Below are 115,355 nucleotides of genomic sequence, written 5' to 3'. Positions count from 1 at the left end.
GTTTTTCTTGAGGTGAGTTTTAGAATCTCTTTGAAACGGTGATGCTTACTTTCATGACTGTCAGCATATCTGAATCTGTTTGAGTTGAACTGAGTCTCAAACAGAAGAACTTTCCTTATCAAGTGACACTTATTGTTCATTTTAGTGTGTTCTGAAGACATACTTGAATGCTGCAGACTGAGATTAACCAACCTTTTTGCTTAAACTGAATGACAGTGTGGCATGAGGGGTTTGGCTGTTGTGCTGGTCATCAAATATTATGAAAACGTTTTGGTTTTGCACAACGATCAGTGATAGAAAAATAACTGGTGCCGTTTCAACATAATGCAGCTTGTTTTACTAGGCATGGGATCAACCCTAAAAAAATACAGATATGGACACAGATGGAGCTTGATCTGAGACAGCAAACCATGGAGGCAGCCTCTGGAGTCAGGCCCACTGAGTACGCTGGGTGCCCAGAAGCTGTATCTGTGTCGCTCACTGAGAACACTGCACTTGGAAGAGGAAGTTTGCTCCACAAAAATTAATCTGTGGTTTAAGCAAGGAAAATGCAGAGTAGTTTCTCTAGTTGGTGTGATTTTCATTTGTTTCTTCGTGTAGAAAAAGGAATGTCACAATGAAAGATAAAAGCTATATAAAGGAAAAAAAGGTCATTGTCCACCGTTATAGTGAAGAGCAATTCACAAGGGTAACTTATTCAGCATTTATTTTTTGAAAAGCAAAACTGACTATTTTTTACACATGATCAGGTTACTACTAAAAAATTAAATTCAGAAGGAGATGAGAGTTGTTTGGGTAAGTTACGAGTTAAATGACATTTTTAGTTCATTTAAATATGAAAATTTCTCATTAGTGGGAAAGAACATCATTAGGCATCCTTCTTTCCTGGAAAAAAAAAAAATGTGTATTTTCATAATTCATTTAGGAAAACAAAAAACTGACCTCTGGCTCCCAGACCTCTTCAGTACACCATAAGATTTGAGCAGCTTGACCTTGTATTTCTCATCAAGAAAATACGGTTAGCAAGATTGGCACCCACAGGAGCCTGAAAGTGTTACACTGGACCACTTCCTTCACAGAATGCATCACATTTCTGCTTAACGACTGTCCAGACATAGTTCATCAATCAGTGAGGAGAACACCATCTCCCCCACTTTTTTAGGAATCTGTGTCCTCAAAATACTGTCACACAGGAAATAAAGAAATTGCCTGATGTAAACCTGCAGGTTCATCTTTCTTCATTTCAGCTGGGTTTAACAAAGTCAGTAGACTCAGTGAAGCATTATCTCTTTCACTAAGTTAAGACATGTAGGAAACCTGTTTTTCTCATAATGCTAAATTCAAGTATTTTAACCTTTCTATCTGGGTTCAGTCAGGAAAACAACCACCCGATGATGTAAGTGTAAAGCGTTTCAATATGCGGAGTGAGAAGCTTCCACCAAGTGTCAGAAGGGCAGGTGAGGGAAGGTGCATCTGCAGTACTGCCCTGGGTGGATCTCGGGAGCTGGCCCAGGAGCCCGTGAGAATCTGGAAGCATCCAGGAAACTCCTGTCACCTCAGCCTGCAGCACCGATGCAGTGAGTCTCAAGGAACTGTCACCAGCTGTCTAGGCTGTTGACAGCACCAAAGCAGGTGACCTGTGAGAGATCTTGAAGCTGCTGCAACGCCCGTGTCCGCGGGCCTGTGCACACTTCTGCCTGGATGGCCTCCAAGGGAGGGTGGCCTCTCCCTTCTCTGCCTCCTCCATCCCCTGGAAATGCTTCTCATTGGGCCACGCTGACTTAGAACCAGAAAGCAAAGGAGGTTCTGGAAAATGTAGTTTCTGGCTTCCCTGCAGTGCAAAGAACACTACAGAAGAAGGGGACAGTGATGTTGAGGTGACAGCAGACAGCCCATCACAATGGTGAAGCGCTGTTAGATGGAAAGAGCACAAACAATGTGAAGCAGAAAGCCTCACAGAATTCTCTTCCATTAGGGGTTCTTTGGTGGGGAAAAAAAATAACACTGATTTTAAATGGTAAACAAGTCCATTTTCCCAACCAGAACAAAGTCTCTGTATTATATATACTCTGGGACCCTAGCACCTAGCTGTTTCCTCCCTCTCTCCCTCCCTAGTTGCCCAATAAATATTTGTATACTTAATTTGGCATTTATTTTGTGCCAGGCTGCCATGTGCCCGGGCACAGAGGGTATTAGAGTGAACCAAAAGAATGTGGTCCCTGCCCTCAGGGAGCTTATATTTTGGTATTAAGCACGTAAAAAACACTTGATGTTAGAAAGAAAATGGGTGAGAGAGGAAGGAGGTAAGGGAAAAACAGAATGAATGAGGATGGATTCATCATTCTTTGGACCACCTACACCTGGGGACTGCTCTTTCTTAAGGACTGGCATCCTGTTTATCCTGTTACCTCATTACCAAGTAACTGAATGTCATTCTCTTTTCTCAGTTAACAGACTACTAGAAAAGTGATAGTTTTCTAAAAAGTAGCCACTAATTTGAAAGTTGATCTGTATGTATTGTCTCCAGGAAAGAACCTTCCGTCTTTTGGTGGCAGCATCTGGATTCAGAGCTAGGGCGTCCTGATAGTCAGGACTGACATTTATAGGACTTTTGCAAAGTTATTACTCCCAATAGAGGGAAGAGCACTGGAAAGAGAGGAAAGAACTAAGGGAATTTTGGAATCCATGTTTCTTCAGATTGCATTCAAAGCCAATGCATGATGCATGCTCCTAGTAAAATGTCCCTTAAAACATTTTTAATTTAACCCTGCCCAGTCCCTTGGCAATTTTTATTATTTTTTTCTTTGGTACCAAAAGGGAATAAAGAACCTCAATGGCTCACATTAACCCATTTTCTCGTAATTTAAAGACTGTTTCAATTTGTCAATTTTAATCCTTTGTTTTCGCAATCCTTTGGTTAACATGGAAATCATGAATATTAGGAAAACTTATTTTTCTCCAAATAATTCTAATTTTAAAAGCAGAAGTAGAACTAAATAACTGACACACTAAATAGATTTTTATAGACCCTGTTGCTTCTGGCAGGTTTTTAAGAGGTTGGTCATTTAATTACTCAGAGTGGGATTCTTGTAGGTTTTGTGTAGTGATGGCATTCCTGCTTAAAATGTAAGTGGTGGAAGGCAAAACCAGATTTCCTGTGCAGTCGTTACATGCATAACACCCTTACTTGTTTTAGAGGGAGTCTGCTAGAACTGAACTGAGTCTTTAAATAAACTTGAAAGGGCATTAATTCCCACTTTGGCAAACCCAAAGTACAAATTTTTAAGTGTTTACTGTAAGTACCGTTAGACAGTAGTTACTAACTCCAAAATCTCTTAGCATTGGTGGAAACTTAGAAATGCAGTTATTTACCCTCAACAGAGATTTACTGATACAAGTTTGTTTCTAGTGAGTGCCTTCTGAAAGTTTCATATCAACTGTTAAATGGTACATGTGAAATGGTAAAGTCAGACCAGGATCAAAGAAACCAAGTTTACATCTCTAGAAACTAGAGATTAAGCCCAGGAGTAAGATACAAGCTTTTAGTAACTTGCATAGCTGAAGACCTAATCATGAAAAGCTTTCATGAGTAGTTAATTAACTGAGAAAATAAGACATACTGTAGTAAGGACAGATAAGGAGATAGAAAATATGAATGACAGGTGATGAGACCTGAAGGATTGAATGAGGAGATCTAATATGTGTCTAATCAGAGTCCCAAAGATGGAGAACAGAAAAAAATGGAAGAGATAGATGATTGCTGAGAAATGTCCGGAACTAATCAGAAACATGAATCCACATATACAAGAAATAAAATGTATATCAAGCAAGATAAATAAAAGGAAACTGAAGAACAACAAAGACAAAGAGATCTTAAAAGCAGCCAGAATAACTAAATATCCACATGCAAAGGAATGACAATTTTTTTTTTTTTTTTTTTTTTTTTTTTTTTTGTGGTACGTGGGCCTCTCACTGTTGTGGCCTCTCCCGTTGCGGAGCACAGGCTCCGGACGCGCAGGCTCAGAGGCCATGGCTCACGGGCCCAGCCGCTCCGCGGCATGTGGGATCTTCCCGGACCGGGGCACGAACCCGTGTCCCCTGGATCGGCAGGCGGATTCTCAACCACTGCACCACCAGGGAAGCCCAGGAATGACAAATTTTGACAGTCAAATTTTCAGTGCCAAAAATTGAAGCCAAAAGACAGTAGAATAACATCTTCAAGGTGCTAAGTGACAATAACTGTCAATCTAGAATGAGTGCCCAGTGAAATTATCTTTCGAGAACAAGGGCAAAATGAAGACATATTTAGGGTTTTTTTTTTTAACAGAATTTGTGACCAATAAACTTTCATTTAAAGAATAAGGATGAATTTAGAGTAGAGAAAAATGACTAGAAGGAAGGTCTGAGATGCAAGAAGGAATGACGTGCTAAGAAGAAAAATGTTAAAGAATGTTTTTATAATCTCTAATTAGGGAGACTTTTCTTAGAAACAACTTTTTATTTAAAACCTCTTTGGAGGTTAGCACTGTTAACTGTTTAAGAAACCCGCAAGGCCAGTCACCTAATCAATGTCTAGTTGAAGTCTAAAACTCCACTATACAATAGATGGTGTCCTATCTTAGGGTCCCTTCCTAAAAACAAGAGCATGGCATCAAATGTACCTAATTTTTTTTTTTTCCAAACCAATTTAAAGGAGCTTTTCTTTAAATATTAAAAGAGGATGATTTCTAACATATGTTACATTCATCAGTTTTTCATTGAGTCATATTGAAAATAGAAATTACATTGTCAGTACGTGTTGGTTGCCTACCCAGAAGCCATGCAACTCTTGCCAATTCTTAATGGTCTCAGACTTTGCTTTGGAATATTTTTTCTCCTCTCTTGGGTAGCAGCCACATGCTTTGGGTGGAATTGACTCCAACCTGACTCCAGAGATGGTGGGCATTACTCTAGATAAATCAGCCCATCCCATTCCTTTTGCCTCAGTGATTGGTTCAGGGATGGGCAGAAACCCAGTCTAAACAAATCAGCTCAAGGATTCCTCTCCTCCAAACTATAATCCAGTCTGAACAGCATGTGGGTTGTGGCGCACTGGATATGAAGCTGGACACTAGTGCAACATTTTAATACTATGAGGGGTGACACAGCTTCAAGATAAGGATGTGAAGTTGGGTAGAGTCATTCATTTATTCAATAAGAATTTGCTGAGTGCTTAATAAATACTGGGCCCTAGGAAAAGCAAAATCTTATTTGGCAAATTCTGACATTGGGGACAATGAAATTGTTTATAGCTTCCACAATAATTAGAAACATCTCTTAAAACTTCATCCTTGTATCTAGGAAGACTTTTGCTTTTCCAATCAGGAATTTTAGTTCCAGAAAAAGAACAAGACAATGAAAACATTGTATGAAAGGTTTCTTTTAAACTTTTCTCAGCAGTTTCTACCCCAATCATCATGATGTTGAGAGGCTTCAGAAACACAAGTGACTCTGTGTTCAGACCAAGTACTTGGCCTCTGGAAGATGAATGATCAGACCTACTCACCATATGATTATAAGGGTCAGGTAGTTTAAAAAGAAATTACAATCTGAATTGAACCATGGATGAACAGTGTTGCCATTGAGCTTCAAATCCTAGCTAATAAGCATAACCTTGTAAAGAGAGGTTAGTGTTTGGGAAACTGCATGTTCTTGCAGAAGAGCAAAGCTTTTGCAATATAAATAGTTGTGAGTGTACTAGCTTTCATCTTTGATGCCTTAACCCTCTGTGTTTAGAGTTTTTGTATCCAGGGCTGGATTGAGAATTTTAGAAGCTCCAGATACTAAAAAGATTGTGATGACAACCCCATATGTAATTCAAAAGAAAATTTATTTTTTCAGAAGGTCATAAGATGCCTAAATACTGAAATTAAAATGACTTTTTCTAGATGTTCTTATTTTGAAATGCTGCATAAATCCATCAGTTACAATTTCTTAGTAATTTTCTGGTTCATCTGCTTTGCTGGTATCTTAAGCACTTAACTTAGTCTGTTGGGTAATAATTCAGCATCGATTGCATTTTACATTATTAATTTTTCTGTAATTTTCAAAATATGGACGGAGGGGAAGAGTATTATTTCAGAGAGGGATTTGATCACTCACAGCAAACAGTATCCTTTGATTTGGGGGTAGTCTAGACTTTTTTCCTGAGTAGTTCTAATAAGGAACAACCTTTAATCCCCAATATATTACACACTGACTAATATGGGTTTTGGAAAAACAAAGTAGGTCTTATTTTGTTACTATGCAATGTTTGGTTTAGATTAAACATGGTTGGAGGGGACACTTAGGTGTGTAAGGATCACTGAGATTCATGGGTCAGGCCTTTTGCTGATTTGCTTTTTTAAGACTTGGTAGTAATGTGCCTCAGAGAACTAGGGTGAGGTTAGCCAGTCATTTTTGACTAAACAAAGAAGACTGCTTAAAGGTCTACTTTTTTCTAATCCTCAAAGCTATTTATGATTTGTAAAGTAGTATGACTTAACCTTTAAAAAAAAAAATCATTGTATTAAGAGAAAACCAAAAGACCAAAATCTCCCACCTGATGATTTCAATATGACATTTGTATTTTTTTTTCTTTCTTCTTTTTTTTTTCATCTAAAAACCCCCTCAAGCTCTATGGAACAGAGCAAAGAGAAATTGACTGCTTTTTGTTGGGTGAATAATTAACTGGAAAACATTTGTCATATCAAGATCTTAGAGCAAGAATAAATATTGCCCTCACTGAGGAAACCAAAAAACCTCAGTTACATTATCCTTCAGTACTTTTAATTTAACTTTTATTTCTCTGCTTATGACTTTCCAAATTATCTAAATTTAATGATGTGATTGTTTTTTATGTAATGACAGTACTATTTGGAAGACAGTATTCTTTTTTATTGAAGCATAATTATTGAGGAGAAACAGGGATACACACAGTCAAGCACATACTACAGTGGCACAGTTTTATCGGTTGAATAGCGTTTAAATCACTGTTTAATATGTGGTGTTTTCCTTTGGGTCATCAGTTATACCAAGTTATCTCAGACTCTTGGCTTCTTTGCCCTTGTAATTCCTTTAAAACTATCGGGGTACTGTTGGGAAAGCCGTTAACAGGGAGAGGGAAAAATGGCCTCTCTATCAATAGCAATATTTTAAGGGGATAAAGCTAAGTAGTTGTTTTCATTTAAATTATAATATGCAACTAGAGACTCTCAAAAAGAATGAGAACCCTATAATTGAATCACAGTGCTTAGTTTACATCAACATTCTATCACCCATTCTGTAGGTCTCTGCCTTTTAACTAGCAAAAAGATAGTTTCCTTTTATTAAGACTCTTCAGTGGATAGTGACTTCAGTTCCACAGCTGAAACGACCAAAGGGAGAACCCATGCTCCTTTCTCCTTATGAAAGCCATCATAATGTAAGAAAACTGCACTGAGCAAATTAAACAGGCAAGGGAGACTTTATTAAAGACTATTGTAATAGGAGAAAGAGATTGAACTTACCTCCACTGAAACAAAAGGTAAGAGAATTTTTAAGCACTGAAGTGAGGTGGTGAAAAGTACTGTTGGGTATTATTGGGGGAGGTTAGTCAATGCCATTAGGCCATGTCTGTTTGCTACTTGGTGCTTATTGAGGTTAGTTACCTACCTTTTCACAGAGACTAGGAGATAAAGGTGCAGTCTGTCTAGATGATTTATGTTTTAATGGGATGGCTCCCAGGTCCTTGAGAAAGACATTCTTGATATTAAAAATATAACATTGGAAGGCAAGGTTGGTTTACATCTAAAAACAATGTTACATACCATATTAATTGAATAAAGCAAAAAACCGACAGGATCATCTTAGTAGATTCAGAAAATTCATTTGAAAAAATTCAATCCTCATTCATGGTAATACGCTCAACAAACTAGGAAGAGAAAGAAACTTCTTCAAAAGCTAAAGACATCTTCAGAAAAAGCTAACACCATCTAAAATGGTAAAAGATTAAATGCTTTGCCCCTGAGATTGAGAATTAAGACAAAGGTGCCTATACTCATCACTTCTATTTAATATTGTACTGGTGTTTATAGCCATTGCAATCAGGAAAAAAAAATTTTTTTAAAGGCATCTGGACGGGAAATGAAGCAGTGAAACTGTCATTACTTTCAGATGACGTGACCGTTTATGTAGCAAGTTAAATGGAATCTAAAAACTACTAGAACTACTAAGTGAGCTTTGCAAAGTTGGAGGATACAAGGTCAATGTACAAAATTAATTATATTTCTGTATACTACCAGTGAACATTCTACAAATAAAGAAAATAATTTCATTCACGTTAGCATCAAAAAGAGTAAAATGCTTAGGAATTAATTTAACATGATATACAAGACTTGTACACTGAAAACTATAAAATATTGCTGAGAGAAATTAAAGATAAATGGAGATACAGTTTGTGTTGATTGGTTGAAAGCTCAATATTGCAAGATGGCGGTTATCTCCAAATTATCTATAAACTCAATACAGTCTCAGTCAAAATACCAATTGGAGTTTTTGTAGAAATTGACAAGCTGAGCCTAAAATTTATATGAAAATGCAGAAGTCATGGAGTAGCCAAAACATTTTGAATAAGAAAAATAACATTGGTGGACTTCTACCTGATTTCAAAGCTTACTACAAAGGCACAATAATCAAGACAATGTGATATTGGCTCAAGAATGGACATATAGATCAGTGGAAGAGACTTGAGAGTCCTGATATAAATTATTACATTTGTGGTCAATTGACTTAATTAATTTAAACTTCATCAAAATTAAAAACACTTCGTCTTCTGCATCTGTCCCTTGAGGGTCAGCCCTTGCTAAGTCACAGCCTGAATGGGAACCAGACAACAGCTTGTGTTGAACAGACTAGTGCCAGGTGGATAGGCCTTCTTTAAGAACAAGAACACAAAATTATGAATACAAAAATAAGCTGTGAATGTGAGTGTTTAGAATGAGAAAATAAATCAAAAAATTACTGTTTTTTAAAAAGAAAATAGCATAGCAAAATCAGTGATGTTGATGATTATGACAGTCATCTGCCTGACACTTTTATAACTTTTTCTCCTGCATTTTCAGGCTGTATACACTTTGATGATCTCTTCATATGAAAAATTTTTATAATACTTTTCCTAGAAAGACTAGAAATACAATTCATTCTTTCCTCTATCATGATTGATGGAAATTGAGTGATCAGAAAGCTTTCTAGCAATTTCTTCATTCGTTACCGGTAGTGCCACATCTGAGTTTCTTTCTCAGGCATTGGTCAAGGAAATTTTAAGAAAACTCCAATATCACTGGATATGGACCCTGATAACCCCTGCCACAGCAGATGGCTCACTTTTATTAGGTCTTTGCTGCTCCCTTTTCCCAGTGGGCAGTACCTGAAATGATGGACAGAAAATATTCTTGACTTCTCGGTTGTAGTTGCCCGTAAGCAGGGAGACATCTCCTTGGGGTCAAAGATAGGGTCCGGAGGCCTGAAGTTATATCTGGAGTCCCAGGATGATACTACTAGTACCACGGCAGTCCCAGTACCACTATCAGGTTGTAGAGGGTGACCACCAGGCTGGGCAGTACTGCCTGCTTCCTGCTCATGGCTAGGGCCACTCCTTCTCTAGTCATCCAGAGAACACAGCAAGCCTTAGAACGGGTGCAGTGAGAGGCCCTAAAGATTAAGATTCAGTAACAACATGGTAAATCTATAAATCTACCTCTGACCGCAGCTGATAGCTTTCTGGAGGGTGTGTTTGTACATCGCCAAACAGATCCTCAAAGCTTCTCTGTCACAGAATGTTAGAAGGCAATTAGCCACATGCTTTCATTTACATAACACCCCTACCAAAGACCTTAAAATTAGTTCAGAGTTTGGGTTTAGTCAAGTGGAGATATGCCAATGGACAGACGGGTACGGTGAGGGGGATGGTGAGTGTAGAAGTGGAGACAGATGGCAGGAAAGCACAAGAGGAGCCTTTGGGGGAAAATATCCAGTAGTAAACTGTGTGGCAGTTAGACTCCGTAACAGTGCTTGCCTGGTTTATTTTACAACGTGAGGCTGCCATAGGGACAAAAGAGAAGAACAGTATAAATTGCCACCAGGGCTATTTCTCGACTGTGAGAACTTCTCTTTGAAAGAACTGGACACAGGGAGAGGACAGTGCTTTCCAAATGGCAGAGAAAGCGGTCCACACTGGGTATCAGGAGGCACATTGCAAGGAGTGAAGATCTCAGACAGGAGGTGCCAGAAATGGGAGCGTGAAATCCGTCCCAGGTTAGCAGAAGCCAGGTTCTGATTCACACAGCTGTGGGCATCCCTTAGCTGAGGCAGCCAGCACCACTGAAACTCCATGGACCAAGAGGCAGGAAAGAAGAGCTGTGGCATCTGCAGGGGAAAATGGGCCCCGAGAAGATCACACTGGAGTCAGCATCACCCCGTGTGTCTCCTAGCATGGCTGTGGGGCAGATGCCTTTCCTGAAGGCAAAGCATTTGCTGGTATTAAGTGAGCAATGAGCTAGCTCTGACTGCACATAACACACTGCTGTTTCCTGGAAAATTCCAGACAGACACAAGAAGGGAAGACCTGAGACTTTGTCACTTGGTAAACTGAGGCTCTTAATCCATTTATCAAATTTAAGGTTGAAAACAACCATGCATGAGATACCATTGATGGGCCTCAGGAGAACATTGGGTGACACTCTGAGTGCCTTCATACTAAAAATTCTCCAGGAAGAACCGTCTTTACCAAGAGTCACCTGATTCCCTCCAGACCAAGAAATGACCAGCAATATGGTCCTTCCTCTGCAACTGACAGTCTCTAATGAAGAGATGCTATTGTTCTCCCCACCAGAGTCTCCTAGAATGTGTGGCAGGGATGAAGGTTGCTTAATTGGTCCTGTTGGCCAGCCAGCAGAGGTAGTCAGAATGACAAAGTTTATACCTTGTAAACAACACCACCAGCTAAATGTTCACTATGTTATGATTTTAAACCAATACATAAAAATAATGATCATGATACTATCTTTATTGATTTTCATGTTTATAAAGATAAGTCATGCTTATTTTTAAATGATGTAACAATATAGAAGGTAAAAAACAATATCCCCCTTCCCAATAAAACGTGTTTAACAGGTTGGTTTACACCCTTCCAGAATGTTTTCTAAATAAAATAGTTCGAGTCCCCATCCTAGGTCGTTTGGGGAATCTAGCATTTTCTTCAGTTGTTGCAATGATTCCCGAGGAAGATGCTAATATAGTGGTTGCTTACGCCTCTTGCTCTGGATCCTGTTCTGAATTCAATTGCTTACTGCTTGTGTTGCCTCCTGTTTACACCTGCTGACTGCTTCAGCTTTTCTCTGGTTTCCTTGGCTCCAAAACTTCAAAACAGGAATTCCTTCTGTGGACCTTGCCTTCCCCAATGTGTTCAGCAGAGAAAGGGATTGCTTTCTCTTAAGTGCAGTAAAGGATCTTTCAGGAAAACAGGTGATTGTTTCAGTGGAAAGCTTCAGTGAGTAGAATGACTCATCTTTCAGTCCTAAGACCTGACTGATGACGTCAGTTCAACAGCCTATGTGCCATGATGCCCTCCTTCATTTTAAATCCCTTTGAGCTGTGCTTCTTGGCTCCTGTAGAAGTATGTGCCTATGGGTACATTTGGCCATGCTTACAGAGATTCATTTAAATCTTAGCATTGGTAGATTAGAAAACTTGTTTTAAGTGGTTTGTAATTTTGAGGATATTTGTTGGTATTATTGTTCTTAAATATGTTTAAAAATCAAGCTTATATATAAATGGAATAAGCTTGACACAGAAGTAATACATATTTTAGTTTCAAATGTAATAACATGCTTTTTCTCTAAAGCAGAACCCCTAACATTAAATGATGTGCTTATCTATTCCTAGTGAAAAAACCCTCAGAATTATATCTTTTTTAAATTTTGTAGGCCACATTATTTGATATCTAATTTGATTCAGTTGATGTATAAGGAAGAGATTTCACAGGAAAAAAAAAATCAGTTAACTAGTCCAAGAAATAATATATCTAAATTTTGAAACGCATACTTTAAACCAATAAATGACAGTTAAGAGATGTTTAACCTTTAAAGAAGAATAGAAATAATAAGATATTTTCTGTTTGCAGCCTTAGATTTTGTTTAAAATAATATTGCACAGTGTTGATTACTATACCAGTTGGCTCCATTTGAAGAAAGAACATGATTGTAAGAGCAACTTTTGACATTTGAAAATCAACATTGTTTACATTTGAGAAAATCACTATAGGTTGTTTTTAATAAATTTAAAGAGATTTACAAACACTCATAAAACTTTATTCTATGTTCATACTACTTCCCTTCAATTATACTTTTCCTAAAGTTTAATAACTGTAAACACTCTAAATGAAGCCATATGTCCAGAGCAGGCACTGATTATAATTCTTTTATATTATACTTGAGTTCAAGATATTTCCCCAGTTACAAATGATTTAAAAGCTAACAAAAGGTGAAAGAGTTGATAGGTTCATAATTGGAAAACAAGTTATGAATAGAGAAACTAATGATTGTGAATTTGTATCCAGAACATACAAAAAAAAAAAAAAAGAAAGAAAAAAAGAAAAGAAACACACAAAAAATTTTACCCAGTTATCTGTTGGCTTTCTGATACAGAATATGGTATTAAATCCTGTACACAACAGCATACATTATGGATATAGATGTTTTACCAGTCAAAAACATTTGGAATTTAAAAAATTCCAAACAGAATGAGTTTGTTCAGTTAGGGATTGAGTTTCATGTTTGTATTTTTATCCTTCACCCTTTACTCTTCATCCCCAAAACATTTATTGAGTGACCAGTATGTAGTCAGTTGATACATATTTATCATTTTCAGGTTGAAGATAGCAGCTGAGTGTGAGTATAATTAGTGAAGAAGTGTTTTCAACAGGCATTCATGTTCTAGGACTCCCAGTTTAAAAGGGGAGACAGAGCTAAGGAGAAATATTTGTTGGACACAAATATGAGAAGGAGTAAGGGACTATACCCCTTGGATCAAGAAATTAACCCCTTTCTCTTCTGTGTCAAAAGATACCCGAAGAAAAAAAACATCTTGTGATGCCCTCAGGCTTATGCTGGGTGGAGGCAGGAGCCCAGGGACCTAAGTGTTTGGATATCTCAGTAAAAGAGTTTATGGTCCTATTGTGTCCCTGGCCTTTGTCTTATGACCTTTTCCCCTTTTCAGCTGCAATAATCCATTCCTTCAATAACCTTGCTATCTCTCATTATATACTATACATACATATGTATAGTATATATAAAATGAATAAGTAAAACCAACCCAAGTTCATCTTCCTCCTTCAAGTTTAGGGATTCTCTAAAGATCAACACAGACTTTCCCTCCTCAACTTCCACTGAGTTGGAAGTCTGTCTGCTCAGTGGCTGTTGACCCTACTGGCTCACAAAACATTGCTGATTGCTCTAGTTTCTGTATAAGTCTCATCTAAAATTAATTTAGTTCATATTTCCTGGAGGACAGTAGCCTGAAAACCTACTGGAATGGCATCTGCAGGCACAGGTACCCTGGGGAACTTTCCTCCAGGAAAATTACATGCACTTAGGTTTTGTACCAACTTAGTGAAAGCTCTTCCATGTGCTGAAAAGATACATGCATGACAGCTTGATCTCCGGGCTGCAAGTAGACGGAGGAATGAAAGGTGCGCTGATCTACTCTCCCTCCCCCTTCCCTCCATGTATGTTTACATACCTGTTTCCATTTGCCCCGGTGTGCACCTGAAAAACCTCTCTAGTGAACTGAAAACGGTTTAAACTCATTTCAGAAGAGGTGAGTTGGTTTTAATAAAACAACGTATGATTATCTCAAGGAAAGGAGAATTTTAGATATTTTATATGTAATTATGAATTATATTAACTGTTCCACTGAAAGTTACAATAACAATAATAGTATCCTCATCATTAGAATATACTGTGGGCAATGGGTTCATATTTTCTTTTTATAGTTTCTGTATTATGAACAAAAACCCTGGAGAACTAAAAATTTATTCTCTTTCGGTAGGCATACTGTTGATTCTAAGTGATTTTTTTTTCTAAGTGATTTTTGATTCTCTGTTGTATCTCTCCACCACCCTGACAGCTGAATTAACCTAAAACCAGCAAACATTTTCTAGTGCAATTGGCTTGGTGCATTTGCCATGTGGAGATCTGACTTCAGTCAGCCAAATAACAGTCTCATGACATATTTAAAACATCCATATGCTCCAGGGATAGAAATAACCTTCTTCTCCATACTCTGTTCAAGTAAATATTTCCTGGTAGCATTTCTCAGGGCAATATTGCTTAAGTGAAAAACCAACTGTTCCTTGTATTCTTTTTAACACAATAAATGGACATACTTTAATTGGTGTTCTCTGGCACAACAAAAATCTGTAATACGAAAGCAAGGAATAAGTCTAATTAGGTCACATTCTTGCCTTTTGGAAATGAGCATTCTTCTCCACTTTAATACTTATAATAACAAGCACAACTTTTTTTAAAGTGAAGAATAGCCAAATAAATAATCTTTTTGTGGAACTTTAACATTAATTTAAGACCATTTTGACTAAATATGCAAGGAGGAATAAAAATTTTTAAAGCCTTGTGTTTAGTTTTCTTTTTGGAGTTTTCTAATGTTACTAGGTGTAGGAGTCTGTATTTTCAAATTTAACATTATAAGGAACAGGGTTTACAATGCCTACGTTTAAAAATTAGGTGAGGTGCTGGAGGAAATGCTGAGCCCAAGTAAATGGGTGAAGTTGTGAAATTTATACCCCTTTTCTGGTTTCAGAGACCTGAAAAGTGTTAGTTCCAATATGGAGGATATTTTCCGATCAAAATAAGATTTAAGAAGTAAATAAGAGATCAAACTTGGGACAAAACAAACTATTTCTAGAAAAATGGGAAACTCAGGGAATTTCACTAGCCAAAAATTTTAATGATAAAGAGCTAGAATAGTGCTATAGACGTTAAGAGGAATAGAAATGAACTGGAGGGAGAGCATGGCACACTTCACCTCCAAATATGGAGAACTGAGGCTTCATACTACTGTGAATTACGAAAGCTTTGGGGAGATAGAGTATAATAGAGGAAGATCTTATCAAGATAATGTGACTGAAACTCAGGCTAAAATTTCATCTACTCCGTTACTAATTCTACAAATATTTCTTGGACATTAACTGTTTGCCAGGACATGAACTGCTGTCCTTGGGTCACAGCAGTGAGCTAGTCAGAACAGAATCCTAGCCCTTAGTAGAATGTATGTTCTAGTTGGAGTATAGACAGTTTTTTAAACTGAAGTATAATTGACCTACAACACTATGTTAGTTCCAGGTGTATGACATAGTGATTCAATATTTATATATATTAGAATATGATCACCCCAATAGGTCTAGTTACTATCTGTCACCATACAAATTTACTACAGTATTATTGACTATATTCCCCATGCTGTACATTTCATCCTTGTGATTCATTTATTTAGTAACTGGAAGTTTGTACCTCTTAATCTCTCTCACCTATTTCACTCATTTCCCCCAACCACCTCATCTCTGGCAACCGCCTGTTTGTTCTCTGTATCTATGAGTCTGTTTCTATTTTGTTATGTTTGTTCACTTGTTTTACTTTTTAGATTCCATGTATAAGTGAAATTATACACTATGTCTGACTTATTTTACTTAGCATTATACCCTCTATGTCCATCCATGTTGTTGCAAATGGCAAGGTTCCATTCTTTTTTATGGCCAAGTAATATTCCACTGTATATATATACCATTTCTTCTTTATCCATTCATCTATCAATAGGCACTTAGGTTGCTTCCATATCTTGGCTATTCTAAACAATGATACAATGAACATAGAGGAGCATACTTCTTTTTGAATTAGTGTTTTTGTTTTCTTTGGAAAAATATCCAGGAGTGGAATTGCTGGATTGTATGGTAGTTCTATTTTTAATTTTTTTGAGGAACCTCCATATTGTTTTCCATAGTGGCTATATCAAATTACGTTCCTGCCAACAGTGTACGAGGATTCCCTTTTCTCCACATCCTTATCAACATGTTATTTTTTGTTCTTTTGGTAATAGCCATTCTGACAGGTGTGAGATGATATCTCATTGTGGTTTTGATTTGCATTTTGCTGATGATTAGTGATATTAAGCATCTTTTCATGTGTCTGTTGGCCATCTATAGATGGAAAAACGTTTGTTCAGATTCTCTGCCCATTTTGTAATCGGGTTGTTTGTTTTTTTGATATCAAGTTGTATAAGCTTTTTGTATATTTTGAATATTAACTTCTTATTGGATATATCATTTGCACATATCTCCTCCCATTCAGTAGGTGGCCTTTTTGTTCTGTTGATAGTTTTCTTCACTGTGAAAAATCTTTTTATTTTGATGTAGTCCCATTTTATTTTTTATTTTTTATTTTGTTTCCTTTGCCTGAGGAGACGTATCCAAAAAAATACTGCTAAGACCAATGTAAAAAGCATACTGCCCATGTTTTCTTCTAGGAGGTTTATGATTTCAGGTCTTACATTTAAGTCTTTAGTCCATTTTTAGTTTATTTTTGTGTATGGTGTGAAAAAGTAGTCCAGTTTGATTCTTTTGTATGTAGCTACTCAGTTTTCCCAACACCATTTATTGAAGAGGCTGTCTTTTCCCCCATTGTATATTCTTGCCTCCTTTGTCATAGATTAATGGATCATATAAGCATGGATTTATTTCTGGACTCTGTTCTTATCTATGTGTCTGTTTTTGTGCCAGTATCATGCTGTTTTAATTATGGTAGCTTTGTAGTATAGTTTGAAATCAGGGAGTATAAAACCTGCAGCTTTATTCTTATTTCTCAAAATGGTTTTAGCTCTTTGAGATCTTTGTGTTTCCATACAAATTTCAGAATTATTTGTTCTGATTCTGTGAAAAGTGCCATTGGTATTTTGATAGAAATTGCATTGAATCTATAGATTTCCTTGGGTAGTATGGTCATTTTAACAATATTAATTCTTCCTATCCATGACATAGTATGTCTTTCCATTTGTCTGTGTCATCTTCAGTTTCTTTCAACAATGTCATATCGTTTTACAAGTCTTATCTCCTTGGTTAAGTTTATTCTTAGACTTTTTATTCTTTTTGATATAGTTGTAAATGGGATTGTTTTCTTAATTTCCCTTTCTGATAGTTCATTGTTAGAATATAGAAAAGCAACAGATTTCTGTATATTAATTTTGTCCTGTCACTTTATTGAATTCATTGATGAGTTCTAATAGTTTTTTGGTGGTGTCTTTAGTATATTCTATATATAGTATCTTGTCATCTACCAACAGTGACAGTTGTACTTCATCCTTTCCAACCTGGATTTATTTCATTTTCTTATCTGATGGATGTGGGTAGAATTTCCAATACTATGTAGAACAAAAGTGGCAAGAGTGGGCATCCTTTTTCTTGGGCATCCTTGTCTTGTTCCTGATATTAAAAAAATACTTTCAACTTTTCACTGTTGAGTATGATGTTAGCTGTGGGCTTGTCATATACCACCTTTATTATGTTGAGGTAAATTCCCTCTATACCCACTTTGTGGCTAGTTTTAAAAGGATGTTGAATTTTGTCAAAAGCCTTTTCAGCATTTTTTGAGATGATCATATGATTTTTATTCTTCAATTTGTTAATGTGGTATATCACATTAATTGAATTGTAGATATTGAACCACCCCTGCATCCATGGGATAAATCCCAGTTAATTATGGTGTATGATCCTTTTAATGTATTGTTGAATTTGGTTTGCTAATTTTTTGTTGAGGATTTTTGTGTCTATGTTCATTAATGATATTAGCCTGTAATTTTCTTTTTCTGTGGTATCTTTCTGGTTTTGGTATCAGGGTAATGCTGGCCTTATAGAATGAGTTCAAAAGCATTCCCTCCTCTTCAATTATTTGGAATAGTTTGAGAAGAGATGTTAACTCTTTTAAAAATGTTTGGTATAATTCACCTGTGAAGCTGTCTGGTCCTGGACTTTTGTTTTGGGGGAGTCTTTTTTTAATTACTGATTACATTTCATTACTGGTAATCAGTCTGTTCATATTTTCTATTACTTTATGATTTAGTCTCAGGAAATTGTATGTTTCTTGGAATTTATCCATTTCATCTAGGTTTTCCATTGTATTGGCATATAATTGTTCACAGTAATCTCCATCCTTTTGGCTACTTGGAATATAGATAATTTTAAAAATAAAATAAAATTAGTAGTATGTTCAATAGTGATAAGTGCTAAGAAGAGGGGGAAAAAAGCAGGGAAAGAGCATAGACAGTATGCAGGGGTGAAATTTTAGATCAGATGACCAGGGAAGGAATGAGCAATTGAAGAAGCCTTGAGACAAGAGTGTATCTTTGGGTTTATTTCATGACCAATACTCTGTTTCTGGGAATATGATGGACTAAAAAATGTGAACACTCCCTTTAGAAAGCATCTTTAAGTGCTGGATATGATATAATATTATATTTCTATAGTTGTATAACAAATTACTGGCTTAACACAACAGTAAACATTCATTATCTCTCACAGTTTTTTTTTAGATCAAGAATTTGGGAGCAGCCTTGCTGGGATCTGCTTCCAAGATGGCTCCCTCACATAGTTGGAAAGTGGATGCTGATTGTTAGTGGGAAGCCTCAGTTCATCCCCATGGGGCCCTCTCTACAGTGTGCTTGAATGTACTTACAATATGATGCCGGTTTCCCCTAGAGCAAGCAATCCATGAAAGAGGCTAAGATGGAAGCTGCAATGTTTTTATGACTTCTACTTAAGACACACATTGGCATTTCCACATTATCCTAAATGGGCACATGGGTCAACCATGATTCAGTGTGGGAGGGAACTATACAAGGATGTGAATACCAGGAAGTAAAGATCATTGAAGGCCATCTTGGAAACTAGATACAATACCACTGCATGTACACAAGTGTACACTCAAGAAATAAGGAAAATCAGGTAGAAGCTAAAAACCTTTGTGCAAAGCAGCACTGAATTAATAGTTATCCTCAAGGGATTTGCCAGGCTCCATCTTCTTGGATCTGAGGCATAATCTTCTAAGCACAGCAGTTTTTAATAACTAAGGCTTAGACCCAGGAAGAGAAGAATTTGGAATGAAAACCTAACAGTATAACTGGATCCCTGTAAGCGTTACACCCTTAGCAAAAGGGGGACTAGAAAAATCTGCCCACCAAGAAAGGAAAATGACAAGAGCCATGTGAATTGGCCTGAGTTCTGGTGGAAAAAAAACTGTTTACTAAGAATTTGTAACCACCATTGGACCCTCACATGGCTTCAGGTTTGGATTTATACTTCTTGGAACCAAGAATCCTAAACTAAGAAAATTCACAGAAAGTGGTCCTGAGTTGGTAGCCTTGAGGTGTCTGCTGGAATTATAAATCCTCTCTGGAGAAAGAAATCATGGTCTTCAAACCATGATTCCCATGTAATATATGCTTAATGAATATGAGCATACATTACAAAATTATAAAGCACACAAGGGAACAAAGCATTACAAGTGAGATTCAAAAGAAACAATAAGCTACAGAATTGAACACCCAGAAGTTTGGATTAAAAGATTATGAAAATAAAAGTCCAATATATTAAAAAATATATTTTAAATACATTTAAAAATTTTTTTAAATAGTAAAATATAAAACAAAATAAACATTTAAAAACAATCAGATTTGAAAATAAATAACAGTAACAACCATAAACTACAAATAAATAATATAATAATCAAAATTAGAATCTCATTGGGATCTCCTACTTGTAGCATGTCAGAATGAGTAGATAAATAAATTCTTACCCTAGGGACTTCCCTGGTGGTCCAGTGGTAAAGAATCTGCCTTGCAATGCAGGGGATGCGGGTTCGATCCCTGGTCAGGGAACTAAGATCCCACATGCCCTGGTGCAACTAAGCCTGTGCACCACAAGTCTACTGATCTTTCGTGCCTCGACTAGAGCCCAAGTGCTGCAAACTACAGAGCCCACATGCACTGGAGCCTGCATGCCACAAATAGAGATAGAAAACCTGCATGCCACAACTAGAGAGAAGCCCTCACGCCACAACGAAAGATCCTGCATGCCTCAACAAAGATCTCGTGTGCCGCAACTAAGACCCAACACAGCCAAAAAATAAATAAATCTTAAAAAAAAAAAAATCCTCTCCCTAAAAGCGACCATAAAGCTGGACAAAACATCAAATGGTCATTTCAATAGTTACAGAAAAAATATTTGGCAAAATCAATACCATTTATGATAAAAATATCTCAACAAATTAGAAATAGAAGGAAAGGTCCTCAATTTGATAAAGGGCATCTATGAAAAACCTATAGCTAACATTGGACTTAATGATGAAAGGCTGAATGTTCCTTCCCTGTGATCAGGAACAAGGCAAGGATATCTACTCTTATTACTTCTATTCAACATTGCATTGGAGGTTCTAACAAGAAATGAAAGGCATCCAGTTTGAAAAGAAAGAAGTAAAATTTTATTTATTCAGGTGACATGACTCTATTCAGAAAACCCAAGGATTCCATTAGAACTAATAAGCATGTTCAGCAATGTTGGATACAACATCAATATATAAAAATTGATTTTATTTTTATATACTACCAACAATTTGCAAATAAAATTAACACAATTTCATTCATAATTTCATTAAAAAGAATTAAATACTTAGGAATAAGCTTAATGAAAGAAGAGCAAGATAGAAGAAAAAATATAAAACTTGGCTGAGAAAATTTACAAAAGATCTAAATAAATGGAAAGACATTTCATGTTTATGGATTGAAAGACTTAATATTAAGATGGCAATTCTCTTCCAATTCTCCCTAGCAGAAGATTTGCAAAAATTGATGAACCAATCCTAAAATATATATGGAAATGCAAAAGACCAGGATAGCTAGAACAATTTTGAAAAAGAAAAGAAAGTTGGAGAATTTAGAATTCTTGATTTCAAAAGGTAGTATCAGCCTGCAGTAATCAAGATAATGTAGTATCCTTTACACTTATGGTGAATTGATTTTCAACAAAGTTGCCAAGGCAATTCCTTGGGGAGAAAGGCTAGGCCTTTCAATAAACAATACTGGGACAGCTGAATATCTGCATGCAAGAAGAGGAATTTTAGGACTTCCCTGGTCCAGTGGTAAAGAATATAGATGGTAAAGATATATAGATGGTAAGAATATAGTGGTAAAGAATAGATATATAGATGGTAAGAATATAGATGGTAAAGAATATAGATGGTAAAGAATATAGTGGTAAAGAATATAGACTATAGATGCTATATTATTTCTTAGCTCTCTGAGGATATTAAAGACAAATTTTTATTTTATTTTGTTTTCTGAGGATAGTTTCCATTTCCTCAAGTTGCATTTTTTTTGGTGATTTGTTTTCTTTTTTACCTCCCTCTCTGACTTTCATTTTAGAACAGTAGAGAATTTCCTCAAATACCTTGTGATCTTTTGCAGCTCATTCATACTGAAAGTTGGGGAAGGAATGGGAAGTTCTAGGGTCTAGTGGGACATGTATACTGTGGGGTGACCTGACTCGGCAGTTTTATTGGGAAGCGCCCAACATCAACATCCACATCCTTAGGCTGAGTAGATTCTCCAGTGAATGATCTTCCGTCTGGTGAGTTTAAGTCAGCTCTCAGCGTTCTAGAAGCTAGTGGAGACAAAACTGTAATCTGACAGTCTGTACTTTATGTATTCCCCCCTCTTTGCTTCCAGGGCTGTTGCCCTCAGTGCTGCCTGGTCCCCTCACCTCCTTCCCCAATTCGAGTTGCTCTGTTACCCTTTCTGGAGAATAAACCTTCGGTTTGGGGCTGGAACAGATGAGGGTCATTGACGCAGGTAGGTAGAAGAGAGGGGATTTTTTTATCCAACTACTTCCTAAATTTTCAAAATCTTGCTATTTTCACTGTACACCGCAGCCCATCACCTTCACTTGCAGAGGTGTATGGAAATCACTGTGCCTGGTCATTTGGAGATGCTGGGATTTAAGTCACTTTTCTCCTTTCAGTAGAGAAATAGACTTTCTCTCTTGCCAGGTTAGGATTCAGTTTTCTCAGATTTGCTAAGTTGGTTACCCTCGATCCATATGCTTTATGGTTTCCAAAAGTATGCTGTTCTTTTCTCCCCTAACATTCTCTTTTTCTTTGTGCGTTTAAGGCTCTGAAAAACCATGTTAGTGCATTTCAGGAGAGAGAGAGGCCAGGCAAATCAAGTGTTCAGTTAACCATCTTTACTTAAATGTGTGTTATATTATTCTTTATGTCTTTTTGTGCCAGAAAGTTTTCATAATTTAAATTAATTAGGAAGATTTTGTGCTCTGAAATAGGTATATTCAGAACAAAGCTGGTGGTTGATTATGGCTAAGGGGATTGATCCCAAGGATGACAGGCACTGTATTGTCAGCAGAACCCTATGGAACCAGCTTTCTCTACTGCACAGAGAAATTATATTTCTCCTGACCTCAAAGGAAATTGCTACCCCTTTCTCGGTAAATGTAAATAAAAAAATACTTCTGGCTTGTTTCTCGCTACATATTGTACTTTTTTTTTTTTTTTAGCATAGATTTGAATAGTGATTTAGTAAATTGGGAATTAATGAACAATAAAAAAATAACCCCCAAAACTCACATTTTAAATTTCCAGAATTAATGACTGGTTCAAAACGATTTCCTAGGCCCACAGATTTGTATTTTAACTTTCCTACAAATGAATAGCTATCTCAGAACACTTTCAGGCACTAGATGTTTCCATCAGGTCAGAGGGCAACACGACGCAGCTCATAGAAAGCAAGTGCTTGTAGGGTGATGTCAAAAGCCTCAGGGGGAGTCTGCAAGTCTGAGAGGGGCTTTATTCATCCCAGTCAAACTCAAGGGTCACCAAGCAGTCACCACTCAAGAGACAAGGGAATGCAAGGTCTAATTTCAGTGTGCTCCTTGATCTTCAAGAGTAACTGCTGGTAACTCCGCTTAGAGGCTCATCTGCCAGAGTTGGTGAAAATTTGCACTTATGGTCAAAGCTGCTGGTTTGGTTAGTCTGCTGGACGGCGTTAAACCCAGCCCATCCTGGGAGGTTGGGTGGGGACCGTTCGCACCAACTCATTCCCTTTGCCTTTGATGTGATTTGCCCTGGAGCTCTTCACCTCTGTATTTATGGTTAAGAGCAGACCACTTCTCTTGGAACTGTGTTTTTGGAGTCAGCCAAGGGCAACAGGACTCTTTGCATGCTTTTAATTATAGGCTGTTTTTAATGTTTTCTTCTACACTACTATATTTCACTTTTAGTCACTTCTGCTATACTTTTCTCTCTTTCCCCTCTGCTGCTCTAACGTCATTTAATTTCAGAAGGAATCCTGCCTTATATTAATGACCAATGGATTGAAAACAATAACTTCTGGAATTTTAATTTACAAATGTGAATTAAATGGACAAGAAGGAATCAATTTCAGTTTCTTGAAATAGAATATATTTGTTGGGCAAGGTTGGTGCGATGGAGGAGATAAACAAAAACTGGGTGGCTTGACTTTCCATAGTTTTCTTCTAGAGAAATTATTTCTAAGTGAAGAGCAGTTTTGTCTTTAGGCTTATTTATTTAATTTGTTTAATATGTACTTAAATAAAACTTCCTAATGCCAGGCTTTAAGGAATTTATAACTGTGAGCTCATTTAATCCTAACAATCTTATGAGATAACTTTAATTTTATTCATATTTTATAAGGGATAAAAAATAAGGCACAGAGACGTTAACTAACTTCCTTAAGGTTGCACAGCTGGCAAGTGGCAGGGCTGAGATTCAGCTCCAGGTGGTCCTCTGCTCCAAAGTCCATGCTCTTCTTTTTCGAAAATACTGAAACCATACCTTGTTACCTACAGGTGTGTTCTGCTTGTAGAAATTAAACGAGGGAAGAAAGGAAGGGAGAGAGAGGGGGGGAGACCAAAGGTGTGGAGAAGGAGGAAGGACACAGTGAGAAAGAATCATAAATGACAATGATTAGTCACTTTTATCACTACATCACAAGCTGGGTTTATTTAATTCAGTACCATACATTTAAAGTACATGCCATTTGAAAATGCTTCCAAGGTAATCTTCTATATGCTGCGAAGCCAAGTGTACCTGTACTTGAAAACACTGAAATAGTGCATTCAAATCTGAATCTGCTTTAAATCAAATGTTTCAGTTTTCTAAGTAGACAAGGATTGTGGGGGAATAAAGAGATTATTTCATCATACTTTTCAGAGTATTCAGAAGATTCACAATAACTGGCTAGAGAGAATATAGGTATCAAAAGAAAGATTTCAATTTCTGTGTTCCTAAAAATTGTATTCTGTTTTCAAATGTGGACTCAATAACTGAGTTTTAACTTTTGCATAAATTGATTAAATAGAAAGATGTATGTTTTCTGGGCAAATACAGCTCTCCGACAACATACAGATATTCTTAAACGTGGTTATGAAATATATGACGAAATTGGAGATGTATTTTAATCGCGCGCGTGTGTGTGTGTGTGTGTTGTAGGGGCAGTAGTCTAGAGGGTGATGTCAGGACATAGAGGAAATAAGACTTCAGAAGTGAGGTGAAAGAGTGGGATCCAAAGAGTGATTGTGTGTCAAGCAATTTGAGGAAATATAAGATGGGAGGAGATAAAAATATTTACATCACACAGTTAATGATTCAAAATGTCATACCTAAACATTCATTTGGTTGACTGAATTTGCTTCCTAATAAATTAATTTGATAAGTTGAAACAACTCTGCTTTGGAGCATCACATAATGAAATGCACTGGCATTTCATCCTCTCTCTACTCTGGTCCTGCTCAGAATGGCACATCTCCATTTGTTTCTTTAGAGCCTGGATGCATTATTTCTTTACGGTGGTTTACACTTTGTGTCTTGGCTCCACTAAGAGTATCTTGATGCAGTTCTCTCTTGTATAAATACTCTTCCCCCAAATTTTTGCTTTGTTTTAGTTACTCTCCATGGTCCGATAATTATTACCACATGGAGCAAAACATTTCAACACTATTTATTCAGAATGGAGGCCCTTATTTTGTTCTTTCTTTTGATGGAGCTCAAAATAAGAAAGTGACAATATTTCAAAAATGGTTTTATATTAAAGAAAAATGTGTGCTCTATCCACCTCAAAAGAGGAAATCTTGTCAGGTTTTTGACTAACTGTAATTTGATTCTTCTTCTAATGCTCCCTGAGTTACTTAAATCACTAAAATGCAAGCGCCACGAGGGAATGGATTTTTTTTTTTTTAATGGGGCTTTTTCAGCAATATCTCCAGCATCTAGAAGTATAGGCATACAATAGGTTCTCAAAAGTATAATGAATAAATGAATAAAATAACATCCTGGAGGGCTTCCCTGGTGGCGCAGTGGTTGAGAGTCCGCCTGCCGATGCAGGGGACACGGGTTCGTGCCCCGGTCCGGGAAGATCCCACGTGCCGCGGAGCGGCTGGGCCCGTGAGCCATGGCCACTGAGCCTGCGCTTCCGGAGCCTGTGCTCCGCAACGGGAGAGGCCACAACAGTGAGAGGCCCGCGTACCGTAAAAAAAAAAAAAAAAAAACAAACATCCTGGAATGCAATCTAAATAAAAAATTCACAAATTTCAAATAAAAAGATATTTAAAGGAATTAATCCCAACAAACTAAGGAAATATTTTTTCATAGGGTTGTGTAACCATGATGATTTCTTAGAAAGGTTTTGTTTCACAATACATGTGAAAACTTTATGTGTGCTTGTTTAGAAGTTCTCACGAACACCAGCTGCTCTGATAATTTTTAATCATTGGTAAAAATCCAGAAACTTGTAAATTCTAATGGCAATTGACAAAAGGCTGAGCAAGAAAAAACAAACTTCTCCATTAGAGAATGTATGCTGTGAACATTTCTTTCTATTAAATATTTGAGTAGCATTTCTTAACTTTAAAATGTTCCTTCTGTAAAAATCACAATATTCTTAAACTTTCTGATTTTTCTGGTGCTCCCCAACCTAAAATTTATCCTATAGATGGAAATCTTTCTTCTAACCAAAACTTCATAGAAGACTTCTCACAAGTCTGATGTCATATATCATACATACCTTAAATTTTGTCTTAATCTTTAACTTTCCTTTTCAGGCTGGGTCTTTAAATAAACTCTACTCCTACAATCATCTCTTTGCACCAGCTCATGTTAGCTGGGCAGAGCTGTCTTGGATCATCTAGTTCTGTTTTCTTTTGGAACATTTCAAGCTTCGGCTCTCCTGGTTTAGAAGCTCTGTTGTGAAATACCACCAACTAGCCAAGTCTGGGAAATGGCTCTGATTGATGGAGAGTCACCTTAAAATGGGTGATCCAACAGAGGTGGCGATAATGTGGGCTGAAGCCGTGAGACTGATGTTGGCAGGACTCTGGTATGACCCTTGTCACCCTTGTCCATTTTATTTTTACACATTTCTCACTCTTCTGACTCACTCAGTGGGATTCTGTCTGTTGCTTTTTCTAATCTCTCTTTTTACATTCTTGGCCACCAAAGAAACATACAGCATTCACACCACCTTAGACAAACATTTTTCAGGTAATTCCTTCATATAAAAGGTAATTCAGAATTGACAATAAATAAGCTTTAAGAAGTGGCTACCGTATAGTTTAACAGTTTGCCTAACTTTGCTCCCCTCAGATAACATGCATTTTATCACATGGTGTTTGCTGTTGTTCACAGTGAATCAGAGAATTAAAATTAATGTTCTTTACTTGGGAGTACTTACTATTTCCTTGGGGGAATATATTGTTACAGGAATATCTGCAAGACTGAATTAAAACGTCATTTTTAAAGAGGAATGGGGACTTCCCTGGTGGTCCAGTGGTTAAGACTTTGCCTTCCAGTGCAGGGGGTGCGGGTTCGATCCCTGGTCGGGGAGTTAAGATCCCACATGCCTCACGGCCGAAAAACCAAAACATAAAACAGAAGCAGTATTGTGACAAGTTCAATAAAAACTTTAAAAATGGTCCACATCAAAAAAAAATCTTAAAAAAAAATGAGGAAGGAAGAATAGAGCAGGAGATGGTCTGTTCTGGCTGATATTTGGCCTGTTCTCTGTAGGAGGTGGATCAAATTGATTCCACAGGTCAGGTCAAACCCCTTTCCGGGAATATTAAGCCCTCTTAAATATTCTTCACACAAATAAACCTACCTTAAAAAGATATATTTTTAAAAATATTTTCAAATCAAAACATTGGTTATGCTAGTCACAGAAGATTTTTAACAATATTGGAGATATAGAAATGACACTTTGATTTCTCTGGTTTATATCCCAAATCATGATTTTTTTAAAACTCCCTTAGGTTTTTTTTCCCCTGACTTAACAGTCCTGCAGTATAAGTAGCAATAAGACATTATTTGTCCGTTCTTCTTTAAAAAGAAAATAAATTTTCTTTTTAAAATTAAGTTTTCAAACTATTTTGCATACACTAACTGGTTAATGTTTGTATCATGGTCTAAATTACCTAAAAGTCTTCACTCCCTAATGTCACTAGGAGTCACAGAATTAACCTACACATTGAAAAACAAAATGTGATCATGGCAATTTTCTCTATAACTTTTTGCTGCTGTGAATTCTAAGCACCGATTATATACTTGAGGAAGAGAGCAGATTACTCATTTTTTTCTAAGTTATCCCTTATAAGACACCAACTCTCATTTTATATCACATGAAGTTTAAATTTTCAGCATGTTTAGTTTTCCTCTCCTAACATCTGAAAAGTGGAGGAAAAAATGGATTGACAATTACCCTTCTGCCTAACAAGATGAACTGAGTGACTTTAAGTTGTGTCTGAGTGTACGTGTGGAGAGAGAGAGTATAACAGAGAAATACTATTTTAAAAAGATGACTTACTTTCTTCAATTTCATTCAAAATTTCACTTCCCCTCTTCACCCTCACCATAACTTTTTAACATTAGATTTTTATATGTTCCACTGCCATTGAACCAATTTTAGTATACAGACACTCCTCAAGGAACTCAGTAACCACATACAGTTTTAGAAACTTGTGTCAAGAAAAGCTCCAAATATTTGTAGCAAATTGATTTCCTGTGGGTTTTTGTTTACCTTATTTATATTCAATAAAAATACTACCAATAGCGTTGTTTGATAAGAGATGTAAAAAAAAAATACATACCTGGCAGGGGAGGTACCATGATCTCGAAGGTAGTTTTCCCAGGGGGAGGTTTATCCACTGCCCTTTGGATGTGCGGACCCATGTGATTTCCCCAAGTGTGGGAAACTCGACTGCCTAATTTGTAGCAGTTGGGGGACTGTGTTTATGGTTTCTCCAGAAAAACAGAGAGGTGTAAAGAAGTTTCTAAGACATGTAACAGTTTATGGTTATTAATAAATATTTAATATTATAAGAAATTTCTTCCTTTACAGTTGAGAGAAGATCCCGTTGTCTTTGCTTTTATAGAAGTTGAAAAACGTTTTTTCCCCGTTTCCTTCAGATAGGGAGAAAAAAACCACTGACTTCATAAAGTTACTCTAAAGATTAAATGTGACAATTCATGTAACATGCCTGCATCACTTAATAAATGTATTGGTATTATTGTGATGATCGTTATCATTATGATTGTACTTCTAAGGCTATCAATACTTGGCTCTCCCCATATCCTCATTGTAACAGTTATTCTTTATTCTATTGGTGTCTCAAGCTCACTGTTGGAATTAGTTTTACCAAATGTTAACTTCCATAAACACATTGGAAGGCGAAGAGTAGAGATGAAGAGGTCGTGAATACAGGGAAATTCTCCTCAAGTGTAGGGCTCCCTAGAAATTACCCTCTGGTCATGCTCCTGTGTTCTCATTATTTTAATGGTTTTACTCCTAAGGCTAATTTTGTAATGACCTGTTTTTTTTTTTTTTTTTAAAATTTATTTATTTATTTATTTTGGGCTGTGTTGGGTCTTCGTTTCTGTGCGAGGGCTTTCTCCAGTTGCGGCGAGCGGGGGCCACTCTTCATCGCGGTGCGCAGGCCTCTCACTGTCACGGCCTCTCCCATTGCGGAGCACAGGCTCCAGAAGCGCAGGCTCAGTAGTTGTGGCTCATGGGCTTAGTTGCTCCGCGGCATGTGGGATCTTCCTAGACCAAAGCTCGAACCCATGTACCCTGCATTGGCAGGCAGATTTTTAACCCACTGCGCCACCAGGGAATCCCTGACCTGGGGTTTTGATAGGCTCTTTTTGGGCAAACTCTGCTGTAAGTAAAGTGACTGACCAGCAATTATCTGGTCAATTAACAGTGACAGTCAATCTGATTATTTGTTTTATTTGTTTAATTACCTAAAGAAAATAGGATGCCTTTTGAAGACCAAATTGTGTTTATGTAAGGCTAAGTCGATTAATCTTTAATTTCTAAGTTAATTAATCTTTAATTTCTTGAACTTCTAATTTGGATATTTAAATGTGGAAATTTCCAAAGAACTGAGACTAGAGCTTAGATTTAAAAATGAAAAGAAATAAAATCTTGCAGCATAGGAAATAAGCACACACATTTTTCCTTTTTTATTCAAGAATTGATTAGAGAGCTTCAAAACCTAGTTTAACACTCATTCCCAGACTATATCTTATATTTGCCAGTTTCCACATGGAAAAATAATTGCTAATTATTCCAGTTTTTCATTTAAGGGAAACTCTTTTCATTATTTATTATCCTTAGTAATGATTGTAATGACTTTCATTATTTTTTATGTTTTAGGCTGCTTTGGGTCTTACTTGCAGCACGCAGGGTCTTCGTTGAGGTGGCACCCAGGCTTCTCTTTAACTGTGGCTCGCGGGCTCCAGGGCTCAGGAGCTCAGTAGTTGTGGCGCGCGAGCTTGGGATCTTAGTTTCCCTACCAGGGATGGAACCCAAGTCCCCTGCATTGGAAGGTGGATTCTTTACCACTGGACCACCAGGGAAGTTCCCCATTATGTTTTTTAAAAATTACATTTTTATATTTCTAGTCTTTATGTTTTTTCATTATAGTATAGATTTCTTTAAATTTTTCCAAAACCTCATATGGAATTTTGGAATCAAGTAGTACTCAATCGTCTCATTCATATTCAGGTTTTGAACTTGATGCTCTTTGCTCATTTCGACTAAGTACGTAGACTTTTCTTGAAATTGATGGTTATAGAAGCATAAGCCCATAGAACCACAAGCATTTAAAATACCAAATCTACTGTATAACCAGAAGGGTAATATCTAGGGAGAATATGACTGTATTCACAATGACTTCTTTCTCCCAACATGTTTACAGAAGTTAAAATTTGGTAAACCAATACCAGCGGTGAACATGAGACATCCAAGAGAATAACTGTTAAGAGGAGGATGTGGGAAGAGCCAAACATTGTTAATTTTGTCAGGCAACCACGCTTCCTGCTTGTATCTATTAAAAAATTGAATAACAAGTCACTTCTCTCTAGGACTTGCTAGCTTCATTCAGCTGCAAGATGAAAGTATGGACTGCAGGGTCCTTGAGGTTCCTTTCAAGGCAAGTCCTAGGATATTCCTAGGACTAACTCAGCACATTTTATCACCCCTCATTTCTCCTCCCATAATCACTGACAGCTTCAGTTGCTTCATTGCCATAGAAACTAAATTTAGAGACCATGGTTATTTTTCTTCATCTAAAGATCACTCTGATAAAGAGCGCACAATTCCGGGGTCTATTGCTCTCATCAACGCCCAAGCAGCTTTTTTTTTGCGTTACGCGGGCGTCTCACTGCTGTGGCCTCTCCCATTGCGGAGCACAGGCTCCGGACGCGCAGGCTCGGCGGCCATGGCTCACGGGCCCAGCCGCTCCGCGGCATGTGGGATCTTCCCGGACCGGGGCACGAACCCGTGTCCCCTGCATCGGCAGGCAGACTCTCAACCACTGCGCCACCAGGGAAACACCCAAACAACTTTTTCAAAAGGCTTTACAATACTATAGGCTGAGTGCTGGTATAAATCACTTTCTTCCCTACCACAGTATTGATACACATCATAGTTACTTGTAAACGGAAATTCTAACAGATGGTCACTAGTGATAAAAAAACAAACAAACAAACAAACAAAAAAAAACAGTATTATTATTTTTTTCCTCTAAGAAAATTTTATTACTTTTTTTAGTTGAAACAGTTTGATTTCAGAGCACGATTTATAGATAATACCAAAGTGCAGGTTTTGCACAGAGAAAGTGGTTTACTTGTTGTTATCTTCATATGGAGGAATTTTCAATGCCAACTGGCACTTATTTGCAAAGTAACCTCAAGAACTCAGTTAAGCCCATTTCAGTTTTTTAATAATAAAAATAAATGCACTTCTTCATCTGTGCCACCATCATCATTGGTATCATCCATTATTACAATAAGGAGTATAAGATTGGGCTAATAGCGGATCACGGTATCTTGCTCATGTGAAAAATATCAGCCCAGCTGAAAGTTTCATAATGATAACCTGGTAGCTTTAAAAATTACTTTTTTTTAGTGGATATGAGATGAGAGCTAAGGAAAGTATGTCGTCAAAAAAAAAAAAAAAAAAAGAAAAGAAAGAAACCGAAGTTCTATTTTTGGCTTTTCTGCCACTGACTCACAGTATTAACTTCAACCAATGGCCAAATTTCGTCTACTAACTAAGCCTATCCGCACAAGAGGCTTAGTTAACAGATGAAATGAGAACTGCTTCAGCTTCCCTATTTGAATGCTGGAGAACTGCTGAGATCACTTATATAAATATTTTTCTTTGAGCTCCCTAGAAGACAGGAACTTTATAAATATTTAGTTTTATTGTTGCACCTTAGGTACAAGTAGACGGGAAATTATACTCCCATATTTAAGTAAGAAATAACCTATTTCAGATCATCCTGGTTCATACCAGGGACTTTGCATTGGCTTGTTAGGGTCTCTTGAGCTTTCTTTTTTTCCATCCTCCTCCGCCCTTGCAGTTGACAAATGTGGAAATATAAATAAACCTTCCACAGCAGCAAGGGTTCCAAGGTAAGGAAGCCCAGCATGGATGCAGACACGCTGGCTGATGGCAAGCTGTGTATCAGAATGGGTGAGGATTCAAAATACACATCACATTTAGAATTCCTGATTGAAAAGTGTGAAAAAATGATTCATTTTTTTAAGAATGAGTAATTTGGTTGAATGTTCTGAACTCAAGAAGGACCTCACTGAATCTCTACTTTTGTCTTTTGTTTCTTTTTTAGATACAACGTGTAGAGAAGAAACCTAAAAAATGTGATTGTAACCAGCAGGTTTAGAGTCACTCTGCTTATTTCAAGAGTTTTACAAAAATAATTCACCTGTTTCTTTGCAAATTCTTATTCAACAGGCTCTTCCTTCAAGGTTTTAATGGCACTAGGTTCTGGAATGCTGTTTTTGGAATTCTTACAAGTGTTATTTTTGGATGGTGGAATTTCAGGTGATTTTTTGGTTTACTTTCTTATTCATATTTTTTGCATTTCTTGATCTTTTGCTTTAAATAAGGAGGAAGTATCATTTTTACAAAAACAGTAGTTAAAAAAGTAAATTTGAAACCTCTTGCCACTGATTTCATTCTCTTCTCGGCTTTATACCCTGAGTTTTTAATGGACCTGTGTCTTCTTCCTGCTTTCCTTACAGACAAGCAGTTGTACAGTAATTAATTTCCCAGTTGGGAAACTGCGACTTTATGCAACTGAGCTTATGCTTCTGAGCAGGGAGATGGTTTTGATCTAGGGAACTCAGGCAGCTTATAAAGCACACTTAGATAAAATTGTCTCTTTGTCTTCATTTACTGGGGTAATTCAAGCCAAGGCAGAATGGGTCTCTTGAGGATGAATTATGCTAATGATGTTCTGTTTGTTGACCTAATCTCAACATGATTATATTAGTTTTAATAGTTCTTAGGCACTCAGGGTGTTTTGGATGCAATGCCAGTTACGGACAAGCAAAGGGCAATAACTTCAACATTCAACCTTCTGACTTTATGAAAGAATAAAGACCATTTAAGACTTTCTCTTTTGTGTATTCATGTATAGTCTTCTTTTCTATTTTTGCCTCAATACCAGGGCAGAGCAGAACATTCAATCATATCTGGGGGCCAAGCTTTCCCTCCACAGCCCATCTTTGTTAAGAGGATGCTTGCAGGAGGATCTGAAAATGCATCTATTTATTCTTCCTACAAGTATTTATTAAGCACTATTGCATGTTCATCCATATTCTAGGCAATGTGCCAGAACAAGGAACCAGAATCTGTTCCTGACTTAAAAGCCTCCTGGAGGAAAACAAGCATATCGACAGACACTGAAATGTTAGGGGTGCCATCATGAGGTCTGGACAGAACATTCCATGGGCCTGGGTACCACTGTGGAGAGGTCAGTGCAATCTGACGGACATGTGGGAAGAAGGATCCGAAAACACTTTGGGGCTTCCCTGGTGGCGCAGTGGTTGAGAGTCCGCCTGCCGATGCAGGGGACACGGGTTCGTGCCCCGGTCCGGGAAGATCCCACATGCCGCGGAGCGGCTGGGCCCGTGAGCCATGGCCGCTGAGCCTGCGCGTCCGGAGTCTGTGCTCCGCAACGGGAGAGGCCACAACAGTGAGAGGCCTGCATTACCACAGAAAAAAAAAAAAAAAAGAAAATACTTCGAAGAATGGAGGGAAGAAAAGGCAAGTGTGGCCGATTGTGAGCAATCTGAAAAGGCACAGTGATGGGAAACAGCAGGGCTCTCTTTTGAGGATTCTAGAAGCAGCTTTTATTTGTCCGGTTGCAAGTGGGTGAGTGATATGGCAGTGATGGAAGGTAAAGCTAGAACAGTAAATAGGGGTCAGATTCCAGATGTGAATTTGGGATTTATATAACAAACCCCGGGAAGCAGATGTGACCATGTATTCCAGGCTCCTCTGTGCTAGGGGTAAAAGTGGGGTCACAAAACAGGAAGTTCGCCTTTGATCACTCTGGAGTAATATAACTCCCCTGAAATGCCTGTGCCTCACGTGGTACCAAGACCCACTCTTCTTGGCCTCCATGTCCACCATTTTGTTCCTCTCTCTCCACACTCCCTTTCTCTTCCTGGCCACGCCCCTGTGCTTGTAAAAATGCAGTTCTAAGGATGCGATTCTCAGTGTGCCGAAGTTGATGCTGCTCTGATGTCTGCCCAGGGAGCCCTGTGGCTGCTGGTAGTTCATGCTCTCAATGCCTCAGTTCTTTTTTTTTTTTTTTTGCGGTATGCGGGCTTCTCACCGAGGTGCAGGCGGCATGTGGGATCTTCGCGGAAGGGGGCACGAACCCGCGTCCCCTGCATCGGCAGGCGGATTCTTAACCACTGCGCCACCAGGGAAGCCCGATGCCTCACTTCTTTAAAGGCTTCACAGGCTCTTTTATTTCTTGCCTTATCCCGAGGTTTCAACATTGCTCTACTCTGGTGGTGGTCTGTTGTCATTGACTAAACCTGTAGACTTCAGTCCCCTCTCTCCTTGGGATGAGTCCCTTCTCAAGCAACTCCCTGAACTCCCCGGTAAACAGATCCGCTGGAAGGTTGCTTTCCAGAATTAGTCAAATATGCCCGAATCTTTGGGAGAGCACAGTTTTGATGCATGGTGGCAACTCTGGAAAAGTTATGGGAAAAGGAATGGCAAGAGAAAATAGCAGGAAAAAACGGGCTGAAACATGACTCTAAAAGAGAATTAGTATAAGCAGCTTGCGTGGAGCCTCCAAATCCAAAGTAAATAGTACATATTTGTAGTATTCTTCTTTCCCATATTTTTGAAATCTGATATCCTCTCTTACTTTTATATTTTGTATTATTTGTATTTTATAAGCCACCTTAGAACTTTTTTGAAACATGGCAGAATATAGATAAATGAATAAAGAAAGGTAATTTGCAGTTGCTACACGGAGTGATTAGCATTTTGAAGACAGGAGTGATGTGGTCAAAGCTAGAGAGAAAAACACTTTTTGATAAACATGACTATGGCCAGAACTTGAAATAGCAGGAAACGAGGATATCAAATTAAAATCTAACTCCCAAATGATGCTTCAACCCTGACCTATTTGCTGATGGCAGAGTGGTTTGGCAGAATTTGTCCCCTGAAGACCAAACCAAATCAAACAAAAACCAGGCAGAAGAGGCAAGGTGCTGACTCCTGCCGTCAGGAACCCGATCTCCCCAGACTCGATGAAAGGGTGAGAGAGATGCGCTGGACGAGGTGCACCGTGTTCCCGGCGGGGTAGAGGCATCGCTGTGTACAATGGTTTCGGAAAATCGACGGCAGCGAATACCGAAATATCAAGCGGTTAACCCTGGACGGGACTTTCTCTTACTTGACCTCCAGCAAACCCAGGATTATCTCTTTGATTACTCAGGTCCTCCCCTCCTCGGCTAAACTAAACTTACCCTCTCTTGGCAATTTCTTATTCTTTCCCCTGGGATCCCCGCCCCCTGGTCCCCAGGACGTGCTCACTCTCCCCGCTCCTTTTCCCTCTGCCTCCGACCCCCTCGCCTCGGCTTCCACCTCCTCCTCTCTCCTTCCAGGACATCCGTCGCTCCGCTCCCCACTGAATCCCACCTCGGAGACCAAATCAGGGGCGCGGGGTGGCAGATGGATGGGCGGCAAGGGCGGGACGCAGCTGGAATCGGCGGGACCCGGGCCGACGGGCTGGCGGGCCGCCCGGGCCTGGGAGGGAGGGCGGGGCGGCCGGGCCCCTCCCGGCGGGCGGGACGGGGGGCGGTGCCCAGCCTCCGGCTCTCGGCCGCCGATCGGCGTGCGCCCCGCGAGTTCCAGGCGGCGGGAGCCCAGGTGCCGCGAGGCGGGACGCGCCCGAGGATGTGCCGCTGGCCGCTGCTCCTGCTGTGCGGCCTGCTCCCCGGAGCGGCGGCGGGGGGCTCGGGCCGGCCCTTCCCGCACCGCACCCTCCTCGACTCGGAGGGCAAGTACTGGCTGAGCTGGGGCCCGCGGGGCGGCCGGCTAGCCTTCCGCCTCGAGGTGCGCACCGCCGGCTACGTGGGCTTCGGCTTCTCGCCCACCGGGACCATGGCCGCGGCCGACATCGTCGTGGGCGGGGTGCTCCACGGGCGGCCCTACCTGCAGGTAAGCGCGTCCCCTCCCGGAGCCGCCCCGCCGCGCCCCGGCCGGTCCCGACCCCGGGCCACCCGGCTTTCCCTCCGGCCGAGACTGGACGCCGGCGCGCCCCGCCGCCCCGCCGCCCCTGCCCGGCACGCGTTTGCCTTCGCCGTCCGCTCCTGTAGCCTCCGGCGCCCAGGTTTCACCGCTGAGCACGGTGACCCCAGGCAGCTTTTCGTCTCTGAACACTTTCCTGTCCCCAGCGCCCCACTTAATACATCCCCCAGGTACACACCTGCCACGCACCCCCCTTCATCCCTCTCAGGAAAGGAGAGGGACCCCGGCTTTGGGGGCCTAACGGGACAGCTCTCAGGGTTGAAGGGACCGGAGAGCTGTAGCGTTTGCTGTCTTGCTATCGAGGGTCGGGGATCTCAGAACTTCCCACATCTCGGCTCTTCTGAAGCCTCCTGGCTCGCGGGCCGGGACAGCTACCTTACCCGAGAAATGAATGGAAAGGTCCCCAAGAATCGCTAGGAGCTTGCTATTCTGAGAGCCGTTTAGGAAGCCGCAAAACCTACAAAACCTGGAGTCCCCAGGCAAAACCCCCTATTAAGTGGCAAAACTTTTCACTTTAATAGCTAACAGAATTAATTTGACAGCTACCGTTTTGCTTTGAAAAAGCCCGAGTAGAGTCGTTGCCTGTTCAGAGATGTTTTTATGAATAGGAAAAAGTTTTTTTTTAAATTATGAGATGACCAGAATGATTAGGTAGGTAGGTTTTCTGGACATCTTAGTCTGTTCGATCTTGACCGACCTTTGGACACTTCTCCAGGACGACGTAACATCGTGGTAAACATAGTGTTGCTTATCAAAGTTCATGCAAAAATGCTGACCATTGCCAAAAGTCTCTTGATCCAGATGAAAACTAGTTGTTCTGGCATTGTGTTAAGGCTTTGATGATGTTAAAATCGATGAGCGCAGTGGATTTCGAAGAACAGTTCTCAGTAATTGTATTTCTGACTTCTAAGTTTGATTTCCACAACATCCTGCAATTAATTTTTAACGCTAATGTTGGCATTGGGCTTTTAACTCCGGCTAGAAATTTTTAAAAATGATGGCAATAAAAACTTTAAAACCATTCTGTTGTCTATATTTTCATAAATTAGTCCTTTCCTCACCAAAATAAGGACAACTCCAAGAAAGTAAAGTTATATGAGGATTACACTCTGTTGAAGTCATTGATGTATAAATTTTCTCCTTCTGGAGCATCTCAGACATTAAATTTGTAAACCAAGAATTTGACCCCAAACACAGGCCTCACTAGCCGAATAACTTAGCTCTCTTCTGATATGAAGTAGACAATACTGTATTTGAGCCACATCTTTTTGTGTGTTTGTTTGTCTGTTTGTTTTTTTTTAGGGTGGGGAGAGTCAAATGCCCCTTAACTATCCTTGCATGTTTTGTTGAAGGGGGCAAGTCTTACTATAGTGATATCATAAAACAGAGCATGTGTACTTTAAAAGATAGCTTGATATTGTTTTCCCCAGAAGAGTAGCAGTTCTAGAAAGCCCATCCAATTTGATATCAAATGAAAGACTAAGAGTAGAATTCTGTTTCAACATGCCATAATGGGCACACCACAAACATAGGGTTTGTTAAACTACAGTATTTTCACACTGCTGGTGGTTCTTCATAAAGATCACATAAGAATTAATTAAGTGCTCTTTAGATGGGTTTTGAAACATAGAACTTTTCTTAAAGTGATTACTGAACACATATCACTATGAAATAAGCCTTGGAAATGGATCCTTTCCCAATATATTTAATGAGCATGAAGTAGGACTTTCCCCTCTGTTTTTATTCCTAAGGAGATGAAATCTTTATTTTCATGTATAAAGGATCACCATTTTCTTAGTTGACTGACATCCTTTACTATTCAATTTTTTTAAGCATCCCATTCACTTTAGGACATAAAATATACAATAAAAATTATGCTTATCAGTTAAGGAGAAAAAAAATTTATTAAAAACCTCTTTAATAAAATGAAAGACCACAGACACTAAAAATAAAAAGAACTGTATCAGTTCCAGCTGGATCATCCAGGCTGGGTGATTCCATTTTCCAACTCTTGAAATTGTATCTTCCCCCTAGAAACTATTGATTTGAGATTCTTCATGCAATGGTGTGATAAGGGTATCCTCAGCAACTATACCAAAGGTAAATAGGGTTGTTAAACATTGTGTATGTGATTCCACTAGTAGACTGAATTTTGTGTAATTTTACTCCCAATAAGAACAAATTTTGCATGAAACAATACAACAAAAAGCATTGGCTTCTGGGGCACAATGTAGGATGGCATCAGAGTGTATGATAACAACCTAAGTTGACATCCTAGTCACCTCCCCTTGTGGCTATTTTCCATATATTTTATTTCATCCTTTCTTATTTAATTAAAAAAAACTTGACCTTTACATATTTTTTATTCTTTTATTATGAGTTTTAATAATGATGATTATTAAACTCAGTTTATTATTAAACTGATGGTCTGAAACTCTTCTTTTCAATAGAATGTTAACTCCTGGATAACTATATAAGAATAAATCCTAACCAGCCAGGCAGAGAATTGTCGTTGAAACAGATGTCATAAACCCAAATTCACGTAGAGGTCAAGCAGCAAATGTAAAAGAGTGGCAGGTCTTGAGTGGAACAGGCAGGATTGTAATGCAGCAGAGTAGAGGGGAGAGAAGAAACCCGAGTTTTTGCATGTGAATTACTGTTATGTAGGAATGCAAATCGAGTATTGCCAGATCTTCCTTTTGTTTCTGTTTTTTTGAGAGAAGAAAGTTTTTTAAAAACTTATTTATTTAACTTATTTATTCTTGGCTGTGTTGGGTCTTCATTGCTCCGCGTGGACTTTCTCTAGTTGCAGCGAGCTGCTCTTCCTTGAGGTGCGCAGGCTTCTTATTGAGGTGGCTTCTCTTGTTGCGGAACACGGGCTCTAGGCGCGCGGGCTTCAGTAGTTGTAGCACGCAGACTCAGTAGCTATGGCTCAAGGGCTCTAGAGTGCAGGCTCAGTAGTTGTGGCGCATGGAGCCATGGCATGTGGGATCTTCCCGGACCACGGCTCGAACCTGTGTCCCCTGCATTGGCAGGCGGATTCTTAACCCCTGCACCACCAGAGAAGTCCCAAGAGAAGAAAGATTTTTAGTTTGTGTGTGTGTGTGTAAGTAAAACCTTCTGATTAGTAAATAGCAGCCACAATTCAAATTTGTACAAAGCACCCTGTAGTGCACATATACATACACAATTTCAGTTGAGGTATAATCCCATGGACAGCTTCATCTGGGACCAAGAGGAAAAAAAAGCTAAAGTTAATAAAAAATCAACCCAAATTATGAAAATCCAGAAAAGACAGAGAGGCAGGTCCCATTTCTCTTCAGGCCAGATTTATTCTGTGTCAAGAAATGTCCAGTGTCAGAGGGGACCTTGCCCCTTCTTTTGGTTGGCTATCATTGTGTAACAAAGCACCCCGTAACACAGTGGCTTATTTTGCTCACAAAGCTGCAATTTGAGCAGGACTTAGTGGTGACAGGTCTTCTTTGCTCCACGTGGTGTCAGCTCCAAGGTGAGTGCTTGAGTCACCTGGCGGCTCTCTCACTGGTTTGTCTGACTGGCAATTGATGCCGGCTATTGGCTGGACCTCCGCTGGTCCTGTGGCGGGAACGTGGCCTTTCCACGTAGCTGCCTGACTTCCTCCCAGCAGAGTGGCTGGGTCCCAAGAGTGAACATCTTGAGAGGCCCGGGTGGAAACTGGATGGCCCTTTATAATTTAGCCATGGAATCACGGACTGTGTCTTCTGCTAGAGTCACAGTCCCACTGGATTGAAGAGAGAATGTAGATGCCACCTCAACATCATGCTGTGAGGAGGTCACATGGGAGGGGAAGATATTAGTGTGGCCATCTTCGGAAAATCCATGCAACCACACCCATCGTCACCAGCTTGCCAGTTCTCCCTTCGACCACCGCTTCTGAGTACCTGTCACCATGTAGTCACTCTCTCTTGACACTGCTCGGTTTGGGAGGCAAGTGCTTACTTTTTCACCTCTTTCCTCCCCCCCCGCCCTTCACACACACACACACGCACGCACACGCACGCACGCATGCACGCACGCGCGTGCGCGCATTACTCACAAGAAGTTAGTGAATGGTTCGTCCTCCTAGACCCCATTCCTTCCACCTCTCCCCCCAGAAAAAGAGTTCTCAACCTCCACAAACCCACGTTTTTCAGTGGTTGCCGATCACTAATTCAGGGCTGGACCCAATGAGACTATCTCCAGAGGGCAGCGCGACATTTGCTTGTAGAGTTTGTGGAGTGAAAAATCAGATTTTGATTTCCTTGCCTCAAGGCAGTATACTGGCTTGGACATCCTTAACACCACACCCAGAGATGAGGTATTGTGGAAATCTGCCCTGCCCGTTTGTAACCCTCCGACCCTGTCTGGAGATATTTCTTCAGATGGTGTATAACCAGGTACCATCAAAATGGGAAAGAAAAGAGAGAAACGCGGTTGTGAAGTAAAGCCCGTCCCAGCGTACCCTGTCGGGTAAGTTGTTCTGGATCGGGTTACACCTGGGGACACGTTACCCCTGGGATGCTGCTGAGGTTAGTTTCCAGACAGTGTGTTTCACAGAACGGCCAGGGGTGAGGGTGGGAAGCGGTCTTTCCTCTTGCCTCGGCTTTGGAAAGCCTCGCTATTTTGTCTCAATGAGTTATCTCAACTCTCAGTTCCCTGATGCACTCGGATTCGTGTCCTTTCCTTGTACTTTGCCCCTTTTTGACACAGAGCGATCCCACCCCGATCCAAGCCACTTAGCAACTGTGAGTCCCCATTTGGGGGAAGTAATCCGGGTTGATGAATGCCTAGTTTGTGTGAGTTGGAGAAGAGGGCAGCATTGTCAGATGTGCCTGATGAATTTGCACAGAAATGGATTCACTCTTCCTTTGCGGGTGTAAATCGCTCGGGAATGGAGGCTGAAACCTATGTCATCATTTGTTACAGCCTTGCTGGTTGGCGGTCGCTACGACTGAAACTTTTCTGTGATGAGAAGGAAGTCTTCAGCAGCGGGGTAATTGCTGCAGGGCTGCTCCCTGAGGAAGTGCTTGGACATTATGCTGTGATTTGAAATCACAGAAAACAGTGAGCATTCTTTGTGGTTAACGATGTGCTTCTTTTAAGTGCACCGGGGCCAACGGCAACTAAGAAATGTTTGGAAAGCAAATTGAAAAGCTGTAAGGGAAGGGCGAAGAGAGTGTGCAACCCTGACACAGCTCAGCTGGGGCTTTGTTAAGAGATATTTATAAATCTTCAAATTAAGTCCCCCCCCCCATCAATTTCCAGATGACGAAGGGACCTCTCCAAGCTTCATGCTTTGTGCATTAGTAATAAGTACACATGCACCAATGTAAGCTGGAACAGGAACACACCAGGATACTCTTCAGCTGTGTGGTTCTCCCTGGAAGAGCAGATGATTTCACAGCGCCAGCCTGACGAAAGGGCAGAGTAAGAGCCAAGAGAACAGAGCACCTGAATTGACCATCAAGGTTTAAGACTTCAGGCAACCAACAGCCTATTTCTGGATTCTTGGAAGGAGAGGCAAGAGTCCACTTCAAAGAAATTGAACGGTGGTTTATTGATTCATCATTTGTAATAGAGGCCTATTAAAATAAAGTTGCTGGCAAAAGGAATGAATTCATTATATATCATGTTTCTGGAAATGTTTGATCCATATGTGAAAACAAAAACCAAACAAACACCTCTGCCTATGGATGCCTCACAATGCTGTTTATTGTAACTTTTAAAAAATAATTAGTACAGAACTTTTAAACAGAGAATATTTCTCCAGGAAACCTCTTCCCAATCTATGTCTTTTTAACTTGTTAAATTTTAAAATAGACTGGGGAAAAAAAGCTTCACATTAGGACAACATACAGCACACACATAAGCAGAGAATTCTACAAAAATAAAAATAACTTCAAATATATCACTTTTTGTTAACTGTAAAAATGGGATTGTGTATGAGTGCTGTGCAAATAATGTATAGACCAAATTTAATTTACTACTGAGGTCTTTTGTAGTCATCTAATGTAGCCAAAAATTATGAGAAAAATCTTTAAACAATGTTTGCTTTTACAAGTTAAATGTTGATGGTTTGGGCATTTACTTGCTGCTCATAAGAGCTCAGAGTTCAGTTGATCCCTCTTAAATTTCCTAAACCACCCCCGCCCCAATTTTACAGTTAAGAAACTAGGCCTTAGGTACCTTTAAACAACTTGTTGGAGGCCATACAGATCAGTAGCCTGGATTCATTTCCTCTCAGTCCTGGTTTGGTGGTCTTTCTTCTCCTACAAGCAACTGGTAGCTTACATAAAAACATATTAACAGTTTTCTTCCTCAATAGTGAAAAAACATGTTAATAAAATGCATTTTTAAAAAGTGATAAAATCATAGTATCTCTCTTACTACTTTTGTTGTACTATGAATGTCATAGATACACACATTTCTATGATGTGATTTTTCATTCATGGAGTGCTTGGTGGTTTTTTCTGGCTGTGTAGGGTCTTAGCTGCAGCATGCGGGGTCTTCGTTGAGGTGTGTGGGATCTGTCATTGTGGTAGAGGGCTTCTGTCTAGTTGGGACATGCGGGTTTTCTCTTCTCTAGTTGTGGCACACAGGCTCCAGGGCACGTGGGCTCTGTAGTTGGCAGCACGTGGGCTCTAGTTGAGGCGCATAAGCTCAGTAGATGTGGTGCACGGGCTTAGTTGGCCCGCAGCATCTGGGATCTTAGTTCCCTGACCAGGGATTGAACCCTTGTCCCCTGCACTAGAAGGCAGATTCTTTATCACTGGACCACCAGGGAAGTCCCTCATGGAATTCTTAATATATGCCATACATTATGATAAGTCCTTAAAGTGTGTTATCTCATGGAATTCTCACAATAGCCCTATAAGGTCAATATCTTATTTCTCCCATTTTGTAGATGTATAAACCTGAGGCTCCAGGCCACACAGCATGAGAATCATTCGGGACTTGGCGTATGACTGTTTTAGTAAAGTACTCACCGATAGGCAGAGAATGTTAGAATGTTCATTCATTCACTTGACCAATATTTATTGAAGGTTTATTGAACGGTTCTAGATGCTGGGGATATAGCATTTAATGAGAGGAAATCAGTGGTATCAGGGGGCTCACATTTTGACGGGGGATAAACAAATAAACAAGCAACAAAAATATCAGAAAGTGGTAACTGCTGTGCAGAGAATTAAAATAGGGTGATGTGATAAGGAGAAACGGTGTGGCTGTTTTAGATTGGGATGCTTATAATCAAAACATGGAGGAAAACAAATAGCCCAAGTTTTAAAGGCTGTCTTTCAAGATTAACCATAGTGTTTACAATTCAAATTATCATATACTATGAAGAAGATTATCTGGCATGGGCATCAAAGGACTCAGTAGACCTTGAATATAGGAGACTGCCTACCTGGAGGAAATATAATTAATGTGTCTGAACCGCATGAGCTCTCTTTTCTATTTCTGTGGCATTGTTACACAGATGTTTAGTAAGCTCAACTAGAGTCTTTCAGGCTTTGATCTAGAGACGCAGTGATTTTATAGGAGTTTCTTTCTTAATACTAGGTATGAATGTTTTTCTCTTATACTCTGTGTTCTTTCTCATCTTCAGTAATATGAGAGAGCTACAGGACTTTGAGAAGCTAGAGCAACAAAACCATCACATGCGTCTGGGGGATTTCCATCTTTCAGGCAATTTTTAGACTAAAACTTGCAAGTCTCAGTTTCTTAGATACAACTAAATTGCTACCATTTTCCCCCCTGCAAACTTCATGCACAGAAACGCACTCATACAAGGAAGATCTTGGTAGATGAAACCATGTAGAAGCAAGGCCTCTTGTACTTTGGACATCCAGATCCCTTTGGGCAAGGCCAAGATGGATCTGTGCTACGGTGGATTGGAATCCAGTGGTGAGCAGGCAGAGCTAATGGAAGACTGAGAACTGGGAAAGATACTTCCTACGGCAGAAATTCCCAAATTTGCACATTAGAATCACCTGGGCATCTTTTAAAAATTTCCCCGTCCAGGCAACCCCCATCCCTCCTTAATACCCATTAAATCACAATCTCTGGGTGGGTGGACACAGGCATTAATATATTTTAAAGTTTCTTAATTGACTCTATGAAGACAATTATGAAATGTGCAGACAAGTTCGGGAACTACTGACCTTACGTGGTTAGGCTCCTTGATCAGAATCAGGTGACTCCTGTGTGGTCCACCTATAGAAGCTTGGAAGATTCCAGAGGACGTGCATGGGGACACATAGCAGGATTCTGGACAAAGCAATTCAGAGTGACCACTTGATGTCTGAAGCAAGGGCAAACATATGCTTAGATATTTAAGATTATTTTGTAAGGTAGAAAAATAAAGTGGGTTTTTCTAGAATTGAAACACTTCTGAAATGTTCAACAAATTTGGTGATAATTCTAAGTATTTTCTCAAAAGTACATGCTGAAACGAGAGCAGCAATGGAAGAACTGTGGGTAGTGGTGTATTTTACAACATGCTGAGCCAGAAATCTCCCTCCTCCTCATAGCCCTCTACCATTCCTACACACCTTTTGTCAGTCGGTACTAGCTGCTGTATTTCTAAGCAACAGGAATATCTGCCCACATAGTCTAAAATTCATAAGTTATATATGGCCACAGGGCATTAAAGGAATATTAATAAATGAAAGTCTTAGATAATTTCTCAGCCTGTTCAAGAGGCGTGTTCTGCTCTAAAATCTTTTTTTAGAATTACCAGTGACAAAATGGACTCCCTTAGTATTTGGAAAAATTCTGAAGTGTCTTTCTAGTTACGTAAATAGATATTCTTTTCCTTCCCTCCTTCATTTTCCAAGGTTACTAATAAGAAGTGAAATGCCCTAAAGCTATAGCTGCAGTAGGGAGAAGGAGGAAATGGAGTAGGAGTGGTGGATAATTCGTGTTTTATTAGGGTGTGGGTGGGACATTTACAGGTCGATGAGTATGTCAGTGCTGCCACAATCTTCCTGAGGGACCAGGAAAGAGTCCATGTGCCTGGCGGGTCCTCAAGAAATACCTGCTGAGCAGCTAAAAGCAGGAAGCCCTGCTCTGAATCCCAGCACCGCTTGCTACTTACTCCTTGTGTGGCCCTCGGCAAACTCCTTAACGCCTCTGTCACTTAAGTGACAGTTCCCTTTATGAAGAAGGGAATTATATCTAACGCATGGGGGTTTTGTGAGGATTAAATGAAATAGGCATGTAAAGCTCTTAGCAGAGTATGTGGCACATTAAAAGTAATCAATAAATACAAGGTATTATTATAATGAGTCACTTAGTGAAATATCAGAATTGTCAGCTGATTACATGGAGAGAAATGTCCCAGATTTTCAACTTGGGGGAAAATATCTACTGAAGGAATAGATGGGGGAGATTCATAGTAATTTTTGAGGAAATTCAAGGACAAACTTTAAGCGACTGGTTTGTGAATGCTTGGCCCTAAGCAGTTGGTTTGTGGCTTGAGGTCAGCATGGTTTCAATAAACACAAGTTATACTCACAAGACTGCATTTGCTTTTGCATTTGATTTGCTGAACCAGCCTGTGGTTGTGGTAATAAATCAATGGTGTGTCTGAATGATTCTAAAGTAATTGGCAGGTCTCTTAGGATGTCACAACATGTTGATAACAGACTGCCTACATTAGTCCACAGAATAAAGACTCAAAAGATAGTGATATATTAAAATAACGGAAGGAAACTAAAAGTTAAAAATTCACTGAGAATACAAATAAAGTTAAATACTTGGTTTAAAGATTAGTTGTGTATGTACAAAATGTGTAAAATTGGACTTAATTGGAATTCGTATGAAAAAGGTCTAAATATTAGTTCTTCTTAAGCTCAGAAGAAGTGCTTCTTGAACACAAATATGCAATATTAGCCTATAAACTCTACGTTTACATCAAGGGAAGTAATACTGACATTGTAATCTGTACTAGGCTAAGGTAACAGAAGATACCTTCTTGAATAACTTCTTTAAAGGATGTGTGGGTGAGCTGGATCATTCTAAAGGAGAATTACAAGGATGATTGAAATCTCTGGAAATTGGGGTACTTGAGTAATGGGAGACCACTGGCAATTTGCTTGGAAACAGAACAATTAGAAAAGACATGATCGGGGCTTCCCTGGTGGCGCAGTGGTTGGGAGTCCGCCTGCCGAGCCAGCCACTGGGCCTGCGCGTCCGGAGCCTGTGCTTCGCAATGGGAGAGGCCACACGGCAGTGAGAGGCCCACGTACCACTAAAAAAAAAAAAAAGAAAAGAAAAGACATAATCATTGCCTTTGAAATAGTGGACAGTCTTCCTAAAGAAATATGGATTAGATGCTACCTATTAGGTTCCAGAAGGAAGAAAAAAGACCCAATTAGTATACTCTATTTTAGGTTAGTATAAGAAATACATTTCTGACCATCAGAGGTATTAAAATTGAATGAGTTGCCTTGTGAGATTGTAAACGCATGAGCTTTGTCACTGGAGGTATTGAATACTGTGTGATCCTCTGTTAAAAACATTTTTTTTTTTTTTTTGCGGTACGTGGGCCTCTCACTGTTGCGGCCTCTCCCGTTGCGGAGCACAGGCTCCGGACGCGCAGGCTCAGCGGCCATGGCTCACGAGTCCAGCCGCTCGGCAGCACATGGGATCCTCCCGGATCGGCATCGCAAGGCGGACTCTCAGCCACTGTGCCACCAGGGAAGCCCTGTTAAAAACATTTTTGAGAGAAATCCTTTTGATGGAAGCTAGGATTAGGTATCCTTCAGGCTGTCTTCCAACTTGAGTGTGATGCCGAAAAGAAATTTACTCCACAATCTTGCTTTTAGGTTATTCTAGAAATTAACAGAAGGGAAGACATTAGCAACTATGAAACTGTCTATGTTGTGTTTTCAACCTGCCTCAAGAAGGTCTGTTGTCTGTGTGGGTGTGCATTGAATCTTTACATTAGTTGTGAGAGTATTTCATTTCTTTCCCTACTATATATTTCAGTATATTTGAATTATATTAGTGAATATATGTTAATCATGTATAGTGAATATGTATTAGTTTTGAAACTGAAAAAGTGAAAAAAAGAATGTCTTATGACTTGTATATACTCAAAAGAATTTGGAGGGCTTCAGGAGCCTTTTTATTCAAGGCTGAATATAAAGTCGGTAAGTTTCGGAAGCCTGGTTGATGCATTTTTTTGATCTAAGAACAGTCTGCATATTCTCTGCCTCCTGACCTTCTCACCTGGATGTCTAGGTAGCATCTTTTTCTTTTTTTTTTTTTTTCCTTTTGCGGTACGCGGGCCTCTCAATGCTGCGGCCTCTCCGGTTGCGGAGCACAGGCTCCGGACGCGCAGGCCCAGCGGCCATGGCTCACGGGCCGAGCCGCTCCGCGGCACGTGGGATCCTCCCGGACCGGGGCACGAACCCGCGTCCCCTGCATTGTCAGGCGGACCCTCAACCACTGCGCCACCAGGGAAGCCCCTAGGTAGCATCTTAAATCTGCTTCTTCCCCAGCCTTCCCCATCTCGGTAAATGGCACCTCCGGGTACCTCCAGTCAAAAATTAGGGGTCATCCTTGTTTCTTCTCCTTTCTTCTTCACACATATAACCCCACCTCTTCAGATTCTATTGACTCTTCCTCCAAACTAAATCTAAAACCTGCCCAAGTCCCTTCAGTTTTACTACTACCACTCAAGCTTGAACCCCTGGGACCACTGTGTGACTCCTGCCTTCTGACCATGGCTCTTCTTTTTTCTTCTCTTCATTCTACATACAGTGGCCACAGTAATACACACACACACACACACACACACACGTATATATATATTTTCATGTCCATCAGAATATGTCACTTTCTGCTTTAAGCTCAAATAACTTCTATATAAGTTTTTAGTATTAAATCTGAACTCCCTATACTGACCCATAAGGCGTTCACAACATCTGGGGCCTCATTTGATCCCCGTTGACCTCATTTTTCTGTTCCGGGCACTACAGCTCAGTCACCCTGGTTTTTATTTGCTCCACCAAACTGGATAAACCTCGCTTCGCCCCCTTCTAGGTCCTTTCCAATAGCTGCTCTCTCTTCCTGGACCTACTTCCTCCTCACTTTCCATGGCTGGCTCCTAACTGTAGTTTATTTCTCAAAGTAAGTCTCAGTGTCTCAGTGATGACTTTTCTGATCCCTCAACCCAAAGGCTTTCCAATCTGTGTCTAGAATCTCTGTTGTATTTTCCTATAAGCACTTAGCAAAATATTTTTGGTTATATTGTTATTTAAATTTAAAAAATTGTCTGCTTATCCTGCAACTCCACTGTCAGTTTGATTATAATAAGGACTTTGTCTTATACTGTCTATACTGTACAATCATGTGCTCTCAGCCCTACAACAGGGGTGAGGAATAGTAGCCATGCAATAAAATATGTGTTGGAAAAAAGGAGAGGAAGAGGCAGGAAGGAAGGGGCCTTCTCTTCAAAATTTATTCCTTTCATAAACTGGTCATGGAAAATTAAGAGAAGTCATCTAAATTTTTTTAAAAATTAAAATGATGGAATACGGTGAAAGTGAGGTAACATCTTATGTCAAAGGTAAGATTTGGAATTGTTTTTTCCATTGAAGCCTATTGTTAGAGATCGAGTCAAAGGTTTCATTTTACACTCTATCTGATAATTCTGTAATTATAGCAAAGTCTTAAATGACCTATATGAAAACTAAAATGAGATCATTGGCTGTGGGAGAAAATTCAGGATGTGTATTTCCAGAAGGTAGCACTTAAAGGACAAACAGATCGCTCAGGTGTGCCCCTCGTGGAACGCAGGCTAATAGGGCTCACACACTTTGGCGTTCTGGCAGCCATTTAACAGATCCCTTCTTAGAGCTAGAGAGTTTGTTTTATCTGAAGTGGTTTCTGGAAGGCAAGCCCCTTCTGTTTTGACATTCCTCTCAAATTTCCAAGATTAGCGAAGAAATAACTTATTAAAATCAGCTTATACTGAAATCTGCAGATTATGTTTATATAGTTTGTTTAGACGGTTTTATGTTTTTTTAGGATCAAAGATTCTCTTGAACACAAAAATATCTATTATTATACTATCAATATTATTAAACTACTATAACACTTATTATAGAAATGCATATTACAGACAGGAATGTTTGAAGTAACAAGGCTTTTGTGATTTAGAAAAAGAAGAAAAACTACAAGCACCTGTTGAAGAAAATGATGACAGATGGTAACATTTTTCTCAAGGTTCCCTCTGCAGCTGTGCTTACATTCAGTTCCCCAGGCTGAACCGGGGTTTATTCATATCTTTTATTACACCCATAAGAGTTTTCACTTCCTCCTGTTTAACACAGCACCGGTCAAAGCTCTTTTCTGTTAACAGAGATTTTATTCAAGAGAGAAAAAAAAGACTGACAATGAGTGAGAACCAATTTCACATCTGTGTAATCATGCTTTTTAGCGAGAGGTCGTAGCAATCTTGTGGATTGTCAAAGCTAGTGTTTTTGGTTTGTCATCTTAGTCTGGGTTTTTTGGTTTTTTTTTTTTTTTTTTTTTTTTGCGGTACGCGGGCCTCTCATTGTTGTGGCTTCCCCCGTTGCGGAGCACAGGCTCTGGACGCGCAGGCTCAGCGGCCATGGCTCACGGGCCCAGCCGCTCCGCGGCACGTGGGATCTTCCCGGACCGGGGCACGAACCCGTGTCCCCTGCATCAGCGGGCAGACTCTCAACCACTGCGCCACCAGGGAAGTCCCTGTCATCTTAGTCTGAAGGTGGCAGTCAGTACTCTGGCTACCATGCGAAATGCTAATGCCAACTTCTGCTGATGCTGTCTTTACTATCGCCACACAGCATTTTGAAACCTCAGTAATACACTTTATCATTTATTTCAAAGCATAACATGTTCAAAAGGAAAAATATCCTGTGAGAATATGCTTCAGAAGTAATATTTTATTTATTTTGAATTTTATTTATTTATTTATACAGCAGGTTCTTATTAGTCATCCATTTTATACACATCAGTGTACACATGTCAATCCCAATCTCCCAATTCATCACACCCCCACCCCCACCTCAACTTTCCCCCGTGGTGTCCATACGTTTGTTCTCTACATCTGTATCTCTATTTCTGCTTTGCAAACCGGTTCATCTAGAAGTAATATTTTTATGACACAACTGCAGGTTAATTTGATTGCCAGAATCTAACTATCAACTCAGTTTTCAAAGGTAACAGCTAATATTTTATCTTTAAAAAGTATAAACAAGGTTAACACATGATTAATATAATAATCTGCAATAAAAACAAAAAATAATACTTCAATGACAATTCATATTGAAGCTGATATTTATGCAGATATTTGAGTTAGAATATGATTGAAATTCACATAAAACCATTTATCTAGGGAAATATTACTTCACAGTTCACTTTATAGAGCATTAAAGATGAATAAGTACAAAGAAGAATAACTTCTGCATACCAGCTTTCATATTTACACAATTAAAACATCTACATATTTTTATTCTTAAGTGCTTACAAAATCTCCATAGGATCATGATTCTCTGAATCCTCCTCAACCCTCTTGCCCTCATAAAGTCAATTTTTAATGATATAATCGGAACCTACTTTATCAGCATTTTATCTTACATTTATAATTTATAAATATATTTAATACATATATTATACAATGAGATTTTTATAATGGCTGTTATTTTAATAATCAGACCATGACAACGAGAGTACATTGTGATCAATATTTCTGTTTTTATTTTATAAGTCTTGGAGTATCAACACTACAGCAAGGTGGCTGAGGAATGGCCTTCAACCGTGCATGTACGGTGAAGCTGCATTTGGCCCCATTTGCTTAATGGGATTGGGGAGTGGGAGAGAGGGGCACCATTTTGTTCGGATCCTAAAGGTGAAAAATCTGATAGTAAAACTGATCTGGAAAATTTCCTTAAATAGCCCATAAGTACTATACTGTATGGTTTTGTGAATATAAATTTCTAGGTGATGTTATCAGTATTCAAATTCTTAATTGGTCAATGTTTTGCCGTTAATTTCATTCTCCATTTTTTCCCCCTAGAAGATGATAGTAACAAAATAAGTATTCCATTTAATTATCCCCTTGTATAATATTTATCTCTTTGTCAGACTATCAGGAAACCCTTAAACTCACTAAATATACTTTTTTTTGGTTTGGCCAATCCGCAGGATACATTCTCAAGATTGTTCTCTGAGTGACTCGCTTCCTTTTCCTCCTTCCTTCTTCCTTTTTTCCTCCCTCCTGTCTCTCCTTCCTCCCACGGAGAATAATTGAATGATAAGAAATTTGAGACCCAGATTTTTTTTTTGCCTTTTTCTCTCCTCTTGCCTCATTTAATTGTGCTTTTAAAGTTTGCCAATATGCCATTTCTTACGGTATAATATTGACAGCATCAATCCTGTGTTTGATTATAGTTCATGTATCTTCTTAATACAGGCTGAAGGAAGAAAGTAGGTGCTACTGCGAGATATTTTGCTCCCACCAAGTTAAACTGTTCCTTTGCCACAAAGATGTGAATATCGGAGGATAGGTTATGGGTCCTTATCTTTTAGTTTCAAGATTATCCCCTCATTTAGATTTAGCAAAAGGAAAGGCAGGATTCTTCTTTCAAAACTGCACATATTTAATGAGGCTCTGCAATATGCAAGTCCCTCCATTAGGCACTGAGGATATAAATTAACATCAGAACACTTTCTAAAATAGGGTTTCTCTTTCCCAGATATGTTTTTTAAAAAAATTTCTTTTAAATAGGTAGGGAATACCATCCTAGTGTAAAAGGATTTCAAAGAGCTGTTGCATGTAAAACTCTTTTTTTAAATGTTGATGTCAGTTTCATAAGATTCATGTCCATTTAGGGGCTAAAAGGTCATAACAGTGTTCCCAAATTTCAGTGCCAGATGTGTCTGCATCACACGTCATGCAGACCCAAACTCATTCTAGCATCTGGTTAAACACCTTCCACACCAGGTCTTAATCATATGTAAATATAATTGAGAGCAAATGGGAAAATAATCCATTGTTCCCTTTTTTTTGTTCCATTTACAATGTGAACAACTTTTCTAAAGGTATAAATTTATAACTGGATTAACAGGACTAGCTGTCTATTTCTAGGCAATTACCACTGGTTGAGAAGATAATGCTGTGTCTAGAATATATTGCATGCAACACAGGAATGGAAATAGAGGAATAAAAGTTCAGAGAGGGAATGATCACTTCCAGTTGGAATGCTCAAAGAAAACTTTGTAGAGGAGATAGAATCATGATTCTTGGAGAGAAGGAAGCATTTCAGTGGAGTTGTTTCAGTGGGTGGAGGTAGTGGAGTGGATATCTCAGTGGGGTGAAGAGAGTGGGGAGATAAAGAAGAAGAATGAACAAAAGCAAAGGGCTTGAAAAAGGTAGATTATTTGAGGGGAATAATAAATAGATAATAGAGATCATGTGGTGAGAGTTTTTTTTTTTAAGTCTTTATTGAATTTGTTACAATATATCTTCAGTTTTTATGTTTTTGGTTTTGTGGCCACGAGGCATATGGGATCTTAGCTCCCCAACCAGGGATCGAACCTGCATCCCCTGCATTGGAAGGTGAGGTCTTAACCACTGGACCTCCAGAGAACTCCCATGTGGTGAGATTAATGATAGACACTCTGGAAAAGCAGGTTAGGCTAAATTCTAGAGAAACTTGAATCTAAATTATAGAACTTTGCACTCTGTACTGTTGAATAAAATGTAATGACACATTGAGAGTGATTTTCAAGGAAGAACTTGACAAAAGTATGAGGTGATAGAATCTGCACTGAGATAGGAGAAGCTGAATGGAGCAGTAGTAAAAGCTGGGTTATTTTTTTAAAGGAGGAACTGATAGGAGCAGAGATTACCTGTGGAGATGTGAGTAGTAAAGGAAGAAGTTAATAAAGCTGTGGTTTTGAATTTGGATGGTTGGGAGAATGGCAGTACCAGGAAATAAAAATCCTTATAGATAAAGGGTGAATACAATTTTGGATACATTGCATGTGAAAAGACAGTAAGACTTCCAAGTGAAGGTATCCAGTGGACTTTTGGATATGTAATCCTGAATAAAGGTGATGATTGGAAACTCCTGGAGTAGATGAGATTCCCAAAGGATGAAAGATGAAGACAGTGTAGTATAATGTCAAGGATAGAAGTTCAATGACCATAGTTAGGGAATGGGGATAACAGAGACAAACTGTCAGAGGCGGAAAACCAACAATGGAACCTTCTGGAAGTGGGGAGTATGGACATCCTTGCCTTATTCCCAGGACTTACTTGTTGCCAAACTTAGTGGGGAAGAATTCAGCCTTTCATCGTTAAGTGTGATATTAGCTATAGGTTTTTATAGATTCCTTTTATAAGGTTAAGGAAGTACCTTCTGTTGCTAGTTTACTGACAGATTTTGCCATGAATAAATGTTTTAAATGGATTTTCTACATTATTGAGATAATTGTATGATTTTTTTCCTTTTTAGACCTTGGTATAATGAATTGCATTGATTGATTTTCTAACGTTAAATCAGCTCTGCATGGTCATAATATCTTTTTTCTTTTTTTTTTTTAACATCATTGGGTTCTATTTGCTACTACATATTTTTAAGAAAATTTGCAGCTAGGCCCATGAGAGATATTGATCTTTTTTGTAGTGTCTTTGATTTTGGTATCAGATTAATGCTGGCATCAAAAACTGAGTTAGGAAGTATTCCCTCCTCTTTTATCTTCTGGAAGAGTTTGTGAAGAATTGATATTACCTCTTCCTTAAATATTTGGTGAAATTCCAAGTGAAAACACTTTGGCTTAGAATTTTCTTTGTAGGAAGATTTTTACCCATAGGTAGACTATAGGGCTATTCAAAATATCTGTTTCACTAAGTTTTGCTGGTTTGTGTCCTTCAAGTATTTTGCCTGTTTCTCATCTAATTTATTCAAGCTTTTTACATCAAGGTGTGCATAAAATTATTAACCTCTTAATGTTTGTAGGATCTATTGTAATATTTCTTGTTCATTTCAATTACATCTATTTTTTTTTCCTGCTGGTCCCATTTACTCTTTGTTTTATATTTCTCTTTTCCTGCCTTATTTTAGATTGATTTTTTTATGATTCCATTAAGTAATATTATTTAGACTAGAAAGAAGGCAAGATGTGAGCTCTCATGTATCATAACTGAAATTCTCTCAGTGAAGGGAGAAGTATGATCATACGCTGAGGGTGGGGAAATGTTGGCATCTTATATAAGAGAAGGTGTAGAATATTTGTCTTGGGAGGTCTCCCAGGAAAAGCAAGAGATTAACATGTGGGTTTCCAAGCATTAGTAAGGGCACAGCTAATTAAACAGGTAACTGATAACACTATTTGGATAGCTAAGGTGTACAATGGTCAAATCTGAAGATGTCTCCAAATAGACCCTAAAAATTGGAGAATGCCAAGAAACACTTATGGAATTACAGTGGTGATTAGGCTATTTCACATTTCAATTTTAATTTTATTCAAACCCATTCATATTTTCCCTCAATGAGGTTGAAGATATCAGCTTGTTTGAAGACAACCACATTTTTCCAGGAGTCCAGAACTTTGACATAATTGGCATCTGTCTTTTCTGAATATTGAACACTCAGTGGTTTACATGAGGCAGATGAGCTCAAGGGATTTTCAGTAAGTCCTGAATGAAGTTTCTCCTTCTTTCTCATAGCTAAGTTATCTGAAAAGCCAGAAAAAGGTGGAATAGCTGAAAGGAATTGGTTTTGGTGGGTGGAAATAAAACAAATGGAAAATTGGCAAGCCAGCTGGATAGTTTGTGGGACTAAGGTTTTGGAAACATATTTGCAAGACTAGCATAATTATTCTACTCTTTGAACCGATTACATTTTGTACTGTATTCCTTTTGTATTCTAAAGTCAAAACTGTGACTACTTGAATCACATAATGAAATGTGAGGCTTGGTGTAAAGGCACAGTTAGTTTATCTAAATCCCTTGTTGTCCACAGGCATTGTTATTTCATTTATATAGTGAAATCTATGTGATCAAAAGTGGGAAAACCATAGTATCACAGGAATATTTAATTTGAATTGCTTTCACAATTACAGCTGGTTCTCAGAAAAAAATTTTGGACAAACTCTGACTTCAGCAGTAGAAAAAGTAACATTTTATGTGAAAGAAACTTGATAAGATGATTTTGTAGCCAGAAAGATATAAACTAACCCATCCTTTTCCAGCAGTGGCCACTATGACGTAGAACAGTAAAGAAGGATACAGGCTTGGATCTGACTGCCTAGGTTTCAATACTGGCTTTATCACTTACCAGCTGTGTGACGTGACCCTGGGCGAGATGCTAACCTCTTTGTGCTTCATTCTATCTCATACACTTGATCTGAAGATTAAATGAGTTAATACGTGTAACGTGATTAAACTATAGAATGTACACAGTAAGTTGTAGTTGTTACCAGAGTGAAAGAGGTTAGTTAGGCTCTGTGCATTACCGATAATGTGGAGTCTGAACAGTATCTAGATCTGGTACCCTGGATATCAAATTTACACACACTTGATAACTAATTTAAAAAGGTGCTAGGAGGGAATTCTCTGGTGGTCCAGCGGTTAGGACTCTGCTCTTCCACTGCAGGGGGCACGGGTATGATCCCTGGTTGGAGAACTAAGATCCCACATGCTGCACGGCCAAAAAAAAGAAAATAGATGCTAGGAATAGAAATGCCAAATACCATCCATTTGAGTATGACAGTTATAGACAATTTAAAGTTCTTCTCTTGTACACTGTATTTTCTCTGTCAAGCATGCAATCATTTCTTCAAATGTAATTTTAGTGTTAGAAAAAGTAATTATAATTATGTTTCAACATGTATATTCTAAATCAAGTCTTTGTGATTATCAAAAATAAAATATCCTTATGTACTGAAAAACCAGTATAATTACGGCAAATTTTGTGTCTTCTGTAAGTGATAAAAACTAAGAACGTGATTTTTATAACTCTCAACATAGAAAGCTAATGGTAAAAAGCATGGAGAATATTTTCGGGAAAAACCAAACTCTGATTGCAGAAGAGGGAAGGAGATTGGCATTGAATGAGCTCTAACCATGGTTGGCAGATTTTTCCCTCATATACTATTTCACTTATTTATCTTTCAGAATCCACAAAATAAGTATGTATCATCTCAATTTTATTAACGTTAGAACAGAAGTTCAGAGTTTGACTTCAACAATTTGTCAAGACATTTCAGAGTAGAGCTGTGGGTCAGATCCTAGTCATTTGATCTCAAAGCCCATGCCCTCTCCATTGCATCTGTCTGCCTCCCAGAAGTGATCTTACACCATTGAACAAGCTTAGTATGAAAATTATAGCTGAACCACCAAAACAAAACGTCCCAAGCTTTTCAATATCTTATAATTCAACTAGTGTCTTTTCTTTCCATATTTTCCCATTGCATTTCATTTTAATAAACATATGCCATTAAAGCTCCTACTAAAACAACCTATCACCTCAGGATGGGTCTCCTTGCTTTTAGGAGTGCAGAAGGGAAGCACCACAAGGTATAACAGTGGAAAAGTGCTGACCCTGGCCCTGGTCCTGGTGTTGCCATGAACTAGTTATTTCATTTGGAGCAAGCCATTTCACAGTGTTGAAGTTCTTTTCATTTGCAGAATGAGGAAAAAATACTCAGCGATTGCGAATATTCATTCATTCCATCTCTTTCAATGCTCTGTGATATTATAAATCCATTACTGCCTTTTCCTGAAGGGCCAGAAGTTCAAAATATGGACCAGTTTCCTAGGGAACTGTCCCTAGTCCCAACTATGGAGTATCCCATACTCCAGCCCCTTGGAAATTCCCAGGACTTAAGAAATGACCATAAATACAGGGTTTTGTAATAAGCAAACTGAGAATTAATTTTTTAAGGTGATATATGTATACTCTTAATCTAAATTATTTTCACTCTGAATGTAGGCATCCTAATTTTTCTTTTTCATATTTTCCACAGGATTATTTTACAAATGCAAATAGAGAATTGAAAAAAGATGTTCAGCAAGATTACCACCTAGAATATGCCATGGAAAATAGTACACACACAATAATTGAATTTACCAGAGAACTGCATACATGTGACATAAATGACAAGAGTATTACGGTAAGGAGTCTATCAGAGAATGCATGCATGAATAGGTTGTACATTTACAATTGGGAAACACTTTACAGAATAAAAAGAAACAAATATTTTAAAATAACCGTTAACAACAAAGTCACATCGTCTTCTTTGGAATACTTTTGAATTCTCTTTAGAAGCCACAAAAAAATCTAAGGCTATAAATTTCAACGAAGGCAATTTTTGTGTGAATCTAAAATTTTGAAGAGCTGTTTAAAGTGTGTGAGATTTTACCTATAAAAGGTTTTAGCTTCTATATAAAGTTTTAAAATAGGTAATAGATAAAGGTTGGAAAAATTGTATTACACAAGAGAGAATTATGATACTGAATATTAGGCTGTAATTTATCTGAATTGTAACTGATTCATTTTTGTAAATTTCTAAAGTCAAGATGAATAGTAGTCTGATGAAAATTGCCTGTCAACATATTATACAAGATTTCTTATTGTCAGACATCATGCAGAAATTAACATCTTTGTGCATATGCAAATTAGGTATTTAGAGGATCTAAAATTCATGTGGTACTTTGAAGGTTTCCATGAATTTCTTGAATCAATTTCATTTTGTATAGACCAACAAAATTATCGTTTTTATTTGGTAAGTCAAAACTTTAAAAATGGGAATGTAAAAATCTGAAGCAAATTTGATGAACATTCAGCATAAAGGGTAAAAGAGGAAGAAAAAAAACACATGCAAAGACATGGACCACTTTTTAATGTAATATACAGTCCAGTTAGTTGGAGTAATAATTATAGTTGTTTGACTGAAGAAAGAATATAGCTTTTAAAATAAATAGCTTTTGTTTTATTATTTATTTTCAAAGTTCTTATTACAAAGATCTGGCAAAGTAATCTTTATCTGTGGGGGGACTGAACTGTTTATACCCCAGCAAACCCTCCCCACTGCCCCACTGCCCTTTGGGCAATCTCTCATTTACTAAATGGAAACCGATTTCGCTTGACAGTGCTTTCCCTAGTTGGGATACCCCAGTCCCTAGGAAATTCCCAGGATTCGTAAAATGACCATAGATAGATTCTAGGATAATAAACAAACCTAGAATCAGAAGTTCCTGCTGTATTTCCACTTTCTGTAAATTCATTCATGTGAGTGGGCTAGTGTCTGGGAAAAATCTATTGTGAAAATAAAAATCCTGACCTGGGAAGTCATTTTAATCTTCATTGTATTTATTTGTTTTCCCTAAAATGTTCCATGGCATAAAAATAGGTTTTAATTTTCCCAAACCCCTGCTGCTTAACACGAGTATTTGCTTGGTAACTACTAGTTTGCTAGTTTGGAGGTTTAGCATGACAATGATTTACTGTTGCTGTAAGCATGGAAGCATAACTACTAAATCAATTGTCCTTCATTCTATTTTGGAACACATAATCTTGCATGGGGGAGATGATTTCTTCCAAAAAGGAACTCATCTATTTGGATTTTTAAAGACTTAATCAGATTTACACAGTTCATGTGAGAGACCATATTGATAACTCCAAATGTCATTATTCTCTTTTTTGAGCTTCTGTATCCTGCTTTGAATAGAGTTCTTTAAACTCAATTCAATGGTAAGGAAAGTGCTCTCATGAGACATAATCATGTCCCTGTCTGATCACCAGGAGAGCACGGTAAGGGTGATCTGGGCCTACCACCACGAAGATGTGGGAGAAGCGGGTCCCAAGTACCACGAATCCAGTCGTGGTACCAAGAGTCTGCGGTTATTGAATCCTGAGAAAACCAATGTGTTGTCTACAGCCATACCATACTTTGACCTGGTAAATCAGGACGTAAGTTTTTTTTCAGGTTTTTATGGTTCTAGCGGTGGGTTTATTGAAAGTGCATAATAGTTTTTAAATTGTTGTTTTTAATAGAATGTCAAGAGGATGTGACTTTTGTCCCCCTCTCCTTTTTTTTTAAGACAGGTCCCCATCCCAAACAAAGGTACAACATATTGGTGCCAAATGTTTAAGATTCCTATGCTCCAGGAAAAACATCACGTAGTAAAGGTATGTGACACACACACAGGCTAAACTTAGTTTGTATGAACAGAGGAGAAATTGTTGTTCTTAAAATGAAAATAATATAAAATTTATAGAAATGATTTTCAGTTATTTAAAAGTTACCTAAAGAACAAGGAACTGGCTTATCTGACCCACACACTGTCCAAAAAGTCACTGAATTTAGTGAGAAACTCGAATTGTAGCTAGTATTTCATGTTTTTGTCTCCTAATTTTATATGTTTAAAGGTTAAAGTTTTGGGATGCATTTGTACACCTCTGGTTATTTCGTAGGCAACAATTCAACATTTGGAATGGTTGGAATTGCATCTTAAAATAATATATTTATGCATCAATAAATTCTATCCGGGAAGTTCACATTCCCCAATATTGTTTGAGAATACCTGCTTCATTGAAACTACTCTAGGGATAGATCTCCCAAAACTTTTGCGTCTAGTTAGTGACTGAACAAGTATTTTTTTAAATTTACAGGTACTTGGCTCTGTGCTAGGAATTGTTTGGGCAGTTCCATGGAGGCTGAATATATGTTTCATGCTCTCAAAGAAGCTACAGTGAGATTGTAGGAGATGTGACCAAGACACAAGAAAGAATAAGATAGAACTAAATAGTGCACACAAAATACTGCAGACATTCAGAAGGCCAGACATTGCCGACTTTTTGTCCTCCCCCAGACTATGTAATGAAGTAGTGTGGATGTGAGAAAGGGAGAAACTTCTAGATTCTGAAATCTCGAGGGAAATATGTGGGTTCAAATAGCAAGTTGGCTCTTTAACTATGTGGTCTCAGATAAGTCACTCTGGGGTTATGCTGCAGGCCCAGTTTCCTCATCTGTAAAAGAGGGTTATTCGTTCCACTTTTCCTACCAACCTCAAAGCATTCTGGCAAAGATGGAAACACTGAGCACATTCTATAAAGTGATTTAAATTTGTTAATTTCTAATGTATTTCTCCAGTGGCACAGATCTGCCTTTTGTTTACAGAATGATTCATAACTACTTAGAGAAGCAAGAGGGGTAGGTTGAGGGAATGTTTATTGAATTAATAAGTAGTCCTAAATATTTGCAGGATATTTTTACAATCAGAAGTCTTACCAACAGTGTGACTGTGGATGAGTCAATTCACCTCCATGCAATGTTAGTTTCTGTTTCTTGCATGTGAAAGGGGAATGCAAATTCTATTCTTACATACTTAATACAGTGCCTGAGCCCTTCCCTTAAACCAATGAAAAAATCTTTCTCAGAAAAGAGAATGGTATATTTATACATACTGTGTGTCATACATTACTATGTGTCATTTGCAGTAAATTTAACTGGAACCTGGCTTAAGGGTCAAATGTAAAACTGTAGGTTAAGCAAATGTTTCACAAACCAGGTCTTTGATTCATTTTTCAGTAAATGTTAATTGATAGGATGTAAAGTCCTTAACCACTGACATGAATGCATTTTTATTCTTGTCTTTATTAATGCTAATAATTAAGTTGAATGAAATAAACTGCCGTCCCTTAAGTTGTCTACACTTAAGGGATGGCAGTATATGTTCTCACCCTCTATGTTGGGTATTTGCTTACTACCTCATCCAAGGAGTCTTAGCGAGCTTTCCTGTCACAAGCATATCATAGTAAAACTCAGATATGTGTGCATCTATTATCTAAGGGTGTGCTTGGAATTAAGTACTTTCGGGTTCACATTGCTGTCTTCATACGTATCATGAGGGATCTCAGTCTCTGGAAAGGCTTAGGAGCAGTTTTGTTTTGTTTTGTTTTGCTTTGGTTTTTTTTTTTGCAGTGGTTGGAGATCTGTAAGATGACAAAAATTCTTTACCCTGAAGAAGAGGGGATTTGAGGGAGGGGCGGCAGGTTGGAGAGCAAGGCTTATGCAGATTTTCGTGGTTGCAGGGCAGAGGGTTGGTGGCTAAGATTTTAAACTCTGTTATTACTCATGAATACCACTTATAGACTAGATTCCTGAGCTTGTTGGTAATCCCTAAAATATTTTAAGTCATTAAGTATTATGAAACATTTAACTCACAAATGAACTCAAATAGGATAATATACAAAAAACAAGAAACACAAAAACAAGAGAAAGCTCTATTGGGAAAATAAATTGAAAATATTTAGGTTGTATAAATTTTGAGATAGTCTTTCAAAAACAGTTTTAATTTGCAGCATCTGCCAGTTTACAATAAAATTTTAATACATGTTCAAAGTAGAATTCATAGATTTCTAATTTACCTTAAGAAATTATCTAATTTCCACTCTCTTTTCCTTAGCAGAGATGATTTCTAATAATTTAAGAAAAGTGTATCTTCTTTTCATAGAACGAAAGACTCCTATATTTCAAAATTCCATTGGCTAAGTGCTTCTCCTTATTCCTTATTTTATATCCCACACATTGGCTGCATGAAAAAGCCTCAGTCCTTCTCTGATACAAACAAAAAGTGCTTTCTCAGAAAAAAGAACATTGCTTTTGTATTGTATTATGTTGTGTGTCATTTGCAATGAGTTTTAAGAACATATTGATTACACTAGTATTTTGAGAAATCAGTTGTATTCTCTGGACTCTATTTCAAAGCAAATGTGTTTGAAGTTTAAACGTTGATAGTATTGCCTAGTCTACATTTAGTAATTGTAATAACTATAAAACTAAGCAGGTAAATAAAATATATCAGTGGTTTGATCAAGGAATACATTTAATAGAAATGACTAAAATTCAAAATACTAATTACAGCTTAAATTTTAATCATAAAATGATAAAAATTATTTACTACTGAAGTACAAAATAATAAGGTAAATAATTTCTAAAATTATAACAAAGATAAATAATTTTATCCACAGGAAAGATGGGATTATGATATAAATTATTGGTCATTCCAATTTACTTGTGATTCCAGATTGATTTGTATTTTGATGCTTGCAAAAAATGTCTAAAATTATGACTTGAAAATGTTGATGTTGTCAGATGACAGATATGGAGACTGTGAAAAAGAAAATTCTTGGTAAATTATATTAAAACCACACTTCTCATATGAGATCATCTCTGTAGGCCCTCTTGAGACCCACCCTCCAGCCCATCTCTTCATATTTAAGCATGACCCTATTTGAGCTTTGCCAAATATGTGATATTACCCCACATTTAAAATTTTTAGAGAAAGTGATTCTTTCCACTCTCTTTAGTCAATATAATATCACTATCCCAACTTATAGTAATGCTTGGATATACTCTGCTAGAAGCTGGGGCTGTCAGTTCATTTAACACACTTTTTATTTTTCTTGAGGAGCTTTTAGTGTCAGGGGATTTTCCCCATAGATGAACTAAACTTCTAATTCATCTGTTTAAATCTAATGTGTCTTAATCAATTTAATAAATAGTTGTTGATGGCTTATTATGTTAAAGAGGAGGAAAAAGAAAAACAACCAGGTTGACTCACCATCCTTAGTCATCTCCCCTTAAAAGAGATGACTCCCTAATAGGGAGGTAGTAGGCGGGTTCTAGGCTTTGATGGGCCAGGGTTGAATCCCTTCTTTCTATTAGTCACTGAACGGCGGGAAAGTTATTAATAACATACAACTCAGTTTTACATGGGAATGATACTTTCCTGATGGGATTGTTTAGACTAAAGATTAAATAGCAGGTTTAAAAAAATTTTTATTAGCACTTAGTACAGTATCTAACACAGAAGAGTTAATAAATTCAGCTACTCTTATCAGTCCATTTATTTTCAGTTTTGCTCTCTGAATGACTTTTCACTGAAAACTACTATTTTGTGTGGAGGCCCAGAAAAGGGCAAACATCATGCTAGAAGGTTGACTATTGCTGAGTTTTAAGAGAGGATTACTTTTACTAGTTGTGTGATCATGGGCAAAGTATTTACTGTCCTGTACCTCAGTTTCCTCATCTGGAGAAAAGGGCATAATAGTTCTCACCTAATAGGGTCGTTATGACCATTAAATGAATCAAAGGCATTTAATATTTGTAATTTAGAACAGGGCCTGGCACATAGTGTTTGTTAAATAAAGTAACTAAATAAAATTATGTTGATCACTAGTGATACACAGTTGCTGATCTGTTCAACATCTTGTTAGGTTTCTGGGTTTCTGAGGGATTCCAAACCAGCCAACCCTTTCTAGACAGTCCGAGTTCCAAATAAAACAGAGATTTTGCTCATTGCGTTTAGGGAGGCCACCTCGAGAACTCTCTGCTCAGGAAAAACGTGAAGTTGAGTGAAAAAAACACTCATCATTCTCCTCTTCAGCAATCTACACAAGAAGTGAAATGCTGTGCTTTATACTTGTTACTGGACGGAACATCTTTCTTGCCATGAAATTAGATGCTGCTGTTCTTTTCCATTGCTGGCATTCATAAATCTGAGTGATTTAATTTGGGGAATGTTTCCTAGGATAAGAAAATCTAAGCTCAATTGACACTGAATAACCGTGAAATGTCCTTGAAGCCAGAGTACTGTATAGCCATGAAATAGTCACTCAAAAATTGATTTTCCTATGCTAGATGGCATGAACCTTTGACTTCATATACTAAATTAAATGAACACTGCTGTCCAGTTTCCCTATTATGTTCATTCCTTCTTCTTTTTGAAATAGAAGGACGCCATCAAATGGAGAAATTTAGCATTAACACATTCTGAAACGTCAAGTGTGATAGTGGGTTTCTATTTCTGAAAATGTGTAAGACTTCAGGATTAAATTTAGTAAAACTTGGAAATTCTCAGTGTCAAGCTACATGGTTTAACAACTGTTAGAATGATCTCTTCTCAGTCAGTGTATCTTCTTCCTTTTTTCCCTGAAATGATATTTCAAAATATATTTTAGTTGATGTGATTTTTTTGCCCCCTGATGGAAATAGCATTTTGGTTTGTCATCAGGATGCATTTTCACAGACTCCATGCTTTAGTTCTCATTCTTTCATAGTGTGTTTCACTTTACTCTGTGGCAGACTAGTAGGTGTTTGTTATTGACTATTGACTGAACAGTTGTTTGTATTTTCACCCATTTTCATTCCAACTCTATAGTTGGGTTTCCTGGTGTTTCCCTTTTATCTTTTACTAATTCAACCATATTTCCTAAAGGCAAACTTTAGCTCTTCAGATAGATCTATTTAGTATGTTGAAAGAAATTCGCTTTCAAAGTATGCTTCTTGTAAAAATACTTTCCATTCCTTTTAAATACTTTGCAACACTATGTGTGGTTATTACATTCTTACTACCAATGCATGACCACTGGCACCTGTGGATTTTATCACTGATTGACGAAACGGATGATTTTTGACCTTCTGGAAAAAAATCATGCTGTTAAAACATAAGAATCTTCTTCTTTGGGAATTTGTCGTCCAAAATTTATAAATACCAACATACCAAAATAATTTTACCCTTATGTCCAAGTATATCTAAGAATATCTGAAATGTTGTACAGCTTTTATCTATCAGAGAAGAGATGAAATTACTTGGGCGTTTACTGTGGCTAAAACTATAACTTTGAACAGAAGAGAAGTTGGTAGGAGCACCGCCCCTAACAATAATGAGTTGACTCAAATTAGCACATTTCAAAAATTGCTGACTTAGATTGTTCAGTGCTGCCAAGTTCTTTCTAGATCCTCTCCAGTTATACTGACTTCATGGAAACATTGGAGATTGCCTAGCTATATGGGTGTTCTTAATAGCCACTTGAGAGTGGAGGTAATTGAATTCACTTTGAAAGCATGTCTTTTCATGGAAGTGATTTATTGCTAACTCTGTCACTAATTAGCTTTCTGACCCTAGAGAAAGTACTTAACCTCACCCTGATCCTCAGACTCCCTGTCTGTAAGATAAAGGGATTGGACCAGATGATTACAAGTGGCTCTTTTTTTGCTTCTAAATATCTATAACTTGCTGAAAACTAAAAGTGAAATCTGTGCTGGGGTTTGGATGCCCTGTGGTGTGACTTCCTGATAGGCTTCATTCTCACTATCCCTGGGCATGCCAGGGTGATAATGCTTAGGACCCCACTGCCTCCCTTCAAGTTAAAAGTCCTCCTTCTTGAAGTTAAAAGTCTCCTTCTTTAGTCCCTCGGTCATAGGCTCTCTTAGCATACATTCTGAGGCTTAGGTTTCCATCTGTAAATGGGGATAATAATAGTACTCGTCTCAAATGGTAACTGTCATTATCAAATGAGATAACATCTGTAGAGTTCTTATATGTTTGGCATATATTAGATAGCTCAATAAGTACTAGCTGTATTCCCAATTTACATTGGGTTCCAGGTACCTCTAAATCTTGGATATAATCCAAATAAAATAACTCTAAATAAACAAACAACTAAATAACTCTAAATCTTGGGAATAATGTCCTTTTAAAATAAGGATAGAATTAAGAGTGCCAGGGTGAGGAAGGCTTATAGGTAGGTTGGCACAGCGCACAGGATGGACTCTAGAGACGGATAGGGATTGTGTTCTAACTCTGCTTTTCATTAGCTCAATGACCCTGGGCAAACTAAACTCTCAGTGTGCATCTTCCCTTGTGAGGTAGGAAAAACAATTTCCAGTGAAGATGAAATGGTTACAAGTGAAGACACCTGTTGCATAATCGGCTCATAATTTCTTGTTTTCTTCTCTTGATGGGGATTATAGAGATGGATGACTATAATTCATCTAGTATTTTCTCATACTTAAAGTCAAGACCGCACTGAAACCAGGTAGGCAGTAAGTCTCTATTTTATTTTGACGAAAAGATTCCCTGGGAATTAGATTTCATAGCTTGTTTCCATTATTCTAAACCAAAGGAAATTTAAGCCAATTTCCTCCTGTTCTGGCTAAGTAAGGATAAAAACCAGCTGGTGACTAACCTCTGGGAAATATTCTTTCACATTCTTAGATCACCCATTATTAGCCTTCCACTCTATGGCCTTAAATAATTTTCAGCAGACATTAAAAGATAGTTATTCTTCTTTATTGCTCTTCTCCCACCCAAATCTACCCCCAATCTAGTACATCTTTTTTTTTAAGTAGTTCAAAAGGTTGGATGACAAAATTGAAAAGCATTAGCCCATCTTTTGATAATTATTGGCTATAAAAATTGGTAAATAATTAATAGCACTTCTATTGAAAGAGTACTAAGATGTTTAGGTTGGATTCTAGATGTTGATGGCACTATAGGATTAAGAAGTATGGTAATATTAAGATATGAACGACTTTTACTTACATAAAGATAAGCATGTAAGCAAAATACTTACCTATTTTTTTGCTACTTTAAATACATTATCTTGTTGGATTTTTCACAGCCTCCCTTGAGGTAAGTTGAATTACCATCACCTTCCAGATGAACGCAGTGAGGCATGGCAGGCATAAGTAACTTGCTTAACATTGCACAAATTCCGTGAAGCAGAGCCAAGATTGAACACAGATCTTCATAGCAAAACTACTGGATCTTTCTCTCTACAATACTACTAGCCCAGGACTTATGATTTTTCTAGGTGATATATATCAAGGAAACATAATTTGAATAAGTTCCTCAGTACCCAGGCTACTTTTATTTTCTATAGAATCAGTGCATAGACAGAGGGCTACATGAGCAGATCCCACTGGAACCTTCCAGAAATATCAGTATAAAGATCCTGGGAACTGACCTAGACCTGGTTGGATGGCATTTGAGTACACAGAGGCCTACTGTTTTCACTCTTGGGGATTGGAAATGCTCACGAACAAGAGATGACACCTATAAAGTTTCATTTGTGGTTTAGGAAGTCATTTAAATAAGATTCGAGTTAGGCTGATTAGGTGAAAGATTATGCATATGGATACAAAAGGGCACAGAACGTTAGATCTCAGAGATGATGTTAGGGAGACAGGAACTTCAGTGGAAAGAAGGTAGCTTGCTAATCTCATTGGGCATGTCTTGTAGCATAAGGATCATTGGAAACAAGCCCACAGCCTTCTCTATAGCTGAGTTACAGTCCTCTTTGGAGTTAAGTGAAAATAATGTCAATGACCTATTTTATTGCCCTTCACTGGCAATGTGAGAAAAAATACTAACATTTCCATTTGGAAGTTAAATGTATGGCAAAGTGCCTAGAGAAAAGTAGCCTAAAAACAGAAGAGCCATGTTGTTGGAGAGAGGTCTTGAAGCGTTGATATCTCTGAGTGGCCTAAGAACCAGACTGAGTGTGGGTTCTAATCCTGCAGTAACCATTGGTCAGCTGATCATTCATGTGGGTGCACCACAGTGCTTCTCATGTTAATAACACAGTTCAAAGACTATATATCTGTATAACCAAGAGGTTGTTCTAAGTGATCTTTAACCCTTAAAATTCTATGACTTTAGTGAAATATTGAAATTGATAAAACTGGAAATGTATAAAATAAATCGACACATTCGTACAATTTATAAAATAAACTGAAATAATACTAAATATTATAAAAGGAATGAAGATAATTTGTGTGTGTGTGTGATCATGGGTTATAACATGCCAATTTTATTTTGATGTCTATTTTCAATGTAAAAAATTCTATACTTTTCAAAAAAGGATGCCATCCATTATTTCCTTTTTAATGCAACACTGAAACTTCTTATAGTTTTTATGAATGGAGCTTTTAGTAATTAGTAGAGAAAAGTATATATGTGGTAGAAACTTAGTTTAAATAAATCAGTTATTTACTATTCAAGTTTATAAGGATGCACAGTTGTGTTCTTTAAAATATCAAGCCTCTCAGTGCATTTAAAATGAATGTATTTCTACATCAAAAATTCAGATTGTCCCTAAGAGTTTAATAATATATTTTATGAAGAAGACTATTACACTCACATATCAAAAAAGTTATGGTTGAGTCTTGCTTCATTGAATAATTATATTTTTCTTGATTCTTAACCTAGGGTACACATTAGAACCATGTGGATAGAATCTTTAGGGATGCAATCCAGGCCCTTACGTTAGAGGCAGTTGTTGCTGTCATTTGGAAAAGTTCCTTAAATGATCTTGATATGAACTCTGTGGTTGAGAATCACTGTTTTATATGTATTAAAATTTCCCAGGAGACCATACTTAAATTATATTTTATAGCACATAATAAAATGCTCTTCATATTACATAGCATCGGTGCATATTTGTATAGTAATACACTGTTTTATTCAACAAATGTTGTAAAAATTGAACACACATCAAACATCTACTATTGAAATGCACTGTTAGTTGTCTGCACATGAAGATTGAAGCAATTTATGGTTTTGAGATGGTTTATTCCTGATTCATTGCACATTTTTTTGTGGAAGTGGAGAGGCGAAAACACCAGCTGTTTCCTGGAGCCACAGCTGACATTCATTATAAAATTTCAACATGAACTAATTCAGATATAAGGGATACTTTCTTCTGCGAAGGAAAAAAGACTTATGTTCTAGGGAAATATACACCTCGAAGTTAACTCTATACATTAATGCTTATAATGTAATGGATTCATTTTAGAAACTGTATATGGAAGACCACCTTCCTGACTTTTGAATGCATTCCATTACCGACAAAGAGACATCTTTTCATCACTGAAATCCCACTGAATTGCTCTATGTGGAACCTTAAATATTGACTAACGGCCAGACCATGTAAATAACTGTTATTGAGTACATAAATGCTAGAGCCTTTCAGCCTTTTAGCTTGGCGTGAGAAGTCCTGAGAATATAGGAGAGGCACTTTGTTCGTGATATGTTTCAGAAATCAGATGTGTTCTTAATACACAATATGCTTAATCAGTTAGAAATATACCTTCATACTATCCTCTAAATCGCAAAGAACCAATGAGTGTCTAGTGAGTGTCCACTTCAGAAAATTCTATGTCTTTTGTCAGATACAAGGAAATATAAGACATAACCTTTCACCCCGATGACCTTCCAATCTAGATGGGGAGAAGAGATGCACACATGCATAACAGAGAAACCGCAGAGCCGGCAAGAGAACATGGTGTCAAACTAGAAAGTACAGGCAGTTGAGGCAGAAAGAAGGGAGAGAGCAGTAAAGTTTTGGGCACAGTCCCATGCTGTATGGAAAGAATCATCTGGGGAAAGTACAACCAGATGGATCTTAGGTAAGGATCCAGGTGTGGTAGGATGACTAGGAGGCAACCTCCCTGTTTATGTGCTTAAGCGCCAACATGAAACTAGATGAAAGACAACATTTACTGAGAACACTGTACATTCTCTGAGTCATCAATCCTCATAAAAAAACCCCTAGGAAGTAGGTAGTAGTATTATCCTCATTTTAGGAAACTGAAGCCCAGAGGAGTTACATAACTTGCTCATTGCTGATAATTCTCCTGTTTGTATACTTTTCCCTGAGGAAGAAATGTCTCAAAGAATCCTTGATGCTCCAGCCAACATCTGCCTGTGCTAGAGCTAACCAGCAGCGGCCGGCTGAACTTTAAATTCATGGTCATGTCAGATTAGAATGCAGAATCCCTGCAGTTACTTGTTGTCAGGGTAACTGCATTTTTTTGATCCGAGAATGCCTTAGGCATACTACATCAAAGCCCCTAGTGTCAAATATTGAAAGGGGCTGTAGACTGTGGCCTTCACTACCTAAATGGGGTCACTGATTTTATCTTGAATGATACCATTGTGTAGCGTTATCCCCAGTCATGAACTTATAGTTTTACTTAATGTTAGAACTCTGGCAAGTTGCATCATACACTCCAAAATAGAAACCAAGGCTACCTCTTAATTGCACACATATGCATATAACCATTTAGTTCTTTAAAGAAAAGCTGCAGACAGTTCCTCTGAAGAGAGTGATGGCCTTTCAGTTCTTATGCAAGTGAGAGGTCTTCCCTAGAGCTCTAGTCACTGTAGGGTGACTTGACTATTGAGTTTGTTGGACATCCATTCGCATTGTCAACATCAGTCGAGTTTTCTCAGTGGTTTACAAGTATGTAATGTGTGTGGGCTTCTTTATACAAGAGGTTTGTATCACTTAGCTGTTCATTTTGTTGAATCATGGACCTAGAAAAGATCTCAAGAGATAGTTTATTTATTTATTGCCTGAGCTTTGAAAAAATATTTCTTGAAAGCCACCCTCCAAAGATGAATGTTTCTCATAATTATTAAAATATTCCATAGGCTTTCCAAATTTATCTTTATTAATGAAGTTGGATATTTTCTCCATAATAGCTGATTTTAACTTGATGACTTCAAGGCAAATTAGTCCTTTTGAATGGAAACTGAACACAGTTTCATCACAGCAGTAAATACCATGGCCTGTTATTGAATATGTCCCTCTTACCTTTTATGATCTTGGTATCAGTATATACCCATATGCAAAATGGAAGTAATAATTCTCGTCTTCTCAAGATTACTCTGAAAGTGCTTTAAGAATATTGAATTTTCGAAAACAAATATTTGTTGATTGTTCTTTAGGTACCAGGCACTGTGCTTTACTTACTACTTATGTCATTTTGCAGATGAGGAAGCTGAGGCTCAGAAAAATTAGATGACTTTCCTAATGTCACAGAGGATTTAATATTATAAAACATATTCCTGTAGTCTATAGCAGTGGGAGCTTACACAATTTATTTAACTTATATGAACCTAAGTATCGAGGCCCTTGTTTTCATGGTCACTTAGAGCTGGTTTCAAATCCTGTCTCTCCCATTTGCCACTTGTGTGACCTTGGATGACTTAAACATAACTTCTCTGGTTGTCACTTTCCTCATTGGCAAAATGGAGACACTACCTATTCACAGATTAGTTATTTGAAAATGCTTGTAGAGCATCTGCTCTAAAGGCATATGATATACTTATATTTTACTCTGACACTCTAAACCTTCTGTTTGCTTTTGTCATCATTTATTTCATGGTTGCAGAAAATGAAGTCTTGTGAAAAACAAAACTGCCTTCCTCATCCAGTTAATTAATGGAAACTGTGATTCAGATTTAGGTCATAAATCCCAAAATTCTGTTATTTATCTGCGTCTTTCCGCATATGAAATACAAAACAATTTTCAGGTAAAAACTATACCCAAGAGTTATATCCCTTTCTACTCGGTCATCTTTTAATAATCTCTAGTGAAAGAATTTTTAGAGCTTTTGGAAAAGCTCTAAATTACTTAAGTGTAATTATCCAGTAATTTAGAGCAGTGGTGAAACTCACTTTGATCTCATTGACTTTTCTGAGACATTAAAAAGAGGGAAACATTGAAATATATTTATATCCAGCTGGATTTCATATGGTATATTAGCTCTTTATAATTTGCTGTTCACTCTTTCTACTATCTTTGCTTTTTGTTTCTATATTCACTTTTAAGATAAAGCTTGGCTCCTCTAAGAACTAGCCTGCCAAACGTATCTTATTTATTATGTAAGGCAAGCTCTTCTTACAAGAAGTTGTAGGATTCACAACTGAATTAGATTTACAAGGTTAGAGAACTAAGTTCTTTTTTTAAATGATAAACAGGAAATGTCAGTACTCTGAGTAATATTTTCCACTCATATAGCAAATAATTCCAACGGATTTTGGGGTTGTTCACTTTATTTCAAAGTGTATTTGTTCCAAGTGCTAAAAGACATTTTAAAGACTACTTTATTTCTTCTTCAGCTTGAATTAATAATCATATGAAATTTGTATGTGCTATGATGTCCTCCTGGACTGACCTTTAACAATCTTGAAAAGAGATCACAACTGTTAAAATTTTATCCCTCATTAGCTGAAAGATTAAGGAGTTTGTTCTGTGCACTGTTTCTCAAGAGAATGCTTTTAGTTTTTTCTTCTTTTTTGGGGTCTATTTTGTATAATGTTTGTGTCTACCTGTGCTGATTGGATATAAAATTTGAAAACTGCATTTAATGAAGTGACTAGATGTTCTTATTTTTAATTTAAATGCTGGGAGTTTTTTTAAAAACTATTTTCTGACGTGAGTACGTATTTCATTTTCAATGTAATGAAAACTTGTTACAACAAGAAAAAAGTGAACTGCATAAAAGAAACAATAGCTGTGTCCCCCTCCTTCCAAATTCCACTTCTCTAGGGTAACCAATGTTAACAGACTTATTTGTTAATTTCTATAACTTTATGCTCAAGGAAAAAATTACAGAATTATATAGGATTTTATTGAGTTAACATCCCTTCTTTTTTGAAACAAAAGTAGGATCACTATATATATATATATATTACTTTGAAATTTGCTTTTTCAAATTACCACCCTTATCACTGCAGGTCCAACTATAATAATACATAACTTTAATATTTGTATAATTAAATTCCCTATTACATATAAACCACAATTCTTGCAGCGATCCACAATTGATGTGCATTCAAGATAATTTAAAATTTTTTTGCTGCTATGAACAGTGCTTCAATAAATATTCTTGTAAGTGTACACTTATGTATTAGTGGTTTCACTTCTGTAGGATAGATTCATAAATGAATGAATTTGTATATTAAATAGTTTATAGATCGATTAAATAGTTATAGATTTTATAGATTTTAACTACTTTATAGATTAAATCATTTATAGATTAAATAAATGAGTTTATAGATTCATAAACTTGAGTAAAGGTTATCTGCATTACAAATTTTAATTTATTCATTAGATTACTTTCTAAAGTTTACACATTAGCCATGTGCCGATATTTCCTCATTCCCTCTCAAGTACTGAATATTTCAGTCTTTTAAGTTCATTGCCTACTAATGGATGAAAACTAGTATTTATGAGTGCTTTAACTTGATTTTTTTAGTGAGAGACTGATGCTCTTTTTATTTATATTACCTCTTTGGTGAATTTGCTGTTCAATTCCTTACCGATTCCTTTTTAAAAAATCCTTTTACTGAATTACATATATAAAAGTGTACAAACACTAGTATATGACTCACTGGATTTTCAGAAGGTGAATTGACTCATGGAATCAGAGTCAAGATCAAGAAATTAGAACATAACCACTGTCCTGGAAGTGGCCCTTGAGATCCCTTCCAGGTACTCTTTCTCTCCAGACATAACCACTATTCTGACTTCAGTCATTGTTTATTAACTTTGCCTGTTTTGAACTTCATGCAGAGCGAATCAGATATTCAGACTCTTGTGTCTGCCCTCTTTTCCTCAACATGCTATGTGAGTAGCCATGCTTTTGTGTGTAGAAAATCATGTGTTCATTTTCATCTTTGTGTGATATAGTGTTTGTCTGTATATTCCAGATTTTTTATTTGTTTGTCTCAGTTAGCTATTGCTGTGTCCCAAACCACCCCGAAATTCAAAGGCTTTAAATAAATACACATTTATTATAGTTTACAGATCAGCTGGCAGGTGTTCTTCTGTTTATTGCTTTGCTTACTCATAGGTCTGTAACCAGCTTGGGTTGTATAGGCGGTTCTTTAATGGTGGCTGGGCTGTCGCATGTGGTTGGGAGTCAGCTCTTTGTAGGTTGGTCTAGGAGTCCTCAGCTGGGAAGTGGGCTCTCCTTTATAGTAGCATGTTCTCCAGAAGTCTAGATTGAGCTTGTTCAAAGATGGTGGCAATGTTCCAAACAAGAAGGTAGAAACTATAAGGCCATTTGATGTCTGCCCTTGAGATTGGCATACCATTACTATTGCCCCAAGAATACAGTTTCAACCTAGATACAGGACAGTTTTTCAAAGTGTGTAATGGTTCTAGTTGCTCTGTATCCTTGTAAATACTTGATATTACCAGTGCTTTCCATTTTTAGCCATTCTAGAGGGAGTATAGTGGTGTTGCATGGTGTGATTTTTAACAGGTTTGCTGAGACATAATTGATGTCCAATGTCTTGAGACACTGCTCAACATCATTACTCATTAAGGAAGTGCAAATTAAAACCACACTGCGATTAGCTATCACATATAAAGCTACCATGAACACTCTTTTACAAGTGTTTGTACGGACATATGTTTTTATTACTCTTGGATACATATCTAGTAGTGGAATAGCTGGACTACATTGTGTGTATGTTTAATTACTTAGGAAGTTGCCAAATAGTTTTTCAAGGTAGTGGTACCATTTTATATTCCCATCAGCGGTGTATTAGAATTCCAGTTACTTCACATCTTGCCAACCCTTTCATTTTAAGCTATTCATATAGATGTGTGATAGAAAACTGGTAAACAACAGAAATTTATTTCTCACAGTTCTGGAGGCTAGGAAATCCAAGATCAAGGTGCCAGTAACGTGGGTTTCATTCCCAGACCTCTTCTTTTCGCTTGTAGGCAGCTGCCATCTCACTGTGTGCCCATATGACCTCTTCTTTGTGCAAGCACAGGAAGAAAGAAAGAGAGAAAGCAAACTCTCTGGGGTCTCTTCTTATAGGCCTTTAATTCCAACATGAGGTTCCAACCCCTGTGACTTTATTTAACCCTAATTACCTCCCCAAAGCCCCATCTTCAAATACCGTCACATTGGAGGTTAGGACTTCAACATATGAATCTGGGGAGGACATATTAACCCAGATTTGTGGCAGAAGCAGGTTTTTTCATTGGCTGCCTTTGGTAGCATTTAGATTTTTCTAGCCTACATTACTCTAGAGTTGTATCAAATTGAGGGGTCCAGGTTCTGTGTCTGAATGGGGGAGGGGGAAGAGATATGTGTCAAGTTCAGGCTCCCTCTCCTGTCATTCAATTAGCCTATCCTGTCACCGTTATTCCCGGAGACTCTAGGATCATAGTATAGACATGCATTCTCATAGGAGCCTCAGTTTCTGTTTTTGTTTATCACTTTAATTTCAAACATATATACATATAAATTTACCTTTGAGAAATTTCCCACCGATCTTATCAGTACATTTGAAGGTATGTTTAAGTTTTGAGAATCCAGATGTTTTCCAACTGAGGAGTGTTTTAAACAGCTAGCTATCCTACTGAAAGCTCAAGCTCTGATGGATACTTTTAGTTTTGCCGGATTCAGGATTGAGGAGGCTGGAATGCCATGACCACAGGCGCAGAGAGCAGATCTTCCTAGTAATGTTTGAGGGTCTTGTGACACGATCCTATGGGGCATGGGTAGGAGGTTGAAAGGTGAGTTTCTCTTGAGGCAAAGAGGAACGATTGCATTCTGACTAGAGGAATGGCATGATTTGTTGTTGAGATTTTAGAATACAGAAGATTAGAGATAGGAGTTTAGCCTCTAATCTAGGACAAGTATACGTGAGAGGAAAAGACAGCCTCCACTGGGAGAGTGGCTTGGGAAATAAGGAGAGAATACACACAAGTGTTGTTGTAGAGGGGGAAGGTTGAAACACTTGGCAGCTCACTTGATGTTAGGGGTTAAGACTTTAATAAAAATCCAAAGGAAGAGATGGTTCACGGGGGAGAGAAGATGACGAGTTCTTTCTTGGAAGCATTATCATAACTCGATTTATCAGATCAGTTTTAGGTTTCTTCTTTCAACTGCCAAGAAAGGAGATTGGCCACATTTCTGAAACTGCACATTTCTCTCATAATATGAATACTTATGAAGGTTGTGAATAATGAAGTCTATACTGAGTGTGGCTTTTATCTGATTGAGAAGAATATGGAATAAATCACTCATGCTTTTTATGTTTCTCTCATAAATAGATCCATTTGTTGTGTAATTACTATAACAGCAGACCTAAGAATATTTAAGCTCTGCTGAAAAGTATTGATTGCAAAAGTTATTTGAGATTTAATTTAAAGAAGATGGAGACCATGTTTAGGAAAAAGAAGATCAGACCTGTTGAGACTAATGACCCGTGAGTTATTCCTTGAGACTCTGAATGCCTGAGTTTGTCATTCAGGTCACCATTGTGTGCCTAGTGAGAAGAGAGAAATGTGCTGGATTTACTGGGGGCAAAGAGGAACAACAAAGTACAAATGACAATATGCTAATTAATTCTGGGCGGTTGTTATTATAAATGATGTTATTTTCTATAGGTATAAACTTTTAACATCAGAAGCAAGCAAATAACTTAAAAGATTAATGAGATACTTGCTTTGCTTTCCAGAAACCTACATCTAGAGGAGAAGACTTATTTATTCAAATAGCTAGAAGGCAGCAGGAGACTGAAGGGCTTTGAAAAGGTGAATTCAGTGTGATCCTGTTTACTAAGCTAAGCAAAGGCTTCGTGGAGGAAGGGTTATCCATCTACAGTGGAGGTTCACCCACAGAAGAGCAGTGTTAACTCAGCCATAGCCTGAGTGAGACACTCTTCATTTTGTTGTTTTCCCCTTTTCGTGGAATTGCCCTATAAATGAGGACTTCTTTTTATGGAGGCCTCATGTTTAAACATGTAGAGAATAAGAAAGAAACAAAGAGGGGAGCCAGAATTATAAAAGCCATCCGCTGGTATTTGTTTAATTTTCCTGAAATGTAAAGACTATATGTACGTATTTCTTTTAATCTTAATTTTTTTTTTTATTTAAAAACTAAAAAAGAAAAATTTTGACCGCATGGCATGTGGGATCTTAGTTCCCCGACTAGGGATGGAACCCGTGTCCCCTGCAGTGGAAGCACGGAGTCTCAACCACTGGACCACCAGGGAAGTCCCCATATGTATTTCTTAATTATAGTAATGGCTAATCACACATTCTGTGAGATCACCTTCGTTTTTATTATTTTTGTAATCCCTTTTCCAACCAGGGGGCAAAGTTCCATAAATAAAGTCAAATGATTCCTTGAAACAGTACTGTAGTGTTAAAGTACAAAATTATTTTTGAGCCTTATTCCAATTCTTTTTCTAACCATAGCTCCCCCTTCAGATCCCCACTGCAGTCTGTGTGGATAAGAAAGGGAGACAAGAACTGTCCCCCAGAGAATGGGACTTAAGCTGGTCAGCCCTGGGTGCAAATTCAAGCCTGCTACTCAGCAGCTGTGTGAGTTTGTTCCATTGACTTAACTGTGCCTCAATTTCCTTGTCTATAAAATGAGACAATAATACCTGTCTCTGGATGGTATGAAGATGAAATGAAATGAAATGTGATAGTATGTGTAATGTGCTTGGTACACAGAAATACAATTTATAGCTATTACCGATGCTATAGCACCTATATAGTTCCTATGGGATGCATCTTTTTACCTGACCTTAGAAGTTAAGGCCCAGGACAGTTGTGCCATGCTCATCCTTAGACCTTCAGTTCTGGGTACAGTTCCTGACAGTGGTGCTTCATGAATGCTTGTTGGCTGAATGACTCAAATCTAAATTCAAGTCAGTGATGGTGAATTATAAACAATGTTCAGTAAAGTATCTGTTATCCCTGAAACAAATGAACTTTGAATGTGTGGCACTGTGGATTATGTATCTAATTTATGGGCTGAACTGAACAGTTCTGCTGTGCTACTTGTAGACACTTCATAGAAAGGGCCAAAATTCAATGAAGTGAATTATGATTTGGAAACCTGCATTTACTACCAGCTCTAAAGTGACATTATTTTTTTTTTTTAATTTTTACTTATTTATTTATGGCTGTGTTGGGTCCTCGTTTCTGGGCGAGGGCTTTCTCTAGTTGTGGCAAGTGGGGGCCACTCTTCATCGCGGTGCGCGGACCTCTCACTATAGCGTAAAGTGACATTATTTTGTATCTTAGAGAAAAACACTTAACATCAGTTTCTCCTACTTTCATTCCAAGATAAAAAAATAGACTATGCCTTAAACTTTAATTTAAATTTAAAGAGCAGTGAATTCTACACCTCTGGATAAAAGCCAACATAGGATTCTGCATGAGGCAGTGTTATTCATTTGTATTGCTTACAATTACATCTAATCTTTAAACTATGACTGAAGGAATAAAAAATGCCATGTAATGATTATTTCCGTACTCCTAGAGGAAAAAAAAAAAGTTGGCCCATCTATTAAATTTCTCCAGGAAAAACAATCCTTAAATTTTGATGAATCAATGCTAAAATAATACACTTTACTTAAATCTGCCAAAATTATTATGATAAATTATACATAAACACAGGTACCAGAAGTTTCAGGATGTGGAAACAAGTCTTGAAGAGTTAGTTTTAAAATATGCAGGATTGGGCTTCCCTGGTGGCGCAGTGGTTGAGAGTCCGCCTGCCGATGCAGGGGACACGGGTCCGTGCCCCGGTCTGGGAAGATCCCATATGCTGCGGAGCGCCTGGGCCCGTGAGCCATGGCCGCGGAGCCTGCGCGTCCGGAGCCTGTGCTCTGCAACGGGAGAGGCCACGGCAGTGAGAGGCCTGCGTACCGCAAAAAAAAAAAAAAAAAAAAAAAAAAAAAAAAGAGAATTAAATCAGTTATTTTTACATGTAAGTTGTATTGGGCTATATGAAAAACTAAATTTTTTCTTTACCCTAATTTGGGGCTATGGCATTTTATCATGTGGATCATCTGTTAGTAATTGAGTTCCGTCCTTTCATGGATGGAATTATTAGGCCTTTAAACCATTAAAAAAAAAAAAAACCCGCACACAACAACAACAAAAACAAAAAGCAGACCAGCAACTGTAGCTTCAAAGGAGACCAAAAAGCAAAAACAATCCAGGGAGACAGAAAATGTTTGATGCAGAACCAAGGAAAGGTCTCGGTGTCTTTGCTGGGACCCTCCCAGCAGGAGCTGTGTCTGTTCAGAGGTGAAGCCAACTCAGTGACATCTGCCAGTGGGCTGGAAAGTCTTGACAGCAGGTTTGGGGAAGAAAACTCTTTTATTCTAAGGTCTTAAAAATCTGGATGCTATAATTGGGTTTTCAGAGGAACAGAATGTTGTTCCATCCTGTTCAATTATTACTGTAAATAACTAATTTTAAATTAAAAAATCATGAGAGGAAACAGACTATTGTTGCACTGACTCAAGGTTAGGGAAATAAACATTTTTTACATTTTGGGGGACTCTGTATTATATATTCAAATGTAATAGCATAACACAAATGCGATATATATATATATAAAACATTCAAGGAAGTATCCTAGATAGATTATGGATAGGAAATATGAGAACTAATATTTGATGATGTTTGTATATACCATGCACTGTGTAGGAGTTTCTAATATCTCATGTGTTTCTCACAATCTCCTTATGAGGTAGGAAAAAAAGACTCAATTAATTACCTTGTCAGGGGCCATTCAGCTAATAAGTGATGAACCCAGAATTCTAAAAATATATTATAACATTAATATTTCTTTAATGTAAACAACTTAAATACCTAAGGCCATAAGTGAAAAGCAAAAAGTTCTAGTTTCTACCATTCAAGTTCTGCTTCTCATAAGCCATCATTAATGTTTTCTTGTATTTTTCTGAAATTTCCTATACATATGCAATCATACACCTTTATGTCTATTTCTGTTTACATTTTAAGTCCTCTCTCTTTACATATATATTTTTTCTTGTTTTTTCTTGTTTTTATTTTTATTTTATTTTAGACTTCAAAGGAATTAAACTACATATTTTGACACTTGCTTTTTACATTTAACTATCTCTTGGAAAATGTAAAATTTCACTTCAGTATGTACAGATCTATTTAATTCTTTTATGACTGTGTAGTAGTCCATTGTCTGAATTTAATATAATTTAATTAATAACATTAAATATTTTCAGTTTTCTGCTATTACATACTTCCTGTCTGTATTAGTTTGCTCGGTCTGCCATAACAAAATATCATAGACTAGGGTGGCTTAAACAGCAGATATTTATTTCCCACAGTTCTGGAGGCTATGAGGTCCATGATCAAGATGCTAGCAAGGTAAGTTTCACTCTGAGGCCTCTTCTCTTGGGTTGTAGATGGCTCTTTTCTCATTATGTCCTCCCATGGCAGAGAGAGAAAGAGAGAGAAAGAGAAAGAGAGCACTCTCCTGTCTCATCTTATAAAGACACTAATCCTATTGGATTAGGGCCCTACACTTATGACCTCATTTAACCTTAATTACCTCCATAAAGGCTCTCTCTCCAAATATAATCACTTTGGGGATGGGGACTTCAATGGATGAATTTTGGGGGGATACAGCATTCAGTCCACTCTTGGACATTGCCTTTTAACAGACTTCTAACATGTTGCCAATCTGATAGGTGAAAGAGTACGTTGTTTTCATTTCCATTTATTTAGTTATGAATGACTTTTAACATCTTTTTCTCTATTTGTAACCACTTGTATCTCTTTGCTATATACTTTTCACTCATGTAACTTTGCCTGTTTCTACTATTGTCTTTTTGTTTGTTTATCAGAGCTTTTTTATATCAACGGAATTGGCCCTTTGCTTGACATAAATGTTGTGAATATTTTCCTCATTATTTTGGTAATTTAATGTTTACTTATCTTTGCTCAGCTGAGTGTTGCTTCCAGTTCTTTCCTCTATTAACCTATAGTCCACTTCTCCACAGTAGGAGAATGGGTCACTTTAGATAAAGTTGGAGTGTCCATGCATTTTTATTGCACTGTTCTGTCTCCCCTGTCATTCTGTGATGTTGAGCTATGTTCCTATCAGATATCCCCCATTTCTGCAGTTTTTATCCTTCATAAAACATGTTGGTTCACGTGTGTCTCTCTACCTTGCATAGGATTGGCAAAAATCCAGTTATACTCATACCTTTGATACATGTATTGCTGCACTGAATAGCATGCACTGACTAATAGCACTGTTGGATAAGTTCTCTGAACCATTTTTCTGCAGTATGAAACAGCAAATCGTATCTATTATATATAAACAATATGTCCTTTTGATTCCGTGAATTGCCAGAATCTACATGCAAGTTTACCTAAAACTTCAATTCATTGTTTAAAAACAGCTCACACTTAGAAGTAAGTTAGAAATTGCATGTCAGAGAATAGCAATAACTAGTCTTGGTGTTCTGTTTTCTTAATTAAAGCACAGAAATAATAAAGACTTTGAAGAAGTCTGCTCCATGTAATGAATTGTCAACAAGTGGTAAGACAATGAGTTGCTACTCCAAGTAGGGAGAAAAAAACTCATGTATGAAATTATTTGATCCAATAAGGAAAAAATGATAGATGTGCTAAGTTATACAGAACTGAGTAGAGTTTTCAACCTCTTACTATGAATTATGTGCTAGACACATATTTTCCTTTATTTTTATAATGGATTAAAAGTTGGTTTGTATTTACATTTTATAAATAAGAACACTGAGTTTCAGTAAGGTTAAGTAATTTGCCTCAGGTCACACAGCTGGTAAGCGCCGGACATTGGCTTCTTTTTTTTTTTTTTTAACACCTTTATTGGAATATAATTGCTTTACAATGGTGTGTTAGTTTCTGCTTTATAACAAAGTGAATCAAAGTGAATCAAAGTGAATACATATACATATGTTCCCATATCTCTTCCCTCTTGTGTCTCCCTCCCTCCCACCCTCCCTATCCCACCCCTCAAGGTGGTCACAAACCACGTAGCAGATCTCCCTGTGCTATGCGGCTGCTTCCCGTTTGGTAGTGTATATATGTCCATGCTACTCTCTCACTTTGTCACAGCTTACCCTTCCCCCTCCTCATATCCTCAAGTCCATTCTCTAGTAGGTCTGTGTCTTTATTCCCATCTTACCCCTAGGTACTTCATGACCTTTTTTTTTTTTCTTAGATTCCATATATATGTGTTAGCGTACGGTATTTGTTTTTCTCTTTCTGACTTACTTCACTCTGTATGACAGACTCTAGGTCCATCTACCTCACTACAAATAACTCAATTTCGTTTCTTTTTATGGCTGAGTAATATTCCATTGCATATATGTGCCACATCTTTATCCATTCATCTGTTTATGGACACTTAGGTTGCTTCCATGTCCTGGCTATTGTAAATAGAACTGCAATGAACATTTTGGTACATGACTCTTTTTGAATTATGGTTTTCTCAGGGTATATGCCCAGTAGTGGGATTGCTGGGTCATATGGTAGTTCTATTTGTAGTTTTTTTTTGTTTTTTTGTTTTTTTCCTTTGCGGCATGCGGGCCTCTCACCGCTGTGGCCTCTCCCCGTGTGGAGCACAGGCTCCTGACGTGCAGGCTCAGCGGCCATGGCTCATGGGCCCAGCCGCTCTGCGGCATGTGGGATCTTCCCGGACCGGGGTACGAACCTGTGTCCCCTGCACCAGTAGGCGGACTCTCAACCACTGAGCCACCAGGGAAGCCCTATTTGTAGTTTTTTAAGGAACCTCCATACTGTTCTCCATAGTGGCTGTATCAGTTTACACTCCCACCAACAGTGCAAGAGTGTTCCCTTTTCTCCACACCCGCTCCAGCATTTATTGTTTCTAGACATTGACTTCTAAACCAAGTCTTTGGCTTCAAGCTACCGCAGAGTATTGCCTCCCAAAACAAGTTCAGAGAAACAAGGCAAATGTGAGCCAAAATAATCAGAGAAGGAATCCAGGGAAAACAAAAGCTGGGCTTTCAAGAATGAGTAAGATTTTAGCAAGCAAAGCTGAGTAAGGGGAATGTATTGGGTGGAGAAAACAGTGCTAATGAAATCATGGAGGTAAGAACGAACATGATGCATAAAGAGAAGTGATTCTTATGGATGGAAATTCTTGCATATAGGGCTGTGTAACTAACACGCAGCCAATGACACAGGGCCCCGGATGTCAGAAAAAGAAGTGTAGACTTGATCAGCTACCAGATGGGTGGTATGGAGCCATTGAATATTATTCAGATTTACAATGTGAAAAGTGGTAATCTGTGAGGATGGGTTGGCTGGGATATGGAGTGTGGTCCAGAAAGCAAGCTCCTAAACATTTAAGAAGATAAGTATGTGGCTATTGGTATAATTCAGGTAGGATGTGTAGGAGGTGTAGACTAGGATGAATGCTATGACTGGAAAGTAGCTTGAAGGATATATATGTATATTTTTTAACATGTACAATTGTAAGCCTAAGTATTTAAATCTATTTATTTATTTATTTATTTTTTGGCTGTGTTGGGTTTTCGTTTCTGTGCGAGGGCTTTCTCTAGTTGTGGCAAGTGGGGGCCACTCTTCATCGCGGTGCACAGGCCTCTCACTGTCGCGGCCTCTCTTGCTGCGGAGCACATGCTCCAGACACGCAGGCTCAGTAGTTGTGGCTCACAGGCCTAGTTGCTCCGCGGCATGTGGGATCCTCCCAGACCAGGGCTCGAACCCGTGTCCCCTGCATTGGCAGGCAGACTCTCAACCACTGTGCCACCAGGGAAGCCCAAGGGCATTTTATTGAAGTAACTTTTTTATTAACTTACCCAGATCCAATTAAGAATAATAATTAAAATAAAAGAGTAAAACAAAAGCAAAGCAGTTTTATATGGCAAGTTTCCTAAGAGAAAAAAAGATATTTTCAGATAGCACATACATAAATGCACACACATATTGATAAGTTGATGATATATAGTTGTGTGATTATTAATCAGGGCTCTTGGTTGCAAGTAACAGAAACCCAACTTGAACTAGCTTGGGAAATAGAAAGGAATGTACTGACTCATGAAATAAGAGGAAAGGTTGAATAAATAAGCCACAGAATGGCAGAGATGCAGCTGGTTTCAGGAACAGCTTAAGGTAGGTATTCAAAGACTGTCTTGTCTTTGGCACTTTTCTGTGTGCTGACTTTATTGTATCTCACTACATGCTGGCTTCTTCCACAATCTCCACCTTCTAGAAGGCAGTGGATTCTTTTTCATAATTTGAAAATTCCCCCGAAAGGATTGATGCATTGGGCACCCATCCCTGAACTGGTCAATTGTGGCTGCACGGGCATGGTCATGCATGAAGATGGTAGTTCCTAGGAGAATTCAGGATTGCAGTACGGAGTGAATTATTTCCCAGAGATCTCCTTTCCCTCAGTTGTTCCCTTTTCTTCATTTCTTTTAGTCATCTCCATCTGATTTGAACATGATTTCCTGGGCTTTAGCTGCCAAGTTCATTCAAGCTGTGACCTCTTGATGCCATATCAATAAGTCGGGTTTTGCTTTGAATCCTGAACTTTCTCAGAGTGGATTACCTGTGGGACAGTGATATCTTTCTCTTGCTCAATTTGGTTGCCTCTTAAAAGTCAGATATATTGTCATTCTCAAAGAGTTCTCCCCATCAGGGATGAAGATAAAGAGGGAGAAAGGGAGAGAGGGAAGCAAATAGTCACATGACCTTATAATCATCTATCTATGCTACTAGTTCTGGCTGAAATGTTCTCATAGGCTGCATCACTTTATGAGCCAGGTGCCTTTTGGGTAACCTTTGTCAGAGTTGGTTTACCTGCTATTACATCGACAGCAACCTGTGCTTCGGGTGTTTATGTAAAGAGGGATGCCAGGAACAAGACGGGCAGGAAGAAAAGTGGTGATGGGGATTCACAAAATTTCCAGCTCATTACAGATTCCACCCATCACCTCTTTTCTTTTGTTTTAATTTTTAATTTATTAGACTGCAAGTTGGTTTTGGAGAGCTATGCTCCACTCATGTTCCAACAAGTCACGTCTTAAATGGGTAGACTTGGAAGAATAAGTATAAGAAAATTGCTCATAAGAGCTCTAATCACCTCCTTTTTTTCTCACTGAGCTCAGTATACTCAGACCAGTCAAGAAGGGCATTTTATCCCCCTCTTTTTTACCCACCAAAAATAAAAACAAAAGCAAGATAACATATATATTTAGCTACAGATAATGAATCTTATTTTTTTTTTAGTTTTTACACTTTTTATTTTGAAATAATATCAGACTTACAAAAAGAGTTGTAAAAATAGTAGAGTTCCCTAAATGCTGACATCTTACATTTACTTAGTTTGATTATCAAAACCAGGAAATTACCCTTGATACAATATTATTAACTAATCTACAGATCTACTCAAATAAGAGGAAACAATGTATATTTGTGATAAGTTCACATCACAAGCAAATGCAGAGACAGCCATGGCCTAGGTACAGGTGTAAAAATCTGAGAATTGTTAGTTTTTTATTTTAAAAAATTGAGATGGGGGGCTGTATTCGATTTCTAGAGCTTCCATAATAAATGACCACAAGCTGGGTAACTTGAAACAGCAGAAATTTATTCTCTCAGAGCTCTGGCAGCCAAAAGTCCAAAATCAAGGTGTTGACCGGGCCATGCTTTCTCAGAAGGCTCTAAAGGAGAAACCTTCCTTGGCCCTTCCAGCTTCTGCTGCTTTTTGGGGTTACTCGGCTTGTGGCAACTTGACTTCAGTCTCTGCCTCTGTCTTCACATGGCCATCTCCATGTGTGTGTGTGTGTGTGTGAGTGTGTGTGTGTGTGTGTGTGTGTCTGTCTGTCTGTCTGTCTGATTCTGAATCTCCTTCTCCTCTGTCTTCTATTAAGACACTAGTCATTGGATTTAGGACCCATCCTAAGCCAGTGGAAACTCATCTTAACTAATTACATCTGCAAAGACCCTATTTCCAAATAAGGTTACATTCTGAGGTTCCAGGTGGACATGGATTTTGGAGGAACATTGCTCAACCCAGTGTAGGGGAATTAAGCAAAACATAGGTTTCTTTCTGCAAATGTTGGTAGTAAGGTAATTGATATTTGAAAGTTGAGAAAACATGGTTACATTCAGGCTACCTTTTTAAAAAAAATAAATATATTTATTTTATTTATTTATTTTTGGCTGCGTTGGGTCTTCATTGCTGCTCACAGGCTTTCTCTAGTTGTGGCGAGCGGGGGCTACTCTTCGTTTCAGTGCACGGGTTTCTCGTTGCGGTGGCTTCTCTTGTTGCAGAGCACAGGCTCTAGGCACGTGGGCTTCAGTAGTTGTGGCACGTGGGCTCAGTAGTTGTGGCTTGCGGGCTCTACAGCACAGGCTCGGTAGTTGTGGCGCACAAGCTTTGTTGCTCCTTGGCATCAGGCTACCTTTTAAAGGTAGCACTCACGGGACTTGTTGATTGACTGCATCTCTGGGAGATGGTGAGGGAAATGGGATGCAGCATAAGTCACCGGAGTTGAGGTGGTCAGAAAGTTAGGAGGCATTGCATTTGATAACTCAGCCTCCTTAATGTTGGCTTAATGAAAGAGGTAGTAGTCACTTCATTTCCATTCAATAAGTAGTCTGTGTGTTTCAGGGACTTTGCTTTGACCTGACTAAAGAGGTCAAGAAAAGATGGGGTCATGAGAAACAGTATAAATATCTGGGGCTTTTCAATGTCTGGGTTATTTTATCGTCAATGTTAGTTTTCATCTTTGTCTTGGCTGTGCTTAGCAGCTCTTGTTTTTTCTTCTTCTACTTCTGTTTTTTACTGCTAAGTCCTCTCAAGAGTATCCCAAAGTTCCAGTTTATTGAACTAACTGAAGGGATTGTTTTACCTGATAAAATCCTTCAGGTTGAAGACTTCCCTCTCTTCTTCATCTGCGTTTTTGTTCTCCGGCTGTTTTTTAGTATGCACCCATGCTAACAGATAACCCGCAGCTGCCAGGCCATCCTTGCCTGGCTTCTGTTGCATACGAAGGTGGGCGTACAGGCCTACCATCTGTTCTAGGTCTGTAAATTCCATCTATGTGCAAGAACACAGTGATCAGTCACACAGTTTAATATGTCATGAGGTGGGTGTCATTGCCACCCACTGTTTTTTTGTTTTTTATAATTTATTTATTTATTTTGGCTGTGTTGGGTCTTCGTTTCTGTGTGAGGGCTTTCTGCAGTTGCGGCGAGCGCGGGCCTCTCACTATCACGGCCTCTCCCTTTGCGGAGCACAGGCTCCAGACGCGCAGGCTCAGTAGTTGTGGCGCACGGGCTTAGTTGCTCCGCGGCATGTGGGACCTTCCCAGACCAGGGCTCGAACCCGTGTCTCCTGCATTGGCAGGCGGATTCTTAACCACTGTGCCACCAGGGAAGCCCCATAGGCACTTTTAAAAAATATTTATTTTTATTTATTTCTTCTGCTGGCATATAGCCAACTAAAAGCAAAATTCAATTAAATGTTCATTACAGTCTCAGGAATACCAATTTATTTATATTTGTGTACTTTATCTTGCCATGACCTTCTTTGACAATTTCTATCATTGTAATATTTTTTTGAATAGAGGCAACTTTTGGCATTCCCATTTTGATTGCGATAATAATGTGACACCTATGAAGTAGTAATCAAAATAGGAAATCCTTTTTTAAAAAATAAATTTATTTATGTATGTATTTATTTTTGGCTGCATTGGATCTTCTTTGCTGCACACGGGCTTTCTTAAGTTGTGGCGAGCGGGGGCTACTCTTCATCGCGGTGCACGGGCTTCTCATTACGGTGGCTTCTGTTGTTGCAGAGCACGGGCACTAGGCACGCGGGCATCAGTAGTTGTGTCACACAGGCTTCAGTAGTTGTGGCACACGGGCTTAGTTGCTCTGGGGCATGTGGGATCTTCCTGGACCAGGGCTCGAACCTGTGCCCCCTGCATTGGCAGGCAGATTCTTAACCACTGCGCCACCAGGGAAGCCCGGAAATCCTTTTTAAGTGCTGCCCCTTATAGCACTGATAGACAAATAAGCCTTACAGCCTTGTTTGTCTCTGAAATATTTAAATACAAAAGTGTAGAACTCCACCATTGTTTCAAACAAGGCAGTGATGCAAAAGGAAAATTCTTTCTTGTGGACTGTTACCAAGAGCACAAGGAAGAGCAGTGTTGAGTGCTTGCGTTTCGCCAACAAGCAGTGTGAGTCATGGACCCCTTGTGCACCTCACTCTCCTTCCTCAGATGTACTCACTGGTCTCCGCCTCAGCCTTACTTGGGAGAAAAGAAGGATATCACAACAGGGGATAAAACTCAAGTGCTCTGACTGCTTCAGATGTTTGTGGAACTGGTTGTGGCAGCAGAAGATAACGTGCAGCCGTCATTTGGGGATTGGTAGCCATGCACTGGCATCACTAGGCTCTTAAGCATGACAGGAAGCTTTGTGGGAAATTCTCTCCTGTGCTGGGCACCATAAGCCAGTGACCCTGTCCTGCTCTCATCAAGGAGCTCACATTCCCTGGAACTTGGACCCCGCACTGTCGGGTTATTTCCATCCATGGGGATATTCTTGGTGTCTCCCTTAATTATCTGCTATGGTCAACTTAAAATTCTCTATCAAGAAATTCTCCTCTTTTCAGGAGTTTGGTAACTCGGAATTTTCCTCCCACATCTGTGGCCTCTTCATTCAGTAGTTATCCTTACATATCATTCTCAGGAACTTCTCTTTCTTTGTCTCTTTCGTCTCACAGTAGAAAAAAAAATTCTTTGTTTCCAAGGGCTTCGCTTCTTCCAAGGCTTCTTATGTTTTCTTATGATCAGTACCTAGGTTTGCCTGCAGTAAGTTTCCTTCTTGTTTTATGAGTGCATTTTTCTTAGGCAATCCTCATTTTCTAGGCTGTACTATCCATTTGTAACCTGGAGCTTGGATTGCAATTTAATTCTCCTTAAAGCCTTCACTGGGTTTCAAGGAGAGACCTTGTTATTTGCTCTCCTTAGGAGAGAGAGAGCACAGTTAAGGGTCACAGTCTGTCTCCTCTCCCTAGAGGCTAAGGGTACTTAGACTGGGTGGCAAGGAGGGCAGGAGACCCCCCAGGCATGACGCTCCCTCCCAGTCTGGCGCTGCTCCCCTGATGGCATATTGCATGGGGATTTTCATAGTGGCTCTAGGAGCACCTCCTGGCATTGACATCTGCCTGACAGCCGTCAGCAACTGGCCTTACGTGAAACCCTTCATCCGCCCGCTCACTGGGAGCAACCTCCAAGGTCATTGGTGCATCTCCAACGTATCTTCCTTCAACAACGTGTTGCAGCAGAAGAGTACTGACCTTGGGGTCAGACCAGCCTAGTTGCAAATCCCCATCCACCACTTCCTAGCCGTGGTACTTTGAACTTGCTGCCTAAACCTCTGAGTCTTAGTTTTCTCATCTGTAAAATGGAGACAATAACATTTACCTTATAGATTTGTTATAAATAGTAAATGAAATATGTGAAATGACTCAATAGTGGCTGGTAGTTAGTAGGCGCTAAATAAAAGACAGATGTTACTATTATTGTTCCTAGAATGCATTGTTAGCTTGGCAACTTGGTGTTGGCTTCAGCACTTCCTTTACACATACAAAAGGCACTTGTTCTTAAAGAGTTTTTTTTTAAGAAGTTTACTTGAAGCTCCTCTAAGACAGGCACCACCCAGCCTCACATACTCTGCCCCCACCCTCTTTAGCGCTCTCTTGCTGTGCGATTATGAAGGCCTCTAGTTTATGTAGCTGCCGTGGCAACAGCCAACCCTCATTTGCCCTAAGGGCTCCTATCCAGGACCTACCTCGCAGAGCTCGGTACAATCTGCAGGTTCTGCTGCCTGAACTTAGAAGGCACATAGCAGAAATCTCACATGTGCCTGATTATTTTACTATGGACATATTAGCAGTTTCCTGTCCCCCTTGGAGTACTGAGGTGCCCAAATAAGTACTCGCAAAAAAGCTCAAACTAAATGTGGAAACTACAATCTCGTAGAAATCCTGGGCTGTCCTTCTGTGTACTTGTTATATATTACGCAACCATGCTTGAACAGTAGCTGTCATTTTCAAGCAAAATAGAAAATAGTTTCTGTCTTCAGGGCAAACGATCCTCTAGAGATGAGGCAAGTGCAAACACAGCCAAGTGCAATGTCGTTTTCTGTGAATGTGATGTTAAAAATGTACGTGTGGGTTAGGTGTGGCAGGACTCTATGCAACACAAAGGAAAACCTGGATTTAAAAACTTGAACCCCTGGCTGCCCATTCAGATCTCTACTCACTGCCTACTGCTTCTGTCTTTTGCTGCTTAGATTTATATATATAAACATATATATAAACACATATGTAAACATATATATATAAACATATATATATAAAGAAAACTATGTAGAAAATCAAAATGGATAGACTTAGGAGAAATTAGCTGAAAACTTCATCTTTATGACTGTCTAAAGCAAGGATTTTTAAATGAATTGTTGGCATGTGAGTAGTTAGGGCTAAAGGCACAAATGTGGATGAGCTCTAAGACAGCTAAACTCTTGGAAATTTAGGAACACACCAGGCCTTCTCTGGCAGGTGAACAGAAGGTTCAAAGAACCCTGTAACTAATGGCAACACCTGTAGCCCAGCCAAGCTAAGCACAGGGCTCGTCCACTTCCTCTGGATATAAGGCTCTTTGGGTTGTGAGGATGTGCTTAGCTCATTCTGGGTTCCTGGACAATGTTCTGAAGGGAACTTACCGAAGGGACAATGGAAGGAGTATAGTCACCTAAATCACGCTTTCAGGACCAACTTTACCACTCATTCTATCTTCACCAGTTTCCTTCTTCTAATTTGAGCAGTGTCACAGGAGCGCATTGCTACAGTGACTTTTTCTCTCCTAAGTTCTAATGGTAAAATTCTTGCTAGAATTTGATTTTCATCACTAAAATAAAAATATCCTTTATTGAGCCCTCCTTTGTGCCTAGCAGTATGCTCTGTACCAAATAGATAGATGATAGATGATAGAAAGATAGATAGATAGATGATACATGATCTATTACTGCCAGTAGGGATGGGTAAAGATAACATTTCGAGGTGCTAGAGAGGGAGACTGAAGGCGTTTATGCCTATGTGATTTTTTTTTCTATGTGAGAAAGAGAGAGACAGATAGAGACAGAGAGTGCCAGGGCAAAGTAAAACCTGGAAGAGAGCAAGTTTTGAAACAGCTGCTATGCAGAATGTTAAGGGAAACAGCAGTGAGTTATAAAAGCAAACAACAGATTAGTAAAGTCCTAGGATTCTTGGAGGAGTAAATGGTTATCGCATCTTTGCTGTTGCCATTGTCTTAGCCACTGCCATCACTATCAGCACCGCCATCATCTCCAGAGCAAATTATGCTTCAGTCACATAACCGTTACATCGTTGAGAAAACTGTTCCTTTGAAGAACTCATAATCATTTATGCTAGTTTCATGCTTATCGTGGGGTGTCGTAGGGTGTTTTTATTCATTGCATCCTCCCTCTCACCTGTGCTTGCTTAGGTTAAGCCCGTGATACAGAGAGGCCACGAGAGTCTGGTCCATCACATCCTGCTCTATCAGTGCAGCAGCAACTTCAGTGACAGCGTCCTGGACCAGGGCCACGAGTGCTACCACCCTAACATGCCCGACGCCTTCCTCACGTGCGAGACTGTCATTTTTGCGTGGGCCATTGGTGGAGAGGTGGGCCAATGATTACTGAGATGTAACGAAGTTAATTGATCATTTGCCCCCCTGCGAGTCTAACACTTTCACGTAAAACTCTATATCCTATTTTTTTTAATGTATTTATTTATTTACTTATTTATGGCTGCGTTGGGTCTTCGCTGCTGTCCGTGGGCTTTCTCTGGTTGCTGTGAGCAGGGGGCTGCTCTTCATTGTGGTGCATGGGCTTTCTCATTGTGATGGCTTCTCTTGTCGCGGAGCACGGGCTCTAGGTACACGGGCTTCATTAGTTGTGGCACGCGGGCACAGTAGTCGTGGCTCACAGGCTCTAGAGCGCAGGCTCAGTAGTTGTGGCACACGGGCTTAGCTGCTCCGCGGCATGTGGGATCTTCCCGGACCAGGGCTCGAACCCGTGTCCACTGCATTACAGGCGGATTCTTAACCACTGTGCCACCAGGGAGGCCCTATATACTTTTTTTTTTTTTTTTTTTTTTTTTGCGGTACGCGGGCCTCTCACTGCTGTGGCCTCTCCGGTTGCGCAGCACAGGCTCCGGACGCGCAGGCTCAGCGGCCATGGCTTACGGGCCCAGCCCCTCCGCGTCATGTGGGATCTTGCCGGACCAGGGCACGAACCCTTGTCCCCTGCATCGGCAGGCGGACTCTCAACCACTGCGCCACCAGGGAAGCCCCCTATATACTATTTTTGATATGAGGGTGGTTTATTTTTCTTTCCATAGGAAGTAATTCTTTCCTTAAGCCATTTTATTTGATCAACTATAGATTAATGGAGTTGAAGAACGTTGAAATATCGTTGAGAATGGCTGGCTTTTGGGTGGAGCAGAGCTCTGAGGGACGTTCACAGGACAGTATGTCATTGAATTTTGCTTGTTTAGGGTTTTTCCTATCCACCTCATGTTGGATTATCCCTCGGCACTCCGTCAGACCCTCATTATGTGCTCCTGGAGGTCCATTACGACAATCCAACATATAAGGAAGGTGAGTGTATTCTTTATACATTCTACCTATGATTTTAAAAGTTCTGTAACTTTTTATTTTAACGGAGTTACACAGACTTAAAATAAAATAGCATCCAGTGGTAGAAAGAATTAACCTATACATTTGTCATCCATTTAGGATACTTTTTTTAGAATGAAAAAGGGCACTATTAATCGTTACACTGGGACAACAGTCATTAACCAGCAATGAACCAGGCAAATGGGCGCATGTGATCACTAATTTTAAAAAGCAATTTGCATATTACTTACCAGGAAGTAGAATAATAGACTTTTCCCTTTATGACTTAAATTAATCCCCAATACATGGTGCTTACAAAATATTTTCTTTCTAAAAGCATATATAAAAAACTATCATTCATCACACTAGAAAATATTAAGCATTTTGTTGTGTGATAGGCAAACCATAAATATTTTTGAGTATAATGATGTGTAATATGTGTAATATGATGTTGAAATGAAGAGAGGTAAGTATTTACACCTGATTTACTATGTAATGTTCCAAAGCCAAAATATTGAAGGATTTAATATGAAATTATCAAACAGAAGAAACTTAAAGTTATTATTTTACACTGATTCGTGCAACTTTTCAGCAAATACCGAGCACCAATGATGTGCTGGATCTGTGTTTAACAACATAATGTCCCCACCCTCATGGACATTATTGTGTAGTGGAAAAGAGAAACAATGAAATAATCACAACAATTAATACAAAATGATACATATGTTAATTGATCCAAGGGTCAGTTTGGTAGTCACAGGTAGGTAAGTCACCACTGCAGAGAAGAAGCGATTGATTTTATAGTGGAACGGATTTATGAAGTGTTTGGGGCTCATACTGTCCGTCTGCGGCAGGAGATGTGTCTTATTCATCTTTCCTCCCCACTGTGCCTGCTGTTGGTGCTGTTCACATGATAGATTCTCAATAATTGTTTGTTGATCGAATGACTGATGAATTATTAGAAGACTGGTAATAAACTATAAAGAAAGTTAACCATTAATAGTTTTCTCCATCACCAGGTGGTTTCTAGACCAAGGGGTTTTCACCTCTATGTAAATGTTACTGAACTTCACCTCAAAACAATATAAAATAAAAGTCCTGTTGAGTTATTCTATATTCTAATGAATGACTTTAGAATTTTCGTTCTGTCTTCACGTTAGGTAATTGTGGAATATATCAGCTAGTCAACACAAACGCATCTCCCGTGGTATGCTGTGTAAGTTAAGAATGGTTGCAGACCATATGGCGACTCGTCTTTTAATTCCTCTTTGTGAAGCTGAATGTTGCGGTCCATTAATCTTTGCTTGTACTCCTTTCCCTTGTGAGATTTTTAAGCAAAGCCAATGAACCCATTTCAACCGAATCTGGAAAACTTTTTCTTTTTTAAGAACTTAAACTCACTTTTAATTATTCTTGTTTAAATGCTCGTTCCAGGCTTAATAGATAATTCTGGATTGAGGTTATTTCACACGACAGATATAAGGAAATACGATGCTGGTGTGATTGAGGCTGGCCTCTGGGTAAGCCTCTTCCACACAATCCCTCCAGGCCTGCCTGATTTCCGGTCTGAGGGTCACTGCACCCTGGAATGCCTGGAAGAGGTATGCTATGTCTGAGTCTATGAGCTGCTGTTTCCAGATTAATCTATGCTCTTAGAAACTATGTTTGGAAAATTCCAAGTTAGTTTATTATTAATCTTTTTCTCATTGTCATGCTGTAAAACAATTATTTACAGTTTTAGCAAGACCTTTATTGCTTTTTTAAATCTTGAAGACTACAGGTGTAGAATTCTAAAGACAGGAATAATTTTCAGGGTGTTTTCCTTCCTTTCCCCTCCTTTGATTGTTTCATAGTGGATACTTCACTTTCTCTTTTACAATTTCTACCTTTGTTTGTGTAGTCCCCTTTTCCTTTCTCAACTTTATCTTTTATCCGTATTTGTTTTTTCCATGATTCATTTTCATTTTTTTCTCATTTTCTCTGATTTATAGTTACCTTCCCTTCTTTAACCAAAGAGCAAGAATAACTAATATAAAAATACATATTGGATAAGAGAAAACCGTATATAAGTATTTCATAATGGCTGCTTCCATTTATAGTTCTTTTTTCTTGAATTAAAGTATTTTGACATGGATAGTATTCTTTATGAATTATAGGATATTGTGGTTGTAGACAGTATGGCAGACTGGTGGAGTGGAAAGATTGTGCCCTTCTGAGTTATTTAAGCCATTTAGACCATGAATTAAATTGCCATGACATCAACCACTAGCTGTAGGACCATGAGCATTTCATTTAATTTCACTCTCCCAGTTCAGTTTTCTTATCTGGAAAAATGGGAATAGATTCTCCTTTTAAGAGTTTCAATGTGCAGGTTACCAACATACTGGAATCTTTTTGCCAGGAGCTTTGACTGCTTTCTTACCTACTAAAAGAAGAAAAAAGAAATATAATATTTAGAAGTGGTCCAGTTGGTCCTCAGCAAGCATTAGTTCCTTTTATTTTCTCGCAGCGAGTATTGCTTCACAAAGATAACACTGCTAGGTATAAGTCAGGAAAAATCCAAATTCAAAATGTCTGGCAGCTCATGCATTCACTTAAATTGTGTAAGCTTTTCTTCTCAGTTGTCTCTACACGTCTGTTTTAAGGTGAACTGTCTGAGCTTATTTGGGCTAATCAGGCCTCCCCTGTGTCCCTTGTAGGCTTTGGAAGTTGAAAAGCCAAGTGGCATCCACGTGTTTGCTGTTCTGCTCCACGCTCACCTGGCAGGCAGAGGCATCAGGCTGCGTCATTTTCGCAAAGGGGAGGAAATGAGATTACTCGCTTATGATGATGATTTCGACTTCAATTTCCAGGAGTTTCAGTACCTAAAGGAAGAACGAACAATCTTACCAGTATGATTGTTTTGTTCTTTTTTCACTGAATGTCATCAAAGTCCTGAGACATAGGTCTGCTGAGAATTAGCCAGGTTTCTATTGGTGAAATAAATCGCTCATCCATATCCTCAAAGCCACCCAGCACGGCTGTTGCACAAGCCACATGGAATGTGTTTGATCTGTTTTCCCAAATTGAAACTCATTTTTCTTACTATTCCCAGGGGCAACTCAGGTTGTTGATTTAGAAAGAAAATAAAGACTTGGGTTTTGTGCTGTAAGCATTTTTTTTTTGTTTTTACTTGACTCCCCAGTTAACAATCCTTTGGCTTGCAGTTCAGGTAATGGTAAGATCACAAGTTTGCTTTCACCATAAGATAGTTTTTGGAAGTTTCATTTCAGTAAAAATGAATATAAGGTAATTCTTTCATTTGACAAAGATATTTGGACATAGCTAATTATTCTATTGTGTGTAATCCAGCTTGCAGCAGTACTTGGGGTTCTAGTGGAAGGACACAGAAGAGAATTTTATGTTTTTTAATAATGAAGCATTTAAAAAATTTTATGATGCTTCATTTTGTCAAATTTTTTAATTTAATGGCCATCAAGCTCAATAGTGATATAAATTCCTACCCTTATTCTCTTCTTCAAAGCCAGATACTTATACTAGTTATGAAGTGAGAGTAATAGCAATATCTTTTCTACATGCAGAAATTCCCTGATACACCCTGAGAGTAGGAAGATGAAATCTGAGAAACAGTGATCTCAAGATTCTTAAGGACTACCCTCCATTTTATGGTGTTGTCTTGTCTTGGCACTCTCCAACCAGTTTTATTGGGTTACCTCAGAACTCCTTGTGACACATAACTGGTGTGCCATAAGTAGGGTATAAATATGTTGAGATACTGATCTCTGGGCTCTCTGAACATCTAAGCAGGGAGGACAAATCTGGGGGCCATTACCCAGAGCTCACTCCCTCTGATGAATAGGCTGTCCACTTACCTGACTGGGGAGCCATAAAAAATTATTTTCAGTATGTGCAGAACTGTTCAAAAGGTTGGAAAGTATGGGAAAAATAAATTACTAGTAATTTGCCTCATAAATCTGTTTTAAGAAAATGAATACCTAAAGACCTTTAAAGAAAATAATGTAAATGAGGAGACAATCACAATAACTAGTATCTGTGGCTAACATTTATGAAGTGTTTAATCTGTACTAAGAACTAAATGTGTGCTCTGTCATGTAATCTCCCAACAGCTGTGCAAGATAAGTGCTATTTTTATCATTATTTTTTAGATGAACAAATTGTGCCCAGTTGAGTCATTTCCTTACCTAAGGTCATGCAGCTAGAACATGGTGGAGTCTGGCCTGAACAAAGAGAGCCTTATTTGTTTGTTTGCTTGCTTATTATACTAGCAAACCTAGAATTTAATAGATCAAAGGTCTTCTTATGTATCAAATTACTTAATGCATGCATTCATATAGCAAATCAAACTGTTGGTCTACAAATGTATTAGATAAATAAAACAACATGAAACTCCAATCTGAAAGCTTCTACTTTTATGTTTTAGGGAGATAATCTAATTACTGAGTGTCGCTACAACACAAAAGATAGAGCCCGGATGACTTGGGTAAGAAGAATTTTATTATTATTAAAATTTATTTGTGGAGGAGGAGGAATAAACTTTGATTTTAGAAGAGAAAAAAGTGAAAAGCATTCACATTTGGAAGCAAAATTCCTGAATGTCTTGAACATGAACCATCATAAAAGAAAAATCAGAGCTGTTTTAGCATTTTATCAGATTAACTAATGATACGTTGGTAATATTTGCAGTATAATTTAGTGACCCTTTCATGAAAAGCTATCCTTAGTCTTTCCGTTTTTCCTCACCAAATATTATTAATAAAGACCTGTGGTCACTAATGACCATGCGCGTGAGTCTGGACTTAGATGAATCGAGACTTCAAAAGGAAGAATAAATTCCATGACCTTAGCGCTTCTGACCCAAAGAGAAATCTGGTCCCAACAGATTTACTGGGGAGTTCTGCCAAACATTCAAGAAATAAATCACTCATGCCTTCCTCGGTCTCTTCCAGGGAGCACAAAACAAGGGGGAACACTTTCTACCAACTCATTTTATGAAGTTAGCATAAGCTTAATACTGAAACTTGATATGGGCAATATGAGAAAGGTCCACAACATGCACCAGAGGGAAGTAACTTTGATAAAGTAGTGACAAACCAAATCCAGCATTATATAAAAATGTAACGTTAGGACTGATTTGGGCTTAACTAAGGAATGTAAATTTGGATCAAATTAGAAAATACACTAATGCCATTATACATTAAGAGATCGAAGGAAAAAGACTTATGATCCCTTCAATAGGGGCAGAAAAAGCATTCATAAAATTTGTCAGTCATGGAGGGAATAAAGGACATTTAGCAAACGAGTAATAGGAGAGAATTGCCTTAACCAGATAAACATTAGCTGTGAAAAATCTATAGCAAATATCAAACTATGTGAAATACTAGAAGTAATTCTTTAAAGTCAGGAAGAAGACAAGGATGTTTATTATCAGTGCTTTTATTCAATATCATAGTAGAAAAGAAAAATATGAGATATAAAGATCAGAAAAGACGAAGCAAAGAAGTAAAACACATTATTTACAGATATTGTAATTTTCCACATCAAAACCTCCCACAAACTGATAAATCTAAAGTTAATTGTATTTTAGTGAAAAATAAATTATCTCAAGAAAATTCAATTTAAGGTTATAAATCCTATAGAAATAAAATAACATTAGATGTGTTTGATCTCTATGGAGAAAATTATTAGTCATTATGCAAGACATTAAAGATCACCTAAAGAAATTAAGAGGTACTGTGTTCATGGATAGGAAAGCTCAGTGAAACAAAGATAATCTTTCTTTTTATTTTTTTTTCTTTTTAAATTGGTTTATAAATTTGATATAATTCCAGTAAAGAAAGGTCGGAGAGATTTTATGATTTGGGGTTTTGGTGTCTAACTAAGAAATCTTCACCTAGCCAAAGGTTTTCTCCTATTTTTTTAAAAAAATTTTTTCTAAAAATGTTACAGTTTTAGCTATTACACGGAGCAAGTTGATTGTAAAATCTACGTAAAAGAGCAAAGGTTAAGAATTGGCAAGACACTACTAAAAAGAACAAGATGAGAAACCAGCTACTAGATTTGATGACTTATTTTAAAGCTATAGTGATTATTAATAGTGTGGTTTGGGTCCAGAGTTGCAGGAGTGGACCAGAATAGGGATCCTGGAAACAGACCTACAAACCCCCTATATGGAAATTTGGTTTAAGATAGAAATGGCATTCAGATAAGTGGCAAAGGATGGACTTTTTCATTAAAGAATTATTGGCACAGTTGGGTATCCAGGTGGCAAAAATAAAATTACATCTTTATCTCCCACAATACACAAAGAAATCATTTCCAGGTAGATTAAACATTAAAATGTGAAAAATAAAATATTAAAACCATTAGGAGAAATATATATAAATATAACTTTAGTACTTTGGGGTAAGAACTTATTAAACAGAACATAAAAAGCACAAACTATAAATTAGAAGATTGATGAATTTGATTACCTTAACACTTTTGGTTACCCAAAAAACACTATTAAGTGAAAAGATAAGTTCTAAACTGAAAAAAAAATATTTGCAATACATAAAGCATTAGTATCCAGCATATAAAATAAATTCTATAAATCCATAACATAAGACAAACATACAATAGAAAAGAAGCAGAATTGTGTCCCTCACTGGACATTGCCATCGATGTCAAGGAATGACCCACTTAAAGTTATACTCTCTTCGGTGGGGCAGCCAGCAGCCAATGACTGGTTGATGTGAGAATACAAAAATCCAGTTCCCTTCCTACAATTTGGTATAACTCTGAATAGCCTTCCCAGCTCAAGAACAGATTAAATATATTTACTGAGGTGTCAGCTGCACCTCATTTGCAGATCAGCTTCTCCTTTTGCCCAATCCTGCATCAAGTGCAAAGCATTCTGTTTCGCAATTTGTAAAATCATTGCATATTAACCACTACGTTAATGTATAACTATGAATAACACTACTATGTTTTCCACCTTCACTTTTGAAAGATAGATGATTTGCTGGATACCTTGGTTAATTTCTTTTTTCCTGGAGCACTTGAAAATGTGATTCCAGTATCGTTTTGTTACTTCCATCATTTATGATGAAATGTCAGTTGTTCACTGTATTACTGTTCCCCTATATGCAATGTATCATTTTTCTTTGCCGCTTTCAAGATTTTCTTTTTGGCTTTTAGCAATATGACTGTGATTTGTCTAGGTCTGGCTGTCTTCATAATTATCTTTGGCATTTATTGAGCTACTTGGGTCTGTAAGTTAATGTTTTTCACTAAATTTGGGAGGATTTCCACCATTTTTTTCAAATATTTTTTCTATTCTTTTTTTCTCTTCCCTCTCATTCTGGAATTCAAATTACATACATGGAACATTTAATATTATCCTACAGATCTCTGAGGTGTTTTCACTTTCTTTAGTCTTTTTTTCTCTGTTCTTTGGGTCGGGAAATTGCTATTGATTGATCTTCAAGTTCACGGCTTCCTTCCTCTGCCATGTCAAGTTGCTCTCGAGCTCATCCTGTGAATTTTTTATTTAGTTATAATACCTTTCAACTCTAGAATTTCTATTCGGTTCTTTTTTCTAATGTTTTCCTTTGTCTGATGTCATTCCTTATTTGTTCACTCATTTTTAACATATTTACCTTTAACTATTTGAACATCTTTCTTTAGCTCTTTAAAGATATTTATGTCTGTTTTTAAGTCTTTGCTAAGTCCAGCATCCATGTTCTCTCACAATTTATTTCTACTAACTTTTTGTCCTGAATACAGATGATAGTTTCCTGTTTCTTTTCATGTTTAATAACTTTTGGTTGAAATTGGACATTGTTGTAGCAACTCCAGATGCTGTTCTCTTTTTTAATTAGTACATAATTTACTGCTTAGATTCAAACTGTGAACTGTGACTCCCCTGTGGTATACAGCTGCTGATGTTTATATACATGACAGCAAGATTATGGAAAATTCAGTGCAATCAGGCAAAGATTCCATCAAACTGACCGATTGGTATCTTTTTACTGAACATCCTCTGAAATGTTCACTGTGGTGAGAAGTTTACATAACATACACTGAACTTTGAGGAGATTATTAAGTTATTTAAGAAAGGCAGCTTTTAAAGAGATGGAAATAACTTTATTAATTTTTAAATGTGCCACTATCTTTTGAAAAACCAAATTGGCCTTTAAGTGATTATTTTTCAGCTTTAAGATTTATGACATTTCAATATGGGAAGAAACTGCATAACATTTGCAGCTTGTGTGCTATAAGTATCAGAGTTGGTGGAACATATACTTTTCTAAATAAAGTATCTCCATTTTCAGGGAGGATTAAGCACCAGGAATGAAATGTGTCTCTCATACCTTCTTTATTACCCACGAATTAATCTTACTCGATGTGCAAGTATCCCAGACATTATGGAACAACTTCAGTTCATTGGTGTTAAGGAGATCTACAGGCCAGTCACGTAAGTAGTAAACGGATTTCATGGTAGGGGTAAGGATGGGCTTTATTTTCATACTAGATTCATCACCATGTTATGGGATTCCTTAATGTGCTGTTCTATTTGATTATTTTCAATTGGGGAGTCCAAGGAACCTTCTTGCTTGTTATGTCCAGGGTCCTTGAGACTACTCTTAGGTTCAGTAGTTTTCTAGAAAGACCTAAAGGATTCAGCTTATAGTTGTACTCATGGCTAATATTTATTACAGTGAAAGAATATACAGAAAAATGAATAAAAGGAAAAGGCACATGAGGTAAAGTCCACAGGAAACCAAGTGCAAGCTTCCAAGAGACCTCTCCTAGTGGAGTCACACAGAGTGTGCTTAATTCCACCCACGTCAAATTATGACAACATATATGAAGTGTTGTCAACTGGAGAAGCTCAGTAGAGACTCAGTGCTGAGAGTTTCTATTAGGGGCTGGTCACATAGGTACCCTCTGCTTAGCAAATACCAAAATTCCAGGCTCCCAGAAGGAAAGCAAGTGTTCAACATAAACAGCATCATTTGTACAGACAATCTAGGTACAGTAAATTACTCTTATCATTTGGAGAAAGTTTTATGTCCTATAGGAAATTGTTTGCTATTTAAGTTCCCTGATGCCAGCCAAAGGTCAGCCTTCTGAGCAGGTGTTCCTAAGGATGGCAGTCTCAGGCCTTCTGTGTTAACTCTTTTTGCACAACTGCATATAATGGAAATGACTTAGGATAAAATTATAAACAAGAGAAATATTATTCCTGCTCCCTTGAGATTGTGTGCTAGAGTGGGGAAGAGGTAATAAGCAAATAAACAACATAATATAAAATTTCAGATATTAAAAGATGTTATGAAAATAATCAAGACAGTGAAGGAAGTGTATAGTTGTTCTTAGTAGGGTGGTGAGAGCTTCTTTCGGGAGGTGTCTTAGTCCTTTTGGACTTTTATTACTGTCATAGACAGGGTAGCTTATAAACAACAGAAAAATTTACGTGTCACTGTTCCGGAGGCTGCAAAGTCCAAGATCAAGATTCTGGAAGATTCAGCATCTGGTGAGGACCCACTTCCTCACAGACAGCCATCTTCTCACAGTGACCTCATGTGGCAGAGGGTCAAGGGAGCTTTCTCAAGCTGCTTCTATAAGGGCACTAATCCCATTTATGAGGACAGAGCCTCCCAAAGGCCCCACCCCCTAATAATGTCACCCTGGACATTAAGATTTCAACATGTGAATTTTGGGGGGTGGCGGAACACAAATATTCAGACCACAGCAGGAGGTGATGTTTGAGCAGAGACCTTGGTGATCAGGAGCCAGCCAAGGAAAGATATGCAAGTATACTCTTCAGGGAGAAAAGCCAGTATAATGGATGGTGGGTATGAGGCTAGCATGTTCAAAGAACAGCAAGAAGGTGAGTTTGGCTGAAGCAGAGTGAAATTTGGCAGAGAGTAGGTGAGGGGGTCTAAGAGCAAGTGGGACCATATAGTGTAGAACTTTATAGGCAACGTAAGGACTTTGGGTTTTAAGTGCGAAGAGAAACTATTATAGGGTATAGGGTATTAAGAATGTCAACTTAGCTACTGTGTCGAGAAAGGACTCCAGGAGAGCAAGATTGGAAAGAATAATATCTACCTGGAGACGTGTGATTGTCCAGTTGAGAGGTGAGGGTGCCTTGGACCAGGATGGTGCCAGTAGTGTTTATGAGAAATGGTTCCAGTCAGGTTAGCTTTTGAAGGTAGCACTCTCTGGACTTGTTGATTGACTGCATCTCTGGGAGATAGTGAGGGAAAGAGAAGAGTAAAGGGAAAGTAATGATATGTGAATGGTGCAGGGAAACATGTTTGAAGAAGAAATTGAGTATTATTATTAATTAATTATTATTATTAATATTAAGGTTGATGTAGAATAAAAGGATTTTATCCATTCTTAGTAGTGCCACAAAGAAGAATTAGGGTGGCTGGTAGAAATTTTGAAGTGTAGATTTTATTTTAATATAAGGAAGAATTTTCTAATGATTAGGATTTTTCAAAGTGAAAAGGACTGATGTAATTAGGCAAAAGATACACATAGGTTTTTGAGGGGGTTAAGGAGAGGTTAAACAAACTCTTAATGAGGATGTGGTAAAATGCAGATCTGAAGGAGAATATAATTATGGTCTCCTTTTTGTTCCAAAATTGTATAGGGATTATAAATTAGGACCTAAAAACACTCTTCTTTTTAAATTAAACCTGCTATTCATAGATATGTTCTACTGAGTTCTCATCCAGACAACCCAATGACCACCAGACAATAAGTCTGTATCTACTGAAATACAAATAACAAAATGCTGGTGTAAATTAGGTTGTAGGTTATGAAGTATTTTCACATACATGATTTCATTTAATTTATTTTCACACAATTCCAGTAGGTAGAGCAGTATTTGAAATCCCAGTTTAGAGAAGGAAATGGAAGCTAAGAGATTAAAAATCTGTTCAACCTCATAGAGTACATACTAAATGGGGGAGCTGGGTTTGTATTGTGGTTGCTGATATATGTGCCTTTTTGTTCACAATCAGTAACTACATTGCAAATAAGTAAATAAAATATCAATAAAAATCAAAACAGCACATAAAACATCATTCTAAAAACAATAGGATGTAGTCTTGTCTTTAAAATATTGAGATTATATTGTTTCTTACTAAGACTTAAGTAGATTTTTTCTTCCCTTTAGAATATTTTTAACGTATTGACTAGAAACTTTTCCTAATCAAGAGAATGTTGGAGTGAATGTTGGATGAACATTCAAAACCGTATATTTACAAGATGAATGAAATGTGTTCTGTGGTCCAGTTATTTTCTTTTGTGTTCAACTTGCGTGAAGCCTCTGAAACGCTCAGCTCCTGTGTCCCAACGAGCTCTGTCAGTGTCCGCACGTTTGGTTTCCTTCAGGAAATATTGAAGTTGGGGTTTTCCTCACTTCGAAAGACAGGGAGGTTTGCTTCAAAGAACAAGGCCAGTTTTGTGATGTTATTGCCCACATAAAACCATTTAACCGTGGTTAAATATAGTTATTCTTCAAAAATATGAGTGAAAAAGAGCCTCTGTTATAAAATACATGTTTGGACTTTAAATCAGACTTTCAGGTCTAGTTCATCATCACACTGACATAAATATCATTAAAGGCCAAACCAACAAGGTTCTGGTGAAAAGATCAGAAAGAGAGAAATGGTTTGAGTGCTTTTTTTCTGTTTTGCTTATAAGAATATCGCTAATTTGGTTTTAAGACACAATACTAAACAGGAATATTATATAACATATAACCTAGAATCTCCTATTTTTGCTTTTAATGTAAGTACTATTTAGGTGTCCAGTTTTGTTTTAAACATTCTGTAGCAATTCTAGGATTAAAGGATGCATTGGTGGAAAGATAGAGACAAGTACATCCTATCTCAGGATTTGTCTGTTTTGGGGGATGCAGTTTTTCTCTGCCTCCTACAGATCTGGCAAGGCTTAAGGAAAAACAAAAAACTCCCAAAGATCAGATAACAGAGTAGCCAATGAGCTCAGATAAATTTGTATTCTCTGCTGCACCATACATCACCACTGTCTGTGTGGTTCCAGTGAGGTTTATGTGATGGAAAGTTCCTGCCTTATTTGTTCTATTGCTTTAAAACAAAAATCAAGAGAGGTGTTTGTACTTTTCTTTGCAGGAAAAAAATTACTTTATGTTGATAAGGTGTAAAAGTCACACAGGCTTTATTATAAAGAGTTTAGGTAATGCAGAAAAAGGTTTTAAAAAAGAGGACAGGGCTTCTCTGGTGGCGCAGTGGTTGAGAATCCACCTGACAGTGCAGAGGACATGGGTTCGAACCCTGGTCCGGGAAGATCCCACATGCCATGGAGCAACTAAGCCCGTGCACCACAACTACTGAGCCAGCGCCCTAGAGCCCGTGAGCCACAACTACCAAGCCCGCATGCCACAACTACTGAAGCCTGCACGCCTATAGCCCGTGCTCCGCAACAAGAGAAGCCACCGCAGTGAGAAGCCCGTGCACCTCAATGAAGAGTAGCCCTGCTCGCTGCAACTAGAGAAAGCCCACGCAGAGCAAAGACCCAACGCAGCCAAAAATAAATAAATTTAAAAAAAAAAGAGGACGAAAGCAGTCACCCCAAATTCTGTTAGAAATAAGCAACACTAACATTAATGGAATGTCATTACAGACATTCTTCTATGTAGGTATTGATATGAAGATGAATAGAGTAGCGTTAGAAAGATTATAATTTGTGCACCGCTTTAAACAAAAATATTAAAATTTAATTTTGTTTTAATTTATCAGAAGAAAAAGAAACTAAATCAAAATTGAATAATTGTTGAACAAATAAGCATTGCTATTGTTTTTAACTACAAGAGATAATATTGTATAAAGGAGCTCTCAAATGTTGAGAAAATAGATCATAAAAGATATTAACACATTTTTTAAAAAACATTTCAGTTCTAGATCATAAAGATGAGGTCATTCACACTTTCACATTTTCTCCCAACCTCCCTTTTGTACCTCCAAATATTTATTATTTATATTAGAATTTTTGTATTCTCAAGATTTTTAATTTTCACATTTAATTCTAAAACATAATTTCCACAATATTTAATGCAACTTTTATAGATTCAGTGATAATCCCTAATCTTTATATGATTTCTGCATTTCTGAGTTCTTTAACTTGATTCCTCAGGGTTTTGTCCTCAAGTTGCTTAATCAAGAAGAGTTTCCATGTGCTTTATGCCCTGAGTTCTTTTATGTTTGAAAATTTCTGCATTTATATTTGGGCAGCATTTGGCTGGATATAATATTTTGGGGTCATGGGTTTTTTTTTTCCCCCTTTGGAGATGTCTTTGGATGAATGGGCTCATTCTTCCTCTACCTGGAAAATTCATAAGTTAAATTGAACATATTTCAGTGTTGAGCATATGAATCAAATTTTCCCGAAACACAAAGTGTTCTTTCAGTACATATATTCACTTGTTTTTTTCATTTTAAGGAAATTTTATCTTATATCTACAAACTTTTTTCTAATCTAGTTGGTATTTTTCTCAAGCATTTTCCCATAATTTTTCAGAAGTGCTCTTCTGCTTCCTGTTTTTTTCTAACTTATTTGGTACTAATTTTTTTGTCTTAAATTTATTTCCTTTAGTCTGCTATCCCTCTTTTCATCTCATTGTGTTGTTTTATCATCTTGTATTTGAGCTCTTGTTTAATTGAATTCATGTTCTTATTAAATAAACTTACAGTGTGAAACACTTGTGGGAATTCTCTCCAGTATAATTGATTTATATCTTCTTCTAGAGTTGATTTTTTCTGTCTCCTTACATGAAATGTGATATAATTTCCTTTCACCCTAAGTTTGCATGGTTGTTTGTCATTTCTTTTTCTTTTTTTTTTTTTTTTTGTGGTACGTGGGCCTCTCACTGTTGTGGCCTCTCCCGTTGCGGAGCACAGGCTCCGGACGCGCAGGCTCAGCGGCCATGGTTCACGGGCCCAGCCTCTCCGCGGCATGTGGGATCCTCCCGGACCGGGGCACGAACCCGCGTCCCCTGCATCGGCAGGCGGACTCTCAACCACTGAACCACCGGGGAAGCCCATGTCATTTCTTGCTTATGCTGAGCCAGTTCTGTTGAAAACTTCTCTTTGCTCTGGTAAAATATAGGTGAATTTTTACTACCTTCTAAGCAAATCTGAGAGTAGCTTTCTTTCTCTCCGCACCACAGTTTGAAGTTCGGGTGATGTATTTTTATGTACTTCCTTTTCTATATTTTGAGGGTAAAGGGCTGTGTGTGTAGAGGTGGGACTCTATATCACAATGCATGGGTTATTCCTTCCTCAGATTTTTAAAAAAATCTATTAGAGGGTGTTTACTAAGTGGTTAGGGCTGAATGCCTTTCCATAAGGGAATGTCCCAGGCCTTATATCATGCTGTCAAATCTGTTGCAGCTCTCATGCCTTTGCTTCTATCAGGGAGATTCAACTTTACTGGGTGCTTCAAAACATTCACTGGCTCAGGGAGTGTGGAGAGGATTAGGAGGTGTGCCTTGTTAAGGCAGATTTCCTGATTTCCTTCTTTAACAATTTGATTGGTAAAGTATACGCTCTGTCTTTTTTGTTGGTTTGTTATGTTTTTATTTTTTTTTAAGTCAAATTGCTTGAGGTAGAACATACATACAATAAAATGCCCCTATGGTTAAGTATACTGTTCTAAAGTTTTCTCAGATGTGTACCCCTGTTTAACCACATCACAAATGAGTTATAGGGCATTTTCATCACCATCAAAACTTCTCTCACACCTCTGGAGACAATCCCCCCTCCAGGAAACCATGAAACTGCTTTGTCGCTATCTAGCGGCTTTGATCTTTTCTAGATTTTATGAAAATAGGATAAGATGGTATATACTATTTTGTGCCTGGCTTCTTTAACTTACAATGTTTCTGAGATTCATCTACACTGAGGAATATATACTGAGATTCATATATTTACATCAATATATATGTATGTATGTGTCAGCAGTCCTTTCCTTTTTATTGCTGAGTAGTATTCCCCAGTGTGTATATACCCAAATTCATTTATCGATTCACCAGTTGAAAGACATTTGGATTCTTTCCAGTTTGTGGCTATTATGAAGAAAGTTGCTATGAACATGATTGTGTTCATCCTTGTATGGACATATGTTTTCAATTTCTGGGTTAACACCTAGTGGTGGAATCCCTGGATTGTACACTAAGTTTATGTTTACTGCATAAGACTCTCAAAATGTTCTCCAGAATAGCGTACCTTTTCATTCTCACCAGATTAATAAGATCTCCTACTGTTTAACAATCTTCCCAATGTATTTTGTATTTTCCATATTTTAAATTTTATCTATTTTAATGTGTATGCAGTGGTATCTTATTGTAGTTTTATTTTCCATTTCCCCATGACGCATGATATAGAGCCTCTTTTCACATGGTTATCAGTCATTTATATATGTTCCTTCATAATGGTTCAAATTCTTGTCCATTTAATGGGTTACTTTTCTAAAAAGTATTGAGTTGTAAGAGTCCTTCATAATTTTAAAGAGTTCTTTATACTCTGGATATAAATCTTTGTCAGGTATATGTTTGCAAATAATTTTTCCCAGTCTGGCTCGACTTTACTTTTTCAGCTGTATTTTTTGAAGTCTGTTGTATCATTTTTGGTTTGTTTTGTGCTTTTGATATCCCATGTAAGAAATTGCTGTCTGCCCAAGGTTGTGAATATTTTCTCCTGTTTTTTTTCCTAAAAACTTTACAGTTTTAGCTTTAGGTTGATGATCCATTTTGAATATTTTTTTTGTGTGTTGTATATGCTGAGGTTCATTGTATTTCATACAGATATCAAGTTGTACAAGAACCATTTGATGAAAAAAACTACCCTTTTCCTATATAATTACTCTGGAAGGTTTGTTGAAAATCATTTCACCACATACTGACAATTTCTGGACTCTGAGTTCTGTTTCATTGTGGTACATGTTTAGCTTTACTATAATATCACACTCTATTATTATTATAGTTTTATAGTAAATCTTGAAATAAGAGTGTGTAATGTGTAAGTCTCCAAACTTGTCATTTTTCTTCTTTTTCCAAAATTATTTTGGATAGTCTAAGTTTATTCCATATTTGTGTATTTTTAAATCAACTAGTCAATTAAATTAAGCTTACGAAGGAAAATTACTCATCAATATTAAATCCTTCCTTTTTATCAACTAGAGTGATATATAAATAATACCCTTCTATTTATATGTATATCTGGGTAGTCATTTGGACACTGCCCATATGTGCAGAAATGTAACTGTTTTAATTTCCAGAACATTCCTAATGTTTCTAATAACTAAGTCCCAGTCCCAGTGAGAGCAGAAGAGCATGCTCCTTCAACATTACCTGTTTCTGGTTTACAGCGTAGTCTTTTAAGGAAAAATACTCAGGATAAATATTTACTTTTTCAGGATTTCTCCTCATTCTGTCTTTTCCTTCTCTGTTTTCTACTGGTAATCTGGAAGTGTGGTGTAGGACAGGCTGGAAAGGTTAGGAAATTAGTTGGTGTGATGTTACAGAGTAGGAGCCTGAACAAATGTAGTAGGAAGGGAAAGGAGACAATAAAAGTGAGACGAGATGCCAGGTCAGGGAGGTTGTGATGTGCTCCTCCCCGCAGCCCGTCATGCTGGCTCCCACATAGGATTCATTGGGTTGGCCCTTTCCTACATCCTTTTCCATATATTTATAGTAAGCAAATGAATGTGTTTATACCTCTTCTGTCATTTGATACTGTGAAATCTCAAACAGATACTAGTTTACTAATTTGTTTTAGCAGTAAAACTTTTAAAGATTTCATCTATGCATGTAATACACTATTCACTCTTACCAGCAAGGCCGCAGAAGATTTAGCGCATTTAGTCCACCTAGAGCTTTAGCAGAGATTCCATTGCCACCTTGTGGTGTTTTAGGTGATTACAGGCTGATGATCTCCACACACACACCCCCCACTCCCACCCCGCTAACCTCCAGCATTTCCCTGGTGATGAAGTTGATTTTCCTTTTTTCAAGACAAATACCTTATCTCTTTGAAAAGTAAATTTGATTTTTAATATTTGATTTAAAGTTATTTTATATTTAATGAAATATAAAGCTTTTAGTATATTTTAAAGGACATTGTATGTAAATATAATGGGCCCCTTTCAAGTCAAATTTTTACTTTATGCAAGTTTTTACATGTACACGTTTTATTTTATACTAATTCTGGATTGTATCTCTGCAAGTCTTCACAGTGTATTTAATTTACAATGTTATAGATCTAAGGTCATTGCTAGATATGTTTAATGTAGTATGATGGTCATTGCTCTCTATGGTACTTTAAGGTCTCTGTGCAAAATAGTACATTTAAAACTCAACAAAGATATATTGACTTTAATTAAAGGAAAAAGAAGGCTAGGAATAAAGAATATAAAGATTCTCATATATGACCTATTGTATTATTCGTTGTCTTACTTATTAGAGTACAGAAGAAATGATTTTGTTTTAAACATTAAAAATTTATCTTTGTAACTGTAAAAGATTAATAAAGCATGTTTAATTTAATTAAAAAGATAATATTCAACGTGCCTGAGTAGGTTATGTGTGTAAGAGAAAGAGTCGGTAGTGACATAATTAAATGAAGAAATTGTGAAGATCAGATATTAAAAATGTAGATTCCTCAGCTGGAGGTTAATTCATTGTTAATTACTGAAAATCACTGGAACTTCCTCTTGGGGTGTCAAGGGAGCCAAATACCTACTAGTTACCCATGATCATCTCCTGGAAGGTCCGTGGAGTCGTTTTTGTAAATTTCACTTACACTTTTCCTTTTTTCAAGAATCAATAATAGCAAACGTATGTTTAATGAAAGACGTCACCTGAAGAGTACCTCTTGAAGCTAGTCATGTCATTCTTCTGTGATTTCGTCCTTCTTTCTTGGACATTTAACATATATTTTTTTAGAGCAGCAAGCAGAAGCAGAGTGTATCATCTGCAGAGTATTTTTTCCTCAGTGGAATATTAAAAACACTGGTTCAATTTCACATTTTTCAAAAATTTTTGTCACTTAGGCAAGCTAAAACAGGGCAGCCAGCAGGGGTCAGGCTTTTCAGCAGTATGGAATTGAAATTTCCAACGTTGTTCAGTACCTTTTGAGATTCTATATGTTTCTTCATCACACCATTAGCAGTATACTCATCAGAACTGAATGCTTACCAGTTATATTGTTAGCTAGAACCAAAACAAGTACGTGAGGAATTATGAGGCTCTGGGGAATCTTTCTAAGCCAAAACGATTTGTTTAAAAGTAATACCCACCTGTTACTAAACCGAGGAATTTTGTTTTTTTTTAAAAGACTCCTCATTTTATATGTATTTCTTCTAGCAACTGCTTAAGAGTTCATCAGTGCTTTGCATTAGGTTATCTATGTGTGTAAAAAGGAACAAGTATGAAGTCTATTTTAGAATGTTGAAAAGTGATGGAAACATGTAATGCTTTTGTTCTGAATATGACTAATCATGGTTATTTATTTTAAATTCAGGACCTGGCCTTTCATTATTAAAAGCCCCAAGCAGTATAAAAACCTTTCTTTCATGGATGCAATGAATAAGTTTAAATGGACTAAAAAGGAAGGTGTTGCCTTCAATAAGATTGTCCTTAGCCTGCCGGTGAACGTGAGGTGTTCCAAGACAGACAATGCAGAGTGGTCGGTAAGCCCCACTTTGTTTTAATCTTTGGGGAAACCGGATGTTACATCTTCCCTGAATCCACAACAGATACAATCAAAGGAACAGACAGATATCCATAAACCCAGTGGTCCAGCTGTCTTTCGATATATCTGCGAATTTATTCAGTGATTACGTAGATTGGCTCAAAACTCCCGATTCCACTTCCTTTGAAGAAGGCAATCTATTCTAAAACTAAAGTCGGGGTGAAGAAGGAATAAAATGGGATGAGAGCTGCAAAGAAAGAGCGTGTTTTCTATCTCTTCTTTCCCAAAGGCGTGTCCAGCCCTCTTCGCCCCCTCGCTGGGGATCCTTTGGGTTCTGACACCCCGACGGTGCACGACTTCAGCATCCATACCACCACCCCTTGAAGCCCTGCAGAAGCGCAAGGGCTGAGCAAGCTTGGCCACAGTCCTGCTCTTAAATCACACACTCAGTGGCAATGTCTGCTCTTTCCTTTGCAGATTCAAGGGATGACAGCATTACCTCCAGATGTAGAGAGACCCTATAAAGCAGAGCCTTTGGTGTGCGGAGCTTCTTCCACTTCTCTGCATGGCCATGTGTCTCTCGAGCTGCTGCTGTGCTTCATGGTTCTGGGCGGTACACTAAGCTCCACGAGCTTGTGCCCGTAATCCTGCTGTGCTCCGTAACCATGGTTTTCCGAGATCCGAACCTGACATTTAACGTGAAGGTTAAAGACACTTTGGGCATGAAGGGTGAGGGTGAAGCTCTTGGAGACTTTCCTTTCACGTGTTCCCTTCCTCTCCTCCCCCTCTTCCCAGGCTGCCTGAGAGATGTCAGTCGGGTTCTCGTCTTTTCCTCAGAAACATCTGATAAAATGTATCGACCCCCAAATAGAGCAAAGCTGGCCTGGCTTAATATAACCTCTTAAAAACTATGGATAAAGTCAAGTGGAAGTAAAAGAATTCTTTATCTCCTTCTGTATTTCATTTTATTGCAATATTCCTTGTTCTTTTACTTTTTAAAATTGTTGATTTGGTTTCTATATTCCTTTCTTTTTTAATGTTTTCATCTTAAAGGTGTAAAAGGAAGTACTCTCCATTCCAGTTGTCTTCTTCTTTATTGCTCTTTGGTTTGACTTCCCAGATGTAACAGTGGTCCTTCCTACCTTTCCGCGTTATCTGGTTCTGTCCTTTTCTGTGAATTACCCACAGACGTCAATGCTTTCCGATGGTACCCATTCTAGTCTCATTTATCTGAGTCTGAGTCTCAACCTACCCTGAATCCATCTCAAAGTACTTTTTTTTCCCCCTTCCTTGCTCAGCACTGGCCAGGTGAGTTTTTTCCTTGAGCTCTGTCACTTTCTAAAAAGAAAGAGGCTATGGGAAACATAGAAATGGTACATAACTGATTGTAGGCTGAGGAGAAACTGTAATTGGCTGCAAACTCTGTGCTGCGAGGGGTGTTTTGTGGGGCTCCAGGGCAAAGGCCAGATAGTGTGAACCAGCTGAGGAGGGTGTGAGGTCCCTGTAGTACCTCCCTGACCATGGTGGGTGTCACACGTGTTGCATACTGGCTCAATGTGAGTCACAGTTGCTATTGTAGATGTATTTTTATATTAGTTAATAAACTAACTTTCCATCGTAAAATTGTCACCAACTGAAAATCTTGTCACCTTTTTTGGTTCTCTTGGTATAGTATAGATTAGCCAAATCTTGTTTTGTGTCTTTTGCTCATTTCTTAAACTAAGTCTGTTTGGATCATATTAATAAACTAAATAAAATTAAATTTTTGTGTGGTATCTTGCATACTCCTTGAGAGAAGCAAGTGGTTCAATACCGCTTGATTTGCCAGTCCAATCAATTAAGAATGTTGCATTTTTCCATTCCATTTTTAAGCCATTTCTCCCTAGCAAACAATGTCTTCAGCACAAACTGTATTGTCTTTAAATAAATATTATGTTTTGGAGTTTTTCCTTCTTGATTCTCAGAATTTGTCCATCTAATGAAATACTTGTAATGTTTATGAGGAATATTTTATTGTTAACTTTAATTCTTTTCATTTCATAAGTGTTATATCAGATTCTATGATTTTCCTTCTAAATATTTATGTAAGAAATATAATCATCCCAAACACTCCCTACTTGAAATTTCATGTTTATTTTTACTTCAGAATTTCTGAATCTGAGATATCAAAGTAAAATGATTTCCTTTGGAAATTGTGTAATATTATACTTGTTTTCATTGTTCTTAGTAAGGAAGGTGCACATACTGGCTAGAAAAGGATACACAGCTCTTGGAAACTCAAATTTTTGGAGCCAGGGGAATCTATTTTTCTACTTGATGTTGCTAAGAATAAAGCTGACATTCTTCTCTTAGGAATTCTCATGAATATATAGAATTTTGAGGCACTGACTCTTTCTTTGAAATTGGGATAGGTTACCTGTTGAATATTTGGCAGGATTCTGATTATATTCTAAGTTAGTTTGCTCTTTAGTTGAACAGACCTTCCTGAACAGCCCAGGCTTTTTACTGCTGCCCTGGATCAAGTCACAGTACCTGTTTCCTAGGTTATGGAGGAGGAGTGCCTGAGACTCAAGGGAGGACAGAGTCTCCATGTACAGTGGTCCCTGGTTTGAGCCTCTGTGTGGGGAGGGTCAGAGAAGCATCCATGATAAAACCAAAATACATCAAGGCCATGTGAGGTTGAAAGTATCTTGAGTGATCATTTTCTCTGGAGTAGTCTCAGGCAGGGTCAAGGGTGATAAGAGTGATTAGAGTGATGCAGTTAACAGAGGCAGATGAATTAAGAGCTCTGGACTTTATCTTAACGGCTAGGAGGCCAATGATGAATAGCAAATAGGAGGACATTTGGAAGCAGGATCTAACTGCACTGTACAGTTTGCTCAACTAAACTCTTATTGTTGGACGTACAGGCCATTTCCAGTTTTTCAGTATGATAAACATTGCTGTGATTAACGTTCTTATAATTAAAACTCTCATTTCTATAAGTATTGCCTTATAAGTTACTATAAGTAGAATTAAATATTAATAATTGCATATTTTTGAGAATTTTGATGAATACTGCCAGATGCCTTCAACTTATTGTTCAAATTACTCTCAAATGGTTCAAAAAAGAATCCTATCTATCTATCTATCTATCATCTGTCCACAGAGAGAGAATAATAATTCAATATGGTAAAATGATACCAAGTGAGGACTGTGGGTGAAAGATATAGGAGTTTTTTAATACTATTCTTGCAACTTTTTAAAATTTGAAATTATTTCAGAATAAAAAGTTACAAATGCAATAATGAAAGATCCACCTATAGTAAAGTGATCCAGTCAGGTGATCTTCCCTAGACAGTGGCAAAGAGAGAAGTTGGAATGTGATTATGCCTCAGATGCCCATGGGTAAGGGCAGGGCTGACTGGCAATTTGCCAGTTCTGACTAAGGATGGAATATAGTCCCAGTTTAGAGGTCCAGAACAAAGGGCTTGAAAACTCTAGGGATTTGGAAAAGATCCCAAAACAAAAAAGGAAGAGGTTTTGGAGCTAGAAATCATTAAAAATATGTATCATTTATTTCATGTTTTTTCCCCTGATTATAAATCTAATGTGTAGTAATGCCTATTCACTGAAGAAAATTTAGAAAATATGGTAACTTAAAAAAAGACAAAACCCAAATCTGTTAATCCTATCACCTAGAGACTACCAACTCTAACTTTTTGGTTCATATGCTTCTAGTATATGTCTGTGAAAGTATATACTTATGTGAATCCATATTTAATATTAGATAACACTAGCTTCCGAAACAAATTCCAAAATATCAATGGCTTAACATAATAAAGTTTATTTCATATTCATTTACTCGTTTGATGTGTGTGGTTCATTTGCTAATTGGTTTTCCTTTTTTTTTAAAAAAATATATGGGAGTATAATTGCTTTACAATGGCTTGTTAGTTTCAGCTTTATAACAAAGTGAATCAGTTATATATATATATATATATCCCCTTATTCTCCTCCCTCTTGCGTCTCCCTCCCACCCTCCCATCCCTCTAGGTGGTCACAAAGCACTGAGCAGATCTCCCTGGGCTTTCCTTTTTGTGGTGATTCAGGGACCCAAGATCCTACG

General features: G+C 38.0%; 1 protein-coding gene and 1 non-coding gene across 3 annotated transcripts; both read left to right on the top strand.

Moving 5' to 3' along the window:
* Nucleotides 1-28,271: 28,271 nt before the first annotated feature.
* On the top strand, nucleotides 28,272-28,436 carry LOC131740279 (U1 spliceosomal RNA). The gene has a single exon (XR_009330876.1). It is a non-coding gene; the product is annotated as a U1 spliceosomal RNA (small nuclear RNA).
* Nucleotides 28,437-35,819: 7,383 nt separating this feature from the next.
* MOXD1 (monooxygenase DBH like 1) lies at nucleotides 35,820-113,009 on the top strand. 2 transcript variants are annotated; one of them, XR_010836046.1, is made up of 13 exons: nucleotides 35,820-36,189; nucleotides 57,325-57,471; nucleotides 59,103-59,270; nucleotides 59,406-59,489; nucleotides 91,323-91,502; nucleotides 92,378-92,480; nucleotides 93,933-94,099; nucleotides 95,198-95,389; nucleotides 96,940-96,999; nucleotides 100,832-100,974; nucleotides 111,077-111,245; nucleotides 111,725-111,951; nucleotides 112,043-113,009. XR_010836046.1 is itself a non-coding variant. In XM_059082880.2 (12 exons), the coding sequence occupies exons 1-12, from the start codon at nucleotides 35,926-35,928 to the stop codon at nucleotides 111,890-111,892; spliced, it is 1,845 nt and encodes a 614-aa protein (XP_058938863.1). In that variant the 5' UTR covers nucleotides 35,821-35,925; the 3' UTR covers nucleotides 111,893-113,009. The 2 variants fall into 2 exon arrangements, 1 of the variants encoding a protein (XP_058938863.1); XM_059082880.2 differs by having other exon boundaries at nucleotides 35,821-36,189; nucleotides 111,725-113,009.
* The last annotated feature ends 2,346 nt before the right edge of the window (nucleotides 113,010-115,355 follow it).

The sequence above is a fragment of the Kogia breviceps genome, chromosome 13 (genome assembly GCF_026419965.1).
Source record: "Kogia breviceps isolate mKogBre1 chromosome 13, mKogBre1 haplotype 1, whole genome shotgun sequence".
In the NCBI taxonomy this organism is placed as follows: domain Eukaryota; kingdom Metazoa; phylum Chordata; class Mammalia; order Artiodactyla; family Physeteridae; genus Kogia; species Kogia breviceps.
This window is presented reverse-complemented; position numbering and strand designations above follow the sequence as displayed.

What these genes read in the sequence shown, in the direction of transcription:
- MOXD1 (XM_059082880.2), top strand. Translation starts at nt 35,926, where the DNA reads ATGTGCCGCTGGCCGCTGCTCCTGCTGTGCGGCCTGCTCCCCGGAGCG. An exon ending in CGTGGGCCATTGGTGGAGAG is followed by an intron (nt 91,503 to 92,377) that starts GTGGGCCAATGA and finishes TTGCTTGTTTAG; the next exon opens with GGTTTTTCCTATCCACCTCA. An exon ending in ATAGAGCCCGGATGACTTGG is followed by an intron (nt 97,000 to 100,831) that starts GTAAGAAGAATT and finishes CTCCATTTTCAG; the next exon opens with GGAGGATTAAGCACCAGGAA.